Below are 106,445 nucleotides of genomic sequence, written 5' to 3'. Positions count from 1 at the left end.
CTCTAGGTACAACTAAGACTGGCACAGCCAAATAAATAAATACATTTTTGAATAGTAATAATAAAGGCACTCAATTCTGTTTCAAAGGTAAAGATCAACCTGAAGCACAGTCTTGAGCTGTTCTGCAGGATCCAAAGCCCCTCAACCACTCAACCAGCAGATTCACTGCAGCCCAGAGAATGAAGATGCTGACCTTGGCTGACCCTCGTGACTTCACTCAATGAGCTGCCTGGATTTTGTCAACTTAGAGCACCCTGTGCCTCATTTTAATGCTAAAATCTCCACTCCAAGGGCCGGAATTGAGGCCATTTTTGAACATGCAACCTATGTTTGAACATGTCACACTGCACATGCATGTCTGGAATTCCACGTCTACATGGATGATCACATTCACCCTTTCGTGAATATGCAGGCATTTTAGCTTAAACTTCCCTGATCCTGCTATTATGGGAGACAACCCTTGAGAACTATCTCCATGTCTCCTTACCTGTCACAAGTAATAATTTCTTCTGCTTTAATCAAAAGTACTTGATGTGTTCATTGGCTAAGCACCCCAAGCAATGGACCCATTGCATCCAGTAACAAAGGGAGGATTTTGCAAGGAGGAAATGCATGGAGGAAGCTGTGCTGTGAACCCCATCCCCTCTGTCCCAGGGAAAGGAAGGGGACCTAGCCCCTTACAGCAAACCTAGAGGATGCTGGCATGGTTACCCCAACAACAGACTACATGGCCCCTAGAGTGGGGGGTGGAAGAATCCTGGGGCATGGATGCCTTCCAGAAGTTTAGAAGGAGAGACAAGGACGAGGGACCAGCCTGTGAGCAGGCTAGCTAAGCTGGTGCCTTGTGACAGCCTGGACTCCCAGAGTTTGCCTGGCCGAGGAAGAACCAAGTTCCCGGTCCTGGGAGAGAAACAGATGTGTCCCCATACATCCATCTTGGGTGCCGCCCAACACAGCTTCCTCAAGGGACAGAGACCCTAGCAGCTGAGGAAGGAGGCTCAAGTTCCCAGGATAAGGAAATACAGGTGGACAGGGCTGCTTGCAAAGCTCTGAGGAGCCAGGAAAGCACCCATGAGAGAATGGTCAGCAGAGAACATCCGAGAGGAAGGGCAGGAACACTGCCAGCTGAGGGAGGAGGAGGCTGAGTGCCAAGCATGTAAAAACTCACCTACCCCTTCCGGTCTGCTCTGCACCACCCCCACCAGGCAGGGCTGGGGCGTGGGGGCGGGGAGGAGGGAGCCGAGAAGCCAGCCACCGGCCTCTTCGCAGCCGCCAACTACAGCAAGGCCCAGAGGTCCACAGAAGAGTGGTGCTAAATAGAATATTATGCTTAGTGAAACGAGTCAGAGAATGACAGATACTAAATGACATCACTCATGTGGAATCTGAAATATAATAAAATGAATCTATATGCAAAACAGAAATAGACTCATAGACATTGAGAATAAATTCATGGTTACCAAAGGGGAGAGGAAAGGAGAGAAGGACAAATTACAAGTATGGGATTAACAGATACACACTACTATACATAAAACAGATAAGCAACAAAGATGTATTGTATAGCACAGAGAATTATACCTAATATCTTGTAACAACCTATAACAATGTAACATGCAAAAAAACCAGAAACAAAACTGAATCACTATGTTGTACACCTGAAACGAATGCAATATTGTAAATCAATTGGACTTCAATTTTTAAAAAAAAAAGACTAAAAGAAAAGCAAGCCAAAAAAAAAAAAAATTAAGTTTCAGGTTTTGGTTCATATATTGATTGATGTGGTCATTGTAATTTCTGAATTGAGCCTGTCTCTTATCTGAGAGCAAGCAGAACAGTTAAAAGGCTTTCCTGGGTTTTCTCCAAGGAGCAAGCAAATAAATTCTCCCTGCCCACCAGCCCAATAAAGTATAAAGGATTGCATCATGAAATCAAACTCATCAGGTATTCAAAATGCAACTTTATTCTTTTATTACACGACAAGTTGTGGGTTTCATATAATATATAGTATATGACATGCACAGTAATACGTGTAATATAGAATATGTACAATGTATAATGTTAATAGGGGTTACACTCTCCCCTCCAACGGGACTAAATTACAGGGGCCCAGGGTTTCCCCTTCAAAGTCCCTTCAGCCTTCTTTCCTGCAATCCAGAGCACCCCTACTCCCATCCCTTTGTCTCTGTACCATCAGTAGCCTTTCTTTCTAGGCTTCTTGAGAGCCAGTCCTCCCCCACCCATGGGTCCTGAGCACTTCCTCTCCTCCTTGGGGAGGGGGCGAGACCTCCCCTACTGCTCCAGCACAGCCTCCTGGAGCACTCACCACCTCCCTGCCCCTCCAGGCACTCTCACCATCTGTCATGGATTGAAGAGAGTCTCAAAAAAGTTCGTGTCTACCTAGAACCTCAGAATGTGAACATATTTGGAAATAGGGTCTTTGCAGATGTAGATAATTAATGATCTTGAGGGGAAATTATCCTGGATTTAGGGCGGGTCCCAAATCCAACGACTGATATCTTTACAGAAAGAGGAGAGGATGCAGGAAGACATACAAGAGGGAAGAAAGCCATGTAAAGAAAGAGGGAGAGACTGGAGTTACATTGCCACAAGCTCAGGAATGCCTGGGGCCATCAGAAGCTGAGCGAGGCAAGGAAGGATTGTCTCCGAGAGACTTCAGAGGGAGCAGGGCCCAGCTGACACCTTGATTCCAGGCTCCTAGCCTCCAGAACCGTAAGAGAATAAATCCCTACTGTTTTAAGCCATCCAGTTACTGGGACACTGTGACAGCAGCCTGAACTAACACACCATCTCCCCCTGTTCTTCTGGTTGGAGCCGCATTCAAGGGCCAAGCCCTGGCAAGAGGAATGCCAAGGCTTGGGCTGGGGCCCAATGACCTCTGCCAAGCCTGGGAGGAGTGGGGGAGGAGGATGGGCTGTGACTTTCAAATGACCCCTTCCATCCTGCTCTTGCTGAGCAGCCCCAGGAGAAACCAGGCATCTGCTTCCCAGCCACCCACCCTCAACAACGCCCCATCCCTCCTACTCCTAGTAACCTACCTCAGTCCAGTCCTGTGGCTGGGGAATTTTCCATCCCACTCCCAAGTCAAAGTCATTAGATTTAATCATTAACAGGGCGGGTGTTAATTAGCAGGACAGGGTGATCATCCATGCTGATGAGGACACAGCTGGCCATCAAGAACAGCTGACCAGACAAGGGTGCAGAGAGCAGGCTCTGGCTAAAAAGGGGCAAGGGGTGTTCTGCAGACCCCTTCCCAAAGCTCCCATTTCTTTTTTTTTTTTAATTTATTTTAATTGGAGGATAATTACTTTACAATATTGTGATGGTTTTTGCCCTACACCAGTATGAATTGGCCATAGGTATACAGGTGTGCCCTGCACCCCAAATCCCCCTCCCACCTCACTCCCCACCCTATCCCTCCAGGTTGTCACGGAGCATCGACTTCAGGTGCCCTGTGAAGCTCCCATTTCTTCATCCCTGCCTTTTCCAGAGTCAAAGGAGAAAACACTAACTAAGATGAGCTCCTTGCTACTCGTGTTCATTTCTCAAGAGCTTGATGGGTGCCAGGCACTGAGCTAGTCACTCCTGTGGACATCACCTCATCCCATCATCACTAGGATAATAGAGGCATTAATACCTGTTGTTTACAGATAAAGAAACCAAGGCCCAGAGAGGGTAAGCATCTTGCCCAACATGGCAGAGCTGGGATCTGAACCCAGGAAATTGTTATCTGAGCAATCAGAGATCACATTGACCTTCTTCTTTCCCCGGATGCCCCTCATTCTTGTACTTTCACTTTGCAATATCTATCATTTATAATTGCTTAGTTACCCTACTCCACCCAGAGCCCTGCTAGGCCGTAAGATGCCAGTGGACAGAGATTGTACTTGTTTTGTGCTCCACTGTATCCCCAGCATGGAACACAATGCCTGGGACACACGAATACCTGATAACAACTTGTTGGAAATATAAATTCAACCTGTTAGAGAGTTGAGGTAGAAGGCGAGAGATTGGGTCTTCTAGACTGGTGATGATCACAGGGCTAAATCATATCTCAGGAGGTCCTGGGGTCCATGCCTCTGTTTCAGATCCGGCTGTGGCCCTGCCATAGCCTTCAAATCTGGGGAAAGTATGGCCTCGGGTTTGAGTCCCTGAGAGAGCTGCTTCTTCTCTCTTGGCCTCAGTTTCCCCTCTTGAGCTCAAGAGGGTGGGTTTGGCTAATCTTTAAGTCTCTTCCATCTCTACCAGTCTTGTGGTTCAAGAAGAGGCAAAGCACTTGGGAAATGAGCATCCCTCAGTTTGAATCACCAGCTCTGGCCCCATTCCCAAGAGTGCCAGCTGCAAGGGGGTGTGCACCCAAGCCTGGCAGAGTTGCAACGATGGGCTTTTTCACAAGCAAACTAGGACCCATGCAGTTGGAGGAGGCTGGGCCTTCTAAGTCATCCCCTGAGAGGCCACACATCTACCCCACTGGTACTGCTGGGGCTCACAAGAAGCTCTGGAAACTTCTCTTGCGGAGATGCCTTCTAGATGGGGCTTGGAGCCCGGGGAACAGACAGTTTCACCGCAGGATGCCCACACCTTGGCTCTAGGTCCAGTTCTGCTCTTCACCTGGTTCCCCTCCTTCTTCATAAGGCACAACCCCTAAAGACTCTCCCTCACTTCCAGAAGAGCAGAGCCACGCCAAAGGAGAAAGATTGGCTCCCCAGTAAGGATTTACAGAGCAGATGCCACACATTCTGAGCTGATTCCAAAAGAATTTCCAGAGATGTTTGAGAAACTGCAGCAAATTGGTGGGAACATATGGCTTCCCAGGGGGACCACTTGGCTAGAGTTCTTACTCCTACGGGTGTGTAAAGTCTCAGCTGAGTGTGTGCAAGTGTGCACACATCATGTTTTCAACGGACAGGAATTCTGCCCTGCCACACTGGCCAGCAGGGAGACACAGAGATAGAGGTAAGGGCTCCACCTCCTGGGTTCTAACCCTAATTCTGAGACTTCCTGCTTGTGTGACAGTGTGTGTGTTCAGTCCCTTCAGTCGTGTCTGACTCTTTACAACCCTATTGGATGGTTGCCCACCAGGCTCCTCTGTCCGTGGAATTTCCCAGGCAAGAATACTGAGTGGGTTGCCATTTCCTTCTCCAAGGGATCTTCCACACCAGGGATCGAACCCGTGTCTCTTATGTCTCCCACAACAGCAGGCGGGTTCTTCACCATTAGCACCACCTGGGAAGCCCTTGTGTATGCGTGTTAGTCGCTCAGTCATATCCAACTCTTTGCAACCCCATGGACTGTAGCCCACCAGGCTCCTCTGTCCAAGGAATTCTCCAGGCAAGAATACTGGAGTGGGTTGCCATTCCTTTCTCCAGGGGATCTTCCCAACCCAGGGATCGAACCCAGGTCTCCTGCATTGCAGGTGGATTCTTTACCATCAGAGCTATCTGGGAAGACCGCCCATGTGATGAGAGCAACCCTAACTCAGAATGACGAAAATTACAACAGGAAGAAACCTGCACAATCACCTGGTCTTCCTCGTTTTACAGATGAGGAAACCAAGCCGTGTGTGTGTGTGTGTCTGTGTGTGTGTGTGTGTGTGTGTTGGGGAGGAGGGCTAGTGATTGCTCCAGGGTGGCCCAGAGAGTTGGAAGCAGGGGGAGGAACTGAACTCTGACCTCCCAAATCCCAACCCAGATAGACCTTCCCAGCATCACCTCTCTACACGCCCTTGCTTTTGAAAAGTAAAATAAAGATCATAATTCTGCCCTCCTTCCTGGTTGGGTGTGGGGATTAGTGAAGTAACATGGGAGAAGGTTAGTGAGGAATGAAGAAGACAGACAAATAAATGCAGAAAGTGCTGAGAGCCACAAAGAGCAGCCCCCATTAAGCCTGAGTCGGAAGGGTGGGAGGTGCAAAGTAATTGCATGGCTGCCACATCCCTGTAACCTTAAATATTTCATGGACCCAGAAGTACACCACGTGGAACAGCCACTGCTCCTCCAGTGGGCCAGTACTGCAGCAGGGACGTGAATGCTTGCACACACACACAAGTACACCTTGCACAGACACGTGCAAGCGGGGAAGGGCTGGGACAGGGCAGGCGCTGACTCTCACTCATTCTAGGAAGGGCTCCAAGAGCAGGCATGGCAACTCCCTGCCCCGTGTGCAAGCGACACACGTTGTCTTCTTCCACCCACAAACAACAGACACCCACAGTCACCCACCCAGCTCTGGGCATTAGAAAGGTCAAAATGACATCACCCAACACCTTCACAGACAGAAACCTTCCAGCTCGTGCGGCAACCCCAGCACCCAAGGCTGCAGCCAGCCACACTCCCCTCCCTGCTCCCCATAAGCACTTGCCCCCGCCATCCCCAGCCTCCTCCCAGAGCCAGAAGCGGGAGCTGCCTCTCCTCCCTCCCGCTCTCTCGCCTCCTCTGCCTCCACCCCAGCACCGGCTGCTCCCAGGACCCCTCGTCCCATGCAACCCCCATCAGCCATCTCTTCAAAGCCTGAGCACTCTGGGCCCTCTCCTGACCTGAAGCTTCCAGGGAAGGGAGTCTGAGAATCTGAAGCTTGAGAAGGGAACACGAAGGGTGGATGTGAGGTTTTGAGAGGAATTTCCACGACCAAACCCAAGTTTGAAGGGCATGTAACAAGCTGGGTGACAGAGCCTGGAGAGGTGACTCCCCTAATTCTGCTGTCTGCCAGGAGATAACACAACAGTAATGGTGTGTGTGTGTGTGTGAAGTTGCTTCAGTGGTATCCGACTCTGAGCAGTTATCGGTTAATTGAGGGCCTCCTACATGCTAGGTACCTTACCTCCTATGATAGTCAATCCTATCATAGGGAAAATTCTGCTCATTTTAAATGGGGAAATCAAGGATCAGTGAGGGGCATCTGAGGGCCTAGATGTGTTGTTGTTGTTCAGTGGCTCAGTCATGTCCAACTCTTTGTGATCCCATGGAGGGCAGCACGTTGGACTGCTCTGTAGAGCTGTGGGAATCCTGACTTCAAGTTCTAGGTTCCAGGGTCCTGGCGGAATAGGCGAGGGGAGGGGAGGGACAGGTCACCTATTTAAAGGACACTTTGGCCTCGGTTCTGTGTATGTGTGGTTAGGAGAGAGGTGAGTGGAAGGAAAGCCAGACAGCACGTCCTGTTGAGCCCCTGTGTCTCCCACCCTATCCTATCCTCTTCGCTTCAGTGCCTGCACATGTACTCCCACCACGGCCACTTGTGCGGAGGAGAGAAGCGACTGGGGGAGGCGGGTATCTGGGGTTCACAACCAGCTGTTTTCTGGGCTGGCCCTGCTACATCAAAGAGAGCACAAAGGGACCATACAATCATAGGTTGGGTGTAGAGGGTCATTCCTGGAGCAACAGCGAAACAGAGGCTAGTTCACAGCAGACAGAGGTCTGGCTGGCCTACTGGGTCCCTTATAACCCCAGCCTTGCCCTGAGAAAACTGAGCCAGGCCTGTGGTGTGTAAAGGGATACGGTTAGGGGGAAGGCCAGAGGTTATTTTGGGAGGTAAGAGGGAAAGGGGCAATGTGAAATCCAGGCCAGGGAAGGACTGCCTGGGAGAGGAGGCAACTGAGGATTTAGGCTGACCCCTTAGAGGGGAGGATGATCCCAGGGTCCCCAGAGGACCAGGCGTCAATCTGTGTAGAAGGAGCCAGTGGTTCGGTTTAAGGTTAAAGAAACAGATCTCTGGCCCAGGCCCCTGCTCAGCCCCTCCCTCAAAACTCCCTGTCCCTGCTCCCTGCGCCCAGTTCTCCTCCTCCCTCAAAGAGGCATCATCCAGCCTTGCCTGCCCCCAGTGCCCAGCACCTCTCTTCCCTCTACTCGGTGGCCCCCCGCCCCTGGCAGAGTGCCCACCAGGTCTGGTGAATATTCCATCTGCCTCACTCATAGTATTGGCATCTTGGTCCTACACCAAACTAGTGAGTCCTTCGCACAGTCTCACCTCCATCTCTTCAATTACGGCAGATCCTTTTCATTACTCTGCCAACAGTGGAACTAGAAACCAAACCCCATCTGTAAACAAGCCACCCCACCAAAGGCGTGTCCCTCTCCACCAGCAAGGAATACTCTCCTCTGGCAGGCCTTCCACCTGCTTTACATCCCCAGAATTTAGCAAGCAGAAAGAGAAACCTATTTCACAAGCATTCCTGGCTCCCCACCCGTTTCTCCTCCTACTGAGTCCCAGATGGTCCTCGCTCCCTGAGCCCTCCACCTACTGCCATCAAGACAGAGGCTCCGGGGACCCTCTAAGATCTTCGTTTCCCTCTCCTGCCACAGAGTGAAACCAGACCTGTGCCCAGACCCCAGACCTCCCCTCCAAGCTTTCACCTCCGCGCCAGCGTTTTCCTTTCAATGGAAAGTCCCTCTCCTAGTCTAACTTTAATCCCTCCTGCTGCAAGCCTAGATCCCCTTTCTTTTCTCTTTGAAGCGACCCCTTTAAGATCAGCAAGGAAATCTTCCTCTCGCGTTTGCAGCCTCCTCTCTGGCAGCGCCCCTCCACCTTCCCAGCCCCTCGATTTTGCCCCAGGTTGGAGAAGTTCTTCGAGACCGCTCCGCACCTCCACCCCCCGCCACCTCCCTCCACCCCACTAGAACTCAGGATTCCCCGCCCGAGCCGTGTCTACTGCGACCCGGGCCGGGCCACACCCGCCTCGCCCTTCCGCGGGGCGGTGACCCCCGGCAGCCGGCGGCGCGGCCACGACGGGGTTAAGGCTCCGGGCGGGGGGAGGTGGAGGGGGCCGGGAGGGGCGGCGGCCGAGCCAATCGGCGGCCGCGGAGTCCCCTGGGCCGCGAGCCGGGACCGCTGAGCCGGGAGCCGGGAGCCGGGAGCCGAGCGCGCCGGGCTGGGGCCGGGCCGGAGCGGAGCGGAGAGGCAGCGTGCCCGCCCCAGCCCCGAGTCCGCCGCCTGCCCGCCCGCAGCCGCCGCCCCCGCCATGGAGCAAGACCACAGCCCCCGGAAGATCCAGTTCACCGTCCCGCTTCTGGAGCCGCACCTTGACCCCGAGGCGGCCGAGCAGGTGCGGAGCGGGGCGGGGCGGCAGGGGTCTCGCCCGGCAGAGGACGAGGGACCCCAGACTGTGCGACCCCAGACCCCCGCTCAGTCCTCCCTTAGCGGTGCGCCCCTGCGAGGGCCAGCGCGGTGTTGGGGGGGGGGTCTTCTCTCCCCTCCCCCACCGTGGGAGCCCCATCTCCCCATCTGTGCTTCTCCGAGATGGACAGAAGGACGAACGCCTGCCCTCGAAGCCAGTCCTCAACGGAAGTCTTTCCCTTCCTTCCCCAGCCCTGGGGGAGGGGGCTTGCCTGAGGACACGACCCCTCCCCCCCTTCACCAGTCTTGCATCCCCCACCCAGTCAAACCCCGCCAGAGTTTCTGAGCTTGGTGGGGACGCCCAAGGGTGTCGGAGGGGTTAAGGGAGAGGGCAGGTAACCGAGGGAGTTGAAAGAGGAGAAAGAGCCCCCCCAGCCCTGTCCTAACTGGGGGCGACCCTGCTGGAGTCCAAAGAGTGAGGACGAGAAGGGGTTGAGGAGAACTGCGAGGGCTGGGGCTTTGGGGAGAGGAGTGGTCGTGTGTGCAGGCTGGCTCCCCTCTCTGCAAGTCTGGACACGTGGGTCCTTGTTCCCAACTCCTGCCCTTTGGATCGGTAGTGGGGAGGGGGGATGGGGAGGGCATGGGAGAATGGCCTTCGGGAGGCCGAGGGGGGCGCTTTCTAGGGGCTAGGGTCCAAGCCTGAGCGGAGACACGGAGAAGCACTGTGCTGGCCTGGGCTCAAGGGTGGGAGTCCAGGGCCGTGGCCCAGCCTCCCGTCCTGGCCTATTTTTAGCTCAGAGCAGCCTGGCAGAGGCGGCAGTGTATGAGAGTGTGTGAGCAACTGTGTGTGTCAGGGAGAGTGAGCATGTGTGTGGAGACGGTGACCACCCGTGGTGGCTACTACCACCCATTTGCCAAATATTTGCTCTTTGCTCCATCGCTTTTGGTCTTCTCTGTCCGTTTGCCTAGACATCCCTGCTCCTAAAGAATATTCATTTCCCACAAGGTCTCTGCCCTGCTTCCCCACCTGGCTGCAGGGGCTCTGGCTGGGCCTCCCCACCTGAAAAATCTCTGAGCTCTTGGGATGGGCTGGAGAGTGTGTTCTTCCTACTGCTCCAGCTGTTTGGGGAAATAAGGTCTGGATGTGAAGGTTCAGTACACTCCCTGTAACTTTAGCTTTCCAGAGTGTGGGGAGGGGTTAGGGACCTGCATTTCCATCCTCTCCCTGGCCTGGTGGAAGCCACATCTCCAGACCTCAAAGGTGTGACAGCAGGGAGGGAGGGTGGGGAGACTGCAGACCTCCTGAGGATGAGGAGTGTGGACAGCCAGGAGCATGGGGAGCATTCCTTTGGGGTCAGGAAAAAGGCTCTTATGCCAGGAGGCAGGAGACTGGCTAAAATAACTCAGATCCAGGGAAAGGGGCCCAAGAGTGTGAGTGAGCCAGGGGCTTAGGGGTGAGGTTCCAAGCAGAAATGCCTGCCACTGACGCAGCAAGTGCCCATGCCTGACACCTGCCTCTGTTTGGTGTTAGAGGAGGCAGGTGGAGGTGTGTGTTGAGAGGAGGAAGGGGTAGGCCAGCTGGCCTAGAGGTCTGGGGAGCAGGGGAGGAGGAGGAGGCCATGCTATAGAGCCAGAGAAAAGAAGAGGCTGGGACTTCAGCCTGCTTTTCTCTCCTCTTCAGAAATCTGTGTCTGCTCCGCCTGAAATTCTACCTGCAGTCCAACTTCAGCCCCTCTTGCTGTTACCCAAATGTGTAGGCAAAAAACTCCAGGCTTGGCAGGAGCACCTAAGACAGATCGACCTGAGAGGGTGGCAGGGTTGGAAACTCTGAGTTATGGAGCACAGAGTGGCAGGGGATGGAGGGGTGCCCACAGCTACCAGGTCCTTGGCGTAACTGGTTTGGAAATAAATCAGGGGCAAAGGCACCAAGCGTCCTTGAGAGCTAGAATTTGTGATAGGGGCAAGGAAAATGAAAGAGACCGACACTCGTTTCCTAGTAGTTCAGGGACCTGGGAGTACTTCCAGGAGTCTAACTTCCCTCCTCCTGTAGGACATCAAAATTCTCAAGGACTCTGAGCGCTTAGAAATCTTGTCCAAGGCAAGGGATCTGGTTATGGAAGGGACCTGTCCAAGGTCAGAGTCCTCCTGCCCTCCCAAGGCCCTTCCCATCATACTTGAAATGTCCTTCTCAGGCTCCCAACTCCCGCTCATCCCCACCCACCACACCCTCTCCCTGCCTCAGCACCCCTCCCCCAGGGCGGGATGAGTTCTCTCCTAGGAGAATGGCCCCACTCCACATGCAGGAAGCACACTTGCCCACCCGAGGGCCCCCAGCACGTTTGCAGCAGGGATAGCCAGAGGTGGACTCACAAATAACGTCTGTGCGGCACATGCATGTGTGTGTGCACAATCACACACACAGAACTGGTATTGCAGGGACCTTAAAATGTCAGCCCAAACAGACACTGCTGGCTTCTCCTGAGAAAACAGTGCCTATCCCAGCCTACCCCTATTCTACACACCCACTTCTTCTTTGGGGAGCCCCTCAATAGGCTAACCCTGCCCCCTGCTATGGCCGATACCCACTTTCTGGGCAAAGAAAAGGGCACGCGTCTTTCCACTCCCACCCCCGCCCCTTTACCCGACTCCGGTAATGATTCTAAATAATGGACACAGAGAGATAGGGATGTGATCATTCAGTGTCCTCAGCCTACTCCTCTCAGCCCTGGATAATTTTAGCCTCTTTCCTAGTCCCATTAGTCTTCCCTCCCCTCCTCTGCCCTGGAGGGAGTTGCAGGGACTCCAACCCCAAGGTTCCAAACCTCCAGAGAAAGGGGAAAAACTACACGCCCCAAGAGTCCTTGGACTGGCTTCTTCAACAATCAACTTTATTGGCAACAAGACCAAAGAACAGAGGTGGGGGAAGAAGGGCTCAGAGGCCTGGCAGTCAATCAGCTCTTATCTGTTAATTTCTTAGACTGGGACCTGGGAGCCCAGGATAAGATTTTTCAGCTTAGCTTTAGTCCCTGGCCATGGTCCTGCCTCAGGCTCCTCCTCATATGATATTTACCATGACAAGGATTTCTCCAGACCGTTATTTCCTGACAAATCAGAAAGGCAGTGTGTCCAAAGATAGGAAGGAGATGAGGGAGGGAGGGGCACAGGCCAGAAGAAGCCGCCTTCAGATCAGACCTGCCTTCTCTGTGCTGCCCTCCCAGGCTGGGTGGGGCTGGAGAGGTGCTCTCCGCTGGTGCTGGCCCACAACAGGTTCATGTCCTTTTGGGGAGTGGGCTGGGACACTGAGGGGAATGCTTTCTTCCCTCTAGGGTTATTTCTGACCATTGATCCAGGATGGACGGAAGGACAATGGGCCGGAGATCAATGCATTAGCACAGATATAGATGCTGAGATGGAGAGCTGGGCCAGGACCTGGGGAGATGCAGAGACAGAAAGGGGGCTGGGGGGAGCAGCAAAGAGTGGGGGAGGTCTTCTGGGTCCCCGGGGCAGAAGGAGGGCCCAAGAATGTCCCCCAGGGACTGAGGGTTCAGTGTAATGTGGCGTGCTGAGTGGGTGGTGTGGATTATGTTGCTGAGTGTGCGTGGGGCCATGACGCTTCCACACGTACTTGACCTCTTCCCTCAGATCCGGAGGCGCCGCCCCACCCCTGCCACCCTTGTGCTGACCAGTGACCAGTCATCCCCAGGTAAACCCCAGGATGGGTCACTAAAGGGAGTGGGGGCTGCTGAAGACAGCTTGGTGCCAGTGAGAGAAGGTGGGTGCTAGATAGATAGCAGGGCAGGTCTGAGGAGCCAGAGGTCTGGTCGGTCCCGGAGGCATGAAAGTAGCAGCTGGATTAGCAGGGGGGTGTCCTTTGCTTTGGAAAGACTGAGCAGGAGACCACTTGGTTCCTAAGCCCCCCAGCAGTTGGGGTGGTCAGTGGAGCGCTGGTTGCTGCGGCAACAGCCTTCCAGGTTTCTCCAGCAACCGAGAGGCCGCGGCCCCCATCCCCAGAGGCAGTGACAGCTGTGAGGGGGAGGGACCGCCTCCATCAGCTCTTTTCACAGCCCCCAGAGGGGATGGGGAAGGTTAGAAACAGCTTAGGGAGCAGCTGGCATTCTGGTCACCAGTGTCCCCATCCAGGTCTGGAGAGACAGCAAGGTCTCAGAGAATGTCAGGGGCACTGGCGGGAGAGTGGAAGAGAGATGGTGACGCTCCGAAGCCCAACTGGCAATCTGGATGCCTGAGCCTCCAACTTCCCTCCAACTACTTAAAAGGATTGTCCTGTACAGGACAAGTTTGCCATTCTCTCCTCTGCTCGGTCCAATTCTCGATCCAGGGTAGGGAGAACGGTTGGAAGGAGGCAGAGATGGATATTTCAGGAGGAAAAGAGCAGAAGGACCACAAAGCCTGCCTTCAGGAACCTCCAGGTTTGAGGCAAGGATGTAGATGCAGGCTAACTACAGAGACAAGGACCAGATTAGAAGCAGGAGATAAAGCCAACCTGCAGAGCAGGATGGGGCTGGAGGGAGGAGGCCAGGGCAGCCCATCAGGACCAGCTTCCTAGGGGCAGATGTGAGGGACCAATCACAAGGGAGGTGATTGCAGGGGCTCCTCCCCTTGAGAAATCAGACTGCCCAGGGCCCCTCTGGATCTCCCATCCCCATCACTTTCTCCTCTCCCTCCTTCCCTCAGAGGTAGATGAAGACCGGATCCCCAACCCACTTCTCAAGGTGAGCTGGCCCCTCCCGCTCAGCCCAGTGCAGAGAACCCCCAGACTTATTAGAGGATTATGCCTCCAGCCACTGCCCCCCACCCGCAGGACCTTTTGTCTCCCCGCTGCTTGTGCCCTTCACATGTTCTTCTTGAGTGGAGGTGCACACTCAGTCCCCTGCATTCCCCCGACAGTCTTCTTGCTCACCATCATGGGCAGGGTAGGGGCTGGGGAAGCAAGAGTTTCCTTCCCCCCACTTTCTGAAGCCCACACCTCCCCAGTCTCCATCTACAAGCATGGCAAGGCGGAGGGGAGGGTGAAAAGGGTGGGCGCCCACCTGTGCCCTGCGCCCTTCACAGCCCACTTTGTCCATGTCTCCACGGCAACGGAAGAAGGCAACGAGGACCACACCCACAATGAAAGGTTCGGAAAACCCTTCCCCGCCACACCTGATGCTGAGCAGTAGCCAGGACGACATCCCTTTGGAAGGATCCTTGGGAAATCATTAAACCTGCCTTTGCGAAAGGAGAGTTGCTGGAGCCTGGGGGACGGGGGAGGTGGGGTGGGGGGGAGGTGCTGCATTCCAGCTCTGCCACGGACTAGCTGGGGAGCCTGGGAGAACCCGCTTAACCTCCAGGGCCCCTGAATACTACCTCACTTTGGCTGTTAAGTAAAGTATGTGAAGTCACAGAGCACAGTGCACAGCGCAGAGAAGGTACCCAAATTTTTCTTGAATCTAAGTGGAGTCTTTTCTCCTGCCCACAGGGAGACTAGGTATCCCAGCAAGTCAGGAGGATCTTTTGTTCTTAAAGGCTCTCCCCTTCCCCTCTCTCAGCTTTGAAGAAAGTACATTTTATTGTCTAGCTTTAGTCCCTCCTTATTGGCCAATGAATGTCCTTCCTTGAACAGGAAAGTCAAACCACACAGGCAGTGTGCACTGGCCCTCTAGTGGGGCTGTCGAAGCTGAGGGTCCACAGAGGAGACAGGGCAGTCTCGTCCAATGCTCTCCCCCTTTCTCTTCGCCCCCAGAGCTCCAGATGATGGTTGAACATCACCTGGGGCAACAGGAGCCGGGAGAGGAGCCTGAAGGAGCCGCTGAGAGCACGGGGACCCAGGAGTCCTGCCCACCTGGGATCACAGACACAGCAGTGGAGTCACGGCCGAGCACCTCTGGGACAACGCACAGTACGTTCAGGCTGGGGAGGGACCAGCCCGGGGAGGCCAGCCTTACTGGCTGTGGGGAGGGGCCTAGCAGTAGCCAGAAACTGTCTTGAGAATATGGATCCTTTGCCTAACCAGCATGTGTTTGCATCTCTTCACCTTTCTTACTGAATGACACCATCCCCTCCCACTTGGACTTCCCAGCTCCCTGATATATGGTGGGTGGCGGGGGGTGCCTGCCAGAATGGAAGCAGCTTTCTGGGCTGGAATTCTGGCTCTGCCACTACACCAGCCCCGAGGCTTTGAGCTACTTACTTAACCTCAGTCAGCTAAGTGATAATGATGGCGCCTATTGCATTGGGTTGTTTGTGAAAATTAAATGAGACTGGTCCTTAGCTCGGCAGCGAACACACACAAAGCATGCAAGAAATGGAAGCTGCATGTCCATGGATCCTTATCCCAGATGTGGGCCAGAAGTCAGAATTTTTCCAGCTTTACCAAGGTGACAACGGAATATACACTGTGTGTTCCGTCATACTCCCAGCAGAGTCCCCCTGTAGTCAAACACATGAATATTTCTGCAGGGGAATGAATGGGCAGACTAAGTGGGATACATAAGCTATCAAAAGCCTCCTGTCTGTTCAGGTCAGGTTTAGCCACACATTGAGACCATACCCAAATTTTTAAGCTTTTTTTAGAGGGGTGTTTTTTTTTTTTTTCCCTGATTGCAGACTTCAAAAAAATAGCGAACTTAAGTAGTCATTGTGACCAGAGAAAACCTTGTGGGTCTTGCCCCCTTGCCCTCAGCTGGTCTTGGGCTCCTCTCAAGGGTTGTTGGAGTATGGGATGGGGTAAGCAGAAGCAGCTCCCTTTCTCCAAGCCCCGGTGAACTCTAGCTGTCCCTGCTGCCACCTGCTCTCCCTCCTCAGAGCCTGCAGAGTCCATCCCTAACACTCAGGAGAGGGGCGGTGAGAAACCCAGCACAAAGGGACCCTCAATCCAATGACCACCGCTGGATTCCCAGGGAGCCAACGTGGTAAGACCCCCAGGCTGTGTGCCCAGTCTGCAGGGGAGCAGGCTGTGTGAGGACGGCGAGGGCTGAGATCTAGAGTCAGGGAAAGGCAACAAAGGACCGACTTCCACCTCTGAAAAGCTGTCCCCTATGGCCAGAGGATTTGCATCTCCCCTGATGGACAACTGTGCTTCCCAGGTGGCTCAGTGGTAAAAACTCTGCCTGCCAATGCTTAGGAGAGGCAAGAGACGCAGGTTAGATCAATGGGTCCAGAAGATCCCCTGGAGGAGGAAATGGCAACCCACTCCAGGATTCTTGCCTGGGAAATCTCATAGACAGAAGAGCCTGGTGGGCCATCATCCACGGGGTCACAAACAGTCAGACACGGCTGAGCACGTACACATGGTGGATAAAGAGAAATGGGATTCAGCTGCCGCAGGGGCCACTGAGGTTAGACTCTGAGGACTTCTGGCTCCTGGAATGGATGGTGGAAGTAGACCATGGGTTTTCTGATAAAGGGCATTTGGAACCCAAAGGGAGAGCCTCATCTGTCCAGGCTGGATGACCGCTCCAAGACCGTTCCAAGTGGTCTTGCCTGGAGTGGAGACATGGATGAAATGACCTCATGAGCTCTGACAGTCTCCCCTCCCCTGTGTAGATGGGACAAGGGGCCAGGGGCTGGTATGGGACGTCACACTTAGATGCCTGACTAGTGGGATGGCTGGGCACACCAGCAGGGGAAGGGACCATAGGACCTCAGGCCTCTCACTCACTTTCTCTTTCTACCCGCTTCCCTTGCAACAGGTCTGAGAGTGAGGAGGCGTCTTGGAATCAAGACTGCAGTTGAGAATGCATGGACACTGGATTTTGTTTCTTATTTCCTCACTTTGGGGGAAAAATCTCTTGTTTTTAAAGTGATAAATTTGGTGTTAAGTCCTTGACATTTTCCTTCTTTCCCAGCTTGAAGAATCTTTTCTCCCTCCCCTCTTGTCCTGCCTTCTCTGCAGCCCCCTCCCTTCTGCCCAACTGCCTCCAGGAAGGAGGAGAAAGGGAAGGTGGGCAGGAGCCTTGAGAAGGGAGGTGTTTTTCTCCAGCCCTACCCTTACTTGCTGGGAGAAGAGAGGCCTTGGAACCCTAAGGCCTGGCCAGCTGTGATGGTGCTGTGGGCGCCCTCTGCTGGACAAAGCCGGGAACTGCACCCTGGCCCTTGGCCCTTGGGAAAGAGAGGGTGTGTAGCTTCGATGCCTCCTTGCCTGCCCTCTGAGACTTGGTGATTCCCAAGCTTCAGGATGTGTTCTCTCTGCAGCTGGGAGGAGACCACCACCCAGATTCCAACCTGTTAGCCAAGCTAGATTGAGGCCACGGGGGCCATTCACGAAGAGGCTCTTGCTGGGAACTGGAAAGGTCACCTCTCCCCTTGTCCTTGACACTGAGGGGCCAGGGTAAACGACAGAAGCTGAGCAGAGGTGAATAACCTTTCTCAGACCTCTCCTGCCCACTGCTTCTGACTTTTCCAGGCAGCGGAGGGAAGGCAAGATTCACCCCTCTTTAGAAGAAGTAGTATGCTGGAGAAAATAAAAAGCACTTCAGAAGAGGAAGGTCCCCTTCTGCCAGCCCTGCTGTGCAGCCTCAGGCAGAACCTCACCTCTCTGCTGCTGCTGCTGCTAAGTCGCTTCAGTTGTGTCCGACTCTGTGCGACCCCATAGACAGCAGCCTACCAGGCTCCCCTGTCCTTGGGATTCTCCAGGCAAGAACGCTGGAGTGGGTTGCCATTTCCTTCTCCAATGCATGAAAGTGAAAAGTGAAAGTGAAGTCGCTCAGTTGTGTCCGACTCTAGCAACCCATGGACTGCACCTTCATGCATTGGTGGGCTGCCTGGGCAGGCCTCCATATGTAACAGGACACACACAGCACCAGGGTTCTGTCAGCTTGAAGAGACTTTGCATGTGAAGACGCCCAGTGCACTTTCACCCAGCAAACAACACACACAGCCAGGCCTGGTCTCCCTTCTTTATTGATCTCTGGCTATAGCAGGGTTCCGAGAGACCGAGGACAGGGGTCAGTCACATGCGTCTCTACCCCTCTCTGGGTGGGGTAGGAGGGACGAGTGGCAGGTCTGAAAGACCGTGGATACGACTTCACACGCACAGGGCCCACTGTACAAATGCATGTCTGGTATTTACAAGGAAGGAGGAGGGCAGTCACTGGACTTGGGCCTTTCCTGGGACAGAGCGGGGCCACAGGAGCCTGAGGAGAGGAAGGGGCGGGGGCCTGCTTGGGCTGCCGGCTGCCTTCCACCCGCCACTCCCCACTTGTCCCAGGAAGGGGCCTCCTGGGCCAGGGCTGGGAGGGGAGGGACCCTCTCTGTCACCCTCCCCATGCGCCCTTGACCCCAACCCAGCTCTCCTGCCTGTGCTCTAGGATGCATCCTGAAGGTGCTCTGCTGGGGAGACCTCAAAGCACTTTACAGACATTGGTCGGATGGGAGCCTCCCGGCCCCAGGGGAGGAGAAGGAGGCGACGGGTTCAGGACTCGGCCAGGGCAGGTGACAAGCCCCAGGGCTGAGACCTGTCCCAAGTCCTTGAGGACCGCCCCCCCTAAGCCCCTGGTGGCTCTGGCTCCTCCTCCCCCAGTCACCATTCCAGAATGGGGGAGAGGGGAGACTGCAGAGTCTGGGCAGGGGTGGGGGTGAAGTAGTGCAGGTCTGGGGTACAGAGGATGCCCCCATTCCCAGGCCCTAGAAAGATGCCATGCCCTGAAGGAGCCCACACCCCACCCTGTGCAGAGCTCTGAAACCCCCAGCTTCCTATCCTGTTCCAGCCCCTCCCAGGGGAGGAAAAGGGGGACCCAGACCTGCCAGCTAAGATCTGGGGTGGGGGCTGAGGAAACCCCCAAAATGTATTGCTTAGAAACTTGGAGGCAAAAAGGATGGGGGAGGGCCCAGGGGGCTGGCATCTCTGACCCTCCCCCCAAGCCCTGGGAAACCTCCAGGAAGCTCCCCTCCAACCAGTCATCTGGCCACGGGGAGAGTCCAGAGGCAGGGGGATGGACACAGTGACCATTGGGAGCCCGAAGTTCCCCAGTCTTGCCACCGGGAGAGTAAAGTGCACCCCAATGGGTGTCGGGTGGGGAGGGGCCCTTCCCCCAACCCCACAATCTCTGGCATTCGTCCTTCGGGTGGGTTTTCTGTTCCTTAACGTCCATGCTCCCTCGGAGCAGATGGGGGAGCAGACCCAAGGGATGGTGCTGATGACATCGAACACTCTGGACTCAGTGAGGACCTAAGGGAACAGAAGACCTCAGTGCTCTGATCTCTGCCTTCATCTCCAGCCTGCCTTACCTTCTTCAGGCCTGCCCCCACTCAGCACCCAGTGCAGCTGCACAAAAAATGCCCTGCAGGAGGGCACAGGGGGTGCTGGAATGAAGTCACGCCCCACTGAGCTCCGGAGCCTGGGGCCTGGCTGTGCCTCTCCTGACCCTCACTCAGAGCTGCTCAGCCCCACCCCAAACTGGGGAGCTGCCCCCTCTCTTCCTGGAGGGCCTGGACCAAGAAGCAGGACACCCCCTGTGTCCCACTTAGGTCCCAGTTCGGGCCTCTGTGTTCACTTCCTCCAGGTTCCCGCCTGGAAGGAGAGAGGGAGACCCTCGCCTCTGCTGAAGCCCAGAGATGCCCCTTCCGAGAGGCCTGTGGGACGCCGGCCTCGCCCTCCTGCCCGCCCACTGCCATAGGCTCACCTGGGCCAGGCCCCTCTAGTCCAGATTCCCATTCTGGTTGTGCTCGTCTTCAGCAGGGGAGGCTGGGGCCTCTTCCTCACAAGGGGACAGCTCGTCAATGGACATCTGGTTGGTGATGCCTGCAGGAGAGCGGGAAGGAAGCTGGGACCAGACCGAGCAGTATGTTTTCCCCAAACCCAAGGAATATGTGGAAAGAAGGAAGTGATTCTCACACACCCCCTTCCTTCAAGCTGAGCTACATTCAACCTGTGCCCACCTGGGGAGAGGCTCCCCAGCCTTGCTAAAATGCACAGCCCTCAGCCCCCACATTAAGGAAAAGATGCCTCAGCCAGGGCCACCAGGTTACCACAGCCTCAGGACAGTACCAACAGACTGCACGTGTGCACGGGGCTCCTCAGGTGGTGGAATACTGCTGTCCCTATCTACTCTCAAGCCCCCATTCTAGAACATTCCAGGTGGGTCAGCCTGTGCCTGATCCCTTTTCCCAACTTGGGGAAGGTGTCAGACAAAGGGCTGCTCAAGGGGCTTCGGGAAAATGGACCCATTGCTGCTCAGGCTTCCCTGGTGGGTGGCTCAGGTGGTAAAGAATCCACCTGCAACACGAGAGACCTGGGTTCAATCCCTGGGTTGGGAAGATCCCCTGAAGGAGGGCATAGCAACCCACTCCAGTACTCCTGCCTGGAGAATCCTCATGGACAGAGGAGCCTGCCGGGCTACAGTCCGTGGGGTTGAAAAGACTGAGTGACTAAGCACAGCACAGTTGCTCCATCAGCCGCCCTCCCAACAAGGCCTTATCCTCCCAGTGGACCCACCGCTTGCCGCCCGTTCCTTCCATTTCTGCTTGTTCTCCTGAATGTATTTGGTCCAGGTGGAGCGGAAGCTGACCACGTCAGGGTTGGGGTCTCCCACTTCTACATCCAGAGAAGGCTGGCGCCACTGGAAGCTATAAGCAGGACCCACCCACATTGTGGAGGTGAGACCCCGCCCACCCCAGAATGGTCTTCCCAGCCCTCAAGAGTAGAGGGGATGGAAGCCTCATCCTTCTCTTTTCCCTCTGCTGAGTACCTCCCAGTCCCCACCCCTCTCCATACCTTCCCTTCTGCTAGAAGGAAAATGAAAACAGCATTAGCCAGAAAGGCAATAAAGACAGCTAATAGGAGAGATTAAAATATGGTGGAGGGGGCACAGGTGCAGGCCACACCCTCTGCCCCCATCCTTTCACCCCCACGTGTGACCCACAACAGAGGAGTTGCTGTTTCTCCACCTCCCCCACCAGTCGGTTCTCTCTGTGGGCCCTCTGGTCACCCCGGCCACCCTCACTCACCTGGGCTGGTTTTTAGACTTGGAGTCGTCATCCCCGGTGGGCTGGACACTCTTCTCAGCCACATCGGTGAGCACAGAGAACGTGGGCTCCACAATGAAGTCGATGAAGCCTGCAGTGCAGATAACACAGGGAGAAGGCTGACCTGGGGAGCCGCACAGAGGACTCAGCCGGCACGCCGGTGCCCCCAGCTGCATGGAACACAGTCACCTGGGGCTCAAGAGTTCCCAGTGGGGGCAACCTTTGCGATGATGTCTGTGTGACCCCAGAGAACTCCACCCCAGCCCTCCATGCTCCAGCATAGCGGCTCGCCTTGACGGGAATGGGGACTGGGAGCCGTCCCGACCCGGCCCAGCCAGCATCCTTGACCTTTCCCAACCCTCTCCTCCCTTCAGGAAGGGACACTCACCAATCTGAGACTGCGCCACAAGGGTGGAAGTGCGGTCACAGAGTGGAGAAAAGGGCAGGCCCAGCTCGGCCTCCTTGTCACCCTGGGGAGCAGACAGAGCAGGGACTTATTTCAGTCTACCCGGTTGGGGTGCAGCTGCGGGTAGAGGGGCTGCCGGGGGAGAAGAGGGAGCTCTGTGCCTTTGACCTGGAAATGAGCAGCATGCAAATGCCACTGCCAACAATGACTGTTAAGCTTTTCGGAGATGACATTCTATCCCATGGGTCTGGGATCAGGTTGGCAGCTGCAGACAGCTAAACAAGGAGCTGGAGGAGGAACGGGGAACTTGGAAAACATGGAGGAGAGAAGGCCCCATGGGCAGGGGCAGACAAAGATGCCCCCTACCTGGCGGAAGAACTCCTCCATGAGGGCCTTGGTCCAGCGGCTGTGAACTGACCACTGCTTGGTGGGGTGGCTGATGTCAGCAGTATGAAGCAGCAGAGAGAGGGCCTTGGACTTGTCAATCCTGTCGGGGCAGGTGGCAAGGGAAGGGAGACTGATTGTTTAGGAAAAGGAAGCCTGGACCATTCCTAACTTCCCATCACACTCTGTCTCTCAGATCTAACATCAAATACCCTCTGAGACAAGATACACATACACGCACACACACACACACACACACACTTACATATGTATAGGAAACAGCCCAAGCTCTCAGAATCAAAGGGCCCGGAATCAAATCCTCACTGTATGTTTCACACACTGTGTGATGTACAGCAAGTTACTTAAAATTTCCATATTTCATTTTCCCCAGTCCTAAGCAGAAATCAAAACAGGATCTGCCACAGAGAGTTGTTCTGAGAATTAAATGACATACAACATATAGGTATTTAGAATAGTGTCTGGCACCTAATAAGTGCTCGGTAGACGTTACCTATAATTATTATTATAATAATTATTATTATGATTCGCCAACAATGACATGCTCTGACCCTGCCCACTCTCCCACACACAGACACCGTACATTAACACACACCTTCAGGACACACACAAACACAGTCTGTTCTCTCTTACATTTATATACTCCCACCCACTTTTTTTTTCCCCCACCCACTTTTAAGCAACATTAGATGTAATTACGACATTTGTTCTGTGTTGTTTTTTTTTTTAACCTCGCACAACTCTCCCAGTAGCCCTGTTAGAGTGGGGGCTGGCAGTGAGCTGTGGTGGAGGGGGGCATATCATTTTCACTTCTCACACATAGGGAAACGAGTCCAGAGGGCTGAATGATTTTCCATGACATTCCAGAGTATGCCTGTCCTGAAGCTTCCCTGAGGACACCAGTCTCAGACCCCCACCTCAAACGCTCTGCAGTAGTCCAGCTGCCTGAGCTGTCCACACACCCAAAGCCAGGTGTGCATATCCATCACACACACCAGATACCCTCAGATACCTGGAGCCAGGAGAGTTTCTACATCCTGGTAAGGACTTGGCACACCCACTGCCCTATGGATGCCCTCCAATTCACACACCCCTCACTCTGGCCTCTCCCCAGCCACACCCCACCAGATGTCACCTCTCCAGCTGCTGCAAGGCTGTCTTCATGGACTTCACTTGCTGGAAATGGCAGGACATGTCTGTGGCCAACACCATCTCGATGACCAGAGCCCGCAGCTCTCTGAAGGGACAGAACCCGAGGAGTGATCAGCACTGCTAGATAGGAAGCCTAGGAAGCAGGAAGAGGGGGCTGGGGTGAGGGGTCTCCAGGGATGCCCACGCCTGGCTTCTGCTCACACAAACTCATCCTTGGTGAGGTTGATGAAGATGTTCATCTCGTCGTCCTGCATCATTCGGAAAACCGAGCTGATGTGGTGATTCTCCAGCACTGAGCGGTCGTTGTACAGGATGGCGCATTCCGACCTGCAAAGCACAAGGTCACCAGGTCCAGCCCCCTATCCCGCCACCGCTGCCTGCTCCCCGCCCCGCGCCTGCCGCATCCCCACCCCTCACTTGGTCTGGATGTGGAAGCTGTTGGTAGTGCCAGTGTGCTCGTAGTCGTGGATGGCTGCAGCAAAGATGATGGCCAGGACCTCAATCTCCGACAGGCAGTGCTGGGAGAAAGACAGACAATGAGAGGGGGCTGACGCCCTGTCGACTACCCAAAGACCTCCACACACAGGCTGGACCGCTCATCCCAGCCCTTCCATTCTTCACGTCCAGCTCTTGGGCTAAATGCAGTCAGGTTTCTCAGCTCCCAGAACTGCTAAAGACCCTCTTCCATCCCTACTAACAATATTCCCTCTGCATCTGGCCACACAGCCCCAGCGCTGCCCAGAAAGTTACGGTCCACCCAGGAATTCTCTAGAGTGAATAAGTCCAATCCAACTCTGTAAAGACTTTGGGATGCCAAAGAAGAGGACCCAAAGAGAGAAAAAAGGAAATGAGTGTATCAACTGTAGGCTGGACTCGCCGAGTCTGCAGCCATAAGACCCTGAATCCCAGAAGAGTGACCTCCAGGGCACCTACCACCATCCCTGTGCGGAGCAAGAAGCAGTGGACCGTCTGGGTGACGTCAGCTGCGTGGATCTGGTTGTGGTAAGGGTTCTTGTACTTTCCGTAGCCTGTCTCCAAGGCATCCAGGAAAGTCATCAAAAACACAGTGGGAATCTGCAGTGGGAGAGGGGCAACTGAGATTTGTGGAGGATGTGCAAATGGCAGGCCACTGAGGACAGAGGTCAGTGAGGCCCTTTCATGAAGAGACGGCAGGGCTAGGGGAGCACTGGTCCTGCAGTGAACCGGGCTCGCATCCTGGCTCCACACCCGCTGGCTGCGTGACCTTGGGCAAGCCACGCGCCTCCCTGTGCCTCTGATGCTTAATGGAAGAGTGAAGATACTACCACCTACCTTGAATTTAATGAGATAAGTACAATACAAGGTACTTAGCAAGTGCTCTCCCAAGAGTAGCTATAATTATTATTATTTCCCTGGAGATTTTTAAGAAGAGGAAAGAAAATTTCCTTCCAATCACCCCACCCCATCCCCAAACCAATACCATGGAGAGGGGCTCAGAAGCAGGGGAAAGAATAAGAAGACCCGGAGAGGACCCTCTAGCCAAGGTAGATCACCCCTACCTCTGAGAAGCCTTCCCCCACCCTCTGTCCACCAAACACACACACACACACACACACACACAAGCGCCAGGAGTCAGAGCTCTATCGGGCTCAATGCTGTCTAGGTCTCTGCATATGCCCTGGGGCATGTTCACCTCCTTCAAAGGCCCAAGGCCCCCAGAGGGCAAGGCTGGTGTCTGCACCTGCCCCTGGATCTCTGAGGCTGCGAGGAGAGCAGGGTTCAGGGCTTGGGGAACCCTCTGTAGAGATGAGCAGCAGTGGCGAGACACAGAGGAGGTGCCCTAGTCAGTCAGACCCTAACATCCCCTGCCCCCACCCCTGGAGGGCTGTGCCCCAAATTCAGGGAATTTTAAAGGACTGTTTCCATGACAACTGCCCTTGCTTTTGCGTTGCCATGGAGTCCCTGGAGGAAGTGAAGGGAAGGGGAGGGGCAGGAGAGGGGCCGGGTGCCCAGAAAGGGAATGTGGAGCTTAAAAGAGCTGCTCCAACTGGGGTCTCTACTGGGCAAGGACTCTAGAGCATGAAGACCCCTCTCTCTAACTGCCTTGAGGCAAGGCAATTTGGGGGTGGGCCAAACCCAACCTGAGGTAGTGACTCTTGGGGTCCCCCAGAACCACCCTTCCTTGGTGTCTGGAGGAAGTCTGAGAGCCAGTTTGGAGAAATGTGAGCTGAGAAAAGTCTTAGGAAAAAGAAGACCCTGCTATTCTCTGTCCTGGAGAGGGCAGGATTGCAAAGAAGAAAATGAAACGGCAGAAGAACAGGCCTTAGGGAGGCCTGAAGAGAATCTCAGAGCATCTTACCAAACTTCTGGGAACTCTCTTGAGAGTTTTTGTAAAAGGAGGAGTCAAGGGTCAAGGAAAGGCTCTCACACACCAATACTCTGTTATAGTGAGGTGGAGGCAGAGGGTGGCAGAGGACTTTCCAGAGCCCTCTGGGAGGGCCTTCCTACTGGACTCCTTTGACCACCCCTCAAGCCCCTCCATGGGACATGGCAACCCATGTCTCCAGGATTCTTCCCTGAAAATTTCCATGGATGGAGGAGCACGGTGGGCTACAGTCCATGGGGTGGCAAAGAGTCAGACACAACTGAGCGACTGAGCGACTGAGCACACACCATGCATCCCCCTCAGAACACACACTTTCTTCTCCGATCTAACATCTACTGTCACTCCACCCAAGTGCAGACCTAATATCCCCCTCATCCTCTAACTGTGGTTTCTCCACAAGGAAGTGATTTTTTTCCAGCCCCTGTTCCCCAAAGACGCTCTCTCCTGGCACAGGATCTGAAGAAGATTTCAATCCCATATTCTTCCCGGCCAGCCAAGCTGAAGAGCAATTCTCCAGCCCTACCTAGCCTTGCCAAGAGCTGATCCTTTCCATAAAATTCCTTGGACAAAGCCAGAATGGGAGGGGAGGAGAGGCCACCCCCACCACCACCAAAAAAAAAAAACAAATGTAGAGACATTAGTCCTGCAGAGCACCAGCTGACAGCCTCTGGACCCCAGGCCTCCAGTGTCCACAGGCAGGAGGGCTGAAACAGGGGGCTGAACTGCAGCCAGGCTGGAGAGGACAAGTTAGGGGACAGAGCCAAGGAGGAGAGGAAAGAACCCTGGGCTGGACAGCCACAGGCTAGAACCTTCCTCTGAAAAGCAGTACATGAAGCCAGAGGCTGGGACTGCAGCAAGCGGCGGAAAGGCCAGACTGCGGTGGGCACAGGGTGACTTCCCCAACAGTGAGACCGAGCCAGAGAGCCTGTAGAATGTGCCTGTGGGAGCAGGGTGGTGGGAGTGGGGAGCCCTGCCCAGAGGCAGAGGGAGAAGGCTGCCCAACCTTAAAGCGGCTGATGAGGTTGTGCCGAGTCAGCAGCTCAAAAACGATGGTCCTCAGGGCGTGGTCATCTGCTGCCCGGTTCAAGGAAAAGACATCAAAGCACCAAAGGTCCACGTTCTATGGAGAAACAAGGAACTAAGCAGGGAGACTCCCAAGACGGACATCCCAGCAGCAGCAAGGGCTGCAGTTAGACTTCAAGGAGGACTTCCCAATGATTACAGACGCATGGGAAGCAGGAAAATAAGTGGTAAACAGGCCTCTTTCTTCCTGGATATCATTCAGTATGGGAGTGACAAGAAGTCAGGAGTTTGCCTCTTAAGTGGGTCAAAGTTGTTTTGAGAACCAAGGAAATGACAATTAAAAAAGGAAGTAAAAATCACCCCAGAGGAGTCTGAAAGTCCTGAGGACTATTCCATCCCCCACCCCCAACCTTCTCCCCGGGATCACCTTGAGACAGTTGAGGACCGCAGTGGAGTAGGTGGGGCCCACAGAGGTGTACGTTCTCCGGAACATCCTGAGGGAGAAGAAGGAAAGGAGCCCCTGAGTGAGGTCTGATCATGGGGTCTGATCAGGCAGGGCTGGGCGGTTGGGTCAGGGGCACATGGGCTGGTGATACAGTGGAGTCCTGGAAGACCCCCCTGGGAAAGAGGGCCACCGCCAGGGGCCAAGGGAGGCAGGATGCGGGGAGCCTCACCGCTCCACGAAGATCCCAGCCTGCACCGCGTGCACGATGCTCCGGAACTTGGGCTTCTCTTCCGCTCGGCGGCCTTTGGCCCGGGTCTGCTGGGTGAAGGTGGAGGCCAGCCAGTCCCGCACCTCCGAAGGCACCGCGTCAGACCGCAGCTCCTGCAGCTCATCCTCCGTGTCCAGGATTTGCCTGAGGCCCCAGAGCGGGAGTCACAGAGGAAAGGCTGCAGGCGCTTCCACGGCCTGGAGACCCTGGGCCCAGCCACACCCCACACCCTGGAAACTCTCACACCAGCCTCTCTCTTCGCTGACCCTCCCTTGTCTTTCTTTTGCTAAGCCTTTTTACTTCTGTTTCTGTATCTGATGTTGCCAATGATGAAACAGGTCACTATGTGAGAGTGAACACCCCAGTTCTGGAAGCATTCAAGCAGCCAGTGGCATGGATATCACCTGTTGAGGATGCTCCAGACCAGCAACACTGTCCAGCAGAAATAAAATGCAAGCCATGTATAACTAAGTTTTCTAGTGCTTGTGTGCATGCTAAGTTGCTTTAGTCACGTCTGACTCTTTGCAACCCCATGGACTGTAGCCCGCCAGGCTCCTCTGTCCATGGGATTCTCCAGGCAAGAATACTGGAGTGGGTTGCCATGCCCTCCTCCAAGAGATCTTCCCAAACCAGGGGTTGAACCCAGGTCTGCTATGTCTTCTGCATTGACAGGCGGGTTCTTCACCACTAGCGCCACCTGGGAAGCTCAAGTTTTCTAGCAGCCATATTCAAAAGGTAAAATCTCTTAAATGATAACTTTCCTTTAACCTAATATGCTCAAAGTACTATCATTTCAACATGCAATCAATATAAAATATATTAATGAGACATTTTACATTCTTTTTTCCAAGTCTTTGAAATCCAGCATGTTTTTCTACATATACACGTACATCTCAGCTCACACTTGCTACATTTGAAGCCCCACTAGCCACGTGTGACCCGGGCAGAGCAGGTCTGGAAGGCCTCTGCCCTGGGAAGAAGGTGAGGACGCGATGAGCTTTAAGGTCCCTGCCAGCTCTGGAAGGGTCTTCTCCTCCTGATAATCTGTGTTTGTCTCTCTCTGCAAGTCTGTTCCTCTGCCTCCTTACCTCTGCTGATAATTCTACCTATAGATCTATCTGTCCTCACTCCCCGCCTCCCTCCTCTGGCCCTGTCACGCGTGTCTATCCCCAGCTTTCTGTCTGACTCCCCATCCCTGGATCACTGTGTCTGGCTGGCATCTTTCTCTTCTGTGTGTGGGTTTTCTCCCCGCCGCTCCGCGTCACCACTCTCACCGAGTCTCATCTATATAGACGGCCTCCAGCAGAGAAGCTGTGTACTCCAGGTTTTTCTTCAGCTCCTCAATGTTTACCTCCCCGTTCTCCAACTGCTTCACCATGTAGCGCAGCCTGTGGGGGGGGGGTGGGGGTACAGAGAACCTGCTTAGGCGCCGCTACCTTGTCAAAAGAACAGGATACCTCTAATAGGATGCGTGTTCCAGAAACAGCCACAGCCTTCTATAGCGCATTAATCTTTCTAACAGAATAACAGCAGCTAGCGTTTTTCATCACAGGCCATTGCCACCGCCTGCACTAAGTTTATCTACCCCCCAAAGTTAAACCCCAGGCTCTTCCACAGTCCCCAGCCACCTCTGACCTCTCAATACCTCCCCTTTAGTCAACGTTTCCTGAAAACTCTTGTTTAGATTGCCTGGGGCCCAACAGAATTAGGCAGGTACAAGCCCCTGGGGTGATGTTTTGAGGATGATCTGTTTCAAAGTCTGAATAACCAAGAGATGAAACTGCCTATTTCCCTCCAATAGAGGACTTTGGGAACAACAGCCATCAAAAGGGCCCCCAGCATTCTTTCATTATGTCTCTTGGTTTGAGCAGGGAGGGGGTACATGTCCACAGCCCCTCTGTCCCTGGCAGGGATGGTGAAGACACAGAACAAAGACCAATCTGAATGCTTTCGCCGGGCCTCACTCCATTCAGGCAGAGCTAATGGATTATGATTCCAGAATCCATCAACCGGGACAAAGCGCAAGATTAACCCCTGCCTCCCTGGTGTCACTCCAGAGAGAGCCTCTGGCAAAGGGTGACTGTACCCCTCCCCTACCTCTGCCGTGAGGCAGCTTCCCCCAGAGCCAAAGTGGTGAGGGTGGGCTCAAGGGTCTCAGTGGATGCTTTGCCTGAAGGGACCATCCCTCATATTTTGCAGTCACAAATTCTGGGGGATTAACCGGGTGGTTTCTTAAAAGTCTGCTTTATGACTGCCTGAGACCAGCCCAGGCAGTCATAGGTACACAAAGCTCTTGATTTTAGGTGGTGATTTTAAAGAAAGCGATGAAACATTCCCCTCTGGCTCCTTCTCCCAGCTCTGCCCCACCCCACCTAAAAGCAAGGTGAGGTGAAACAGTGGCCAGCACAATTCCCCACTGAGAGGGGCTTCAGAAACCCAAGGTCACCCTATGAGTCAGGGAGAAGAGTATGAGTCAGGGACCAGAGGCTGAAATTAGCATCGATTCCCAGGGATGCTGGGGGAGGGAGAACAATGGCATTCCTGAACAGAAGCAGCTCTAGAATCCTGGGGTCTCAGCAGCTTTGGAAAAGGGGCGCCCAAAATAGCCAGCCCCAGGAAGCATCACCGGCCAACTCTCACCCCAGGGACCAGCAGTCCTGGCCAAAGACAGGTCTGCATTGCAGATGAGGCAGAAGGGAAAGAGGGAAAATGGCAGGGAAAGAAGCTGGGGGGTGAGGCTCAGCCTCCTCAGTGGGCTATCCAGCCTCCCTGCTGTGCCTTCTCCACGAGAAAAGAGCAGGCTGCTCCACGAGGAAGAGCCCTGGTTCCGTACAGCCCAGCCCCAGCTCAGGCTTCACTAGGGAGGAGGCGTAGAGGCCGACAACATAAAGGCTTTCCAGCCAATGAGCTGGAAAGTGGCGACTGAGAGCCGACCAGGGATCACACAGCCAAGAGGTACCACTGTCTCTAGGGCCCAGGCACAAGCTGGGGCTGCCCTCTCCCGCTCAGTCCCCATGGCCAGGGACCCTCGAGTCTGGGGACACAACCCAGGAAGAAGGAAAGGCCCCTGCTCCGATCTTTTCCCATCCCAGCCCTAATCTTCCACTTCAATCAGCCCTTTTTACAACGGAAAACTCTGCCCACTAGGGGTCAATGCCCACCACCAAAGTTCTGCCTTCTTTCTTGAGCCACCCTGGGAAACACACATCCTAGCACAAGCTCCCGAAGTGAACAGCCAAGCCCACGGGTGCTCATTTGCATGTATTCGCACAATCTCTTAACAATGCTGCCAGCTTTACATTTTAAAAAGTGCTTTCTCCTACGTTATCTCCTTTTATCCTCACAATGGGCCTAGAGGGTGGGAGGGGGGGAAGGCTGTGCAACCTTATTTCCAGTACAGAAACGCAGGATGCCAGCACAGCTCTGGGAGGTAGAAATCCCACATTCAAACTTTTCACTTCCTGGACAAGTCACTACTTCTTTATCAGTGTCTACCAGAGTGTGGCCTATGGACCACTGACATCAGAATCACCTGGGATACTGGTGAAAAAAATTTTTCTGGGTCTCCCCACACACCTACTTAACCAGATTTTCTAAGGTTTGGGTCCAAGGATCTGTGTTTTTAACAAACGTCCCAGATAATTCTAACTCACCCTAAAGTTTGAGAATCTTTATTTTCAACCTTCAATTCCTTCATCTGTAAAATAATGAGGATTATAATAAACTACTTGTGTTGGTCACGTGGGCAGCACTAAACCACCCGTGAAGAGCTGCTGTTCAGCCGCTCAGTCATGTCTGACTCTTTTGTAACCCCATGGACAGCAGCCTGCCAAGATCCTCTGTCCATGGGGTTTTCCAGGCAAGAATCCTGGAGTGGGTTGCTATTTCCTTCTCCAGGGGAACTTCCCAATCCAAGGATCGAACTTGCATCTCCTGCATTGGCAGGCAGATTCTTTACCACAGAGCCATCAGGGAAGCCACCTGGGAAGAGCTGTTAATAAGAGAATTAAATGAAATAATGCATGCAAAAGGCCTGGCATATACAATGAGGCTCTATAAACATATTTGTATTAAAATTAACTGACCAGCATCATGGCTGCCCTACCCAGCTCACACCTCACTCCCTTTGAATCCAGCAAGCACCTGCCTTCTTGATCCCAAGTCCAGGTGAAGAACGGTGAGCCTAATTTGAATGGAGGCTGGTAATTAGGAAGCCCCCTAGCAGAGGAAATGAGAGGATGATAATAACCATGATCTCTCCTTTATAATTACATACCACAATCACCTTATGGGGGTGGTTACATGACTTGTCACACAGCTTGTCCATCTCAATCAGGTTGGCCAGCCTAAAACTCATTCTACTGGAGCCTAACTATGCCCCAAACACCAAAAGTGAGGCTGGACCCCACTGCATCATAGCTCCTTCAGTGTCAGTCATCTGTCCTTCATGGGGTGATGTTGTCTGTGGACACCATCAGACTCACAGGAAACTGGGGGTGTCTCGGTCGCACTCACGATGACTTCTTGTCTGTCCTGGCAGCTGTGCTCAGAGCACACAGCATGTGCTCAGTAAATGTTCACTGAACAAAATAAAAGGGAAAGGGGGCAGATTAATCAGGTGGGGGGCTATCTGCCAGTGCTCACAATTGAGATCTCAGCCTAGGGAGAAGAGTGTGGTTGTAGGCTGGCTTTCAACACACCCCTCCCTCCAAGTTCCTCCCGCCTCCACCTCTCGATCTTGTCCAGAAGTTCTTTTACAGCTCCTGTTGAAATCTGAACCCAACATGATCCAGATACCAGAAGGAGAGGGGAGGGACGGAAAGAAAGATTAAAGAATAAATTTGACAAGCAGGGTGTCCAAGGAGGGAGCCTGGACTCGGGCAGCTGGAAGGATCCAGGTGCTAAACTTCCCCCTCTTGGAGTTACATAACTTTCCCCACGACACTTCCTGGCCTGGTGGGGGGCCTCTCGGATTCCTACGCCCTTTAGAATTAGGATCTCCCCAGACCCACCTCGCTTAAGGGGACCTTGCCATTCGTCTGCTTGGATGGGTAGGATGCTCACCCCTGTCCAGTCCTCATCCAGACCTAAGGAAAACTGGAAGCTTCCTTCCCAAGAGTCCTCCCACTCCACTCCTAGCGCTGGTTCACCATCTCCACTTCTTTCTCCTTGACCTTCTCCACACCATGGGAAAGTCTCAGGTCCTGACCCCTGGAGGCCTCAGTCTCTCCCAGCTCTAAGTAGCCAGCTGGAAAAGGTAGCTTCTGGGTAGTAATAATCCCAATGCCCCCAGACAAGTGCAGCTCTCCAGCCCCCATCAGATGATCTGGTGATTTCCAAAGCCCCTTCCCACTACTTCCAGCACCCACACTCCCTGAAAGATCACTGTAAGTAGAGAGCTTAAGACAGAGTAGCCTCAAGCTAAGGGACCGGGAGTTGAAAGAAGAATCCTATCTCCCTTTTGGATTTTTAAGACCAGATGAGGAGATATTGGAGGAATGTGAGGTCTTAAGAATGCTGGGGTTCAGGAGGGAGAGAAAGAGGGAAAATAACTGCTAAGTCACCTGCCACTGCTTAGTCACACATACACACACACACACCTATATGAGACTGTCAAGTCTTGATCCTGCTCTTCCACCAAACTACAAGTAGTAGACCCACAGCAGCCTGTCCTCTGGTCCTCCTCCTCCCCTCTCCCTTCCTCCCTGGAGCCTACCTGAGAATAGGACCCTGGAGGTGACTCCTCTGCACAGGAACAGGGCTGGCCATGGGAATCAAAGTTCTCCACTTCAGAGTATCAAAATGCTGCCCCCCAGGCCCCTGGGCCCCTGAGGGGAGTGGTTCCCTTTTAGGCCCCTGACTTCCTTCTCTAGGTCTCAGCAAAAGTGACCGACTGACTGAACAGAGAGAATTTAGGGGAGGGGAACAGGAGGAGCCTAGCTGGAAGGAGTGATGAGGCAGAGACCCAGCCCACAACTGGGTGAGAGGCCGCGGGAAAAGTTTCACATCTGAATCAGACTAAAAACAAGAATTTGTTCTCAGAAGAATCCCAGAAAGGACAGAAATAGCATAAGCCAGCCCCTTGCTCTGAGGAGGTGGGGCTCCTCTTTCGGGGGAAGGAAAGGGTTAGCAGGAGGCTTAAGGGGACAGGGACTGGGAGCCATCCTGATTTGTCCTGAAGAGGAAGTCTGCAGTGGAGTGGAAGGAGCCCTCCAGAGCATCCCAGCTAGGCGAAAGCAGATTTGGCTGCCTCTCAGGGTCTTTTTTCCGGGTCCACTCTTCAAAATGAGCTTTAACCCACCTGCAAGGACGGAAGCAAGACAGGAAGAGAACTAGAAACTGCAGAAAAGGGGCTTGCTGAAGCTAGGGATCCGGGTATCCTTACCCAGAGACCCGCTCAACAAGGAGGAAAGCCCCCACCCAAGCAGTGACTGAAAGTCAGGAGTTGCTCATCGAAACCGAGAGGCTAGGCGAGTTGAATACTCCCAGCCCCAGTTTTCTCATCTGTCAAACGGGGACTGGGAAATAACCGTGAACTGACTGGAGAGAGGTCTTTCCAGCCCAGAGGGCGAAGTGACGGGACAGCCCACGAAGAGCCTGTGGGACCAAGGCCCCCTCTCTCTCTTCCAGGCTTTGATCCCGCTCAGGTTAGGAAGTGAAGAACCCGGCCTCTGCGGTGCGGAATAGATGTGCGCAAACAGCCCCAGCCCGCCTTCCGATTGGCTATGGGGTGACGTCACCAACACAAGCGCATGGGGGCTGCGATTGGTCAGCGGAGGGGATGGGCGGGGCTGAGGAGAGCCCGGGTGAAGCCTAGCGCAGCGGGCGAAGAGGGTTCCGCGCAACTACGATCTACTTCATCGACGGTCTAGGGTTGATGTAGGGATGAGGAAAAGCGACTAGAGGGGATGAGTATGACAGAAGAAAGAGAAAAGAAACGGGCTAAGAGCCAGGATTTTATGATGGGAACTCTTGCTTCATCGCCCACCGCACCCCTACCCACCAAAAGCAGGGAGAAACTAAAATACTTTGTCACTGTGCTATAGCCTTGAAGGATTATAACCAAATGAAGTTTGGGAAATTACTGGGACGAGTGGAAGTTGTCTTCAGCAGTAAAGAGGGACGAAGGTTAAATGTCTACAAGGTTGTGTGAACTCTTGGTAGCCATGAAGCAAGTGTTTTTAGAGAGAAAGGACTAGCCCTGGAGTCAGACACCTGGCACTGCCCCTCGGGGATGTGGGACAAGTCATTCGGCCTGCTCTGTAGAAAAGCTCTTTTGGAGAGATAGAGAAGGGGTGGGAGTGGGGGCAGATGGTACACCAGCAAACACCAACTCAGGGCAGTGCCCCCTCCTCACCTGACTCCAGGCTCAGCCCCCAAGCCAAGTAGGCACTAACCCCAACCCTCCTACTGGAAGGTAGAGATTTCTTAGACTAGAAAAGCTCCAGAGAGGATATCTTGTCCATCCCTCTGCTCCCTTGCCCAGTAGAACCAAAACTAGTTGGAGAAATAACAGCTTACCACATCACCCCAAGTACATACATGCTGCATCATCCCAGTGTGCATCCCACCACGCTCATCTCACCAGCCTGTTATTAACTCTTCCTAATTAGAAAGGACATTGATCAACCACCATCCCTTCCTGGGGAGAAAAATTTCACACATACCTACTCACCCACTCATGTACACACATGCTACACTCTACTTCTGTCTGAGTTAAAGAGACTGAGAGCAAGAGCATAGATGTGATGACCCCAGAGTGAATTTTCCTCTAGCCATTAAATGTAGTTTTAAAATAGCAAGCAGCTCAACTATCATGCCTCCCTCCTTGGTCCATCCCCACCCTTCCTCACCTGCCCTGAAGAATAGGAGTTGGGATAAGGGATGAGCAAAGCATAGGTGACTCTGCCCCTGCTCAGAAAAGAGGGGTGTAAGGGGTAGTGGCTGGAGGGCTGTTGAGGAATGGATTAACTGGCTGATCTAAAGGCTTAAAAATCTCAGAAACTGAAAAAAAAAAAATCAAGGAAACCATCTAAATCCAATAGAAAGAGGATATTAATTAAGATCAGGAGATTTTGCCTGCCTTTTAGCACTATGTATGACCTTGAACAAGACACCCTGGGCTCCATTTTCCTTGTCTGTAAAATGGGTAAGTTCAAGCTTCATGCACTTCTCACAGGAGATCATACAAGAGCATTTGGGGAACTATAAAGTGATGTGTATATGTGAAAGATTACCATTTAGTTTTTGTTTTTGTTAATTCAGCAAAGGTTCATTACAAGTGCTCCATGAACAAAGCCCCCTGTGCCCACCCTTGTACCCGAGGCCCCTGAAATAGAAAAGCCTGTATCCCCACCACCACCATTCCAGATGTCAGGGGCTCCTCCCTGGCTCCTTATTCCACAGAGACCAGGGAAGCAGAAACTGGGGACATGCAGAGCACAGAGCTCCAGAAACCAGGAAGAGCCAGACCCCCACCTTTCCCAAGCACTGCCACTCCCCTCACTCCCCTGGTTTCACATTGCTATACAGGCAGCCCTGGTTCGGGCAGCTGGCTGGGCACAGTGGCGGAGGTGGCTCCAGAGATAAAAATAGCCCCCCTAGTGACAGAGATAGAGTGCCATCCTTGGAGGCAGCAATCCTCAGGTGGACACGGCAGCAGTGGTGCGAGCTCTCTAGGCACTGGACAGAGGAGCTGGATGGAAGGAGGGTGGAGAGCAGATGGGCAGCACCTGGGAAGGCGGGTGGGTAGTGGGGGAAGGAAAGAAACCCAGCAAGTGGAGCGAGATGGGGGAGGGGCAGGAGAAAGGGGCAGGAAAGGAGATTTGAAAAGTGCTGCAGAAGAATGTCTGGGAAACACTGAGGAACAGGGAAGGGAGTCAACTCACACACACACACACACACGCGCTCGCGTGTGTGTGTGTCTGTGTGTGTGTGTGTGCAGGCAACTCCCCCTCTGCCTCCTGCCTAGAACCGTTTCTAACAGGTGTTCCTAGCAACAGCCCAGCGCAGCTCAGATCAGTGAGGAAGTGGGTAATCTAAGTAGCTAGAGCCTTAGCCCAGAATAACAAGAACCCAGACATCCCAGCTCCCTGCCCAGCACACAGATGAGTCACCTGTCCCTCCAGCTTCAGCCCCTGAAAGACAGAGGAAAGAGGAGGGTGGGCAGGAAGGTGAGGGGAAGACTCAGAACTCTGAACTTTGAACCCAGCTCAGAACTCTGGCTCTGGTTCATTTGTCCACACCTCCTGTCCTTCCCTGCACAATTTAATTCTGCTCATTAACCACCTCCACACGGACCACCCCACCAGCCCTCCAAACCACATCCCAGCAGATGTTCCCAGCAGATGTCCTGCTTCTGGGGAACCTAACAGATGTTGAAGGTGGCCTGAGATGGGAGAGTGAGTTGGAAGCTTGGCAAGGGACTGACTGCCACTGCTATGGGAGTAGCTCTAGATTCTGGATCAGCAGGATTTGAGTCTGGTCCCAGCCCTGCCCCCACTTTACCAACTATTTCTGGGCATCAGTTTCCCTCTCTGTAACACATTATGGTTCTCAGATTCAGTGCCTGGGTTGGAGACACTAGGAAAATAGAGTGCCTGAGTAGGAGTTTATCTTTTTTGACTGGCTCACTGCTTCACCCAACTTAGCCCAAAACTGATGCTTTAAAGGAAGAGTGTGGCTTTCTTCTTTATCATAGGGAGGTTACATTCTAACCTCCATGAACTTTGCAGGAAGTTCTCCTGCATGTCTATCTTCAGTCCATCTTGCTTCAGTGAAAAGAACAGCATATTTTCTTGGCATTTCAAAGAATAGAAAGGAAGAGAACAGTCAGGACAAAGAAGTGTTTGGGATGAGTCTGGTGCAATTTGATTTATTATAGTTCTCTCAGACTGGGGTTGCTAAAGCTACTGCTTGTAGACAAGAGGCTGGGGTTTAGGGAGCCTGGCAACACTGTCAGCATGCGTGCACGCTCAACCCAAGAAGTTTCCAAACAAGGTGGGCACAGAGGCGAGAACTAGGAGGATGGTGCCAAGTTAGATGTGCAAGAGCTGATAAACAGGGAAGCAGAGAAGCCAAGGAATAGGAAGGAAAGAAGCTTCTCTGGCCCCCAGGTCCTGCCTGCCAGAGCATCATTAAGCCCCCCTGGAAGGCAAGCTCCCTTCTCAGCCTAAACGGTGCCAACACCAGCTGGCCGCCTAATCATCCCACTGCAGCCACTGTGATTATTTGCAAGTCCGACTTCTCCTTGCAGCTGTGGACTCAACTGACCTGGGGACTTGGCTGAATCCAACATGGTACCACCTGAGCACCTGCTTTCCAGCTTTCCTCCCAGCCCTGAGCCCCCAGGCCTCTCCCTGAATATGTCCTTTTCCCCACCACACCTACTTAGCCACCAAAACCCCATCCCAGCTCCCTCGGTGGACTTCTGCCAGGTCTGGGATGCTGAAGTTATATACTAACCTGCTCTTTTCTTCCCAGACAGGGAGAAGATGTAGTAGAAGAGGCTGCGGGGAGAGGAGCCACTGTAGGACTGGGGACATGGGGGACAGAGGGGCGAGGGCTCTGGCACTAGGGACCTCCCTGCAGTGGGCGGGTCACAACTCACTTTTCTACTTTTCCCTTCTGAGTAGCCCTTCTTCCCCCTGAAGTCTCCTCTTGGCCTCACTCACTGTTCCCAGGATTCTCTCCCAGTTCTCTTGGACCATTAAGTCTTCATCCCTTAGGGGACAATCTCATTATCTAACAACTTCCAGTCTCCCAGTGGTCTCGCCTGCAGCCCACCTGCTGCCCTGGTTCTGTCCCCCTTTCTGTGCTGCTGTCCTGGGGACAGCTGGAAAATAGCTACTCAACTTCTGTACCTGTGAAAATCAGTCCCCTGAGACCCAAAGGCAATTACCTGGCTTTCTCCCTAGAGATGCTGGGAGGATGAGGTCACTGAGAAGACAAAAGAAAGGCCTTGTAGAATACAGGAGTTGAGGCTGGACTCCTAAGGTGGCCTCAAATGTGCCTGCAGCAACCTTGCCCTGAACCATCACAAGGACACCTGGGCCTGGAGAAGCCCCACCCCCGGGGTGGGCAGGGATGTTTCCAGACTCCTGGCCAGGGTGACTGGGGACTAGGAGCACTGAAGGCCAGAATGAGGGGGTAAGCCAAAGGGAATAGGGAGAGAGAGGAAGAGGGACACGAGAGGAGAGCACCATAGTGCCCAGCAGAGAAAGAGAAGCCAGAGAGAGATGGAAACAAAGGAGGGAAAGGGCAGAGGAAAAGATGCAGGAAAAATTAAAGAGGAAAACAGAGGGAGCAGAAAAGCTGAAAACAAGTCCTTGATGATCCCTTTAAAGACACAAATAAGAGGAAAGATCTCTCTCAAGTTTCCTAGTTCCTCCATCCCAGTCTGATGGGGGTGTTTGAAAAAAAAGAAGGGAAGATGTGAGACAACCCCTGGCTTGCATTCAGGAGCTCCCTGCACAGGGGGCAAGTGGAAGGGGTCTAGAGACAGCCACGCTTCCCTCCCCCTGGGTCTCTCACCTGGCCTTCCAGTCCTAGCTTCATCCCCAACCTACTGCACCCTCCTCCTGGCAAAAGTGCTAAGTGCAACCTCAAATGCGGGATCTCCACCGTCTTTTTAACCAGCCTCCAGGGCAACCAGAGTGGTATTTGGGTTCTAAAGGACTACACAGATTCTTTAAAATAGAATGTGTCATAGCTGATCATATCACCCCAGGCCTAGAGACTTAGGATAAACGCCAGAGGGGAATTTCCCCAATGCTTTTGGAACTCATCAACAGCAGTCCCTAGGCGCCCTGCACCCACTACATCTTACAAGGGCAATTGCTCCGTCCACTTCTGGTTTGTCCAATTGAAAAAAAGATGATAGAGAATAAGTCTGTCATCTTTTCTTTTGACCTTAGAAGACCACACCTTTTGTGGGACAGCCCTCCTCCTAGCCCACCCAGCCTCCTATTCTCTAAGCTCAGTCACCTGCCTCACCTCCTCCAACCACTCATCACCGAGACTCTTCCAAATCAGACCCCAGACAGCAGGACTCAAACCTACTATATCATTCATATTCCTGCCTCTTGAATCTTGATTTTTCTCATCATCCAAGCCAATGACTGCCCATTTATTACTACTCTGCTGCCTCTTCACTCAGCAAGCTTTCCCAGGCTGAAAGAGCATCAGAGTTTATCATTTAAAAACCATTTTCATATGGATGATACCAAATAAAGAATAGGGACACAGAGAGACTATGTGACTTCAAGATCATGCAGCTAGCCTTTGGCAGAGGAGGAATAGGAACTCAAGTCTCCCAGTATTCCCTCTGCTCCTCCATTGCCACCACCCTGCCTCCCTGGTCTCTCTCCTGAAGCCACCTATTGTGACCAGAGGTTTGTGAAGTTCTTCCACTGGTCGGAATTTGAATTCCCCCTCTCTCTGCACATCCCCCTCAGTTTACTGCTGGAATTTTCCACACTCAACCATCAAGAGATGCCTCATTCAAGACAAAGTTGATGGGGAAAATAGAAACCTCTGATAGGAGAGGGGATATAAAACCCAGGGAGGAGGGATTCCCTTTGCCAGGGTTGGAAATAAAGGAGGAAGGGGCGATCCAGGGATGAAGGAACTAAAAACCGTTCCCACCAAGGCCTCAGAGAAATGATGCTCCTTCTTCTCCAGAGGCCCAAGAAGCCACAGTTTATCCTGCAGTCTTCATGGCAGCTCCACAGCCATGTGCAGAGAAAGGACAGCAGCACAAAAAGAGCCACAGAAGCTCATTCCATGGGGCAGACACAAAATGAGGACAAAAGATAGAAGACATCAATGAGGCATTCAGTCCTTTCCTTCAGCTTCTTTCTCCTGTGCATTTGCTGTCCCCAGGACTGTCCAAAAATCTGAGTGTGTCACAAACACATACGCAGATCACACATATATATCATCCCATTACCTAGACACACTCGCATACACAAAAACATCATCTCATTCATACATAGGACAATTTCAGGTATTCAGGTAAGTGCATATTTATTATCAGACATACTGTTTCTAAACATACAAAGAAACATCATTATGGAGCTCTGACGTCACCAACTGTCCTTGTCACACACATCAGCCTTTACCTAGATACACCAGATACATGCGTATACATGTCAGGCATTCACAGTTTCATTCTGATACATCTTGTTCACATTTCCAGATTGTTTCTGTAACTCCTTCAGTTCCAGGCTCTGTTCGGAGGTTCTCAAACCCCACCACTTTTGAGCATCACCCTCTAAAAACAATAACAAAAACAACCTCTCCTTTTCTCCAATCCCCATGCCTACTCCCCTCCCCCACTGCACACAGGAACACACGCACCACAGAATCAGAGACGGAACTGGGCTCTGACATATACAGGTATATTCATTCATTTGTTCATTCTTTTGTTTAAGAGCAATTATTGGGTGCCTATTATGTTCTGGGTAGCACACTAGATTCCGATGCAACAAAGATGGGCAAAAATAACCCCCAACTGTGTCCTTGCTCCAGCTCCCCTGAAATGACCTTGAACCATAGCTTAGGACATTGAGTCTAAACCATGGAAGCCTGAGCGTGCACCATGTGGAGAAAGGAAAAGAGAAAGGGATTGTTTTATACTATCCCAAGGAAGAGGGAAGTCTTGTCTGTAAAATTTCAGAAGAAACTGGAGCAAAGAGAAGAGTGAGGCTTGTACTATCCTGGGAGAGAGAGAGAGAATTCATATATGTGCTTGTACTGTGTATAACCCCCCTCCAAAGTAAGCAATGAAGCAGAAACCAGAATGGTTGGATTTTACCACTTGAGTGGGTGTCAGAAAACAAGGAGCAGGGGGCCTCCCCTACTCTCCATTCTCTTTGATGGAGTTGAACCATATGACAGGCTCCATAGGATCAGGGACTGGGTCCATTTTGCCCACCACCATATCCCCAGCACCCAGCACATCATCTGCCCCACAGGAGGCACTCGATTAAGAGTTGTTGAAGGAATGAATGAGCTAAGGATGGCAAACCAGCCTCCACTCATAGTTTTTCTTGTTTTGCAAAAGACACCAAAAAAACCTTTCCATTTCTACTGGCCCTCCCCCACATTCCTCAAGGCTCTCTGGTCTCAGAGAAGAGTGGGCAGACTAGCCCAGTCCTTCATCTTAATGTTAGAGATGCCGAAATTTGTCCTGGTTCACCCATTATCCCTGAAGTGCCTGGCTCAGTGTCTCCCATGCCTCAGCTTATAAGTCTGCTTACTTAGGAAAATTTCCCCTAGGTAGAGGTGAAATCTGACAGCTAATATGTTCCAGATTCTGAATTTATCTTTGGCAGAGTGCTAGTATGGAAAATAGAATTCCTGGATACCCTTCCCAAGAAGAAATTGCCCTGCACAATTCTATTCATATGGGCTTTTTTAGCCAGAAGAAAAAACACCAGGCCCAGTTTCCCTGAAGAGACCCTCAATGTCCCAGATTAGAAATTAAAAGGGTAGTTGGGATGGAGGAGATTAGGACATGTTGAGCAGCAGAATATATATATTCCATCTGTTTTCATTTGACTCTGTGTGACCCCATGGACTGCAGTCTGCCAGGCTCCTCTATCCATGGGATTCTCCAGGCAAGAATACTGGAGTGAGTTGTCATTCCCTTCTCCAGGGGATCTTCCCAATCCAGGAATTGAACCTGGAGTCTCCTGCATTGCAGGCAAATTCTTTACTGTCTGAGACACCAGGGAAGCCCATTAAGTATCTAGTCCTGAGATAATCATGCCCATCTCCCTGTTTCCAGACTAAATAGCCCCTTCCCACCTGGGCCTTTTTGGGTACAGGTGGTGATTGGGGTGGGGGTGGAAGTTTTATTTCTATTTAAGGTGAAAATGCCCTCTTTGCTCACCTCTTCAGAAACCACTCCACCCCGAGAGCTGTCTCCCTCTCCTACCCAGAAAAATCCTCAATCCTTTGCTTTCCCTTCATCTGACTGGCAAAGCCTCCCCAAGGATTCAAACAGGGCCAAATCCAGTAAGCTATCAACTTCAGATCTACCTTGGTATCAAGATCTTCCTCTGCTTTGAGACTGGGAATCTATCCTTAGTAATTAATATTGAGGAGATGGTACTTCTCTGGATAAGTTGTGACATGTAGCTGGAGCTCTTAAGGACCAGATTGCTGAAGTGAGTGAAAACCAGAACAATCTCATCAATAAGATTAGTGATCCTTGTCCACCATGATCTCCTGCAAGGATGTCTCAGCTAACAGGCTCTGTAGGGGCAGCTGCCTCCACTCCCTTCCTCCCCTGGGTTTCAGTACCGTCTTCTGAGGGTCCTGTTTTCTTGCCATAGACCACTTCTCACCCTAAAGGAAGCAATTGCAATCTGCTTCCAGAAAAGCTCTGTGGTTAGAAAGGTGTGGGAGAGAGTGAAATGGGTAGACCCACCTCTTTTGCAGGGCCCCTTACCTGGAACAGAGGCAAGGGGAAGATATGATGAGCCACTCGTGCTGTGGGAAAGCATCCTGGGATGCTTGGGTTCTCCTATTTCTAGACCCTGAGGTCCCTTCTTTGCCTTTCAACCACTTCCCTACCTACCTTTCTTGCCAGCTCAGTTACCATCAACAGAGCAGGGTTTTCTATCAAGAATCACCTGGGTGCTCCTCCCAACAAAAACTGATTCAACCCGATTTTCCATTTCTTCATCCCAGAACCTCATTCCAAGGATTCACAGAGCCCGCAAGTTGCACTGGCCAGAGGCAGCAAAGGAGAGGACCGAGAAGCACATTTGGATTCCAAGCCTTGTTGCCCAACATGCCTCCATTCTCCCTAAGGCCTTTCTAAGCAGCTGGTATGTAAATCAGACCCACCAGCCCAACATAAAGGTATCATCTTATCACCACAGGTGAAGTATTTTTAAAACAACACAATCATAAGCATCTATCCATATTCAATCCCCATCTCTCCCTCTGCCGGAACCTAGAAATGAAAAGCTTCAGTGCTCACAATTGAGAATATTGGGGAGCAACTGCGTGTTGAGGCTGTGTTCCCTGTATTTCCTCACCAAACATCTGCAGTCTCTCTCCTAGGGCCATGGGGAGTCATAGCAGGGAGAGCAGCACTTTCTCTTGTTTTCTGGTTAAGGATCAACAGACTGCAGAGATTATCGGGTGGCAGCTGACAGAGAGATAAACATGGTACATGGCTTGTCTTTGAACCAATCCTCTTCTTCTCTGATAAGCAGGAAGAAAACTTCCTCTCCTTCCCTAGAACTGGAGTATGGGACACCTGAATCTTTCCCTTTCCCATTTATTCCTTTCCACATCCCCTCTTCCTGCAAAAATAAGAAAAGATGCCTTGGTGTGCTTGGAGATCCTTGGGAGACCCTACAGTGACAAAAAGGCTTTGACAGTTACCTTGCCCCAGTCAACCAATCTCCCCTCACCACCACCCCAGCTCCCAGGTTGGGGCTCCACGCCCTCTCCCCCAGGACAGGGTCCCCCCTTCTCTAGATCCTAGGTGGGTCCCCATCATTAATATGTATACAGAGTGTGTTTCCAGGCCCCAAGAGAGATGAACAGCTCAGGAACGGGGCAACCCCCTCCGCTACCCCCACCCTCTGTAGGATGCAGGAGGCAGAAACCACCAATCCCAGCCGAGATACGTATGACCCACAGGTTGGCACAAGTATCCCCATGCACTGGACCTGCATCTGTGTGCAGTCACTCTACAGACCTCTCTGTGACCCTGGGACACTCATGTACACACATGTGATGTGCCTCACATCTACCCAACCCTGCACATGGATACGTGTGAGTCAGCCTGGCACCTCCTGAAAGCTGCCCGTCCACAGCCCTGCCAACACCGCAAATATTGTGCCGCCTCTCTGCGCCGCATGTGTCACCCAGGGGGTCAGCAGGCACCTCGTTAGCTCTGCAACTCCTAAACCCGGTCCAAGCGGCCGGCTTGCTGTGCACATGCCTTGCACATGTGGCCTGGCCACGCGTGTCCGGGCAGCTTATGTTCTCGCACCTGCCAACATGTGTGCCCCAGTGAATCCACCGGCCCGGCTCCAGCTACCCCCCGCACTCCTTTCAGGCTCCCTGAGATCCCTTCCCCCAATCCCCCCTGGCCCGGAGACTCACAGAGACCGGAGCTTAATCCACATCTTCTTGCTGGGGGCTGACTTCAGCTCCAGGGGTGAAGGGCAGTCCGACTCTAGCATCTCTGGAGGGCTGCGGGGGGACAGCTCCATGCTCAGCCTCCGTCTACGGAACCGAGGGAGGAGACAGCACCGCGGCTCAGCTCAGCCCCGAGCTGGCAGACCCGCGCCCCCCAGCCCAGCCCCTTCCCACCTGCGGCTGGCAGGGACCAGCCAGGCCGGGGTCTCTAAAGCTCGGCCCAAGCTGGCAGAGCTGCAGTTCCTGCGGCTCCTCCTCTCCCGCTGCCCAGCCGAGCTCTGGGCTCCCAGTCCGAGCTCTCCGCGCCGCCGCCGCGCGCTGCCGGAGCCGCCTCCTCGCTTCTCTCCTCCTCCCCGGGCCGGCTTCCCCTCCCTCTCTCCCCCTCCCTTCTCCTCGGCCTGCCGGCTCGTCTCTCACTCCTCGCAGCCTCTCCTCCCCCTCCCGGAGGAACGCCTGGCAGCCAGGGGCACACGGAGACGGCAGCGCCCAAGGGCGAGCGCACGCACCCAGGCGCCGGGTGCGGAAGGCTGCGTGAGCCTCGCGCGGGTGGATATGAGTGCGTGTTGACAGAGCGCAGCGCAAGCGGCGGGCGGCAGGACTTGGCTGTGGGCGGTGGTGTGGGCTCCCTGGGAGTGTGTTTTGAGTTTCTGTGGATGTGCCTGTCGTTTCATGTATCCCCGCGTGCCTAGCAGCCGGTGCGTCCCAGGCGTGAGGGAGAGGTCGGGGAGGAGTCCTGACACTCGCTGAGTGAAGCCACCTACCCCCAGATTCCAGCCCCAGACGGGACCCTCACACGTGTGCTCCTGCCTTTGAACGGAAAAGTACAGCGTCTGCTCTCAGTGGCCATGGTCACCCACTCCTGTCCCCGGTTCCCTGAGCTGGTCTTCCTGACACTCCTCTCCAGCCTGTGGCCTTCTCTCTGGTGCCTCGAGCAGGGGGTAGTTTCTCCTAAGCCTAACGCTTCCCAGAGAGAATCCACCAGAGCAGGCAGCACCCTGTCTTGACTTGGTTATAGGTAACTCCATAAGGGCCAGGAAATCATTCCTGTCTTATCTCAACCCCTGCAGTAGGTAGCCTTTCCTCTTACTCTGTCTTCTCTGAAAGAAATCCAATGGCTAAAGGCCCAACGCAAAACAGTTTAGCTGCTTAAAACATCTGTAGAATAAATGCTCTGGAATCTGAACTAAAGACTTGTAGCAGGGCAAAGTCTCTTCCATCAAAGTGAGTCCTACCTAGGACTCTGGCAGGAAGTTAGGATTCCTTTAAAGCCTCCTCCTTAATGGCCACCTACTTTGGCATTGGCGGAAATCTTTTGTGAACAGAAAGTGGATGTGTATTCACTAACTAATCCATGATCCACTAACTAATTAGAGAATGTGAGCTTTAATTTCAAGAACTCTGGAGGCTGGAAGGATAAGTGATGAGGAGAAGGTATGAACTCCATTCTAAATAACAAGTGGCAGCTCCCTCCTTCCCAAGCAATGGAAGAGAAAAGCACAGAAGTAAAGTGACAGGGTGAAGATTCTCAACATAGAAGGATTGCCTTTTAGGCAGTTAAGTTAGGTCAGGCCTTCAGATCTGACAGGACAGAGAAGTATCAGCAGAATCAGCTTCCTGGAAGTACAGGGGCTGAAGGTGACAGCAAGCCAGAGACGGAGACAAAATCAGAGAGAACACTGGACTTCAGCCGCCCTGTCCATATAACTTTAGCACACACCATTTCCTGTCCTGGCCAGAGAAACCGTCCTAACCAAAACATGCGTGCTTCTGAGATGTGAACCAGATTCCTTCACAATTCGGCCCTCAAAATTGGAGGGCAACCACCTTCTTTGTTATCAACTGAGAAAGAATGGGCTGAAAAATAATTGTGAAATAAAATTAGAGCTAAAGAGCTCTAATTAGGAAATTAGGGTTAAAGCTAAGGAGCTTCCCAAATTCGGCAGATGTTTCAACCAGAAGAGGTGGGAAAGAGGCTTCCATTAAGAGAGGGATCTCTCAATGTTTCTTCTTTTTTTCCCTCACTGTTTCTTGTCAACACGGTGACATATTTCACCTCTGCCTTCCCAGGCCCCCAACTTCTAACCTATTTTAAGAAAAGGAAAATTCACAGACACACACACACACTATTCATCTAGTCTAATCCCATTTATTTAACAAATGGGAAGGAACTTCCCTGGTGGTCAAGTGGTTAAGAATCCACCTGGCAATGAAGGGGATATAGGTCTGATCCCTGGTCCGGGAAGATTCCACATGCCTCCTGACAACTAAGTTCACGTGCCACAACTGCTGAAGCCTGTGCGCCTGGAGTCTGTGCTCCACAACAAGAGAAGCCACCACAATGAGAAGCCCGTGCACCACACCCAGCGAGTAGCCCTGGCTTGCGGCAACTAGAGAAGGATCCACGCATAGCAACGAAGACCCAGCGCAAAAATAAAATAAGTAATTTTCTTTAAGTGGGAAAACTAAGCCTAGAAAAATTATGTGGTCCCACGGAGATTAAGAGACTGATCACCTACGCACAGAGAGTAACAAAGCCAGGGCCAAGTCTCCTAACCCTTTTCCATTCTATGTTGCTTTCTTTAATCACCAGTCCTGGCTTTTCATCTCAACCTCATCTGTCTTGTTTTAATCCAATCTCATTTCTGCCTTACTCTACCCCTAGAGAGGTAAGAACAGGATATGTCTGCTCCATTCATTGTCTCAAAAGACCACCATTCTTCTCTCCCTGTCTTTCCCCTTGTTCCCCACCCCCAGCTTTCCCAGGCTTCTCCCAACCTCATCCCTCTCTCTTCAGCTTCCAAACTGCCCTGCTCTTGGAGACCCTTCCTCCTCACTCCTCTAACCCCACAACCCCTTCCGACAATCTCAGAGTTTGATAGAGACCAAAAAAAAAAAAAACCCCGATGCTTTGGCAGCGGGTGAAGGCTGGATGTGATCTGCCTCCTACAGGAATGCTATTTAAAGGGGCGGCCTCACAATCCTCTCCCTCCAAAGTGACAAGAGAAAAGCTTGCTCCTCAATCTCTCCAGAGCTGCAAACTCAGCTCAAGTTAACTTCTGACTTCCTCAACCTGCACCCTGGCCTGCTGCTCCTTTTTCCTATTCAGGTGGGAGGGAGAGGACTTGACAACTGAGGTGTGGGGGCTGAGGGGGGACTCATCTTCGTCTCCTCTGATGACAGGTACTTAGGAGGAGCAGGAGGCCCTGTGGGGCGGAGGACTGGAAGAACACTCTTCCCCCAACCACGTGAGTGACTTCAACCATGTGCCAGCTTCTTCTCAAAGTCAAACTTTGTTGGAAGAGAATTGATCTAGGCAAGAGGATGTAAAATTCCAGAACTCTTGTCCCTAGCGGGGACCTCCTTCCCCTCTGGGTGTCCATGCTTAAACCATGGGTGTTCTTTTCCTCCCAGGCCAAAGGGTGAGGCCCCCTTGGCAAGGCCCAGGGATGTCCCCCCACCCCTACCCCCTGCACATGAAGGCTACCCTCACCCACTCAGCCGACTGAACAGCGTGGTGAGGGAAACACTGTCTCTACTGCCCAGAGAAACAGGGGCTCCCCTGCAGGCATCTCACCCCCAGGTCTGGTGGGAGGGCTAATTCTGTCTCATTGCCACAAACAAGTTAATGGAGTTTTTAATGAAAACACTGCACTAATGAAAATGCTGAGGCTAGAACCTACTCTCTGCCTGCGAGACAAAACAATCGGGGTCAGAATTTCTTCTTGATATTCATTCCGCAGTTCCTTTTAGGCCTAAAGTGAGCTGGGGATCTGAGCATAGAAAGCGATTCATCATGGACTGCGTCCCAGACTGTAAGAGGTCAGAGACCCTCCTGGCTGAGGAAGGAAACTGCCTAAAATGCTGCTGCTGCTGCTAAGTCACTTCAGTTGTGTCTGACTCTGTGCGACCCCATAGATGGCAGCCCACCAGGCTCCCCCATCCCTGGGATTCTCCAGGCAAGAGTACTGGAGTGGGTTGCCATTTCCTTCTCCAATGCATGAAAGTGAAAAGTGAAAGTGAAGTCGCTCAGCTGTGTCCGACTCTTAGCGACTCCATGGACTGCAGCCCACCAGGCTCCTCCACCCATGAGATTTTCCAGGCAGGAGTACTGGAGTGGGGTGCCATTAAATGCTGATGGGTCCTGTTAACTCAGCCACCCTTCACCTCTAGACAGTCACCTTTTGTTAAGGCGGTCAAGGCCATGTGTCCTCACTCTCTTCTATTTTTCTCCATCTAGGGTCTCTGGATTCTAACAACTAACTCTTCCCAGATGAAGAGGCAGTCGGGGCAGGTAGCAAACGTCCAGGACTGAATGTCATCTTTGAGTCCCAGTTCCGAATGTACTGATATGCATGTGACCTTCATTAAGTCATTTAACATCTCTGAATCTGCTTTCTGGCCTGAAATAGGAAAGCCTTCCCTGGCTACCCTGCAGAATTGTCTTAAGGTTGTGAGAGCACTTTGAAAAAGTATATGTGATAGAGAAGTGTGTGTGTGTGATGATATGTTTATAAAAAGATATTATGTCACATGACAAAATTTTATAAAAGGAGAACAGATTTGTGTTGCCAAGGGCTAGGGAAGGGAAAGGGGATTGTGGGAGGGACATAACGGAACAATATGAGGAAGGCCCTGTAGTGATAAAACCATCCTATATCCTGACCATGGTGGCAGATGCCTGAACCTACACATGATAAAGCTGTACAGAACTAAATACACACAGTGAAATGAGTATAAATAAAACTGGAGAAATCTAAATAAGATCAATGAATTATGCCAATGCCAACATCCTGGCAATAGGGACAAGGAGATTTGGAGACTGGGGTTGATAAAGTGCTGTTGGCAACTTGTGATAAAAAAAATATATATATAAACATGAAAAAAAAACCTCCTGGTTACAGTGGTATAGGATAGTTTTGCAAGATGCTACCTTTGAGGAAAACTGGTAAAGGTACACAGGATCACCCAATATTATTTCTCAATAAAAACTGTAATTTAAAAAAAGGTATTATATGTCTACTCTCTATTCCCCTGCAGCAACTTGTCTTGCTGTCCTCTGGGACGTTCCTCTTAAGCATTCCTCACGCATATGGAAAAAGGATCTCTTGGCTCCTCAAACAGAGGATTCCAGCAGAGATATGAGTGAGTGCAAGGGGAGCTGCTCAGATACTTCTGAGCTTTCTCTTCTTCATCAACACTTCCCTCAGTCTCAGGAGGTCTGACCCCCAATCACTCCTTAGAACCTAACATTCTTCCCATAGTGAGGAAGGACAATTAGCTGATGCATGGAGCAGGACCCTCCGATGCTTCTATCCTAAAGAGTAGATAATTGTTGCTAAGAAAAACTTGTGTATTAATTATGGGTGCCAAGTTTAATAAGTATTGACTAAGCCTGGGTCTCAAGAAATAATGATCAAACACACACACATCTAAAAACAGCTAACAAATAGCTTTAATGAACTCCGGATGGATTTGCTGAAAACCAAAAATTGCTTCCCTTTTATCCTGAAAGTATAGACATGACCCTAATTAATCAATTGGTTACTTATATTTGCCCATTCCAACCACTCCAGACCTGTGATATATATGATCTGTTGCTCCAGTCCTCCCTGGCACAGAAGTGATGGGTGAGGGGGCCACTGTTTCCTGCCAGGGAGTTAACTAAACCTAGCTTAATGCTATCTTAAATGCCTGGGGCTTTGTGACACTTGAAATTCTAATTAGTGCAGGAAAGGGCTAGGTTGAAACAGCTTGTACTCCCTCAAGTATACCCACTCTCAGGGCCCTGTAACCTAATGAGGTCTGTGAAATTTAAGATCCAGAAGAGAAATCCCTGCCTGGAGCAACAGCTGTACCCAGGATGACAAGGGGATTTGGGTTAAGTTAGTCCCTCCAGTTAGGAGGGAGAATACCCCCAAATGGTATGTGACGGAAACTCGCGTGACACTGGTCCAGTGAGTTGTCCTAGAATTAATCTGGACTGACCCTCTGCTCTGGTTTGTGGCGATGTCAAGGGAAAGAAGGAGGGGTTCGAGTTAGAGATGTGAGAACTTACAGTAGGGCAGGTGAGGTTGAGGGGGGGAGAGTTGGGGCAGTGAAAATCGGGATCCCAAGAGCACTTCCTCATTGCCCCTGCAGGCTGGAGAGCTGGAGGCAGACAAACAGACCCACGACTCCTAAAAGAGCCCCCACAAAGGAAAAAAGGGCTCCTCTGCTACTACTTGGCAGTGCAGTAGGAGCGGGCTGAATGCTTGCTGAACACATTTGGAAAAGGAAGAGAGATAATCGTCCTAATGAATGTGCAGGAGACAATAGCAGCTCCAGTGGGAGGGTTATAAGCTCATTATGGTTTAATATGATGATTGATCATCTCTGCCCGCCAACATTATCCTAGAATAGTGATGAAGGTCGGAGAGACCCACGCCAGTCAGAACTCAAGCTCTAGTCCCCAGGAGATAGAAAACATACTTGAGGGTCACTTTTTTTTTTTTTTTCATTGTAAAAATTCATACACCTGGCCCCAACTCCATAACTCCTTTCCATGAAAAAAGCCCTCCACCCCCTGCCCCAGTTGGCCCCAGTTCTCTATGATTTCTCAGCCCTGGGCTGTTCCTCCATCTCCCTCTTCACCAGTTCCGGCTGATCCTCTCCCTGGTGACCCCACCTCATTCCCACCCTCTGAGAAAATAGCCACAGCTTCCAGTGCAGCGCGGGTTTAGGTAGGTCCAAAGACCTTTCAGTGGGTACTGGCCGACACTCGGTTCAGGTGGAAGGCCCGGGAGACCTCCCGATAGGCATTTCGAAGCAGCACATATGGGAAACAGGACTCCAGCATGTCCAGGGTCAGGAAAGAGGACTCCTCCACCACCTGGAAAAGAAAGGGCCAAGAGAGATGAGGACTCCAGGTAGGGTATCCACTGTGACACGCTGTTCCTCCTCATTTGGTTCCCTGGGCCCTCTGGGGCCCTTAGAGTTACAAGTAAATGGGGTACCAAGGCACTGCCACTTGTTTCACTCTCAGAAAGCAATGTTCCCTTCAGGTCCATTATAATGACCCCTGAACCCCTCCTCAGGGTTATATGCAGGGCTCAGAAGCAGAAGGCAGGAAAGAATCACTTCTCTAGGGCAGAAAAACTCTCTTCTCTCTCATTCTGGATGCTAAATGAGATGTGAGTGGGCAGCACAGATGCAGGTAAGAATGCATAAACGTGCTAATGACAAAGCTCTGCAGAGAAAAAAACAATTACCACTGCAGGCCAAGCAAGAGGGGCCCGGAACCCACATGGTTTAGGCTCCTCCCTCCCTTAGTACAGTGCTTGGGGAGCAGTATGGATGCTGTATAAAGGAGCAGGCATGATTAATTAGTTTAATTAGAAGGCCTGTGTGCTGTGGAAATCCCTGCAGCCCCCACAGCCAAGCAGAAAGATAGATCAAGATGCCTGGGTAAGACGGAGGGTAGGGGGCAGGGGGATATTACCGTAGAGCCGTACAGCCTAGCCTTGGGCCAGAGGGTTTCCTTCCCTGAAGAAGGAACGGGGTGTCTTTCCTTCCACACTCTCCTCATCCAAGAGGTTGTGGGACTAAAAAACACTCTGGAGAAAAAGTGTCCCATATCCTCTGGCATTTCACACAGATGGGCCATCCCAAATATGTCTGGGGTTTCAAGTCCTGAAAATTCACTCAGGAAAGAGATCTACCATCTCTATTCTAATGTTTTTCTCTCTCTGAAGCCCTTTTCAATTTTTAAAATTTGTAAGGTACTGCAATACTCAAACCATGCACACACAGCACACACAACAGCCTCAGAAGAGCAGACATCACAGGCTGAAGGAGAGAAAATCCGCCCGTAAAACTGTAGCTCTGATCTCAGGTTGGATGGTAGAAAGGATTTCTTGCTAAGCAAGATTTTCAAAACCTTAAGCCAGTAAAGAGATAAGATCTCTTTTCCAAGATATGACCCTCGGGTACGGGGAAATGAGTGATGGCTTCAAGAAGGATCCACTGGTCCAAGACTTCTATTCTCTGCTCTGTTAAGCACAGAAAATCACAGAGCTCCCAACTGGAGGAAATTCATGGCAGTGGAAACAGCTCGGGAGTGAAAGCCAAGAAACGGGTTCTAGTCCCAAATCTGCCCATGTATTTGGGGGAGACCGTGGATGTTATCTTTGCCTCCCTCTCCTCGGTGTCCTCGCCTAGGAATGGTGAGGACTGGACTAACCGCCTGCATCTGATCTGTTTCTGACACTTAGGATTCCATGAGTCTATGAGAGAGTCATTCCTTCCCCCGTGAAACCCACACCAGGAAGTCTGACAATAGTGGGGGTGGGCACTGCCCAGGCTTGACAGCCAAGACAGACCCCAGGGAGAGAAGTGCCTGAACAGGATTTGGGGCTACATGAGTAGCCTCTTTACGCAGAATACAGCTCCTTCCCTTCAGTCATTTCCAATTTCTCTGTGGAAACATTTGCATTTAAATTGCTTTGCAGCAGCTAGTCCCTCTGTCTCTTCCCTTCTATAAAAAAAAGTGCCGGGTCCTAGGGCTGTTCCAGCCACTCTGCAGGCCTGTGACGCCACAAAGGGCAGACACCTTGCCACACTTGGGGGAGTGGGGGAAAACGCAAAGCAGAAGGAGGAGGCAGGGCTGAGCAGCTGTACAGAATCCCCTCCAACCCCACAGAGGTGGGAACTGTCCAAGGACATGGAACAGGCGTGCCTAAATCATCCAGAAACTAAACTGAGCAGCAGAGAGAGGGAACATTTGTTTAGCATCTATTATGTACCAGGCACTATTATATAAACTGTCTCATGAACACTCACCCCTCTAGCATAAGATTGTGAAAGTGAAAGTCACTCAGTCCTGTCCATCTCTTGGCGACCCCATGGACTATACAGTCCACTGAATTCTCCAGGCCAGAATACTGGAGCAGATAGCCTTTCCCTTCTCCAGGGGATCTTCCCAACCCAGGGATCGAACCCAGGTCTCCCATGTTGCAGGCGGACTTTTTTACCAGCTGAGTCACAAGGGAAGCCCAAGAACGCTGGAGTGGGTAGCCTATTCCTTCTCCAGCAGATCTTCCTGACCCAGGAATCGGACCAGGGTCTCCTGCATTGCAGGTGTATTCTTAACCAAGAATCTCTGAGCTATCAGGGAAGCCCATCATAAGGATAACTGCCCACTTTTAAGGCTAAAGAATCAGAGTCTCAGAAAGGTTAATTAACTTGCCCCAGGCATGTTGGGTTTCCCAGGTGGCTCAGAAGTAAAGAATTCGCCTGCCACGCAGGAGCCACAGGAGACTTGGGTTCGATCCCTGGGTAGGGAGGATACTCTGGAGGAAGGTATGGCAACCCACTCCAGTATTCTTGCCTGGAGAATTCCATAGACAGAGGAGCCTGGCAGGCTATAGTCCACGGGGTGGCAAAGAGTCAGACACAACTGAAGCGACTTAGCACACACACACACACACACACACAGGTCATGCTGCTCTGAGACTGTGCTCTGTCGCCCTCCTTAGGCCCTCCTCAGCCTCCCCTGCCCTCTCACCTCCTCACCACACCCCCACAGCCTCATGTCCACATTCTCTTCTCTGCCTCATCATGACCCTTCATCAGCCCAACCTAGGCCTTTTCGAGCTAGAGAAACTGAGACACAGCACTCAGGGCCTGTGTATTCAAAGAAGGAGACCCAGAGTGGGTCCCAGGCACGCTCGCCCCTAATACTCGTGGGCCTGGCCGAGGGTGCAAATGGAAGCCCATATACCACATGATAAAATATTATATTCTTTCTTGCAACATGTCTTCATCCCTCAATATCATGGGGCACTGGCAGGGAATTGGTTCCCACACCACCTGTGGAACCAATTCAGGGGAGATACCAGAATCTGTAGATGCCCAAGTAATTTTTATAAAAAAGCATAGTACCTGCATATAACCTATGATATCCTCCCATATTCTTTAAATCATCTCTAGATTACTTATAATACCTAATACAACATAAACGTTATGTAAACAGTTATAAATACCATGTAAAGGCTATGTAAATAGTTGCTGGTGTGGGCAATTTGAAATTTTGCTTTATGGAACTTTCTGGAATGTTTTTTTTAAATAGTTTCAATCCATGGTTGGTTGAATCCATAGCTGAGAATCTGTGGATATGGAGGGCTGAGTGTACCTTTACAATTTCATGGAAGACAGGTTTGAATTAAGAATTGTTAGACCCCTCAGACCCCTGTACCAGAGCAGGGAAAAGGGAGGGAATCAGCCTCCAGCCCGGCACCCCTTCTCCTCCCACCCCAGTTTGGGGGGTTTGTAGGTACACGTAATCTTCCTGTCCGCACATCTAAACTCTAGCCACACATTCCATGGGCTCTAGAGCACAGTCTGCCTCAGCAGGATGGACTCGCGTGCAGTACAAGCTCTACATGTGGGCTGGAGCTGCTCAGGAAAGAATTCTGAAGCCCGAGAAGTCTTTAGCGGGGGCTCTGAGGAGGGGCACAGGCTCCAGGTGGGCCTGTCCTCTCCCACAGGCCAGAGGAAGGGTCACTTAAACCCAGGGTCCAGAGCAGGAGCCCCTCCTGCCCACCTTTAAGTGCAGAGCTAACCTGGGGAATCAAACTTTAGAACAAGAGTGAGTAAGCATGTTGAAGAGGGAAACAGGATCAAGAGTAAAAGATTTTATAAAAGTTAACTGAGTCAGAGTTCCCAGAACTTTCTACCAAAGAAGGGGAAAGGCCAGAGCTTGGGAAACAGAAGAGATAGCAGGAGCTGCCTGATTTGTGTCCCACCCGGTTCCCTGCCTTACAGCTTTTCAGCTAAAAATCCCTTCCCTCTTCTGGGCTCCCCTCCTCCTCCCCCAGTGGAACTCCCCCAGTTGAACCTTCTTCATGGTTCTCTTAAGGACAAGAAATACAGCGGTAGGAAGTGGCCAAGTAAAATCAAAGATGCATTGGACAGGTAGTTAGGGATGAGGGACATCCCCATCCATGAGCTCATCCCCATGGTGGGGGTGAGCTGTTCCACCATATCACACTCAAGAGCACTGCAGGGAAAGGGGCCCAGTCAGCTAGGGGCCAGGAAGACACTGTCCTGCAGAGAAATCCTCAAAGACTCTACCTTGGGATGACAGGACAAATCTAGAATGTTAACCAGAATGTGAGGATTGGACCCCTTCAGGCAGAATTAAATTCTTAGTTAATGTTCTTGGGTGATAACCACGGTAGGGAGCCAAGGACCCTATAGAGGATCCTCCCTCTGGCCCTTCCTCTACGACCAACTTAGAGCAGATACATACCAAGCGCATGAGCAGAGAAATGGACTCCCGGTTTCTGGTTTTAAGCTTGTCAGTCTCTTGGCCCAGCTGCAGGAGGCTGACAGAAGCCACCTGTAAGGGAAAGATTTGTAAGGAAGCAGATTTTTATGAAGGTCAGAGTAGGACAGCCTCAGGCTACAGGAAGTCATGAGAAGATCAAGGAGGTGAGTTAAGAAGTGCTGGGAGGCTTGGGGTGGAAAAGCGGTGAATCCCCCAGGCTTCAGAGACACTCTGCCTCCAAACTAGCCAGTGCAGACAACAGCCGGTTGCCAGGGATGCTGGAGGAGAGATAGAAAGAGGCGAAGAAAGAAACTGCAACAGAGGCAGGTAATACTGTATGCCAGGAGATTAATCTCTTTTCCGAGGCGGCCTCCAGACGCCACTGTCATTAGACTGTTTACAGCTGACTCCCCACCCGACTAGAGACAGAGCTGGGCCGCTGACTCAGACAGTGCTTTTGGTATTCTCCTTCTGTCAACTCCCGAATGGCTGTCCTCTCCATTCACCTTCAGGTCCCCAGTAGATCAAAGAGAAAGAAAGAAATGTGACTAATTGCATCCCAGACCCAGATTACCTGTATTTAGCAAACAGAGAGGGTAGAAGAGGCTCTACCTTCTTCTGGGGGTGGGGGTGACTCCCTTCTCACCCCATCTTAGAGATCTGGTGTGAATCCTCTTTATATCTCAGATGCTCGGAGCCCATTCTGTCTGGTCTGCTGTCCCAGTTTAAAGAGAGACCCTCTCACTAAGCTTCCAAGTCCCTGACATGTACCTCTTGGGACCAGGGTGTGATTCCCTGGAGAATATGATCTACTGTTTCCTCCTAAAAGGAGATAGATGAGGCTCTAGTTTTTAAATCAGAACCATGCTTTACAAAAGAATAAGCTCCCTTCAAACTGGTGCTCTGTTAAAACCTAGAGGAGTAGGATGGAGTGGGAAGGTGAGAGGGAGGTTCAATAGGGAGGGGACATATGTACATCTATGGCTAAATCATGTTGATGTATGGCAGAAGCCAACACAATATTGTAAAGTAATTATCCTCCAATTAAAAATAAATTAACTTTTTAAAAAAAGAATAAGCTCCCTATTGCTGAGAATGCTCAAGCAGTCAGTGGGTACTGGACTACATATCAAAGAGTATGAATGAGATTCCTCCACGGAGGATTTAGAATAGAAAGCTCTGGGACCTCTCTGAACAATGGAAAGAGATTACTTATTCTGTGTTTTTCCAGAGGCAAAGCTTAGATCAATAGTCAGAGTTGCAGGGAGTCAAACTTCAGCTAAAAAAAATTTTTAACAACTTCTTTCAAACAAATTGAACATAACCTATAGTAAAATCAGCTTCCTGACTGTAAGTTCCAGTCCCTAGAAATCTAGACCAGGCGGCTCTCAAAATAAGATCCCAGGATTGGCAGCACCAACATTACCCAGGAACTTGCTAGAAATGCAAGATTTTCCAGCCCCGCCATTAATCTACTGAATCAGAAATTCTCCATGTGATTCTGATTCACAATGAAGTCTGAGAATTTGAAAAAAGTTTGACTTTTTATCAGTATTAGAGTTGAAAGGGGCCTCATAAGATGATAAAATTCAGTGTCTCGAGTCTGTATTTTAACAAACTCCTCAGGATATTGTAATGCACAGCAAGGAAATACATCATGGATTTGGTTTAATATCTCTATTTAATAAATGGGAAAGCTGTGGCCTCAAAAGTTTGGCTTTTCAGAGACCACACAACTTCTCAGTGGCAGATCCAAAACTAAACTCAGATTTGCTAACTCTTAGTCCAGTACTCCTTCCAAGTATCGGGCAGAGGCTGAAATACCAGCTGTTAGGGAATTTAGAAGAAACCCCTGCCTTTCACAAAGCCATCCCTCACTACTTAATGAGCAAGATGGGAGGTTAGACTCCAAGGTCTGCTCAATAATAACTGTCTATGGATTTAAGTCAAACCACTTGCCCCCAGACTTCACAATCGTCCATTCCTTATAACCTAGACCCACTCACCACGAGAAATTCCTTGAGGTGAGTTTCAATGTTCTTATTGTAGACTGTGAAGAGGGCAGCAGATACCTGGATGATGGCTTTGGTCAAGCAGTGAATATTGTTGCTGTAACCTAGATTATTATTGACAGAGGGGGAGAGAAAGGAAAGGAAATTGAACCATGCCAGGTGACCCCAGCTGGTAACTTGCCATTTTTTCAGTCTGGGCCAGCCCTGCTGCTGCTGCTGCTGCTAAGTCGCTTCAGTCGTGTCCAACTCTGTGCGACGCCAAGACGGCAGCCCACCAGGCTCCTCCCTATGTGACACCAAAGGACTAGGAGCCATTCGAGGATTAGGAGAAAGATAGATAGTCTGATGAAATTTCACCTGAATTTAATTTTACAGATTGTTCATTCTCAAGAGCTTTCTGAAACAGAACTTTGCATCTGAGTCCGAAGTCTGTATTTTCCAGATAGATGTCTCAGTCTCATCTCCCGACCCCAGGACACTAACCTAAACCTACTCCTTACTTACCATCCTTCTCAATGCTGTAGAAGGAGGCAGCATCCATGGCAAGGAGCGGGAGGGAAACGGCCAGAAAGATCAAGAGCAGGCAGGCCACCTTATATTCTTCCTCAGGGGATGACAAATCTGGGAAAAGGAAAAGAGAGTAAGGTCAGTAAACAGGAGCTTTCTTCCATGGGGTCCTACTTCACAGAATTCCTAGGAGGGTCCCATGAGAAAATATCTGTGAAAAGACTTTGTAGAGCATTATAGGCAAGTCATTACTGCTGCTAGTGAGAGGCCTGAGTCCCGGAGGCTTCCACTGGTGACTGAGCAGAGGTTTTGGCAAAGGGCTCAGCTGACACGCAGGCTGAAGGCACTCTGTCAGCTGCCTGATGGAGTGGAGAGACGGGAGGGAGAGCAAAGACTCTCATCAAAACCGAGAGAGAAGAGGGAAAGCCAGTCCGGCAATTCGAAAAGGCTTCATACCAATCCCCTGGTTCCATCCTATTCGGAGTGTGTGCAAGTATGAACGTGCTAATCAGAGGAAATGTGTAATGGAAATATAAGAGACAAGTGTGAGACCGGGGAAGAAGTGAATGGTGTCAAGGTGATTAGAGGGGAGGGAGAGTAAGATCATTCTGGGGAACTGGGACACTATATACCATATAACTAGGCATGAAATCATGTCTGTTTCCCTCACTGTTTCATCTGCATTAATCTTATTTCCCCAACAAGACTGTAAGTTCCTTGGAGCACTTGCTGAGCACCAGACTCACTTAATACTTTTTAGCTGATTGACAGATCAACTGGTTGGAACCTGACTAGAAATCGAAATTGCCTGTGGAAGTATTTTCTGGGGATTAGGGACTGTGCTTTAAGTCTTTCCTTAGCTCCCAGTTTCTACCCTTTGAATTCACAATCCCAAATAAAGACTTCTTTGACACTGACATTTTCCCACCCCAAAATAGGGCCCAAGCCCTCCGTCGCCCCATTCCCCAATGGTACCAGTTTTCAGATTGGCAATGGCAGCCACCAGGGCTGGATCAATGTCACAGTCCACCCCCGCAGCAGATGCCAGCTCAAAGATGCTCAGGGTCACCTGGTGGAGAAGAAAACAACATTCTGGAGAGTACTCCCTGGAGAGAACTACTTGGCAGAAGCTACAGGTGACCCCTGGATCACAGATTTTAAACTTTTGGTGTACTATCATCTTTTCTAGGTATTCCTTTCATAAATCTCCCTAACCTGCAGGAGGGGTGGGGGGGGGGGGCGGTGGGAAAGCTCAAGGCTTTGGCCTGGCCTTCAGATTCTCCACAGCACAAATTTACTTTTCCAACTTTATTTCCTCAAACACTTCCTACAGGCAATGCAGCCAGAGTGATATATTCACCATCTCTAAGCTACAACTTACTTTCTTCTTTTTTTTTTTTTTTTTTTTTACTTTCTTCTTTTCATACTCCGGTTCCTGTGCATCCCTCTTCTGGAGTGTCCTTTCTTCTTGAGAGACCATAGGAAATATATTGGTCCCTGCCCCTGGTTCCTGACACAGGGCTCCTAAAACCCTTATAATTCCCTAAGTAATAAAAATAGCATTTTTTGTTCCTATGCAGCAACTCTGGTTGGGCTCCTGGCCAGCTCCTAGATAGAGGCTGGTCACCAAGAGACCAAGCCTTGATTAGAAGCTGGGAATTTTCAGCTCCACCCTGCGCCCCCGACACACACACCCACTTCTACAGAGAGAGGAGAGGGCCTAGAAATGGAGTTAATCATGCCTATGTGAGGAAGCCTCCATAAAATCCCAACAGTGTAGGGTTTAGAGAGCCTCCAGGTAGGGAACACATCCATGGACCAGGAGGGTGTTCAGCCCAAATGCAGAAAGTCAGAAGCTTATGTCATCAGGACCATCACAGGTCTCGCCCTGTGTATCTTTCCATATGGCTGGTCTGAAAGTAGAAGTGCATATTAGGTGCTCAGTCGTGTCTGACTCTTTGGGACACTATGCACTGTAGCCCACCATATCTCCTCAGTCCATGGAATTCTCCAGGCAAGAGTACTGGAGTGGGTGGTCATTCCTTTCTCCAGGGTATCTTCCCAACCCAGGAATCAAACCCAGGTCTCCTGTATTGCAGGCAGATTCTTTACCTCTGAGCCACTGGGAAATCCATATGGCTGTTCTTTTATATCCTTTATCACATCCTTTAATAAACTGGTCAATGTGTTTCCCTGAGTTCTGCGAACAACTCTAGCAAATTAATGGAACCTAAGGAGGTAGATGGAGAAGGCAATGGCACCCCACTCCAGTACTCTTGCCTGGAAAATCCCATGGATGGAGGAGCCTGGTGGGCTGCAGTCCATGGGGTTACTGAGGGTCGGACACAACTGAGCAACTTCACTTTCACTTTTCATTTTCATGCATTGAAGAAGGAAATGGCAACCCACTCCAGTGTTCTTGCCTGGAGAATCCCAGGGACAGGGGAGCCTGGTGGGCTGCTATCTATGGGGTCGCACAGAGTCAGACACGACTGAAGCAACTTAGCAGCAGCAGCAGCAGCAAGGAGGTAGATATTGGAACCTCTGACCTATAGCCAGTTGGTCAGAAGCACAGGTTTGCAACTGGCTTCTGAAGAGGGGGCAGGGGTAGGGACAGACTTGTGGAAGTGAGCCCTAAACATGTATGATCTGACACCAACTCCAGGTTGATAGTGTCAGAACTGAGTTAAGCTGCAGGACATCCAGCTGGTGTCACAGGGAATTGGTGTGGGGACATCCTCCAAACACTTGGTGACCGGAAGTATCAGAAGTGATATGTTCTGTGTGAGAGTAAAGAAGACTCTAAGCAGAGAATCACACAGTAGGGGAGAACTGGGTTTTTCCCTACATGGGAAGGGAAAAAGACAAGTTTTCCCATTTACTTCTCCTCTGCTTATATCCAACTGACACCCACCCTTGAGGCCTACCTTGAATCTCACATTCTCTGTAGAGCCCTCCCTGTTGACTGCAGCTCATGCTCATCTTTCCCTCCTTAACTTGGTACCACTTACTCGGCACTGATCACAGGCAGCACCTGGTATCATCAGTTATCTTCTCAGATTGGAGGCAAGACATTATGGTGTATCTCACCAACGAGATTACAATATGTTTTTAACCTCATGGCATAGAGAGGGGAGAGAAAGTCCTGGAGTGAGAGGATCTGGGTTCAAATCCTAGCACCACCACTTACTGATTGCGTGACCTTGGCTAAAAGTTACTTAACCTCTTGGAGCCTCCATTTTCTCATCTGTAAAACTGGAATAAAAATATTCACCTTACAGAGTTGCTGTGAAGATTAGATCACATATGTAAAAGGACTTCCCTAGTAGCTCAGCTGGTAAAGAATCTGCCTGCAATGCAGGAGACCTGTGTTCAATTCCTGGGTCGGGAAGATCCCCTGGAGAAGGGATAGGCTACCCACTCCAGTATTCTTGCCTGGAGAATTCCATGGACAGAGGAGCCTGGCAGGCTACAGTCCATTAGGTCGCAAAGAGTCTGACTTGACTGACTTCCACTTTCACTTTTTACATATAAGGCATCTACCCCTAATTGGGCTTCCCTGGTGGTTCGACTGGTAAAGAATTCGACTGCAATGCGGAAGACTTGGGTTTGATCCCTGGGTTGGGAAGGTCCCCTGGAGAATGAAAAGGCTACCCACTCCATTATTCTGGCCTGGAGAATTCCATGAACTGTATAGTCCATGGGGTCACAAAGAGTCAGACACGACTGAGCAACTTTCACTTTATTACCCTAATGACTCCCAGCATCACTGAGACCCTTTCACTCTGCTTCCTTTCCCTCAAAGCCAGGAACTCTGCATTCCTTTCATCCTCTCTAGGTTTGAACGCAATGCTAAGCACATAGAAGGCATTCAGTTAATGTTTATTGATTGATTCCTGAATCCCTCATTGTACTTAGAATCAGGTTCCCAAGATGTAGCTCCAAACACCCACACCTACAAAAGTACTTGGACTTTTGAGGTTAAGAAAAAAAGACTTCAAAATGTTCTGAGAGGACAAGGATAACGGTTTCAATAGCAGATAACTAAGTAGAGTATCTTATGCAAAGAACCCCACAGATATAACAGTAAACACACACCACCTACCATGCTAGACACAGAAGGTAAACTTCAGCATTCTGCTCCACCCTGTTTAAATTCCCTACTAACTAAATAACCCTGCTAGTGGCAACCGTGACCTAGGAGATCGGGGATTTGGTCCATAATCTGTGGTTTTCTGGAGGAAGAAGGTGATGGTTGAAGGAAACTTCTTCACCTTTTAACCTTCTCTTCTCATCTTCTTGCCCCTCAGAGGTAGTAACAGAATCTCTGATGGACAGGCCAACCCCATCTCCACACACCTGCTTATCCTCACAGGCAGGCAGAGTCTAAAGCTCAAAGCTGCCAGGAAGATACCAGCTAGACACACTCCTGACAGACCAGAGCATTCCGTCCCAACATCAACAGCTGCCAGAAACCCAGGGCCCGCAGTGAAATCCAAGCCAGGGCCTGAAGGAGCAGCCATCCAGTCAAAAATCACCCCTCATGGCCCGTGACCACTTGGCCCTCATCTGATTTCAGGCAGAGAGTGGGGAAATTTTCACGATTCTTCTGACCTCAAGGTAAGGGAAGTTGTTTTTTCTCTTAGCATCTAACTACTTCCCGTGGGGTCGCAAAGAGTCAGACATGACTGAGCAACTGAACAACATCTTCCTGTTAACCAATTTCTTCCTCTCCAAGACCTCCCTCCATTAATGGAGTCAGTTATAAGAGAAGTGCCCTGCCCTGTGCACTGTGCAGCTGTATTTCCTGCGAAACATAGTTGTTTGCTCCAGGTGATTCAAAAGGCAAGCTGGTGTGAGGAGGGCGAGGGGAAACGGATGTTTAGGTTGGGCTCTGACAGAGGCCCCTCCCCCTTTCCCCATGCCTACAGGAAATGAGGAGCACACAAACCAGACCATTTCAGAGCTGGGAGGAAGACCAGGCCAGAAAAGGAAAGGACAATCTGAGGGCAGGCAGGGTGGGTGAGAATGGAAGAACCAACTTTTACAGAAAGTTCCCAGGCTCCTGACTAAAGAGGGGACTTGTCTGCACATCGTTCAGAATCTAATTTGCACATCTTAGGAGAAAACCTAGAGATACTGTGATCCATGCCCTTACTGCTCTCCCTCCAGTAACGTTCCCCAGCCCCCACAGAATCTCCCCAGGGCTCCCCTACTCTGAACTCTCTTCTCTGACCAAAATTCTTCCCTCCACAAAACCTCCCCAGATATTTTTCTATTGAAAACCTGGCTCTTCTTCCTGTGGTATTCTTCAAAGCCCTCTCCTCCCTTCCAAGATCCTAGCTCTATCCTTTGTCAACAACAGAAATCTCCTGGTTGGATTCCACTTTGCATTCCCCGATACCTTGATATCTGTGTCTGGAGTGACAAACTCCTTCAGGCATTCGATGGGACCCATGAGAAACGGGCAGTGGGAGGAGAAAACCTGGAGGAAAGAAGACAAATGAGTCCAAGGACAGAGGCCAGCACTTCAAACATAGGTGGAAACAAAAAAAAACAAAACAGGGCCTCAGCTTAGAACTTAGCCAACTTTCTGTGTTACTTGCCTCGTCACACGTCCAGATTTCTCCAGCTCATCTGTCCTCAGAGATCTTCCAGGACTTCTACTGGATTAAGCTCCTTTCTCCACAACGCTTGCCAACAGCCCTCTCCACAACTTCTCACACAAGCCCCACCCTGCGCTTTACTCTGTTTATCCTGTGGCAGCCCCCCCGCCCCTACTCACCTCCCGAAGTCCCTCTTGGGCCATGGCCCTGAAACTGAGGATAACTCCAATGATGGTCATGCGCTTCAGCACATTATCAGCCCCTGAGGAGAAAGAAAAGCATGAGAGAAGAGAATGTGGGAAAATGGCTACGGTTTTGCTTCTTCAGACCCAGCCGAGGCCTCATAGCTCCAACAACCCCTTGTGGTCCACAATGCTTTCCCACAGTTCCTTCTCCCTTTAGGGGATGTGCTCACCTGTCAGCTGGGGCAGCAGAGAAGCCATCAAGTCCGCCTTGTTGAAGTTGGATCTGATCTGAACAAGTACATCCATGTTTTCTACCACCAGCTTCTGCAGTCAGAACAGAGACATTAAGCAAGAAAAGATGAGACCCATGGTACATCTCTCCCCAGTCGCCTAGGCCTACCCTGCTTCCCCCGAGGCTGCACCTTCTTCCCGGGGCCTTGCATCCACAGTACCTTCAGCTCCACAATTTGCGAAGTCACATGCCACATCAGGTTTTCACTCAGGAACTTCATGCCGTACGGGCCCAAGAGTTCAGCCAAGGCCCGCATCTCTGGAATAGAGTTGCAGAGGCCCCAGGTAGAACCCAGAGGGCACTGGTGCATTTGCACAATAGCTATAGGATAGTCTGAACATGTCTAATGTTTTTCAGCAAGGAAAGGAAATGGCAAGGAAGGGAAGTAGGGAGCAAATGTGGCCTGAAATCCTGCATTCATGTGACAGGTCTGGCCTGCCTGTGGGACAGTTAACCTTCTACCCACTGGCACTCACACCAAGATGTACCACAAATGATACCTATTTACTTTTCATTCTTACAGGAATCTGGACTTTGCCAAGTCCCTTTACCTGGTACCTGGGCTTTCCTCTTGCTGTACTAGCTGCACTAGCTTTATAAGATGTAAGACCATCTCTGGGCCTCAGCTCCCTTCTCTGTAGAATGAAGAAATTAAAATCCACCCTGAATACCTCACAGAGTTGCTGCTGCTGCTGCTGTTGCTAAGTCGCTTCAGTCATATCCAACTCTGTGCGACCCCATAGACAGCAGCCCACCAGGCTCCCCCGTCCCCGGGATTCTCCAGGCAAGAACACTGGAGTGGGTTGCCATTTCCTTCTCCAATGCATGAAAGTGAAAAGTGAAAGTGAAGTCGCTCAGTCGTGTCTGACTCCTAGCGACCCCATGGACTGCAGCCCACCAGGCTCCTCCGTCCATGGGATTTTCCAGGCAAGAGTACTGGAGTGGGGTGCCATTGCCTTCTCCACACAGAGTTGCTAGGAGAGCATAATCGACAAACATCCCCATTATCCCAGTTGTTTTCCCTCTAAACCCTTCTTTCCTCCCGTCTGCTCCATTACCTTATCCCTCCCTAACCAGCCTGCTTCTGACACTTTGTGGATTAAATAAAGCCTGGCTGGGGAAATCCCATGTTGCAAACCTGAGAGACAAACTCAGACAGGAAAGAGCTCCAGCTTTGATCTCTGGCTATGGACCATCCCAGCAGAGAAAACCATAAAGACCAGAAGTAACAAGAGACGAGGAGAGGAAAGGTGAGTTTAACCTAGTTAATAAGAGTTCAGAGGGAAAGGGAAGTTGAGGCCCCCATACCCAAGGGTTTCAAGGCAGGACCAGTTGATCTCCGCCTCTACCGCTGACAAAAGCAGTGGAGCTGGCCACAGCAGTGGACATGGAGTCTCATGTGGAATAAAATACTAGACATTTTTAGAGTCACCTATTTATAATGGGAACAACTGAGCTGAGAACTAGGAAAGGATTTCCTAACTGGTCACCTTAGATAATGCTAAATGCTGATAGAGAGGCAGAGGGACTGAACTACCCTTTCTGGAGAAAAGACACGCTGATCCACCAGTTTGGATCCACCTTACTCTAGTCCTCTCTAGGCTAGTAACCCTAGGGCCTCCTTCTCTATCCATCTAGCTATTTTTGTAGCAGCATTGCCCCATCACCATGGTAACCCTGGGAAATTGGGGTGGGGGTGGCAGAAGGGGAAATCAACATTGCCTCCTGCTGCTCGTCAGTTGTCAGCAAGACCTAAAGCTGATTTTAGATGCTGCCTACAGCTTGTGGGAGGAGTTGATGAGAAGGGGACATCTGAAGCCTCCAGCAGGTAGGGAGTAGGGTCAGCTCACTGATGGAGTCAGTGTGAGGGCAGAAAGAAGGCAGAGCTGGAGAATAGAGCTGCGTGCTCTGCCCTCCATAACACCCCCTCCAAGGAAGGGGCAGAATGGAGAGGGCAGCATCACCGAAGCATCTACCTGTCTCAGATCCCATGCGGGGTCCATGAGAGGAAGGAGGAAGCAGCTGGATAGTTCATGAATCAGTCAGTCAAACAAATCTATTAAAAAGGATCTGCACTGCTTCAAGCCCTCTTTAAAAAGAGAATAACTTCCCAATTCATTCACGACACACTCATCTGCCTGCCTTGAGACACTAAAGCACTTCTGTACACTGGGAAGCAGCACGACAAAGTGATTAAGCACTGGGTTCTGGAATTTGACTGCCTTGAGATGAAATTCCAGTTCTACCATTTATGAAAGTGCAAACTTAAGCTCCGTCACCTCTGGTGTCTCAGTGTCCTCATTTGTAAAATGGGGGTAATAACAACCTCAAGGCTCTTGTGAGGAGTGAAGGACTTAATAAATGTGAACATTCAGAACCTAGCCCACACTAAACGTCATCGGTTATGGCATCATCATTATTAAATATCAGTTACCTAAAATGTATCCCTCAGGAAGAAGATGCCACAACATGAGATCACTGTTTAATAATTCCAAACATCAAAATGTCCTTACATTTATCCTTTATCCTTCATCATATGTCCTACTCTCTACTCTTTGTGGAAATGGAAAATAACCATTTACTACCATTTGAGTGCCCCTGCCTGGCTCTTAACTCCCTTCATCCTCTCTCTCCACCATCAACCCCCAAGCCACTTCCCAATTCTGGGTCTCACTTGAAATCTCTCCTATCGTCCCTAAGGTAGAGTCTAGCAGAGATCTAGAAGAGTATAGAATGAGGCTCTGGGAAGGCAGGAGAACACAGATGGGGTCCATCAGTTGGGATACTGTACCGAGGGGAAAGCTCGGCTCCTTGACAGGAGACCAGACTCTGAGCTCACCAGAGACGTCAGAGAACTCCTCTGCGCTGAAGTTCTGCTCCCCCTCTCTGGGGAGGCTGATGAAGGCCTGCATGGCTGGCGAGAGGATGATGGTCCCGCTGCTCGCCTGTCTAAGCAGACTTTCTAGGTACCTGCAGGGTTGGCCAAGAGAGCACAGAAGATGAGTGTTCACTCCCTCCCTCCTACCACCACCACTGGGCTCAGGAAGAGGAACTCCACGAAAGGCTGGGGGGTCGGGGGAGAGACTGGGGCGGGGAGGAGGAGACAGCACAGCGCTCTAATAAACATCCCAGGCTGCTGGCTCAGAAACAACTGGCAGTGACATGACTCCGCTTTGCCTCTCACCTGCTGGACATGGGCTGTGCTGTCAAAGGTAATGGTGGACATGCCCCACCACCTTTTCCAGCTACTGCACACCCCGCACTCTTGGCCCTTCTCTGTCGGGTAAGACAAGCCTAAGCTGACAAGACAGAAATTCCTACTAATTGGGCTCCTCCAAAATATACTTAGCCTCAACCTCCTCAATGAGAGACTAAGAGCCTAGGAGCCTGGAAGTGAGTCTCAAGTCAAACCTCCTGGGCAGAGAGAAGCCCAGTGAACACTTGTCATCCAGTCTCCAAATATCCCCTCCTGACCTCTGGGCAAGCTAAGAAGGCTTCCAGCCAATGACAGCAGAGGGCTGGGTAACCCCTGTCACTCACCCAGGCACTAGCTCTAGGGCTAGGTCTTACAGAAGTCACAAGCTAACACGGGTAGGTCAAAACCAGCACTCAACGTGCGGTTTTTTTCCTTTTAATTTGAATTCGCTGTCAAATTTTTTAAACGGAGATTTTATATTAAAAATAATAATTTAGTGAGGCAGCAATCAGATGGTACTAAGTGGTGGCTGCCCCTTTAGAAGGGCATGCCCTTACTACTCAAAGTTCCCACCCAGCCCACAAGACCCATTTCCCTTACCTGCCAGGCCCAGCTTGATGTATGTATTGCAAACCCCATCTCAGGCTTACCCGCCTTCTCAGGGGGTTCTTTGCAGCCTGACTCATACTAAGCTGATATTGGATTAAGAGCGCCACCCAGTGGCTTAGGGAGGTAGGACTCCAGCTCCTTTCCATCCTTAAAACCTCAAAGGAAGTATTGCTGATTCCTGCCCCCTCCAGTTTGGGGGAGGAGGCCCCTTTCCCTATGAAAAACACTCTACTAAACGTAATATGGTCACATTGGAAGATGAGGAGACAGTGCTCTGGAGAGAGGTATGAGACAGAATGGTCTTCAGATGGAGAAGCTGGATGAAAAGAGAAATAAGAGAACTTCAGAAAGAGGAAGAAAGATCATTTGAAATGAAAACAGTAAGAATCCAGAAAAGAAAGGTCAGGAACTGCAGATGAAGAGGAAAAGGGCGGTGAGTGGGTGTCACATGGAAGCTTGGAAAGAACCCTCATGGTGGAGAGAGGACATCTGAGTTTGCCCCAACTTATAGCTCTAGTCCTCGGGCAGAAACAAGCCTCTCTTTGGGGGTCTGTGACCCTAGGAGCTGAAATGCCTGGTCCCAAAGTCCTGCCCTGTAAAGGAAAAAGTGCTAACGAAAAGAGTAAGGCAGAGAGCGAGGATAAGCAACACTGACCAGTTTGTGTAGAGAGTGGTGATAGTCTGCTCCCCACTCGAGTCCAGTGGCTGAGTCTGCTGCAGGAGGGCGTTGCGGATGACTCTGGACACATCTGCACCCAAAAACTGGGCCAGTGACTGTATGAAACTGATGTAGGCTTTGACTCCTGCCAACAGCTCAGAAGGCCTGGCGATCTCCTGGGTTGTAGCATTGTAGCCAGCCAGCCACACAATGGCTCTGGGTGACAAAAACCATAATCACAGCCATAATGTCAAACATAGTTATCACACTTATACTATGTTCTAGGTGCCGCACTACGATTTCACTACACACATTATCTCATGTAAACCTCATAGCAACCCAAAAAGGCAGGTACACTTACCATCCCTATTTTACGGTGAAGAAACTGAGACACTGAGAAGTTCAAGTGACGGAGCCAGGACTTGACTCCAGTAACATTTGATTCTCAGTCACCATGTTCTTCTGCCTCCTCTAGGGAAATTTAGATCAGGTGGTAAAAGATCTAGGGTCCCAAATGCCATCCATCTAACTGTATGAGCTGTCTCATAACCTCCTGTATTCTCAGGGCCAGTGTTTGTCTTTTCTCTTTGGAAAGAATTAGTTCCAGTCACTGTCAGAAATGGAAAACCACACCCAGAAATCCTTAGATGTGCAGTGAATGCTGAGCGGCCATGGGATGCCAGGTGGAGAGACTGCGCCTGGCTGGCACGCAGCTCCAGCCAGCCTTAGAGAAGGAAGCGCTGCCGGCACTGCATTATTTCAGGGGCACATCAGCAACACCGCCTCCCCCTGGACTCCCAGACCCTTCCAAAATACCTTCCCCGGGAACCTGAGAATTCACAGTTGGACTCAGTCCTCGTCCTTCAGACTTTCTTCCCTGTTAAAATGTAAACAGGGTGATCCCGTGTTTAAGAACCCGCCTTGCAATGCAAGGAACACCAGTTCAATCCCTGGTCCGGGAAGATCCCACGTGCCGCAGAGCAACAGAGCCCGTGTGCCACAACTAATGAGCTCTCACTCTTTAGTCGTAACGACTGAAGACCGCATGCCTGGAGCCCGTGCCCCGCAACTAGAGAAGCCTTCACACCGGAACAAAGAGTAGCCCCCACCTGCTCCAACTAGAGAAAGCCCACGCGTGGCAATGGAGACCAAAAATTAAATAAATAAACAACTATAAAAACAACAATAATAAAAAATGTAAACAGTAGGAGAAAAAGGAACATCAGACCTTGTCAACACTAGCTTTTGTCAGTCATCAGCACATCAATATGAATGAGTCCATCAGGTCCTCCCTAAAGCCACAGGTGTTTGGGAGTTTTGTTTGTTTTGCATTTTTGGAAAAATGTTTATGGGGCGGAGGAGGGGAAGAGGAGCACCTGCTTCCCGGATGAAAAGGAGAAGGAAAACCATTTGAGGGAAAATACTACGGAAAGGACAGATACAAGCCTAATCTATTTTAGAGTTCTCATTGAGGCGCCAAACCTTTAGGCCAACTTCGGGGCTTTAGGAGCAAGGGTGTCAATGAAGAAAGAATGAGAGATGTTCAGGAAAAACTAAAATATCGCACCTATGCTGCTCCAGGGCCTAGAAACCACTGCCAGTTTCTGAAGGTTCGCACGTGGATGATTATCAAATTGTCATCTTGACATTTTATATGTGCCTGAGGCACTTCCTTCCATGTAACTAAAGTGTAAGGTATGAAAACAAACTAATTTTACTGTCACCAAGGCAAAAACCTAATTGAAAAAACAAGCCTGCATCTCCTACAATCAAGGTACGGACTCCTAACTATTCTCCCTACTTCTGTCCTTGCCCCTGCTCAGAGCCTGCCGAGCCTCCCTGTCTCACTCAGAATCAAAGCCAAAGTCCTGAGGGTGGCATAGAGGCAGCTGAGCCGTCTGTCTGCCCCTCCTCCAGCCTCTCTGACCTCGCATCCTACCAGTTTCCCCCCTGCTCGCTCATACTGGCCTCCTCCATGCTCTCTGAATATACCAGCATGCTCCCACCTCAGACCCTTCACACTTGCTGCTTCCTCTGCCTAGAATGTCCTTTGCGCAGACAGTCACCCACTTAGCTTTCTCAATTCCTTCAGGGAGTTCGTTCAAATGTCACTTTCTCAAGCAGGCCTTCCCTGGCCACCCTACGTAAAATTCTACCACCACCGCCACCGCTATACCCTTCCTATCTCCTTCTCCTGCCTTTCTAGCGCTTATCATTTTCTAATCTAATACTATATATCCTATGTTCTTATTTTGTCTCTCCCATTAGAAGGAAACTTCATGTGGCCAGGAATCCTTATTCCTTTTGTATACTGCTGTATCAACAGCTTAGGGAACGCTGCCAACAGACAGTAGATGTTCAATAAATACTTGCTGAATGAATGGGTGAATATATTAGTATACATATTGTAAAAAGAAACACAGAAGGCTAGCAGATTACTCATAAAAACGTCTTCCCCTCATTCCCTAATTTGCTGACTATAGTGCCCAATTTCAATACAAGGAATGTTCCTGCAAATTTCGGGGGCAAGAGAATGAGAGGCAAAGTGGGGGGAAGGGAACTTATTTCGTTGAGGCCTATATATGTCACTCAAGATTATCTTTAACGCTCTACCAATTCTCAATTACAGATAATTCTCATAACAAGGTAAATATGATTATCTTTACTTTATAGGGTAGGAAATTGAGGCTCAAACAAGATAGATAACCTGCTCTGGTGTCTTAGTGAAGAGCATCAACACAGCTCTGCTGACTGCAGAGGCCCCATTCACTCTACTAAACTATTTCTGGTTGTCTATCAAAACAACCTATAAAGGTTTGGGGTTCTCTTCATTTATTTGTTTTAAATAGAGATGCCTAGGACCTATGCAGGATTAGCTGCTTCAGAATGACCACCAAGATGGAGCTAATGCAACCCAACTTTGAGAACTACCATACTAAGCAAAGAGAAGACAAGGAAAGAGTGATACCTGTTGAATCTGGCCTCCAGATGGCTGCTGAGATACTCAGAAGGGAAGATGGTGTGTTCAAACACAGAGAAGCTCTGTACATGATTCATTGTCAGTGCCAGCTCCGTCAAGTTCAGGTGTAGCTTGTCCATGCTGGGTAAAATTAAGAAAGCAAAATGAGCCTCATTACAGGTCTGGCCCTGCCTGCTAGTAGCTGGGGAGGATCTGTCAGGCCCATCACTCCCGGATCCCTTTCATCTTCTCAAAAAACTCATCCTAGAACAGTACACGTTAATACTGACTTCAAACGCAAAGGAGAAAATACACATTGAATTGCTTTTCCATATCTGCCATTCCCCACCACCACTTCCGCTCCCCTTTGCTGGCATCACTTTCTCTCTTCCCTGCCCTCCCGTCCTTGAGATGGTGCTGGCTGGCCCTTCAGGGTGCAGGGCCTCACTTGGTGACGACGCTGCGGTTTTTCCGGTGGCTCTCCGCTCCTGGCTTGTCCCTCTCAGGCTCTCCTTTTCTGGGAGCCTGCCTCTGCTTCATGGTTTTCTTGTTCTTGGCCTTGCTGATGGTGGTGGCGCAGTGCTTCGGGAGCAGCTTTAGAAGCAAACACACATGAGTGGAAAAATGAGATTCCTTCCTCAAACTGCCGAGTAGTCCACCGGACAGTTACAAGCAGGTCCTTCCACTGTTGCCTTCACTCTTTGCTCGCTCTGCCTTTCTCTCTCTTTCCTTCCATGCATCTCCTTCTCTAGTGGGGGCCTACCTAGCATATGTTCACCTCTGTTACCTTTCATTAAATATCTACCCATGTTTAGCTTCAGAGTTTCAAGATGGCAACTTCCTTCAGGGACCAGATCATCAATTCCCCCATCCACTTCCTGAGAGAAAGTCTTTCCTAGTGGAAAATTTCTAGTAGAAAGAATCTAAGAGCTCCACTCAATTGTGCTTTCAGGGGTCTTCCAACCTAGGAAGATGGTCTGTTTTTTGCTAGTGTGGAACTCCCATCTCACTTGCTATATTCCTTCATAGCCTGTCCCATGGATATGGAACATGGACAGACAGCCCCACTACCACAACCCTCCAAAGACTCAGAGGTCACAACGTGGCCAGCACTCTTTCCACTTCTTTTTTTCTATAATTGTATGTATTTATTTTTGGCTGTGCTGGGTCTTCGTTGCTGCACGGGCTTTTCTCTAGTTGTGGGGAGTGAGGGCTACTCTCTAGCTGTGGTGCTCAGGATTCTCGTTGTGGTGGCGTCTCTTGTTGCAGAGCACAGGCTCTGGAGCACTCAGGCTTCAGTAGTTGTAGGGCATGGGCTCAGTAACTGTGGCTCCTGGGCTCTAGAGCACAGGCTCAATAGCTGTGGCGCATGAGCTTAGCAGCTCTGAGGCACGTGGGATCTTGCCAGACCAGGCATTGAACCCGTGTCTCCTGCATTGGCAGGCAGATTCTTTGCCACTGAGCTACCAGGGAAGCCCCTACTTCTTCTTTTTTTAAAAAAATAAGATACTACATTTCTTGTTACTTAAACATCAATCCTGCATCTCTTCTCTTTAACAAGATACCCCCATTAGCCATACAGAAAATATAAGATAGAATTATATATTCAGATCTCTCCTTCAAGGTAATCACTCTGGAATTCTCTCCATTTAGTCCAATGACACTGAGTATGTGCTGAGCAAGACTGGAAACTCCTCATTTGGAATTACTCTTACAATAGGATAATAGCCATTATTAAGCTGGTTTTCTTACTTTATAGTCACAATTGGTTTTTTTTAAAGTTCAAGTTCCTACTATTTCCAAAAAAAATCAGGTCTACCATGATGGGCAAAGATGTGTCAACCTTGAAATTATGCAAAAGGGTCTGTGGGTAGATTCTGAAAGTAATTCCAAAAAATGTAGCTCCAGGAAGTAATGTGACATCATTAATTATTTATTCAAAATGACAACTTTGGAGGGGCCAATATTCATTTGCAAAAGTTTTGTTGTGTGTGAAAATAATACTCACATTATGTTTTAGTCACCCCTGACCCAGCACTGAGCAAATATCTTTAACTGTGTGCTTTTGCATGTTTAGTAGGTATTCAAGTTGAGTGATGAATATACCCATAATTGTACTTGTTTACATATCTTCTTTGCATTAATTATTTAAATGTCTTTCAAACATGTATTTGTACTTCTTTTTCCCTTAGACTGGAACATTCCCCAAGGGCCAGAACTGTGTACCTTTTCATCCCCAAACCCCAGCACAGGCCTTAGTGCCCAATAAATACCAAATAATAGAGCAGCTAACATCTATGGAGAATTACATACCAAATACTTAACATATTCTATTTCATTTCATCTTTATGCTACTTCTACTAAGAAATTATTTTTATCCACATTTTACATATGAGAAAATGGGACGGTTCAGTAATAATATAACTGGGCATATGTACACACACACACACACGCACACGCTCACACACACAACCTGACTCCCCTCCTACCAAAGTTGCTACAAAGCCTGACTCAAACCCAGGAAGCCTGGGTAGTCTAGGAAACCTGAAGGACTCCAGGGCAACAGCAGAACGAGTCCCTCATTTTCAAATGTTCTATAAATTTAGGTTGAGCTAATCATGACCAGGTGCTATGAGTCAGTCAAGGGAGGGGAGGGGAAAACAACAGACAAAGACATAAAAGCAACCCTGAGGATAAACACAGAGGAGGTGCCTGAATATGTTCAGATAGCTACAGATTAGGGTGCAGATGGACAGAACAGTGAGACAAGACAGGTGATCTGGGGGCCGTTGTTCTAAGTATGTGTACACAGGGCAGAGAGAGGAGGAGAAGAAAATTAGAAAGTTAACTCATCTCTTGAAACTCTTCAGATGAAAGACCAGATTTTGTTGAAGCGCAACTGTTCAAATAAGGGTATTTTTAGGCACTTCTATCAAGTCCCAAGGGAGTAAAGATTAAAGGGATGACACTAAGAAAAGAAGCCTGCCATAAACTCATGCATACAAAAGCCCTAGCCCTACCTGAAAGGCTTAGAGAACTTGGTATTTGAGAAGAAGACAGAGGTAGATAGCGAAGAAGGCACAGCGGAGCAGCAGAGGGGAGACTGAAACAGAGAGAGGGCTGAACCCACCTGCTCACTCAGGTTTCGCTGTTCAGCACAGATCTCCAGGACGCAGTTGCTAGTCTGCTTGGCCAGCTCTTCCAGGAAGGAGTTGCAGTGATGAAGGCCGTGGTTCTTCAGGTGAGGGTACTGAGGGAAAGAGGACCCAAGGAAGAAAGTGTTATCACCAAGACAGCCGTGTCTTCCCCATAATACTGTTCTGACCCCAGCCTGAGCCACCGACTTCTACAGAAGAAGAAAATGAGAGCCAGAGAGAGGACACCCTACACATAAAGCTGAGACATTCAGGGACTTGCACCAGATATCTACGGGGCCAAAAGATACTCAGGTATCTATGGGTACCCTTCCTGGGGCCAAAATCAACCCCTGAAATCGCGTTTTGAGGGAATAATAATAAGACGTGGTTAGAGGGATGACAGGGTTTGGAGCTCAGGACACATACCTCCTCCGGGCACATCTCATGCGTGCAGTGGACAAAGTGAGCACAGATGAGGGGGAAAGCAATGGCATAACGGAACATGGCAGGTTCCTCCAGGGTCACAGCAAACATCTTCTCGAAGGTACGGAGATGAAAGCTATGGAACAGACAAGGAGACTCAGGACCAGGGTTTAGGAGCTGCTTCCTCTGAGGTGGATAGAATATTGATTCTTTCGACAAAAGTTTTTTTTTAAACCTTTTACTTTGTATTGGAGTATAGCCAATTAACAATGTTGTGATAGTTTCAGGTGAACAGCAAAGAGACTCAGCCATACATATACATGTATCCATTCACCCCCACACTCCCCTCCCTAAACAAATATTTATTGATATTCATCCCTCCCTCTTTAAATTCCCTACTCTTAAAGCAGAGAGAAAACCAAGAAACTCAACCCTTTCAGTCTTTTTTTTAACTGGATCCCAGGGCAAGCTAGTAATGTCTCCTTCCCTTTTCTTGTACAAAATTGCTATTCCTTCCCCAGAACCCCTGCATGATTTGGGCCCTGATTTAGAAGCCTCTCAATATGGCACCCCACTCCAGTACTCTTGCCTGGAAAATCCCATGGGCGGAGAAGCCTGGTAGGCTGCAGTCCATGGGGTGGCTGAGAGTCGGACACAACTGAGCGACTTCACTTTCACTTTTCACTTTCATGCATTGGAGAAGGAAGTGGCAACCCACTCCAGTGTTCTTGCCTGGAGAATCCCGGGGATGGGGGAGCCTGGTGGGCTGCCGTCTGTGGGGTCGCACGGAGTCGGACACGACTGAAGTGACTTAGCAGCAGCAATACTACTAATTCACATCCCTCCCAAAATTTGACACTCAGGCTCCAGTAAACTTTCTCAGTAATTCCATGAGACTGATCTTTCCTCAATCCTGTATCCTCTCAACGGCATGCATATTTGCCATTATTATGTCCTTTTCACATGTGGGTATTATACCTTCCTAACCATGAAGAATGCAGACAGCAGAGCCAACATACTGTATTGTATGTTTGATTCCTCAAAGGGTAGAGTTATGCACAACAGTGGTCACTGAGTAAAGGCCAAATGATACCTAAGTAAGACAATCATGTGCACTCTCTAAAGGCCCTGTTCCCCAGCCCTCCCAATTATTTTCAGTCATCTCCACTAAACTTCCGCCTTTTCCATTTCTCTTTTAAATCACAAGGTCCAAAAAAAAAGATGCTAAAGAAGTTTACAAAGATAACAGTGAAGAACGGACAATTGATGAATTATCCCAGAGAAGGCAAGACTGTGTGAAGTCCAACTGGCTTCCCTAAAGAAAGCCAGCACAAAAGGGAATCAGCTTCAAATTCCTACCATTTGATAAGAACTGGAATGAAGAAACTGTGGAGTTATAGCATCTGCCTTTAAGGAGATCTCAAAGAAAACAAGTCTTCCCAGTGTCTGGGGGAATTAGAGTGCTCCACAGAAGCCAGGCAAGAGATTAGGTTAATTGATAAAGAGCTCAGGACATACCAGAAAGTAGATAAATCAGAAGTTTCCACCAGCATATTCTCTACTGAGTCCAGCATTCGGGAGTGAAAGACAATGAGGTTCATCACCTTGGCTAAGTCTGGGTTCTCATGCAAGTGCAGGGGAGCCTTAGCCACACTGGTATATGCCTATGGTTGGAGGTGGGAAAGGGGGGAGAAAAACAAGACAAATGAAAAAGACTCCTCAGTCTTGGGACTACAGTTTGACTGGGATTTGTCCCATCCGATCAGGAGTTTTTATTCCATACAGCAGAACTTTGGAGTTAAAAAGAGGAGGAAGGGGAGTTTCCTGGTGGTTCAGTGACTCATTGGTAACGAATCCATCTGCCAATACAGGAGACACAGGTTTGATCCCTGGTCTGGGAAGATCCCACATGCCGCATGCGGAACAACTAAGCCCATGCTCCACAATTATTGAGCCTGTGCTCTAGAGCCTGGGACCCACAACTACTGAAGCCCACGTGCCCAAGAACCCATGCTCTGCAACAAGAGAAGGCACTGCAATGAGAAGCCCACACACCACAACTAGAGAAAAACCCATTCAGCAATGAAGATCCAACACAGCCAAAAAATAAATAAAATTCTAAAAAAGAGAGGGGGGGATTGTGAGTAAGGAAAAACCTTAAGAATGGGGGACCATTCCCAGAAACAAACCTACCTGTAGACGGAACCAGTCTAGTCTCAATCCAGAAAATTCAAATTTCTCTCCATTATCAACTGCGAGAAAAACAGAAGTTTAAAAGGATATAATTAAATAGCACCTCTATCCAATTGCATGAAATGGTAGGTCCTCTTCAAAGTCATCTCGGCTACTCCCTGGCTCAAGAGACCCGTATTTCTAGAGAAAAAAATGTCCGCCTTCACTCTTTCTCCCCCTCTTCCCTCCAGTTACCTTGTTTGAGATTCAGAGAGGAGAGGGTACTGACGAATGAGGACATTATGATGGACTCCTCCTCAGGACACACAGACAGGTTCTAAAAGAGAAGGTGGAGTCAAGGGGGCATAAGTTTCACCAGGAGAGAAAGGAGGACCACAGGGCGTGGCCAGTGTATGAAGGTAGAAGGAACTGCCAAGTGTCACAAACAAAAAAGAGCCAAGCAAAACACAGCGGAAACTCCGAGTTCAAAGCTAACATCCAACTGCCCTTTATTTTCTCTCCTGTTAGCATCACTTGGGAGGAAAATTACTAAGATTATTAGTCCTTTTTTTAAATTTTAACAAACATAAAGGAGGAAATTGGGCTTTTGACACACAATCCATAGAGCATTCACTCAAGCATTCAGTCAAGGTGACCCCCAGAGAAAAATGACCAGGGATCACCCCCAAATTTCCAAAGTATCATCAATTAAACATACTTGAATGATGTCACTGAGCACAAGGGCATCAAATCTGGCCAGGTACTGAAGGTGGTACTGCTGAATCACCTTGACGTGTCTTCGGACCAGAGCCCTAACCTCCTCCAACAGGAAGAGCAGTTCTGCAATGCTCCTGCAAAGTTGAGGATGAGAACAGAGGGCAGTGTGAGACTGAAAATATGACCTGAGACAAAGACAGTGGCAACAGGGTGAAACTGAGACCTCCCGAGGTCATCTGATGCACCGCTCCCTGTCCCTTTTCCCAGTCCGTCTAAAGTCAAGATTCTTAACTATGCCAAGAACTAACGAGTCAACGTAGTCCTCAGGCGTCTTCGTCTTGGTGACATTTTCTGTGTGGCGAACCAGCCAAGTGACTTCATCACGAATGAAGGACAGGGCCATGAAAACAAAAAGGGCCTATGGAGGGGACAGAGACTATGAGGATTTTCAACTTTAGAAATGGATTTCAAAGCACAGAGAAAACTACCATGAAAATGTGCTTATAGATACAATTGAGTAGCCATACCAACAATAGTGTCCAACATTAAACACAGAGACCCACAAAAAAAGCATCCTATGAGAATCAGACCTATATATATGTTGACATGAGTTCACAATACCACCTTATCAAATTAAATTTTAGAAATATTTACTAGGTCAATACCACCTTATCAAATTAAATTTTTAAAATATTTACTAGGTCAATACCACCTTATCAAATTAAATTTTAGAAATATTTACTAGGTATTTATGTGGTTTAAAAAAAAAAAGCAAGCTCTGTCTTTAATTAGCTCACACTCAAATAGAGGATAAGGCAAGTATGCAAATAACTATAACATATGATACTATATGATAGTGCCCAAAAGAGAGATACAACAAGTTTTACGGTACTCCAAGATTCAAGGGAACCACACACACAAACAGAACAATAAAACTTAGAAATGCAAAAACTCAGGAATGCCAAATCATGCTTCCCTTCCTCGCTTTCTCTTGCCTTGGGACCCAGTAGTCCTGGTTCATCAGTTAACACAGTCTCCAGCTCCTTCACAGCTATTCGCAGAAACTGGCGCCGTTGAGAGTGGAACTGGCCACTGGGGAAAGAAAGCAGAAGCTAGAGAATACTGCCTCTCCTGCCCTCAAAAATCCTCCAAACACAGAGCAGACAAGATCTACCTTTAGGAAGGGGTGTCAACCAGGAGGAAGGTTCAAGGCCACAGTTAGACTCAGTAAGGAAACACAAGACCCTATGGGGCAACAGCGAGTTCTTGGGTTGAGACAATAAATCTGTACAGAAATAGGGGTGGCTTGGGTGACAGCAAAGGTCAGGAGAGATGCCTATTCCATCCCCTCTGGAAGAGCTCATTCTTTTCCTTTACCTGTTTGCAATTGCATGTTCCTTGCTTTCCTTTATGTCGGCCACTCGCTTGCCATACCTGAGAATTGACACAAGCACAGAAGGGTTGGCCACACCTCCGGTTAGAGTCCTCGTCCCACCTTCCCAGTCCTCGGAGATTCCAAACTACAGTCTGCAGGAAGCATGGACAGCGCTCACCCTCAGGATCTTTCTAAACACTACTTTTAACCCCAGCCTACTAATAAGAGACTCATGTCACTTTAGTTCAGTCAGTTCAGTCACTCAGTTGTGTCCGACTCTTTGCGACCCCATGAACTGCAGCATGCCAGTCCTCCCTGTCCATCACCAACTGCCAGAGTTCACTCAAACCCATGTCCATTGAGTCAGTGATGCCATCCAATCATCTTATTCTCTGTTGTCCCCTTCTCCTCCTGCCCTCAATCTTTCCCAGCATCAGGGTCTTTTCAAATGAGTCAGCTCTTCACATCAGGTGGCCAAAATATTGGAGTTTCAGCTTCAACATCAGTCCTTCCAATGAATACCCAGGGCTGATCTCCTTTAGGATGAACTGGGTGAATCTCTTTACAGTCCAAGGGACTCTCAAGAGTCTTCTCCAACACCACAATTCAAAAGCATCAATTCTTCAGCACTCAGCTTTCTTTATAGTCCAACTCTCACATCCATACATGACTACTGGAAAAACCATAGCCTTGACTAGACGGACCTTTGTTGGCAAAGTAATGTCTCTGTTTTTAAATATGCTGTCTATGTTGGTCATAACTACTCCTTCCAAGGAGTAAGTGTCTTTTAATTTCATGGCTGCAATCACCATCTGCAGTGATTTTGGAGCCCCCAAAAATAAAGTCTGTCACTGTTTGCATTGTTTCTCCATCTATTTGGCATGAAGTGATGGGACCAGATGCAATGATCTTAGTTTTCTGAATGTTGAGTTTTAAGCCAACTTTTTACACTCCTCTTTCACTTTGATCAAGAGGCTTTTTAGTTCCTCTTCACTTTCTGCCATAAGGGTGGTGTCATCTGCATATCTGAGGTTATTGATATTTCTCCCGGCAATCCTGATTCCAGCTTGTGCTTCATCCAGCCCAGCATTTCTCATGATGTACTCTGCATAGAAGTTAAATAAGCAGGGTGACAATATACAGCCTTGATGTACTCCTTTTCCTATTTGGAATCAGTCTGTTGTTCCATGTCCAGTTCTAACTGTTGCTTCCCGACCTGCATACAGGTTTCTCAAGAGGGAGGTCAGGTGGTCTGGTATTCCCATCTCCTTCAGAATTTTCCACAGTTTATTGTGATCCACACAGTCAAAGGCTTTGGCATAGTCATGCCACTTAAAGATTATCTAGTTCTCATCATTATTTTTCAGATGAAGAAAATAATACCTAGGAAAGAAAAATGGCTTGCCCAAGGTCACATAGGGTTTAAATGAGGAAGTTGAGAATAGATTTCTTGTCCTGTGCTCCTGCCTTGACACCTTCAGGCTAAAAGACTTTTCCAGGTTTGAAGGCAATACAAAGAAGCAGTGCATCAATATGACACAGGCCCTGCTCTCAGGTAAAAGTAGTTATTCCAGCTGGGTCCCTTTCCCACCTCCTCTTAGAATTTAACTTCCTCAATTGTCCTTTGATCACTGTAATCCTCCACTCTCCCCACTGGTTTATTCTCTTCTCCCAACAAGTCTCCCTAAGAATTAGGACCCTCGACTGACCCTGACCATCTACTGAACTCTGCCCATTCCCCTTATACCACCAATCTCCTCCAGAGACACCTTTATTCTTTTTCACCTCACCTTTCACTGACCCTTGAAGCCCATATGACCTCAGACAATAAACAAATTGCTCTCTCTAAGGTCACCATCAACTTCTGGATCACCACATTCAATGGCCTTTTCATTGTTCTTTGTTTATCTGCAATATCTGACTCTCTTAACCATATCTCTTTTTCTCTCCTAGTGGCCTGTGCTCAAACGTCCCACACCACTGTAGGCTCTGTGTTCTCTATGTCCCTTAGATCTGTCTTCTCTTGTCCTGCATCTGTTGCCACCATGTTAGTCGAATTTATTATAATCTTTCATTTCTCTTCTCCAGACCACCTCATTACTGAGCTTAGCACAGAATCAAAGAAATGTAGAGTAGGAAATCATAGTAATCAAATCAGGATTCAACTCCACAGCATTCCTGGTGGGTAGTTGTTTCATCCACTACCTGGTACAATGGAAAGCAAGACGATTAAGAGTCAAAAAAATCTGGAATGATTTCCTAATTCCATCTCCTATTAACCGAGTGACCTTGAGACTGAGCCTCCATTTTCTCATTTATAAAAGAAGATATTGGGACTTCCGTGGCAGTCTAGGGGTTAAGACTCCGCCCTTCTACTGCAGAGTCTAGATGCAGGTTCAATACCTGGTCAGGGAACTAAGATCCCGTATGCTGTGTGCCATGGCCAGAAAAAAAGAAAGACAATATTAATATATATGCCTGAGTATAAGTAATGTGCAGATCAAATTAGATCATTTATGTCAAAGAATTCCCTAAACAATAAGTCTTACATGTTACTGTTGTTCTGAATGATGAGAAACTAAATACCCTTCAAACATCCCTTCCATTCCCTAGAAGCAGGAATCATTAGAAAGTTTTTCTGCATGTCAGTATCTCCTGTAACTTCTAATTATTAATCTTAGATTTACTCTGTCAAAACTTGCAATGAGTTTTAATGATAATACTCAGTTGTTGAAAGTATGAGGAATAAGTATTCTCATAGACTGTTGATAATACATCTATTTGGAGGACAATTTGGCAAGAGGTATTAAAATTTGAAATATGCACATCCTTTAACCCAGAAAATCCACTTCTAAGAATTTACCCTATAGAAATGTTCACAAAGATACATGTCTAAAGATATGCATTACAACAGTATCTGTAAAGGCTTTTTTAAAAGTGGGGGAGAGGTACAGTTCAAATGTCCATCAATAGTGGATTGGATTAATAAATTATGTTACAACCACATAAGGAAATACTATTTGGCTATTAAAAAGATTAAATGTCTACAGACTGATATGCAAAGATATACAAAATACAGTACGTTTTTTTAAAAAACTTCACAATATAATGTAGAATGTGGATCCATTGCTTTTTATCAATTGCTTATATAAGGCTAAAAATAAACACACCCCTCTATATGTTCATATATATACACAGGCATCTAGAGGACATGCACCAAAATATTTGGGGACATGAGATTGTAGTCAACACCCTCTTGGTATTTTTTACATTTCTGGTGTTAGTTTTGCAACTACAAAGATAATAAAGGTATTTGACCCCTTCCTTAATCCCTTACCTCCTTCTCATTATAACCCTGTCTCTATTCTTCCCTTCAAGGTCAAACTTTTTAAAAGAGTTACCTACTAAATTCCTTATCTCCTATTTGGTCCTAAGCTCACTGCAATCCAGGTTTTGACCTCAATACTCAATTGAAGTTATCCATATGCAGGTCAGGAAGCAACAAAGAACTGGACATGGAACCACAGACTGGTTCTAAATCGGGAAAGGAGTACGTCAAGGCTATATGTTGTCACCCTGCTTATTTAACTTATATGCAGAGTACATCATGAGAAACGCTGGGCTGAATGAAGCACAAGCTGGAATCAAGAATGCTGGGAGAAATATCAATAACCTCAGATATGCAGATGACACGACCTTTATGTCAGAAAGCGAAGAAGAACTAGAGCCTCTTGAAAGTGAAAGAGGAGAGTGAAAAAGTTGGCTTAAAACTCAACATTCAAAAAACTAAGATCATGGCATCTGGTCCCATCACTTCATGGCAAATAGATGGAGAAACAATAGAAACAGTAACAGACTTAATTTTTTGGGGGCTCCAAAATCACTGCAGATGGTGACTGCAGCCATGAAATTAAAAGACGGTTGCTCCTTGGAAGAAAAGTTATGACCAACCTAGACAGCATATTAAAAAGCAGAGACATTACTTTGCCAGCAAAGATCCATCTTCTCAAAGCTATGGTTTTTCCAGTAGTCATGTATGGATGTGAGAGTTTGGACTATAAAGAAAGCTGAGCACCAAAGAATTGATGCTTTTGAACTGTGGTGTTGGAGGATACTCTTGAGAGTCCCTTGGACTGCAAGAAGCTCCAACCAGTCCACCCTAAAGAAAATCAGCCCTGAATATTCATTGGAAGGACTGATGCTGAAGCTGAAACTCCAATATTTTGGCCACCTGATGAGAAGAGCCAACTCATTTGAAAACACCCTGATGCTGGGAAAGATTGAAGGTGGGAGTAGAAGGGGATGACGGAGGATAAGATGGTTGGATGGCATCACCAACGCGATAGACATGAGTTTGAGGAGGCTCCGGGAGTTGGTGATATACAGGGAGGCCTGGTGTGCTGCAGTCCATGAGGTTGCAAAGAGTCAGACACGACTGAGTGACTGGACTGAACTGAACTGAACAAGAAGGGGACTAAGACCATCTTTACAAATAAATTAAATAAACATTTTCCAGTTCTCATTTGACCTCTCAGTACTGTCAAACGTAGATAAACAGTCCTTTCTTCTTGACATGTCTTCTTTCCTTGTCTCGGTTATTCCTCTCATTGATTTCTCTGCCTCTGCTGGCCCTTACATTTCAATGTCTCAGAGGTTCTATCCCAGTGTTTTCTTACTTCACACATTCTCTGTGAGTAATCTCACCTACGCCCAAGGCTTTGATCACCATTTTGCCAAACTTAATCTGAATCCAAATATCTCTCCTAAATTCCATAACCAAAAGGTAAAAGGTCTAACATACATTTATCTTCAATGTTCTACAAATACTTCAAATTCAAGCTGCTCAAAACTGAATTCACAACCTTTTCCCACAAAATAGCTTTTATCATGTATTCTCTATCTTAAGGAATGCCAAGTATCCATTCCAGAAACTTTGACTTCAACCTCAGTTTCTCCTAATTCACTTCATTAACCTCTGCCTCTAGTTTTCTCCATCTGACTTCTTTTCTTCCCTGCAGCCAGAGTGACTTTTTCTAAAATGCAAATATGGTTGTGTCACTGCCCTGTTTAAAAATCATTCAATGACTCCCTATCCCTTTTAGAATAGGCTCAAATAGAATAGATGCCAGGGCATCCAAGGCCCCAACTTACCTCTCCAAGTTTATCTTGACAACTTCTTCATTTCTGTAACCAGAGCTACATGAATTTCTTAGAAAATGCTATGCTCCCTCTTGCCTTGAAACCTTGACAGTTTCTCTGCCTAAAGTATCTTTCTCTGCCTTAAGCAACTTCCCTGCCTCTCCATCCACGCCCCCACAACTCCTATACACATACACACACACACACACACACATATACAATTCACTTGTTTAATTCTTCAGGTCTGTCCCCAGGTTTTGCTGGATCCTCCAAAGCCAGTTTAAAGCAGTTTGTGTTTATACATCCTAATCCCTTATTATATCACAACAGTTTATCTATTTTTCACTAATTTGCAAGCTCTTTGAGAGCAGAGATTCTGTCTTTGTTTAAAAAGCACATAGATTGCATTACAACATACCAAGCAATTTTCTACATGCTTTATAAATAGTTACTCTTTCATTCCTCCTAACAACCCTAGGAGGTAGGTCATAGGGAAGTACTATCATTATTTATAGATAAATTGAGCCCTGGCATAGAGAAGTTAAGTAACTTGCCCAAGATCACATAGTCAGTCAGGGCAGAGCTGGAATTCAAAGTCAGGTAATCTTGTTTCAGGGTCCATGATCTTATCCTCTATGCTATCTTATTAGTTACTCTATCGAGTGAAGTACTTAGTAAATACTATGTATTCAATAAATATTTCTTTGATAATTAGAACTATTTCTTAATACCTATACTAAGGACACTCATGGAGACTAGAAAAGGATGTTAGGAGGGGCTAAAAATCCCCAAAGATTAGCTTGGCTCTCAGGTCTCACCCTTTCAAACTGCTAAAGAGGTCCTCAGTGACTTTGTGCACCTGGAGCGCATCCTCCCGGATGAGGGTGATGTACAGGGAGCCCTGCAGACACAGCTTCCACAGTTTCTGGCAGTCGGCATTGGAGTTGAGGCACCCATGACAAAGAAGAAACCCAACTGCGGGTGTGTAAAACAGTGCAAAGGAGGATTTTTAGGGCTTGATCTCCATGTGACATGCTGCTGAGTCTAGTCCCACCTCAACCCACAAAAAACTTACCGACAATCCAACGCTCCATCACTTCCACAGACAGGTACTCACAGGCCATCTATGAGAAGGGAGGCAGAGATGCTTTAACGGCTATTTAACTTGGTCTAAAGACTAAGGCGGTCAAGACAAGGGCAATCAAGCTAGAATTTGAGTATCAAACACAACTCTTATCTTACCAGACTGGATCAGGATACTTTGATAAGCTAATACCTGGGAAAACTAGAAGTGGGTTGAGGGGAAAATATTTAAGAGGGGGAAAGGAACTTAAGCTAGAAGTCAGGACAAATGGTTTGACATAACTTCTCTTCAACAGTTCAGGAGAGTAATACTCAAAATCTTATGATTTCCCCCTCCCTTGGATTCTTTCACCATGTAAAATATAAATCACTTGTCTGGTGCTTCTCATACATCTTGTACCATCAGTTCTATTTTTATGACCACATGGCCTATCTTCCTACTAGACGAGAAATTCTTTGCAGCAAGGACCTTGGGCCGATAGTAATTGAATAAAAACATTTGTTAATTAATTGACATCTATGCTCAAGTTCCTACTGAGCTAAATAGGTGCCTAATGAGTCAGTTTCATCCATTCATTCATTCTGTGAATATTTATTAACTTCCTTCTACGGGCAGGCACATCCTAATCCTGATCCAAAGAAAAGCTTCAACCTAACCATGATTTTTTTAGCCACATAAGATGATCAACACAGAAGCATATCCTAGCAGAGGGCTAAAGCACTCTTAGGGCTGATATTTCCTGAAAGGAAGAAGCCTCTACAGAAATGGCCTTGGAAAGAGCATGTTTCCACTGACAAGAGGAAAAGAGAACTCACGGTGTCTGAATTAGCAGGGTTAATCATGGCTGAGGCTGTGCCGATAAGACTCAGAAGCTGGACACTGCGCCACTGCTCGGCCCCTTGGTTCCTTCGGACAAAGAGGCAGTGCAAAGAGAGGAGGGCTTCACTCACAGCCTGTGAGGGGGAAACAAACGAACCCTTAAAGTCAGTGATGGGACAACCTACATCTGCCTGAGAAATCCTCCAGCCTCTCAAGAAACTTGCCTTTGTGTGAGGCCCAAACTCCTCTGTCAGCTTCTTCAGAGGGTGGTCATACTCCAAGACCATCTGACCCAGACGGGCAAAACTGGAGTCACTTGAAGAAAGCACAGGGAAAATGCTTACAGCCCTCCATTAAGCATGATGTAAACTCTCATGTTTGCATATAGGTTAAAGGTGTGTACATAAGCTGGTACTCTCCACCACCTACAAAGATACTAAACTGTAAATTACATATAAAGATAACCCACTCTAGGCCCTGGGATACTAAGACAAAATCACATGATTTGGGGCTGCTCCATGAAAGTTTCTTCCTTACAAGAAACTGAAATAGGGTTGAACACATGATAGGTACTCTACAAATTTGTGTTGATTAGTTATTGCTGGACCCAAATCTGTATACAGACCAAAAGTATATATATACACACACACACACACATTCAAAGCAAATGTAAGTCACATGCCTAGGTACTCATGTAGGCACATAGGAATATACATCATACATAGAACAATGTTCAACAGCCCACTCTGATCTCTCTGGTCTTCACTTTTTTCAGCCTTTAAATGCTTTTATTTGCACTAACAGAAAGGCAAAGAATTGTACATAATCCAAAATCCATTTATATTTGGCTTCAAATGTATTATCATATATTACTTACCTCTAAAGGCTTTAACTTTACTAATATTATTCCTACTAATATTAAAAAATGTTTTCTTTGCTTTCTGCAATAACCTGAAAAGGAGAGTGGCAGCAGCCCGCCTAGGATTAAAAACTCATTAGAGATAATGCAGACTGGATAGCCCACTAGCAGATATTCAAGAGTTAACTATATATAAAAGTACACGTCTTAGTGTATGCCCTTATAAGTATTCTAAATTGTTTTACTTTGCCTATGTCATCATGTAGATTATAGATTCTCACATGAAAAAGCATGCCATCGGAGGGAGGCGGGTTCAGGATGGGGAACACATGTATGCCTGTGGCAGATTCATTTCGATATATGGCAGAACCAATACAATATTGTAAAGTTTAAAAATAAAATAAAATTTAAAAAAATATTAAAAAAAAAAAGCATGCCATCTACTTCCTTTGTATCCACTTTTACGTCATAGCACCATGTATGAGATTCATCATCTTGTATACATCTCCTTAACTCACCTGTGTCCATGAAGCATCTCATGGGCACAGTTGAACATGCCAATGAGTACCCGTCGATCCTCAATCCGTGACAGAAGTAAAATAACTGAGGTGTAAGTCACTATCAAGTCCAGGTAACTCCGAGTGAAGTCAAAGTTGAGATTCTACAAGGAAAATACATAGAAACCCAAGAACGGCAAGGCCTGTTAAACTCGATTTCCCTAATCATTCCAGACAGTGCTAACCAGACTCTGGAAAGGTCTATTTAGAAGAAGAAATTGGGGACTTCCCTTATGGCCCAGTGGCTAAGACTCTGAGCTCCCAGTGCAGGGGGTCTGAGTTCGATCCCTGGTCAGAGAACTAGATCCTACATGCCACAACTAAGACCTGGTACAGTCACATAAATAAATATATATATTAGGAAAAAAAGAAGAAGAAGAAATTAACAAGACTGCAAATTCAGAAGAAAATGGGAACAAGTTCAGGGGCTAAAAATGAACTCAAAATATAAGAAGGCCAGGAAATTAGAGCTGGTCTAATTAGGTGTTGGATTTTTATGTGAATTTTATGTTTAAAGAAATCACAATACTGATCTGCTTAACATGTAAATGCACTTTAACTTCCACATTTTTACAGAAGTATAGTCCTGAATTAACAGCCATTCATTCATTATACAGTATATATTATATTATAGTCCTGGAGGAACAGCCATTCCTCTAGTCCCATCTCACCCAACACTGTTCCAACAGAGACCATTTCCATGGCTCTAGGATAGAAGAGAATTGCAAAGAATCTTACGATATCAAAATGGCACTGGCAGGCATCAATGGTGTTGAGAAGTTCATACACATGATCCTGGGGGTAGAATTGGAGATGAGAATCAGTGAAGAAGAAAGAGAAGATGACGTGTACTACCGGTCTTCCTTGGAGGTCCTAAGGAGCCACTGAATAACACACAGGAGGCTTGCTGAGTTCAGGAAGTTCCTCCTCCATAAGCTGTTGGTGGGCCCCTGGCAGGCTACCCGACCGATGCCCATGACTGCACAGGCACAGGTCCCTGTTACACTGTGCACGCCTTCCCTCATCTTATTGTCCCAGTGCCCTCTTTCTCCACACACACACACACACACACACACAAAAGGTTACAAAATGCAGGTTATCTGATCATTTGTTTCTAAAATACCAAAAATCAGGACCTCCCCCCTTTTTTTTAATTGATCAATCTCAAAATCAGTCTGTTCTTTGATTCTATCTCCTATTCTCTTTAACAAATGGGAATACTACCAAACTTTCTACATGTTTCTACTTACTGATCACCTACCACAATATGTGCTAAGTACTTACTAGGTTATTTGCATATACTTCATTTAACCCTCATTCCAGTGTGAGAGGGATTCTTTTCTTTTCATACCTAATTTTGCCTAAATAATAAGCAGTTTTACTGTGGATACTTCTCTCCTCCCTCACATCAGCACCCACTTTACATTCTGTCCAACCTTCAGGTAGACAAGTTTAACAACCTAGTGTGTCCTTTGTTAATTTTCACCCTATTTATATAATCCTGTGCAGGCAGGGAAAAAAAGAGAGACGGTTTTTTTGAAAATCATTTGTGTTAAAAACTTGAGATAATGTCACACTCTTATTACCATTTTACTTTTTTTATTCAATCATACCTGCCAAAAGTCCTCAAGTCTCTGGTAGAGCCCTAATGCACTTCTTTTTAATGGCTGCATAGTAGTCCATGATACAGCCAATTCAGTCCGTCTTTTCCCAACTGATGCCCTAGTCACTGCACATAGATACTGTCAATTCTACTCAAGTTGAACTACTAGATCAAAGAGTATATATGTTTTTATTTTTAAAACACATTGCCTAAAGATTTGGATAGGCTGTTTACAATTAAAAATATAAAAATGGTATGGCTCAGTCCCTTCACTGTTACCTGAAACTCATAACATTGTTAGCCTGCTATACCCCAACACAAAATTAAAAGTTTAAATATATACGTATAAATGACCAATAAGAACATGAAAAGATGTCCAATAACACTAATCATCAGGAAAATGCAAATTAAAATCACAAGAAGATACCACTACATACCCAGTGCAGTGCAGTGCATTGCTCGGTCATGTCTGACTCTTTGCAACCCCACGGACTACAACCTGCCAGGCTCCTCTGTCCATGGAATTTTCCAGGCAAGAAATACTGGAGTGGATTGCCATTTCCTCCTCCAGGGGATCTTCCTGGCCCAGGGATTGAACCTGCATCTCCTGCATTGGCAGGCAGATTCACACACCCATTAGAATAACTAAAATTCGGGAGTTCCCTGGAGGTCCAGTGGTTAGGACTTGGAACTTTAATTGCAATGGCCCAGGTTCAATCCTGGTCAAGAACCTGAGATTCTGAAAGCCACTCTGCACAGCCAAAAAAAACAAAGAATGACTAGGGACTTCGCTGGAAGTTCAGTGGTTAAGACTTTGCTCCTAATGCAGGGAGCATGAGTTCAATTCCTGGGCAGGGAACTAAGAGCCTACACGCCACACAGCACATGGCCATGAATGACATAAATAACTGAAAGCAAGTTTGATGAGAATGTGGAGCAACAGGAACACGATATATTGTGGATGGGAAGAGAAAATGGAACAATGACTTTGGAGAAGAGTTTGGCAGTTTCTTATAAAATTAAACATAAACATACCATGTGATTTAGCGATTCAACTTCTAGGTTATTTATCCAAATGAAATGAAAAATATGTCCCCACAATTATTTGTACTCAAATGTTTATGGCAACTTATGCATACTGGCCAAAACTGGAGACAATCCAGAAGTCCATCAACAGGGAAATGGATAAACAGATTGTATCCATACAATGAAATAGTGCTCAGCAAAAATAGGAAATGAATTGTAGGTATGTAAAACATAAACAAATCTTAAAAATATTATGCTGAGTGAAAGAAGCCAGACACAAAGGAAAACATGGTGTATAGATCCTAATTACATGTATGAACCTCTAAAAAAGAAAAATCTAAACTGGAATGTAGATCAGTGGTTGCCTGGGAACAGGATAAGTTGGGATTGACTAGAGATAAAAAGGTGCAGAGAACCTTTGTGTTGATGAAAATTATCCATATTTTATGTTGGCTGTTACACAGGTGTATACATTTGTCAAATTTATTAAATGTATGAGAACTTCCCCAAAAGGCTGTATCTAAATTAACATACAGGGAAACTGAGGCTGAGAGCAGTTAAGAAACTCACCACAGATCACAAAGCTAGTAAGGACCAGAATTAGAACCCAGAGCCCACAATCTTCTGTCTATACTACATGACCTCAAGACCTCTGTCAAGTCTATGCTTCCTCCTTTGCTGGGAGGGCCAGTCCACAACTCCTTGCTGCAACCAAATTCCCAAAAGATAATATAACTGAGGTTTGCTTCCAGCCACTCACACAACCAAGGTCACTACCCAGATTTTATACTGTAAAGATAGAATCAGAAAGGAATAGATTTAACATCTGTTGGCCTATTACTCTATTATACACTAAACACTGTGTTAAGTGTTTTCAATGTGTTGTCTAATTTAATTTTTACAAATACCCCATGTAGTAAATCTTACCTCCCATTTTACAGATAAAGAAACTGGGATTCAAAGAGTTTCTTACCAAAGTCATATAGTTTATAAGTGATAAAGCTGAGAGCTGAAACCAGGTCTGTCTGATTCAGAGCCTACCTACTCCACAATACACAATACCTGTATCTCTCTTTCCCTTCCAGCCCTGAATGAGCTGTACTAAACTCCTTGGGCTCAGAAGTTAACCACTGCAGCAACCAGAAGGTATCTTTTGGACTCCTAGTGAAAAACATTTTTATATGCTTCCAGCATTCTTCTACTGTCTCCACTAGTGCCTACCTTCTTCCTAACCATTACTCTCAATTCCAAATGAACAACCTCTGACCTGACCCTCCTTCAGAACTTACGATCTTCTGTGTGCCCCCTTCTATCTTCATTGCATGATCTGATGACCAGCCTGGATTAGCTCCCTAGGACACCCAAGGCAGGGCTCCATACTCTTGTACTAGCTGAAAAAATACTGTAATACCATTACAAACTTACATGGCTCAAATGACTAAAATTTGTATTATTTCTTGAATATATAAATAATGTGTTCATTGTAGAAAAATCAGAAAATACAAACATAATTTTAACTCATTTTTAAAACCACTCATAATCTCACCATACAAAGAAGTTCTAACCTTCTTCATATGCATTTTTGTCTATGTAAATATACATTTTAGGGATATCTCCTCTGTTAAGCTACATTGTAATTTGCTTTTACACTAAAGAACATGTGAAGAGCATTTTTCCCATGCCAAGTAATATAAATATGTATCATCTTTAGCAGCTGTATAATATTTACTTATAGACACATACTCTGGGCTTTTAATTAAGCCTCTAGTTATTGAATATATCAATTATCTAAAGTTGTCACTATCATAAATAATGCAATAGAAATGCAAGAGAGTACATTCTTATACATATACCTTAGCACTTCTGATTGTCTCCTTGAGATAAATTTCTAGAACTAGAATTATTACATTTAAAAGTATATTTTCTAAGACTTTTAAAACATCATATCAGGTTGCCCTTCAAAAACAAAGCACTAAATATTTTTTATAGTTTATGGCTACAAAATAGTACATATTCATTGTTTAGAACTCAAATAAAATATCATCCATATATTACGCTATCAAACATTGTTAATAATTAGATAAGCTCAAATTGAGAGAAATTCTGAAAAATAATTAGTCTGAACCCTTCAGAAAAGTCAGTGGCAGGAAAGACAAAATAAGACTGGGAATTATTCTAGATTAAAGACTAAAGAGACATGACAACTGAGATATAACATCATGAATTCAATGTATGATCCTTGAGAAAAGTAGAGGAATGTGATTATGGGCTCTAACTATAACATTGTAGCAATTTTACATTTCCTGAGTACAATAGCTGCATTAAGGTTATGTAAGAAAATATTCTTGTTCTTAGCAGATGTATGCTAAAGTATTTATGGAGAGAAATGTCATGGTGCCTGCAACTCAAATGGTTCAAGGGAAAAAAAATAAGATAAGCAAACATGGCAAAATATTAAAAATCAGGAGATCCAGGGGGAACATAGACCAATATTCATTGCACTGTTCTTGAAATTGTTTAGTAGATTTGTAATAAAATTTGGGGGAAAAAAATACTTAAAATTTTAACTCAAAGAATACAAAAATATATAATGTAATAAAGTAAAGCCAATCATAATAATCCAGCTCCAAAATCAGGTATTTTTAACAGCTTAGTGTATAATATCCCAAATCTCTCCTACATATATACTAACACTATGTGTATATAAATTTATGTATCTTTTAAAACAAAAATAAAACTGTATCATACAGTATTCTATAACTCACTTTCGCTTAACAATACAACTTAGACATCCTTCCATATCAATACATCTGATATTTTAAAGAAACAATAATAAGGAACATACATGAACATCCAAACACTGGGTACTTGGGCTAGAGAGAGCTCACCCGAAATTCCATAACATCCACAAATGACTGGTAGTAGTTGGTAAGGTATCGAATTATCTCAGATTTTTCCCGATGTACTGGTCCTAAATGTTGCTGAAAGAAACAAAGTAAGAAGACAAGTGATCAAAGCAACCCAAGAGAACAGGGGTTATACCTAAAGCATCCTTAAAGAGGGTTAAAATACGCAGACAGGGGAAGTTGGAAAATCTCCAAATTCTGAAGTTTCGGAGAGAATATTCCCTATCTAGGCAGGATGGTTTCGTATAATCCTGACTAGATATAGAGTGCTAAACAAGGGGAAATTTCAAGGTCTCTTTCAGCCAAAGTGGTTTACTATTCATATCTAAGTCAAAAGTAGCTGAATGAGAAGATGTCGTAAGTAAGATGGTAAGAAATCTAGAGGTAACAGGTAATAAGGGAGAAGTAAGGCATATGCCACTAGATGCATAACTCTAAGGCAATAACCAAGAAAACACTGAGTGGGAAACAGGAGCAACAATAAAATAGAGGCAACTGCTGCATCAATAGAGCTGTCCTTCTCAGTAAGAACAAAGTGTTCTTGCGAATAGGGTCAGTGTTTTGCTCCAGCTTACCCTTAGGAGAATCTCATCTTATCTCAGAAATCTCAAGACTACCACAACCTCAAGCCCTGTGGTTTAGCTTAGGAAAACTAAAAAAAAAAAAAAAAAGGCCACTCCATCCTCTGGCAAGTTCAAAGAGAGGCCATCAAAAGACAGCTTGAACTATTCAAGCACAGTTATTTTGGAGAAAGGACAGAAGAGGGACATGATTCTTACCGTGCTGTTTCGGACATCTATGTTGGGAAATTTCTTGTTGATGTACTTGAGAGATGATTCCATGGACTTTTCCAGTAAGAAAGGGGGCTTGGATTTGGGGTCTGAACAAGTCTGCACAGATAAATAACATTATGGTTATCAATCCTTTCTCCTGTTCCTCGGAAACATACCTCTTCCCACATTGTGCATTCTTACACAATCTCTCTTAGGGAAAGGGGATCTGAGTACTAATTATAAAAGAATAAGAGTAGGTCAGGAAAAAGTTCCAGGACATTAAGCCAACCATCAGAAGAGCTAAATAACCTGGGCATCTCATCTTGCTGGATAAAGCTTAACGTCTGCTTGGGCCCGACACAAAGAGGAAGCTCTCTCCACCCCTCAGCCGAAGCCGGAAGGAGTGAGAAAAGCAGCTAGCTGCTCAGGAGTTAGACGTCGTGGGAGAATTAGTGTCATAATTATGTTCATTATATAAGCATCTCATCCCAAGGGCATTTATAGGAGGCATGGAGATGAAACTGTGTCCCAGTGATTTATCATAAAATGCACCAAGGTCCCCCCCCCAAATCCCCCATTTTCTGTCCCAGAAACCCCACTCCCACCCATCTTTATTTCCTAACTTCACTAGGCCCAGCACTAGCCCACCTCTCGTCACCAGCTTCTCCCAATTCCACAGTTCCTATCCTAAACACACATATATAAGACCACAGTGAGACCTGTCTCAGACTCGAAGTAACTCAAAGGTAGTTACTCTTTTTTTTTTTTAACCCAAATGTCTTATCTATTTTTTTCCTTTCAGGGAAAGTACTTCCATTTAAAAACTTTTGCCAGACACCCAGCTTGATTTCTTCAGAGTGTGGGGGCCAGCACTTAACAATAAGATCCAGAATTCTAGACCCAGACTTTTATCCAGGCAACTCGGAACACAATTATTTCCCATCCCACCGTTACCCCCAGCAGAAAGCAGATGTTCTCTTTGGGGTGAGAATCATACTCAAAAAGGCGGAAGCCCTGAAGACAAGCCTCCCCTTCTGCCTCCCAGCACCAGCTGTCCTATATAATCTGAGGGAATGAAGGCCAGAGAAAAGAGAAGGGAGTCTAACAGCTGGACCTGCCGATTTCAGGGGTCCCCGCCCTACTGCTGCTGGAATAGTTAGTGCTAGTCCAGTTGCCCACACTTACCTTCTTGATGTTATACATCCGGATGAGGACCCCCTGACCGCGATCATTCAGGATAGTGAGCTTCTCTGCTAATTTATGCTGGTATGCAGAGGTCAAAGACATGATGGCCACTGAGAGAGAGGAGCATCCAGACAGCAATGCTTGACCTCCCCAAACACTTTCAGCTAGGGTGGTGACACCCTCTGGGCGGAGGCACCCAGCCTGGTTGGTGCGCTGGTCTTCCTGTTGCCTCTACAATTGGCTCGTGGCTGAAAGTAGTCATTACGCCTCATAGGCCCTCAGAATCTTCTGTACTTCCTCTTGCACACTCAGCAGGGGAGACTTCCTCTTTCTAGCTCTGCAGTATTTTTGGTAAGACTGTGAAATGAGTGGGGTGGGGGAGAGGGTCAGGCTTTCAAGGCTCTTCATAGTCTGGCACCAACCTTTTGGGCCTTAACCTTCCACTAGTATCCTATAAGGGGCTTCCCAGGTGGCTCAATGGTAAAGAATCTGCCTGCCAATGCAGGAGACTCGGATTCAATTCCTGGGTTGGGAAGATCCCCTAGAGAAGGAAATGGCAACCCACTCCAGTACTGTTGCCTGGGACATCCCACAGACTGAGGAGCCCAGTGAGCTATAGTCCATGGGGTCGAAAAAGAGTCGGATATCACTTAGCAACTACACAACAACAATGTCCTATATAAAGCTCCACAGCAGACAAACAAGTACCAACTACCCGAGTCCCATCCACCTTTATACTTTCCCTCTTCTATATCCCCATCAAGAATGCCTGGGCTTCCCAAGCAGCACTAGTGGTAAAGACCCAGCATCCCAATGCAAGAGACATAAGAAATGCAGTTTCGATTCCTGGGTTGGGAAGATCCCTCAGAGAAAGGAATGGCAACCCACTCTAGTATTCCTGCCTGGGAAATCCCATGGACAGAGGAGCCTGGTGGGCTACAGTCTGTAGAGTTGCAAAGAGTCAGATATCACTGAAGTGACTTAGCACACATACACACACACAAGAATGCCTGTTATTCTCTCCTGAACCTTAGGACTATCCACCTGTCAGGGCCCAGATTAAATCCCAACTCCTCCAAACTACCCTATTCAATATCAAACATTATATATAACATGTATTCCTTGTTTTATTGTTAAGTGTATGTCTTATCTCCCCAACTACATCATAAGTTCCTTAATGACAGGAATTCCATCTGATACTCCTTCACATCCCTCATAATGCTCTAGCATAGTGATTCTCAAAGGGTGGTCACATTAGCATCACCTAAAAACTTATCAGACATGCAAATTCTCAGGTCCTAACCCAGACCTTGGAGAAGGCAATGGCAACCCAGTCCAGTACTCTTGCCTGGAAAATCCCATGGATGGAGGAGCCTGGTGGGCTGCAGTCCATGGGGTTGCAAAGAGTTGGACACGACTGAACGACTTCACTTTCACTTTTCACTTTCATGCACTGGAGAAGGAAATGGCAACCCACTCCAGTATTCTTGCCTGGAGAATTCCATGGACAGGGGAACCTGGCAGACTACCCCCATAGACTTATGGGGGTCACAGAGAGTCGGACACGACTGAGCAACTAACACACACACCCCAGACCTACTAAATCCAAAGCAGGGGTAGGGTCCAGCACTCTGTTTTAACAAGCCCTCCAGGTTAACTTCAATGCTCTCTCGGGTTTGAGAATCACCACTTAAGAACAATGATTCTTAAGGGTGCTTAAGAAATATCAATCCCTGTCTCCTGAGATTCAGGATTGGTAGGTCCACAGTGGGGTCTAGAAGTCTGAGTTGACAAGTACCCTAGGAGGTTTTGGTGCAAATGGTCCATTGGACACATGTTAAGAAACACTAATCTAGACCACCTCTTAGACACAGTAGCCATTCAATAAATATGCTGATTTATTTGCTGAATTATTAAGACTAAATTAGGGGCTTCCCTGGCGGTCCCGTGGTTGAGAATCCACCTTGCAGTGCACAGGACACCCGTTCGATCCCTGATCCAGATTCCGTGTGATGCAAAGCGACTAAGCCCATGCGCCACAGCTACTGAGCCCAAGGGCCTAGAACCAGTGCTCCGCAACGAGGGAAGTCACTGAGACAGAAGCCTGAGCACCGCAACCAGAGTAAGTAGTGGCCCCACTTGCCACAACTAGAAACGCCCGCACGCAGCAACAAAGACCCAGTGCTGCCAAAAAAGAAAATCTATTTTATTAAAAAAAAAAAATAATACAATAAATGTCATGAAAAAAGACTAAACTAGGAAACAGGTCCCATGAAGAAGAATGAAATTAACTGAGATTAATGAGGGAAAATTAATGACAGACTTTAAATCTTAGAAGACTAGATAAATTTTAGCACTAAAATATTCTTGCCATTCCAAGTTAGGCCTTATCAAGAAAATCAGCTCCCTTTCAAGTTTCTTTCACGGCAGAAAGCAAAATGTCCTCAGAAAATTCTAAATCAAACGAAATTGTCTTCCTATCTACCTCCTTTCCAAAACCTTTTCAAAGAAACAAGAAGACGGAATAAAATTTCAAGTATCTCTAAGGTAGGCATTGCATTTTCAGAATGTAGAATCTGCCTTCTAGTTTATTTACTGCAATTGAGTCCCTAGAAGGCTATGGGCCTAGTGGAAGGTGATAGTGGCCCCAGATATCTGAATCACTTGCTGTTACCAAAGAAACTCAGTTTCTCTAAAGAGATCTGTGAGGTTTCTGTTGGTCTTTCACCTTGATGGAGGAGAATAAAGGGCAGGCAGAAAGACACCAATACCTAGGGAGCTGAACAGCAATATAACAGCAGCAGCCTCCCTATAGGTTAATATAGTTCCTATTGGATCTTTCTCACTTGCATTTCTTTCTTTTCTTTTTTTAATTTATTCATTTTGGCTGCACTGGGTCTTCACTGCTGTGCGCAGGCTTTCCCTAGTTGCAGCGAGCGGAGGCTACTCTTCACTGCGGTGCACAGACTTCCCATTGCAGTGGTTCCTCTGGTTGCCAAATATAGGCTTTAGGTGTGCGGGCCTCAGTGGTTGTGACTCTTGGGATCTAGAGTGCAATTGTGCTGCACGGGCTTAGCCGCTTTGCGGCGTGTGGAATCTTCCCAGACCAGGGATCCAACGGGCGTCCCCTGTACTGGCAGGCAGATTCTCGTCCACTGTACCACCAGGGAAGTCCTCGCACTTGCATTTCTTATCCTCATCTAAAAATGTTACTGAAGACCCTCCATGCCAAGCCAATCGTGTATTCCGCTGTCCCCGAGTATGTCCTAACTTAATGGAGACCGAGTTCTCAGTCTATTTCAGTGTCCTATGCTCATTTTTCATTTCTGCCTTTCCTGTTTATCTATGCTTTCCCTCTTGCTAAACTGAATTCCTAGTTAGTCTTCTGGAGCTAACACAAACAATCCAAAGTCCAGCCCTTGTTGAACTCCTACAGCACTTGGTCTATATCACATATTTTACACCTAAATTAGTTTTCACCTTTTAATTGCCTATTTTGTATTATACTGCCACCTCGGCTGAACTGTAAGACTGCTAGAGCCTGGAGACACTTACTTGACTGACTTGACATATGGGAAAAGTCTACATTGTGGCATCAGACAGAAATTTGAGCTCAAAGTAATTGAGTACAGTGGGCTGAGCCTTAGGACTAGGATCCCAGGTTCTGGAGCCAGGTAATTTGAGTTCACGTCCCAACTCTATCACTTAGCAGCTCTGATCCAGGGTCCCTGAGTGCAAAATGGAGATGATATTGATAATAGTTCCTACTTCTTGGGTGTATTGTGTGTATTAAATAAGTTAGTGCATGTAAAGTGATGACTTGGTTATTTAATATGTATTAGGTCCTTCAGTGCTTGACAAGTATTACATCAAATAATATTAATAATGATACTCAAACACTGGTTTTGTAACTTTGGGCTATCCGTCACCACTGAGTTGGTTTCCTAATCTGCACAATGGCAGCAGCCCCTCATACAACTGCACAAGTAATTGTACAACATGGCATATGTACATATTTGGCTCAAAACCTGGTAGCTGGATTAGGAAGACCAAATATAAATGTTTTTAACATGGAGTGAGCTTATGTTGCTGTCTGCAGAATTCTATTTTGCGTCCACTAAAGAAAAAGGCCAGGTTTAAAGGTGAGACTAATCATGCCAACAGGTAATCTTTAACGCGACTCACTGGAAACATTATGTGGCAGTTTCTGCTGGAAACTGGTGGCACACTTTGAAGGGTAGTTTAATTACCCCAGAGCACAGCCTAGTGACCCTGGCTACAAATCAGAATCCCCTGTGGAACTCTTTTAAAGCCACAGTTAGCCAGATCCCACTCATGAAGATTCCAATCCAATAGTTCTGGGGTGGGGTCAAAAGCTCTGTCACTTTAAAACCACTCAGTGATTCTCATGCACACACGACTGGGATGGAGAATCACTTCTCAAGATTTAACTATGACATCAAAAACTTTGAAACCTCTGAGAAACCACAGTGGGAGTTTCTCAGAGGGAGAAGAGGAATTGGGTAGCTCGAACAGAAATTTGCTTCACATCACCTGACTGAAGGGGCCTGTGCTTTCCCTCTTGTCAAACTTCAGCTTATCTGCCTTGTTTTGCCTTACAGAAGGGTTTTCCTCTTCAAGTCACACTGTCCTTTGGATTTTTGAGAGACACTGTTTCAAGAATGAGGTAGGTCTAAAGAGCCTTTAGACTACATTTAAGTGTCAAGCTAGCATCAAGATTGGAATATGTTTGCTGAGTCTGACATGTACTAAACCAAATGGCCTCCATCATAGTGTTGGTCTCTCTCTGTGGGATATTCAGCTATCAATAATTAGGTGAGCGATAAATGGCAGCCCACTTCAGTATTCTTGCCTGGAGAATCCCATGGACAGAGGAGCATGGTAGGCTACAGTCCATGGGGTTGCAAAGAGTCAGACACGACTGAGCAACTTCACTTTCCTTTCCTTTCCTTTCCCAGGCCACCAATTCTCCAGGCCCATTCTGAAGCACTCTTTGTTTATTAAGACCAGCCTTATCAGTCCAGTCAAACTTCAAACTTTTCTAGGCTGCTAAAAATAAAGGTTTGACAGGGCCTCTGTATCAACCTAGAGGGGTGGGATGGGGAGGGAGATGGGAGGGAGGTTCAAAAGGGAGGGGATATATATATATACCTATGGCTGAGTCATGTTGAGGTTTGACAGAAAACCACAAAATTCTGTAAAGAAGTTATCCTTCTATTAAAAATAAATTAATTTAAAAAATAAGGGTTTGGGGTTATCTGACAACTACATTCAAGTATTAAAGCTCCTTTTCCATATTCTTGAAGAATCTAAAGACAGCTATATAATATTGGACTATATATACTGCAGCCTTTACACTCAGGGAGCCAACGCACCACACAATTAGTTTTCATGGCTCTAATATAATCATTAATATGCACTGTAAGCTTTAAAAAAAAAAAAAAGAAAACCTTGCCTTGGGTTCCTGAAAGGTACCTGAGTTTAACCTGAGTTTAAATCCCTGGACTTAATCACCTAAATGCCCTCAGGAAAATCTGACATTTAACAGTCTAGCTCTGTGCTCTTTGCCTATGCCCTAGGCATGATGCAAATTAGAAATGAAATGGGCTATTCTAGGCACTTTTCTATCCCTACTGCTTATACCAGTCTGCCTTGATCTTTCTCCGCACCAGCCCCCCTAATCAGACTATGCTGTTTCTGCTTTGCAGAAATCTCAGCTGTAGCTGTTGCCTGGAAACTTGGGAGTCCTTGAAGTGCATGTCTGAGTTGCTAAAGACAGCTAGCCATAAGGGAAAGTAGGCCTCCTATTGGCAGTAAAATGCACCAGATTTGAGATAGTGTATTCTTAGTTTGCTTCTAGGAGTCTTCATGTGTTAATATCAATGACTTTAGAGATTTCAGACTGGCGTTCTCATATAAAGTAGCCTGAACCTAAATATCGTAATGTTCTTTCTTCCAAATCCTGCTCCCCAAAAGTGGTTAGGCTGACCTATCTGACAAGTAGTATCTATGTCTGGAAAAGAGCTTCATACAGACAGATTTGGTGGAGAGATGGAAGAGAGCAGTGCTGAACGGTAAAGGAACCAGCTGCCCCAGCCCTGCTTTCTCCAGGACTTTCTAGCTTACGGTGTTAAACTTCATTTTACCCAATACTGTGAGTTTTCTAAGAATCCTGCCAGTTTAGTTAATACTCTATTGAAAGGTAAAAAGAAAAATTATTTAAAACAAGTTATATAATATGTGTACAAATATTAATTTTTGGCCTTTCAAGGCATATAAGAAGTGAATTTGTCCTGTAATCCTGTTATCTAACTAGCTAGGCTAGAGCTTATGTTATCCAAAACTGTCATAGGTAAGACTTGAGATACTCATATCATTTACACCACTCTTTCTCTGAGAACAGAAAATAGACTTATGTCAAGATTACCTGATCTTAAATGTCAATATTTTCTTTACCAACCCATGCTTCCTGCTCTTCGGGCGTCATGGAGTCAGAAGCCTTGAAAGTATGTCCTTATGACCCAAACCACAGGGTGTCAGCCAGCAGGTTACAGTGGCACCTGGCATCATGCAGAAAGGTAAGTTTCCCTGATAACCGTTAAGTCAATGCAGGGAGAAAAATAAACTCAGAATATAAAAGATTAAAGACTTTGTGTTGTTTTTTTTTTTTTAAGAACAAACTTACCTGAAAGTTCTTAACGTTGGAACATGATACATCTTCAGCATTTTCAGAAAGGAATGGAGGGTGGAATTCAGGCAAAACCTTAATGCCATTTAATAAGAACTTCTTCCTTTTAGAAAAATCCAAAGATAGCTAAAAAGATGGCTAACTGAAAATATAATGCTTGTCATGTGGTTCCAACCAAAAGGCTCAAAGAACATGAGGCTAACTGTGTCAATAGGACTGCTACAGATGATGTTAAGTTTTCTATTTGGAGTGGAGTTTTCTATTTTCTAAGTGGAGGTGGGGTTGAGTTCTATTAACCTTCCCCCAACCCTCCATATTTCATAGCTATGGAAACCTTAGGCAAATGAGGAATGAAAAACAGAAGTTTCCACTCTGCTTCTGTAACTTCTGTCTGCTATATTTCAGACAGCCTTTTAATCTTCCAAAGGTTATTATTTCTCCAACTTCAGAACCAAATGAAAAATTTCTAAAGTTGCCAATCAGATTCCTGATCCTGATGTCTGGAACACAGGTAAGCAAAGTGAGACAGTGAGCTCAAAGTGAAGGCTTGGACTCTGTAGTGCTCTGTAGCCAATAAGTACAGCAGCCTTGCAGTAATTAAGTCTTAATACTCCTCCCACAAAATCCTTCACCAAAGCAATCAAAAGAGTAAATTTGAGAATTTCATCTGTCTCTAGAGAGGCAACCCAGTAAAAAGGAGTCTAATTAAATCTAATAATTAGATTCACATACAGGAATTAACAGATTCTTACCAATACCAAGTCACTTTCCATAGAAAAAAATTACTGGTAAAAACTGAAACTTGTAATCTAAAAGATTAGGATTTATCCTAACTCGAAGGATATCTTTTCTCTAAGATGCAGCATGTTATATTGGAGAACTCACTAGCTTTTCAAGTCAGACCCTAGGTTCATCTATCTGCTCTGGCCTTAAGGAAAGTTGCTGCTCAAACACATCTTCCTCATCTATAAAAGGAATAATATCTACCTCATAAGGTACAATTTGTGCTTCTTCAGTCACTTCAGTCGTGTCCGACTCTTGGACTGCAGCCCGCCAAGCTCCTCTATCCATGGAATTCTCCAGGCTAGAATACTGGAGTGGACTGCTATGTTCTCCTCCAAGGGATCTTCCTGACCCAGGGATCAAACACACATCTCCTGAGTCTTCTGTATTGAAGGTGAATTCTTTACCACTAGCGCCACCTGGGAAGCCCCCATAAGGTACAATAGACTAATATTAAATAAAGATGTGTTATTAAATAAATTAAATTAAATTAAGATGTGTGTTAGAGTAATGCAAGCCCTTTTAAGAGAAAGTCCAAATAGTGTTAATGTCATGATTTAACACAACAGAAATTTCCTTATGTACAATCCAGTGCAAGTGTTCAGTAGGTGGTGATTCAAGAACCCAGGCTCTTCATCTTTTAACTGTCACCTTTCACACCTGGCTCTCCAAGCTGCCACGAAAAGAGAACAGAGAAAGTACAGCTGCCTCTTAAGCACCTCAGCCCAGAAGAGACTATTTCTATTCACATCCCATTGGCAAAAACAAGTCACATGACCAGACCTATGTCAGGGAGGTAGCAATGTAGTCTCTAGCATTTTCCAGCAACAACTATGGAAGGGAGACTCAAATCTCCTGCCAGTTAGCCTTCTCGGCAATAATATAAAAATGCTTGGTACTTGTGTTACTTCTTCCTGCTTTCCTTCTTTCTAGATAACGCACATCATTCTTCTTCATTTGTCCTTAAGACATTTACTCCAAAAATGCTGGTTTGTAAAAGGTAAGATAAATCATCTTATAGAAGCTATTGAAATAAAGAATAGAATAGCTCTATTCTAATAGAATATCTTTGAGTGAGATGGCCACTAGATCATGGCAGATACCTAAGCTTCAATTACAAATTTTAAAAGAGCTGTAGTCATGGGCTCTGAGTACTTCCATTCCTTTCCTAAGGCTCCAGTTCAGTTCAGTTGCTCAGTTGTGTCCAACTCTTTGCAACCCCATGGACTGCAGCATGCCAGGCTTCCCTGTCCATCACCAACTCCCAGAGCCTACTCAAACTCATGTCCATTGAGTTGGTGTTGCCATCCAACCATCTCATCCTCTGACATCCCCTTCTACTGCCACCTTTAATCTTTCCCAGCATCAGGGTCTTTTCCAATAAATCAGTTCTTCGCATCAGGTGGCCAAAGTATTGGAATTTGAGCTTCAGCATCAGTCCTTCAAATGAATATTCAGGACTGATTTCCTTTAGGATGGACTGGTTGGATCTCCTCGCAGTCCAAGGGACTCTCAAGAGTCTTCACCAGCACCACAGTTCAAAAGCATCAATTCTTTGGTACTCAGCTTTCTTTATAGTCCAACTCTCACATCCATACATGACTACTGGAAAAACCTAGCTTTGACTAAGACAGACCTTTGTTGGCAAAGTAATGTCTCTGCTTTTCAATATGCTGTCTAGGTTGGTCATAGCTTTTCTTCCAAGGAGCAACCGTCTTTTAATTTCATGGCTGCAGTCACCATCTGCAGTGATTTTGGAGCCCAAAAAATAAAGCCTGTCACTGTTTCCACTGTTTCTCCATCTATTTGCCATGAAATGATGGGACCAGATGCCATGATCTTAATTTTCTGAATGTTGAGTTTTAAGCCAACTTTTTCACTCTCTTCTTTCACTTTTATTAAGAGGCTCTTTAGTTCTTCTTCATTTTCTGCCATAAGGGTGGTGTCATCTGCATATCTGAGGTTATTGATATTTCTCCCAGCAGTCTTGATTCCAGCTTGTGCTTCATCCAACCCAGCATTTCGAATGATGTACTCTGCATAGAAGTTAAATAAGCAGGGTGACAACATACAGCCTTGACGTACTCCTTTCCCAATTTGGAACCAGTCTGTTGTTGTCCAGTTCTAACTGTTGCTTCCTGACCTGCATATAGGTTTCTCAGGAGGCAGGTCAGGTGGTCTGATATCCCCATCTCTTTAGGAATTTCCCACAGTTTGTTGTGATCCACACAGTCGAAGGCTTTGGTGTAGTCAATATAGTAGAAGTAGATGTTTTTCTGTAACTCTCCTGCTTCCAGCGGATGTTGGTAATGTGATCTCTGGTTCCTCCGCCTTTTCTAAATCCAGCTTGAACATCTGGAAGTTCACGGTTCACATACTGTTGAAGCCTGACTTGGAGAATTTTGAGCATTACTTTCCTAAAGCTCCACTTAGGACTTTAATCCATCAAGGACTTGATCACACAAGGTTCTCAATTCTGTGTAAGATTTTCGAGGTATGAAAAATCAATTCCTAAAGCTATGAAGGGGAAGGAACAAGCATACTATACATGAACCAGATCAGGATCCCCAGCCACACAAACTCAAAGGGCACAGCCCAGAGTTAGATGAGCTATCGATGGAGTTACTCACTAGATACACATGGGGAAGGGAAGGTGGAAAGGAATTATGTAAAACAGAAACTAACACAAAACCAGTAATTCCTACCCTCATGGATAGTAGTATCAACTATTTTTGTTAAAGTAACTTTAATCTCCTAGAACTGGTTATTTAGACTAATTCTCTAGTTCTAATTTCCAGCTAACTTTCCTCTTTTGGTCATATTCTACAATGACTCAAGAAACATAAAAAAGAAGACTGGATGATAAACATCCTAACAACCATAAGTCTTGGAAAAGACGTAGAGTAAGTTTTTTAACATCATAGTTTTAACATACATTAACACAGTTTTAACTAGTGGGCTTCCCTGGTGGCTCAGCGGCAAAGAATCTGCCTGCAACAGAGAAACAAGAAGACAGGGGTTCACCCCCTGGGTCAGGAAGATCCCCTGAAGGAGGAAATGGCAACTCACTCCAGTATTCTTGCAGGGGAAATCCCATGGACAGGGCAGCCTGGTGGGCTACAGCCCATGTGATCTCAAAAGAGTCAGACATGATAGATCAACTAAATAACAATAAAATTTTTAATTAATATTACTAACATTATTTTCTAAATCTTCAAAGATTCTTAGACAAGCTTTTCTTCTTTAAGAATAAACAAACCAGGGACTTCCCAGGCAGTCTAATGGTTAAGACTCTGAGCTTCCACTGCAGTAAGCATGGGTTTGATCCCTGGTCAGGAACTAGGAAGCCCTCGTGCCTCGCAGCACAGCCATGAAAAAAAAACAAGTGTTTTCTCTTCAAAATCCTCCTCCCCTGATGAAAGACCTAATAGCTTTAATCAGACTTTGTTGAAAGAGCTGTCTAGAACTCTATTTGAAATGCTATTAACACACATCAAGCTTAGATCTTCCATAAAAACACTTGTTATCAAACTGACACTATCTCAGTGTTTTCCTTCTACCCTTAGGTCAGAAAAACTGATGGAGAAGTTGT

General features: G+C 47.9%; 3 protein-coding genes, 1 long non-coding RNA gene and 1 pseudogene across 12 annotated transcripts; 3 read left to right on the top strand and 2 right to left on the bottom strand.

Moving 5' to 3' along the window:
* Positions 1-8,823: 8,823 nt before the first annotated feature.
* PPP1R1A (protein phosphatase 1 regulatory inhibitor subunit 1A) lies at positions 8,824-16,888 on the top strand. Of its 2 annotated transcripts, none has more exons than XM_055585081.1 (7): positions 8,824-9,055; positions 12,709-12,769; positions 13,759-13,796; positions 14,170-14,200; positions 14,807-14,962; positions 15,868-15,974; positions 16,755-16,888. In XM_055585081.1, exons 1-6 carry the CDS (start codon positions 8,972-8,974, stop codon positions 15,942-15,944), a joined length of 447 nt encoding a protein of 148 aa, XP_055441056.1. In that variant the 5' UTR covers positions 8,824-8,971; the 3' UTR covers positions 15,945-15,974; positions 16,755-16,888. The 2 variants fall into 2 exon arrangements, with proteins under 2 accessions (XP_055441056.1, XP_055441048.1); XM_055585073.1 differs by having other exon boundaries at positions 8,828-9,055; positions 14,137-14,200.
* A 1,058-nt stretch (positions 16,889-17,946) lies between these two features.
* Positions 17,947-44,592, bottom strand: PDE1B (phosphodiesterase 1B). Of its 6 annotated transcripts, none has more exons than XM_055585020.1 (16): positions 44,432-44,592; positions 44,222-44,344; positions 28,363-28,476; positions 27,050-27,232; positions 26,803-26,869; positions 26,356-26,472; positions 23,921-24,061; positions 23,405-23,505; positions 23,189-23,314; positions 22,971-23,072; positions 21,800-21,920; positions 21,416-21,497; positions 21,010-21,118; positions 20,498-20,628; positions 19,686-19,804; positions 17,947-19,231 (listed from the first exon to the last, which is right to left on the bottom strand). In XM_055585020.1, exons 2-15 carry the CDS (start codon positions 44,329-44,331, stop codon positions 19,701-19,703), a joined length of 1,608 nt encoding a protein of 535 aa, XP_055440995.1. In that variant the 5' UTR covers positions 44,332-44,344; positions 44,432-44,592; the 3' UTR covers positions 17,947-19,231; positions 19,686-19,700. The 6 variants fall into 6 exon arrangements, with proteins under 6 accessions (XP_055440995.1, XP_055441009.1, XP_055441002.1 ...); XM_055585034.1 differs by lacking the exon at positions 44,432-44,592 and adding an exon at positions 32,805-33,389 and having other exon boundaries at positions 44,222-44,295; XM_055585027.1 differs by lacking the exons at positions 44,222-44,344; positions 44,432-44,592 and adding exons at positions 32,805-33,389; positions 33,630-35,093.
* Positions 41,989-49,402, top strand: LOC129655113 (uncharacterized). Of its 3 annotated transcripts, XR_008715775.1 has the most exons (4): positions 41,989-42,261; positions 42,788-42,927; positions 47,438-47,502; positions 48,495-49,402. It is a non-coding gene; the product is annotated as an uncharacterized LOC129655113 (long non-coding RNA). The 3 variants fall into 3 exon arrangements; XR_008715776.1 differs by lacking the exons at positions 47,438-47,502; positions 48,495-49,402 and adding an exon at positions 44,947-46,379; XR_008715777.1 differs by lacking the exons at positions 47,438-47,502; positions 48,495-49,402 and adding an exon at positions 43,754-44,180.
* A 192-nt stretch (positions 49,403-49,594) lies between these two features.
* Positions 49,595-95,670, bottom strand: NCKAP1L (NCK associated protein 1 like). Its single transcript, XM_055585012.1, has 31 exons — positions 95,362-95,670; positions 94,183-94,293; positions 93,386-93,478; positions 88,607-88,663; positions 87,830-87,972; positions 86,677-86,767; positions 86,449-86,586; positions 85,625-85,673; positions 85,368-85,524; positions 79,413-79,469; positions 79,031-79,127; positions 78,344-78,453; positions 78,037-78,169; positions 77,574-77,655; positions 77,340-77,398; positions 76,665-76,810; positions 75,150-75,282; positions 74,717-74,836; positions 72,035-72,180; positions 71,596-71,727; positions 68,625-68,843; positions 67,004-67,134; positions 64,325-64,422; positions 64,103-64,196; positions 63,867-63,949; positions 63,486-63,566; positions 59,057-59,150; positions 58,079-58,195; positions 57,569-57,678; positions 55,545-55,634; positions 49,595-51,125 (listed from the first exon to the last, which is right to left on the bottom strand). The coding sequence occupies exons 1-31, from the start codon at positions 95,461-95,463 to the stop codon at positions 50,994-50,996; spliced, it is 3,405 nt and encodes a 1,134-aa protein (XP_055440987.1). The 5' UTR covers positions 95,464-95,670; the 3' UTR covers positions 49,595-50,993.
* A 6,197-nt stretch (positions 95,671-101,867) lies between these two features.
* On the top strand, positions 101,868-102,366 carry LOC129652518 (gametocyte-specific factor 1-like; annotated as a pseudogene).
* The last annotated feature ends 4,079 nt before the right edge of the window (positions 102,367-106,445 follow it).

The sequence above is a fragment of the Bubalus kerabau genome, chromosome 1, assembly GCF_029407905.1.
Source record: "Bubalus kerabau isolate K-KA32 ecotype Philippines breed swamp buffalo chromosome 1, PCC_UOA_SB_1v2, whole genome shotgun sequence".
NCBI lineage: Eukaryota > Metazoa > Chordata > Mammalia > Artiodactyla > Bovidae > Bubalus > Bubalus kerabau.
Note: the sequence above shows the minus strand (reverse complement) of the source record. Positions and strands in the feature narration are given on the sequence as shown.

Coding starts and splice junctions, on each gene's coding strand:
- PPP1R1A (XM_055585073.1), top strand. CDS start 8,972: ATGGAGCAAGACCACAGCCCCCGGAAGATCCAGTTCACCGTCCCGCTT. Junction 12,770..13,758: donor CAGTGACCAGTCATCCCCAG/GTAAACCCCAGG, acceptor TCCTTCCCTCAG/AGGTAGATGAAGACCGGATC. Junction 14,201..14,806: donor GACCACACCCACAATGAAAG/GTTCGGAAAACC, acceptor CTTCGCCCCCAG/AGCTCCAGATGATGGTTGAA.
- PDE1B (XM_055585020.1), bottom strand. CDS start 44,331: ATGGAGCTGTCCCCCCGCAGCCCTCCAGAGATGCTAGAGTCGGACTGC. Junction 23,506..23,920: donor TGCTCCGCACAGGGATGGTG/GTAGGTGCCCTG, acceptor TCTTTCTCCCAG/CACTGCCTGTCGGAGATTGA. Junction 20,629..21,009: donor AAGTCTAAAAACCAGCCCAG/GTGAGTGAGGGT, acceptor TCCTGCTTATAG/CTTCCAGTGGCGCCAGCCTT.
- NCKAP1L (XM_055585012.1), bottom strand. CDS start 95,463: ATGTCTTTGACCTCTGCATACCAGCATAAATTAGCAGAGAAGCTCACT. Junction 59,151..63,485: donor CTCCAGACACAGATATCAAG/GTATCGGGGAAT, acceptor CTTCTCCACCAG/GTGACCCTGAGCATCTTTGA. Junction 58,196..59,056: donor CATTGCCAATCTGAAAACTG/GTACCATTGGGG, acceptor TCCTTTTCCCAG/ATTTGTCATCCCCTGAGGAA.